This window comes from Schistocerca cancellata, chromosome 1, assembly GCF_023864275.1.
Source record: "Schistocerca cancellata isolate TAMUIC-IGC-003103 chromosome 1, iqSchCanc2.1, whole genome shotgun sequence".
Lineage (NCBI taxonomy): Eukaryota > Metazoa > Arthropoda > Insecta > Orthoptera > Acrididae > Schistocerca > Schistocerca cancellata.
Window position 1 is genome coordinate 251,297,291 of NC_064626.1, and position 144,179 is coordinate 251,441,469.

A 144,179-nucleotide genomic window follows, 5' to 3' on the forward strand; every position below is an offset into this window, starting at 1 on the left:
GCTTCACTGCCGCCGCCATCGCACACTGCTGCACGTGCCCCACCCTCCTTAGCATTCAGTGTCGCAAGAAGGCCGCAAGTATCGCTTCGTGTCGCGTGATATTGTCTTTTACAGGTTTTTAGCGGCAGCAGACGGTGACCGCGAGGCGAGATCTTCCATCGACTAGGCGCTTGCATGTAATTTGTTTCAGCTCCGGATGGTTTCCAGCGCCTCCATCAAAATCAACTTCACCTCTGTCGTGTACACGATGATCTTTCAGTCTCTCTTCCCTCAGATTTACAGGTCCAGAGGACAGCGCGGCCGCAGCAGCCGCCGGAGGGTGTCATCACGACACTGCGGGACGACCCAATGGAGTCGGAGCCTTCGCATCCTCCGCCTCCACCTCTTCTCGTCTACCCGTGGAGTTGGACCCGCCCACACCGCAGCTGTCGCCGTCTTCTTCATCTGGTTCATGGTAGCAGGAGGTGGACGTGTACCTTCCTGGTCGTTTTCAAGGCGATGTTTCCGCCAGAGCGCAGACCGGATGGCGGCGTATGGCCAGAATCTGGTCGTCCCCTGCAGCCACAGCTTCCGGCCCACCAGAGCGCCCACACTTGTGCATCACCCGCCGTTGTCGCACTCATACACGACGCTAGGTCGTTGTTTGGGGGGGGGGGGGGGAGAGGGAGGGGGAGGAATATTCTGGCGTAACCACAAACGCCAGAACGAAGAGGCGGCACGCAAGAGCAGAGAAGGCTGTGAAAAAAAAAGGCGGCCAATGGTGCATGGAATCGGACTGCGCTGCGCCAAGCGCACCACCTCCAACAACATATAAACGGCCGCACAAGATCGGCCTGAGTCTGCAACGGGATTAGTTCTCCACTGTACAGATCCGTATCAAGTGGTTCCTTGGACTTGGTGTATAGCAGGAACTGTTTTGTTTTCTCGTCGCCTCTCGCTAGTGACATTTGATTTAGTAAAAGTTAAATATTGTCAATTTGCTTTTCTAGAAATAAAACTACTAATATTGTTTGTTTGAAATTGTTCTATAGCATTCCGAGAACGCTGCATCCCGTAGGCATGCTACACTCCTGGAAATTGAAATAAGAACACCGTGAATTCATTGTCCCAGGAAGGGGAAACTTTATTGACACATTCCTGGGGTCAGATACATCACATGATCACACTGACAGAACCACAGGCACATAGACACAGGCAACAGAGCATGCACAATGTCGGCACTAGTACAGTGTATATCCACCTTTCGCAGCAATGCAGGCTGCTATTCTCCCATGGAGACGATCATAGAGATGCTGGATGTAGTCCTGTGGAACGGCTTGCCATGCCATTTCCACCTGCCGCCTCAGTTGGACCAGCGTTCGTGCTGGACGTGCAGACCGCGTGAGACGACGCTTCATCCAGTCCCAAACATGCTCAATGGGGGACAGATCCGGAGATCTTGCTGGCCAGGGTAGTTGACTTACACCTTCTAGAGCACGTTGGGTGGCACGGGATACATGCGGACGTGCATTGTCCTGTTGGAACAGCAAGTTCCCTTGCCGGTCTAGGAATGGTAGAACGATGGGTTCGATGACGGTTTGGATGTACCGTGCACTATTCAGTGTCCCCTCGACGATCACCAGTGGTGTACGGCCAGTGTAGGAGATCGCTCCCCACACCATGATGCCGGGTGTTGGCCCTGTGTGCCTCGGTCGTATGCAGTCCTGATTGTGGCGCTCACCTGCACGGCGCCAAACACGCATACGACCATCATTGGCACCAAGGCAGAAGCGACTCTCATCGCTGAAGACGACACGTCTCCATTCGTCCCTCCATTCACGCCTGTCGCGACACCACTGGAGGCGGGCTGCACGATGTTGGGGCGTGAGCGGAAGACGGCCTAACGGTGTGCGAGACCGTAGCCCAGCTTCATGGAGACAGCTGCGAATGGTCCTCGCCGATACCCCAGGAGCAACAGTGTCCCTAATTTGCTGGGAAGTGGCGGTGCGGTCCCCTACGGCACTGCGTAGGATCCTACGGTCTTGGCGTGCATCCGTGCGTCGCTGCGGTCCGGTCCCAGGTCGACGGGCACGTGCACCTTCCGCCGACCACTGGCGACAACATCGATGTACTGTGGAGACCTCACGCCCCATGTGTTGAGCAATTCGGCGGTACGTCCACCTGGCCTCCCGCATGCCCACTATACGCCCTCGCTCAAAGTCCATCAACTGCACATACGGTTCATATCCACGCTGTCGCGGCATGCTACCAGTGTTAAAGACTGCGATGGAGCTCCGTATGCCACGGCAAACCGGCTGACACAGACGGCGGCGGTGCACAAATGCTGCGCAGCTAGCGCCATTCGACGGCCAACACCGCGGTTCCTGGTGTGTCCGCTGTGCCGTGCGTGTGATCATTGCTTGTACAGCCCTCTCGCAGTGTCCGGAGCAAGTATGGTGGGTCTGACACACCGGTGTCAATGTGTTCTTTTTTCCACGTGGGCGTGAGGTCTCCACAGTACATCGATGTTGTCGCCAGTAGTCGGCGGAAGGTGCACGTGCCCGTCGACCTGGAACCAGACCGCAGCGACGCACGGATGCACGCCAAGACCGTAGGATCCTACGCAGTGCCGTAGGGGACCGCACCGCCACTTCCCAGCAAATTAGGGACACTGTTGCTCCTGGGGTATCGGCGAGGACCATTCGCAACCGTCTCCATGAAGCTGGGCTACGGTCCCGCACACCGTTAGGCCGTCTTCCGCTCACGCCCCAACATCGTGCAGCCCGCCTCCAGTGGTGTCGCGACAGGCGTGAATGGAGGGACGAATGGAGACGTGTCGTCTTCAGCGATGAGAGTCGCTTCTGCCTTGGTGCCAATGATGGTCGTATGCGTGTTTGGCGCCGTGCAGGTGAGCGCCACAATCAGGACTGCATACGACCGAGGCACACAGGGCCAACACCCGGCATCATGGTGTGGGGAGCGATCTCCTACACTGGCCGTACACCACTGGTGATCGTCGAGGGGACACTGAATAGTGCACGGTACATCCAAACCGTCATCGAACCAATCGTTCTACCATTCCTAGACCGGCAAGGGAACTTGCTGTTCCAACAGGACAATGCACGTCCGCATGTATCCCGTGCCACCCAACGTGCTCTAGAAGGTGTAAGTCAACTACCCTGGCCAGCAAGATCTCCGGATCTGTCCCCCATTGAGCATGTTTGGGACTGGATGAAGCGTCGTCTCACGCGGTCTGCACGTCCAGCACGAACGCTGGTCCAACTGAGGCGGCAGGTGGAAATGGCATGGCAAGCCGTTCCACAGGACTACATCCAGCATCTCTACGATCGTCTCCATGGGAGAATAGCAGCCTGCATTGCTGCGAAAGGTGGATATACACTGTACTAGTGCCGACATTGTGCATGCTCTGTTGCCTGTGTCTATGTGCCTTTGGTTCTGTCAGTGTGATCATGTGATGTATCTGACCCAGGAATGTGTCAATAAAGTTTCCCCTTCCTGGGACAATGAATTCACGGTGTTCTTATTTCAATTTCCAGGAGTGTATATTATTCTAGTCTGCAAAGCATGTATAATTTAGCATACGTAACTGGACAAAATTATGTTGCATATTTATTCTTAAATGAATAAAAATATCAATTAAAATGAAGCCAATAAAAAGGTCAAATCGAATAAGATGAGAGAAGGTGTGATTAATCCACTGGTATGCAGCCAATAAATCTGTCTCAGTTTTTGAATACTAATGAGGCAACAGAATGCTCGCAGACCATTTCTGAAATGAACATAACTTTGTTATGTACACACTACTTTCATGCTTGGAAATAATTAGGTATTGATTAGAGCAGCCAGTCTCATTATTTCAGATCAGAAAACTGCTGTTACAGGAACGTTCTCAATGTGGTGCCACGTATCTACACGATAATGATGCCAACTCCGTGAGACTGTAGCGACCACAATTAGCAGTTCAGCGCAGCGCAGTGCTGTGCAGTTCGGTTCACGAATGCGTCACCCGCCCCGCAATTATTTTATTTTGTGCGGATAAATTAGTTCCGCGCCGTCCGGCAGGAGCGCTGTGCTGTGTCCGTTACTCCGTGCCGTTTATTCGTAGTATATAGTTTTTTTACTTGTTCTTGTTTTCTCCGTGGTTTTTTATGCTTTGTTCTTGAGTAAACAATCAACAAGTCACTTTTTCGTTTTCGCGCGAGTCTCACCCTGACGTCCTGTATTAATTGCTGAACGAAAGTACAAGGATTTTGTCATCTCAGCACTGGAGATGTCGTTGAGCGTTTGTATCTTACACCAAGAAGGCTAATCGGTCGGGCGGGCTAGTACCTAGCCCTACGACCAAATTGGTGGCCTTGTCGCGATTTATCGCCTGCCTGACGCTCAAAATAAGGTGATACTGTAAGATGGCGGAAAATCTGATCACGACCAACTCTGCTTGAGTCCAGACTCGCTGTTAGACTACCACCCTTTTGGTCTCACAATACAACGCTATGTTTGCGCAAGTTGAAGCTAGTTTCTTTTACTCTGGAATAACCGCCGACGCTACCGAGCTTGCACTAGTCGTGAGCCAGCTCGATCTTCAGTACGCGGTCGAAGTGCAAGACGTGATTACCGTGCCGCCAGAGAGTAATGCCTACGACCGGCTCAAGACAGAACTTATCAACAGAGTATCAGCTTCGCAAGAAGAACACCTCCGCCAAGTTCTGATTTAGGAGGACATCGGAGATCGTAAACCGTCTCGGTACTTGCGGCATCTGCGATGTAAGATCGACGCTGGAACTGTGCCTGATAGCCTGTTGAGAACCATCTGGAGCAGTCCGTTTCCGCCTGCCATCAAAGCAATAATAGCGCCGCAGACGGAAATGCCTTTCGGCACTGTGGCGGAGCTAGCAGACAAGGTACAGGATGCTATCTCACCTGCACCTATTAGCGTAGCTACCGTGCAATGCGCGAGCACGTCAGCCACAAATGGTTCAAATGGCTCTGAGCACTATGGGACTCAACTTCTGAGGTCATTAGTCCCCTAGAACTTAGAACTAGTTAAACCTAACTAACCTAAGGACATCACAAACATCCATGCCCGAGGCAGGATTCGAACCTGCGACCGTAGCGGTCTTGCGGTTCCAGACTGCAGCGCCTTTAACCGCATGGCCACTTCGGCCGGCCGTCAGCCACAGTTTCGCGCGCCGACTACGATGCTCTGACGGCAAAGGTCGATATATTGATGCAACAGATTAGCCAAGTAATGTGTCGGTGTAACGTCAACAGTGATTGTGTACGACCGAGATACCTGAAGCGCTCACGCAGCAGATCATCAACTGCCTCATCTGCCTGTGTGATTGAAACACAGCAGGGGATATGCTGGTACCACAGAAGTTTTGGTTATCAAGCTCGTCCCTGTACCAAACCCTGCACATACCAAATGTATGCGATCGGGTGTAGACGCTTCATCCAATTGCCAGTGTGCGTCACGGCGTTTGTTTGTGAGTGACCGACGCACAGGCAAGAAATATTTGATTGACACTGTATCTATGTATTTTTCCGCGAACAGTGTTACAGGGTGTAGGCCGCGTACGTCTTTCTGTCTAGCTGCCGCAAACAATTCTTCTATTGCGACGTATGGTATACATGTTTTGAATTACATTTAGGCCTACGCCGAGCGTTTGCGTGGGATTTCACGATCGCGGACATCACCCAGCCTATAATTGGAGCGGAATTCCTGGCACATTACAACCTCATGCCTGATGTCGCCAATACACGTCTGGTCGACCAAACCACTGGACTGACAGCAACAGGATCCCGGCACCAAGCAGCCATCCAATCCGCCAAGCTGACTGAAGCAGCAGACAGTGAGTACGCCGCCTTACTTCGGGATTTTCCGGCGTTGATAAAACCTCCAGGTATGTCTAAGGAAGTGACGCATATCACAGTGCACTATACAGGGTGTTACAAATAAGTACGGCCAAACTTTCAGGAAACATTCCTCACACACAAATAAAGAAAAGATGTTATGTGGACATGTGTCCGGAAACGCTTAATTTCCATGTTAGAGCTCATTTTAGTTTCGTCAGTATGTACTGTACTTCCTCGATTCACCGCCAGTTGGCCCAATTGAAGGAAGGTAATGTTGACTTCGGTGCTTGTGTTGACATGCGATTCATTGCTCTACAGCACTAGCATCAAGCACATCAGTATGCAGCATCAACAGGTTAGTGTTCATCACGAACGTGGTTTTGCAGTCAGTGCAATGTTTACAAATGCAGAGTTGGCAGATGCCCATTTGATGTATGGATTAGCACGGGGCAATAGCCGTGGCGCGGTACGTTTGTATCGAGACAGATTTCCAGAACGAAGGTAGTAGAATTGAATCAGGTGATGCTGAGAGAATTCCATCAGGAAACGAGACACTAAAAGTAGTGGATTAGTTTTGCTATTTGGGCAACAAAATAACTGATGATGGCCAAACTAAAGAGAACATAAAATATAAACTCGCAATTGCAAAAGAAAAGCGTTTCTGAAGAACAGCAATTTGTTAGCATCGAATAGAGATTTAAGTGTTAGGACAGCTATTAAATCCTGAGTTGGCAGCAATATTGCTACAACTACAAATTGTAGACGAGCGAAGACGGACAGGTTAACTGTTGTGGAACATGTTTTGCAACCAGAAGACCACCACACACATTTTGACAGAACTCAAGTATTGGTAGTCACATGCAAGGTTATAGAGAGGAGCAATAGAGATTGTAAAACACCCCAGGAATTGCAATAGGAACGAGGAGGCTGATTTCTTATGCTGGAAAAGATAAGATGTATACCAGTCTTCCCCTAAGGGTTGATAGCAACAGCAGGTGGCAGCAGTCAGCAATAACCAACTGCTAGCAGGTATTAAAAACTTGATGTCATGCTGCAGTCTGTAGAGGGCCAGTGTGTGAATCGTACACCCAAAGAAGTTACAGACTCCCTCAGAGATGTCCTCCACAGATTGGTCAAAATATTGGGTTGGAGTACGAAATCCATTCAACCGCAGCATAATAGCCCAGAACATTTTATTAGCCGTGAAAGTTTACATATTACAATACAGACCTTACCTTACCTGTCAGTATAAAATCCTGCTAGTCATAAGAAAGAATTATTATTGGAAATCTTGAAGTATTGGTAAAAATTTGCTAAAGTATAAAAATTTCAGAATTATGATATTTGGTAACGTTACAATGAAGTTAGTAAACATTAACTAATGTGAATTAGTTGAACACTCGCTAATGTCGATGATTAAATGTTGAATCCATCTTGTTTAAAGTGTTGGTACATATTACATATAATGCAAAACTGTCAGTTAAATAAAATTGTATCTAGTTTTGTATAACATGGAATTTTCGAATACATAGACACCCATTCCAAAACTGATGACTGGGGTAGCTAATCAGACAGTTGATGAAATACAGTATATCAGTTAATAACCAATTTAACTTTCAAATTGTTCTGAAATACTGTTATGCCACAACAGCTAATGAATCAGCCAAGAACATTTAGACTAGTCACATGGAAAAATTGTGCTTTCTTAAGTGATTAATTTACTGCATAAACTGAGAAACAATTAGTGAAACGTTAGTTTACACATCATTTTAATTATCTACTTACACTTTACTTACAGAACCATGGTGAGGTAACACTCCTGGTTCAAACAGTTCCTTCAAATAGGAAAGGAGGACAGATGTATGACAGCACTTACTCCAAGAGTGCCATGTAAAGGGCATTTTAATCACCTTGAAGTTATGACAATCTTTAGCCTATGTATGTACAGCTGCCGCCTCAACATTAAAGTGAACAAAAATGAGTTTATCCAAAGGATGTCTATACCTGATCATATCAAAAACTGGAAATCAACTGACCTGTCCTTCAGTTAGTTGCATGTTTCATGGATCATTTGCATGATTACACATGACTTGGAACATGTCATTTATTAAATTAATTCATAAATATCTAGCTAAGGTTAGTAACAGCCAAAAATAACTTATTAGTCTCAGACATTTTTAGTAGACTCCTTAAAGCAGTGGTTTGTCCATAGAGTAGATCTAACATTGGCTTAGCTGAATTGTTAAGTAAAATGCGTACACCTTTTAAAAGAGTAGCCCATGAGGAATACGAATTAAAAGATACGAATTTATCAATGTCTTCTGCCACATTGTAAGTTGTTATACACTAAACAGTAAATGCAGCACTATATTATAGGAGGAAAGTTGCTGCTCACCATATAGCAGAGATGCGGAGTCACAAATAGGCACAACAAAAGACTCTCACAATTAAAGCTTTCCGCTATTGGCCTTCATCAGCAATAGACAATCCATCCTGGATTTTCCAAATGCAACATCATTGACTTATTTCCTATATATGAGAAATATTCAGAGGAATTACATGTATAATGTTTTAAAGTGAACAAATAGAATGGTCTGAAAAACTCATTTTCTTAAAAAAATATCGTGGGTTAAAAATAAATAACATGGAAATCAAAAACAATAAATTAATTTATTAACGTTCCCTTTTTTACAATTTTTCATTGTACATTAAACATCATGAGCTTGGTATACAATCGCCTTATGACATTCGACCTCTGTTCAAAAGCTTTCTATTTGCAGAAATGGTTTATTCTACAGAGAAAATATTACTTGTGGAGAAGTTTTACATGTTTAACACATAGTTTACATACAACGAATCTGTGAACAACTGTAATTCTTCTGTTTGATACATTAAAAATATATTCATCTTACATTTAAGTATTAAGTTCTCAGTGCCCCTAAAAATCTTCTCAGAAATATGAGAAAATTTAATAATTTCCCTAGCTCGATTGGTTTAGTGCTTTCGACATCCTTCATCATGATCAATCCAGTTTTGTTGACATCACTAGAAGCAAAACCACTTCTAATAATAATAATAGTAGTAATTTTATTTTCATTCGGCCATTACAGCAATGAACAACATCAAGCATATGATACAACATAATTCAAGGATAAGAAGAGGCATATCATTAATACTACAAAATTATATTACATTTGAAATAATCATTTACATCATAGTCTGGGAGAGCAACTAGCTATTCATACAGTTTTTGTTTGAATGCTTGTTCAGGGAGTTCATGTACATATTGTGGAAGCTTATTAAATAATTTGTGCCCTAACAGTCGGTACAATGAATTTCTTTGGTTATTTGCCTAGCCATGATTCCAGCTATATACTCAGTTACGTGCTCGGAGGACATGTTAGTGATGCATAGTCAGGTATATAATCACGACCTTAAGCCATTGAGTTCACTTGGCAAAAAGAAGGTGGTGGTATAGTGACAGGATGTAGTACATTTATATTTGAATCCAGACAATGTGTATATTGAGACCCATTTAAGCAATTAAGCACTTCCTGTATGCTGACCTAAACGGGATGGGATTTGGGCTATTCCTGTTTCCATCTCTTCCACATATGTTGGAAAAAAATTGTTCTAAGTTGTCCTGACTTGTTTTTCGAGTTAAAAAATAATTCATTTCTGCATTTTCCTGCCACACATAGAGTTCTGCAAGCTTTTGTATGCTCTTTAAACTTAGAATTAATCTGCAGAAAGGCATTTTTCTGTGGACACAATAACAGAAGTTCCTCCAGAGAGCCTCGAAGATTTGAAATAATTTGTAGTCATTAATTATTACACAGATTTGTTCCTGTTCCCTTTATAAATCAGCATGTTACTGCCTTTGCCTAGGATGTGTAGGAATTAAGTAAGGCAAATGCATTTTCTTTTTATAATTCTTACTGTGGCCTCACACCCATCAAGTCTTTTGACCATTTTTTTTTTAAATTGACATTACATTTGCAGAAGAATTAGTGAGTGTTTGGACTGCCAAAGTCACCTTCATTTTTTGTTTGTAAAAAGGTGGTATGTTTACAATTAAGGAACCCATTGCCTCCTAAGTTTGTTTGCAGGATGCAAAGTTACAAACCTTCCCGTTGCTTTAAATTTACGAGTGGAACAAAATATTCAGTTCTAATTTTATTGTACCATATAATAAAATATTTCTTCTTGAAGCAGTTTAATGTGATAGTTTGAGGATTTGAGCTGTAGCAAATATACAAAACACCTTGTCATGGTGCTAAAATCTGTTCACTGTATACACTCAATGTTTTGACCGCAAGAACGGAAATTAGCTTTTGCGCTTTGAACATAGTTAAAATGGCGATCGAGTTAGCGTAATGGCATTGGGTGCTGCACGGAAAGTTTGCCTCTCTACGCAATTTGAATTCCATGCTCAGTCCGTGGGACATTCCGCCACGTCTGTTCAGATCTGTGGCATCCGATGCAAATCGATCTCTAGAGATGCAGATTCATCATGAATGTCGATATATTGTATCGACATTCGGGGAAACGTTTCAAATTTCAATAGTGGCGGCCTGGTTCTTATGCTGAGTTGTTGATGTTGTTTATAAGTGATAGTGGATGATTTGTCTAGGGATTTTAAGCTATTGCCTTTAATTGGTGTGTTTTACAGAAGTAAAATTCTTACGGATCTTTTTTATGTGAGAGATTTTGGGTGACAAATTGTAATAAAATCTATCTGGTGTTATATGCCTCCGACGGAAAATTAATGAACTTGGAAATAGAATACAAGGAAAAAACCTTAGATTTCGACGAAATGCTGCATTGCAGCCTCTGAATACAGATCGCTGCACGTAGTTGGTACAATGTTTTGTCTCTAAGTGAAATCGTCATAGTTCGGGTACGTATTGCCCAACGTCACTTACTACCAAGTTATGTCGTTTTCTTTATATGTAACAGTATTCAACAATTGTTTTAAGACCTACACTATTTGTTACATGTGGCTTACCGGTTATCTGTTTCACTCCGCACTATTACCTTAAATATTTTCAGCGGACGATTTCCAGTTCCAACCAAGGTGTAATATGATTTTTAGGTTCGTATTACGTTGGTGAAACTGTAATATTCGTTTTGCATCATTTATGTTGACTTTTGTGAAATTTAACTACGGTGTCACATGTTTTCGTGTTTCCAAAATGTAATCAACAGTTTTCTTTTATGAAGGTAAGACTAACCATGAAAGAGATAGGCTGTTGATATGTAACGAGTTTTTTCCCGAATTAATATTTTAGGTTCCACAGAGTTATTTGCCTACTCAATTCATAATAAATGTATATGTTTTTCTCCTTAGAGAATAGCCGTTGAATGCTAAACCGACAAAAGTAGTCACAGTATGTCACTACCCTGTCTTCATTGTCCTGTAATTGGTGTAGTCCTACAGTGTATATTTCGAAACAGAACCATTTTTACACATTATGGTAATTGGAGTTGTCGGGGAGAAGTTTTTTTCAGTTATCATATTTTTTTTCGTGAACTATTAGACATTTTATTTAACTTGATGATCCATAATTTTAGTTGTGCTATTGTGCAACCCTTTTTTTTGTGTTAAAGACAACCATAATGTGGCGCAGCGTGTGTGTGTGTGTGTGTGTGTGTGTGTGTGTGTGTGTAATAGTTGTTCCTTCTGAGGCTAAGGTTGCTTACTAGACCTCTCGTGAGATCTTGGTGAGTGACATGACTGATCTGTAGCACAGCCCAATGTCTAGGTTAAGTTGGAAGGTGACAATTTGACTGTGAGTTAGCGAAGTCGACAAATGTGAAAGTAGAGAATCTGGTAGTGGTAACTAATTGACCAGTAGTGAAACTTATATATATGTCCATGCGGTGTTGAGAAATGAAAGTGGGATCCAGTATGTAAATTTTACCCCTTTTGAACTGTAGAGGATTGTTTATACAACAAACTTTTTGAGAAAATAAATGTAGTGTGAAGCAGTTGTCTCTTTGGTCAACTCGTTAAGCAGATGTTAACAAAATGATCGTGGGTGAGTGCAACACATTATTCTTTCAGTACATTTTTAAGCAGTGAAGACTTCCTTTCGTATACTTGAGTTACACCAGAACATTAATCCATATGAAAGTATTAAATGGAAATATGCAGAATATGTCAACTTACTGATTTGTCTCTCCCCAAGACTTGGAATGGTTATAAGAGCAAGTGTGGCAGAAATAAGTTGTTTTAGGAGTTCCAAAGTGTGCTTTTTTGATGGACACCCAAGAACTTTGAAGTTTCTACCTTGTTTATTAGTTCATCACCATACGTTACATCTGTCATTTATGTAGTACCTCTATATGTGCAGAACTAAATGTATTGTGTCTTTTTAAAACTGAGTGTGAAACCATTTGTAGAAAACCAATCAATGATACTTTCAAGAACATTGTTTCCTATTTCTGTTTCGGTATGTATTGATTACAATACCAGTTTCATCTGCAAAAGAAGGAATTTTGCTTGTTGTACATTACACGGAAGATCATTTACATATATAGAAACAATAGTGGACTAAATTCGAGCATTGAGGAACCCCATAAGTGATCTCTCCTCAGTCACCATTATGTACACAGAGTATATTGGTTGAATTACTAAGTATAACTTTCTGGATTCCCCCCTGCGGGTTCGGGGGTTAAAATAGGCCCGCGGTATTCCTGCCTGTCGTAAGAGGCGACTAAAAAGAGTCTCACATGTTTTGGCCTTATGTGATGGTCCCCTCTCGGGTTTGACCTCCATCTTTCTAAATTATTCCGAAGAGCGAGCCAATTGGGGAAGGGCGCCTTACATGGTGCACTGTATCCGTAGTGCAATTAGACCTTTAGCCGTCTTTCTCGTCGTTGCAATGGTGTCCCGCTCGTTTTCGATCTCTTGGGCGATTACCACACTGCACTCTGCAGTGTTTCTTTTAACTGCGACGACGACCTTGGCCATTTTTGCACCTAAGATCCAGCACGGTAGCCAGTCCGTTGTGGTGGGGCCGCCATGTACCCTCTTGGTTGTAGCCCCCTGACAACACAGGGATCGCTCTACTGATGCCTGCGCCGTTAACTCCCCACGTATGCCAAGGAGTAGATGCCTATCCTCCTGGGGTATCAGGACTCCCGGCAACGGCCATCCTGCCAGGTGGCCTTTGCTGTGGCTGGGTGGCGCCCGTGGGGAGGGCCCTTGGTCGGAGTAGGTGGCATCAGTGCGGATGACCCGCAATGAAGCGTGGTACGTCATCTCTCGCTGGCGGCCAGCCGCCAGCAGTCTCTAAGCGTTCTCGGGCTCAATTTAATGCTCAGAAGTACGATCCGAAAACGTTCCCCTCCCTGGCCACACCGTGGGAAGAGCGTACGTCCCAGGATGGAGGTAACAGTTATTCGCCCCGATTCTTAGTTTGCACGAGAGCTGATGGGGAGTCTTTTCTCTCCACAAAGCCTCAGTTCTTCGTCGAGCATTTAGAGGACAAGTTTGGGGAGGTGGAGGGCTTGTCTAAAATGCGCTCTGGCTCAGTACTGATACAAACGGCATCCTCCGCCCAGTCACGCAGGTTACTTGCTTGTGACAAGTTGGGGGATGGTAACGTTACTATTACTCCACATAAGAGTTTAAATATGGTCCAGGGTGTTATTTTCCATAGGGACCTCCTTTTGCAGTCTGATGACGAGCTGCGCGCCAACTTAGAACGTAGAGGTGTTCATTTCGTCCGGCGCGTTCATCGGGGTCCGAGGGACAATCAGGTTGCTACCGGTGCCTTCATCTTGGCCTTCGAGGGTGATACGTTACCGGAAAAGGTCAAGGTGATGGTCTACCGATGTGACGTCAAGCCCTATATCCCTCCCCCGATGCGGTGCTTCAAGTGCTGGAAGTTCGGCCATATGTCTTCCCGCTGCACTTCCAGCCTCACATGTCGAGATTGCGGACGCCCATCTCATCCCGATACTCCATGTGCCCCGCCTCCCAACTGCGTCAACTGCGGGGAGCACCATTCACCTTGCTCGCCGGACTGCAGAATATTCCAGAAAGAGCGCAAAATCATGGAATATAAGACCCTGGACCGACTGACTTATACTGAGGCCAAACGGAAATACGACCGATTACATCCAGTGCGAATGACAACTTCCTACGCCGCTGCTACAACACCTGTGCTAGCCCCATCAGTTTCGCGCCTTCCGGCCGGATCGACGAGTGGTACAACTCCTCCTGCCCCCTTGCCAGTGGGGGGCTCTACCCACCGGGTTGCTCCTGTGCCACCTACCTCAGGAGCAACACCATCCCCCCCATCGGGGACGTCGGTCCCCGCTTCTAAGCCGGAGAAGTGTCCAACTTCTTCGGCTTCTCACGCTCGCAAGGGGTCCCTTGGGTCCCTCCCTTCCCAGGTTTCCACCGGCGGGAAGGCTGACGATAGACAGTGGCGTAAGTGCCCACAATCTGCAGGTCGAAGGGCTTCCCGATCCTCCTCAGTCCCGGAGACTGAATCGGTGAAGCCCTCCCAGCCAGTTAAACCCAAGGAGCAGCGTGAGAAATCAAAGAAGAGCAGCTCTAAGCCCAAGGAACGCGCGGTGGTAGCCACCCCATCGCAACCTTCTAGCTCTGCATCTGGGGACGAGGTGGAGATTCTGGCGTCCGCTGAAGACCTCGATCTCGCCGGTCCCTCAGACGCCGTGAATAGCAATAGCACTAGCACGGGTGCTCAATCGGAGGCAGCAGGTGACCCAGCGGCGTAATCTGCCGTCCCAGTCCCGGCACGCCTTTCTCAGCCATGGACAAAACCATCCTCCAGTGGAACTGCAGCGGTTTCTTCCACCATCTAGCTGAGCTCCGCCAACTTATCAGCCTTCACCCTTTCCTCTGCATTGCTCTGCAGGAAACTTGGTTTCCAGCAATGCGCACCCCCGCCCTCCGTGGCTATCGGGGTTATTATAAGAACCGAGCAGCTTATGAAAGGGTGTCTGGTGGCGTCTGCATCTATGTCCTTAACTCTCTTCACAGCGAGTCTGTCCCTCTACAAACAGCTTTAGAGGCTGTCGCTGTTAGGGTGTGGACGCCGCAGGCTCTTACCGTCTGCAGTCTTTACCTTCCACCGGAGGGTGATGTCGCGCAGCATGTCCTGGCTGCGCTGATAGCCCAATTGCCGCCACCTTTCTTATTACTGGGCGACTTTAACGCCCATAACCCTCTGTGGGGTGGGTCAGTGGCAACAGGTCAAGGCGCCACCGTTGAGCATTTATTGTCGCAGTTCGATCTCTCGATTTTGAATGATGGTGCCTCCACACACTTCAGTGTGGCGCATGGCACCTACTCCGCCATTGACATTTCAATCTGTAGCCCTAGCCTCTTACCATCTGTCCACTGGAGTGTGCATGACGACCTGTGTGGTAGTGACCACTTTCCGATTTTTCTGTCACTACCACAGCGTCACTCTTCTGGGCGCCCTAGCAGATGGGCTATGAATAAGGCTGACTGGGACTTGTTCTCCTCCACTGCCGCTATTGAGCCTCTCTCAACTGATGCCATTGATGCGGTGGTTACATCGGTCACCGCCGGCATCGTCACTGCCGCCGAGTCTGCCATTCCCCGTTCTTCTGGGTCCCCTCGGCGGAGGGCTGTGCCTTGGTGGTCGCCTGAGATCGCTGAAGCGATTAAAGATCGCCGGCGGGCGCTCCAGCGTCACATGCGACATCCCTCCATGGACCACCTTATCGCCTTCAAACGGCTGCGTGCGCGGGCCCGCCTCCTTATCCGCCAAGGCAAGAAGGAGTGCTGGGAGCGGTATGTGTCCATCATTGGACTCCATGTCACTCCATCGCAGGTCTGGGCCAAGATTCGACGGGTCTTCGGCTATCGGACCCCTGCCAGCGTCCCTGCGCTCTCACTGAATGGAGCAGTTTGTACTGACTCCGACGTCATTGCAAACCGCTTAGCAGAGCATTTTGCTATGAGTTCCGCTTCTGCGAATTACCCCCAGGCCTTCCGCTCTATTAAAGAGCGGATGGAAGGTCGGAGCCTTTCTTTTCGCACCAACGCTTCTGAACCCTACAACGCTCCATTCAGTGAGTGGGAATTTCAGAGTGCCCTTGCCGCTTGCCCTGATACCGCTCCCGGGCCAGATCGCATCCACTGTCAGATGCTGAAACACCTTTCAGTGGACTGCAAGCGACACCTCCTCGACCTTTACAACCATCTCTGGGTCGAGGGTGAGTTTCCGTCGCGATGGCGGGAAAGTATTGTCATCCCCATTTTGAAACCTGGAAAGAACCCTCTGGAGGTGGACAGCTACCGTCCCATTAGTCTCACCAACGTTCTTTGTAAGTTGCTTGAACGGATGGTGAGCCGGCGCTTAAATTGGGTGCTGGAGTCTCGGGGCCTTCTGGCTCCGTCTCAGGGTGGGTTCCGTAAAGGCCGCTCCGCCACCGACAATCTGGTGAGCCTTGAGTCGGCCATCCGTACAGCCTTTGCCCGCCATCAGCACCTGGTCGCTGTCTTTTTCGACATGCGGAAGGCGTACGATACGACATGGCGTCATCACATCCTTTCTACGCTTCATGGATGGGGTCTTCGGGGCCCTCTGCCGATCTTTATCAGAAATTTTCTGTCGTATCGTACCTTCCGCGTGCAAGTCGCGGCCTCGTATAGTTCCTCCCTCGTCCAGGAGAACGGGGTACCCCAGGGCTCTGTCCTCAGTGTCTGCCTGTTTTTAATTGCAATAAACGGTCTCGCTGCGGCAGTAGGAAATTCTGTCTCCACTTCCCTGTATGCTGACGACTTCTGTCTTTACTATAGTTCTATTAGCATTGCAGCAGCTGAACGTCAGCTACAGGGCGCAATCCGCAAGGCGCAGTCTTGGGCTGTAGCGCGTGGTTTTCAGTTTTCGGCTGCCAAGACCCGCGTTATGCATTTCTGCCGGCGCCGAACGGTCCATCCTGAGCCGCGGCTTTATCTTGCCGACGAACTTCTTGCTGTGGTGGAGACCCACAGGTTTTTGGGTGTCCTTTTTGATGCCCGGTTGACTTGGCTGCCTCATATCCGGCAGCTTAAACAAGCGTGTTGGCGGCATCTCAACGCCCTGCGTTGTTTGAGCCACACCCGCTGGGGCGCCGACCGATCTACCCTGTTGCGGCTCTACCAGGCGTTAATCCAGTCTCGCCTGGATTATGGGTGCCTAGCTTATGGCTCAGCATCCCCATCTGCGTTGCAGGTGCTGGACCCAATTCTCCACAGCGGGATACGCCTTGCCACTGGTGCTTTCCGCACCAGCCCTGTGGACAGCGTCCTAGTGGAGGCAGGTGTACCTCCACTGCGGTTCCGACGCCAACGTTTGCTGGCCGCTTATGCTGCCCATGTTTTTAGCTTGCCCGGGCATCCAAATTATCGTGTCCTGTTCCCGCAGTCAGTCGTCCATCTGCCAGACCGTCGGCCCCGGTCGGGTTGTCCGATCGCCGTACGCATCAAGGAGCTTCTCTGCGGGCTTGGGTTTTTCCCAGTTCCACCTCCTTTCCGGGCGCCTCTGCGTACACCCCCGTGGTGTGTTCCTCGCCCTTGCCTTCGGCTCGACTTGGCACAGGGCTCGAAGGACTCGGTCCCTCCAGAGGCCTTCCGCCGCCGCTTTTATTCCATCCTGGCCATGTATCAGGGCTCTGGAATTGTTTACACCGATGGTTCGATGGTTGCTGGTCGTGTCGGGTATGCGCTAACTCTAGGGGACCATTCCGAACAACGGTCCTTGGCGGCTGGCTGCAGCGTTTACACTGCTGAGCTAGTCGCCATCTTTCGTGCCCTAGAGTATATCCGCTCCTGCTCAGGTGAGTCCTTCGTTATCTGTAGCGATTCCCTGAGCGGTTTACGAGCTCTCGACCAGTGTTTTCCTCGTTCTCGTCTGGTGATGGCTATCCATGAGTCCCTGCATACTCTTGCGCGTTGCGGCCGCTCTGTGGTCTTTGTGTGGACCCCTGGTCATATCGGTATCCCGGGCAATGAACATGTTGACCGCCTGGCGAAAGAGGCCACGAGTAAACAGTCTCTGGACGTTGGCCTCCCAGAGACTGATTTGCGGGCAGTCCTCCGCCGAAAAGTTTTTGCGCTTTGGGACGCTGAATGGCGCAATCGGATCATGCCCAATAAACTCCGTGCCATCAAGGAGACGACGACTGTGTGGCGGTCATCCCTGCGAGCCAACCGCAGGGACTCTGTCGTCCTTTGTCGGCTCCGCATTGGCCACTCCCACCTGACACACAGTTATTTACTGCGCCGGGAGGACCCTCCTGTATGTCGCTGCGGGGCGGCTTTGACAGTGGCCCACATTTTGTTGGCCTGCCCCCTTTTAGCTGTGGTCAGGCAGACATTTGCGCTGCCTGATACGCTCCCTGCCCTCTTATGTGATGACCCTGGTATGGCTGACTTAGTTTTCCGTTTTATTCGGGCAGGGGGTTTTTATTATTTACTCTGAGTGTTTGTTCTGTTCTTTTGTGTTGATTCTGGCCATTGGCCTAAGATTTTACGCTGAGTTTTTAATGTGTTCTCGGTGGTTGGCTTTTCCTTTTTATCTCTATGGTCGGCCAACCACTGTCACACTCTGTGTGATTTTAATTTGTTTCGTCTGATCTCTGTAGGAGTATTTCTTGTCCTGTGTCGTCTGACGTCTTTCCTGTTGTTCGTTTTTTTTATTCTCTTTGGGTGGTTTTACTTTTTTTGGAAAAAGGGACCGATGACCGTCGCAGTCTGGTCCCTTTAATCCCCCCCAAACCAACCAACCAACCTTTCTGGATTCTTTTCGTTAGGTATGAGATTATCCATTGGTTGTCCCTATATCATCAATCCCATAAAACTTCCAACTTATGCAAGAGAGTACTGTGATTCACACAGTCATGTGCCTTAGGTAGGTTTCAGATAATACCAACAGGCACTATTTTATTATTTAATGCTTGTAAAATTTGGTGAGTGAACGTCTAAATTGAAATTCAAATTGTGACTACCTGAGGATATTATTGTTGCTCAGGTGAGATACTCTTCTAGACTACGTCACCGCCTCAAAAATTATGGAAAATTATGTCAGCAATGAAACAGGTTGGTAGTTACTGACATCTCTCTTATCACCTTTCTTAAATAGGTTATTTATTTCTCATTTGATCTGCCAGATACATTTTACAAAGAACAGATAAGATTAATATAAATCACAGTAAACGTTTGGAACTTACAATGTGGAAACAAATTATATCGGTTATTACATCACAGTTATGTCAGGGAAACTACATTATCACATTAAATGGAACAAAAATCACATAAATTCAAGACAATTAATTACACAGTAACATTAAGATTATGGCGCCATTTCCTGGCATTATCCGTTAACTTTTGGAGTGACATCAGAGAGCCGTCTCTGAAACCATGAATGTTACAAACCAGAAGATGGTCCATTGTTTGTACCTTGCCACAGTCACAACACAAATCCTATGTTTAGCCCCATTTGATTTTTTGCTGTCTGCATCATCCAACTCCCATGTGAAACCTCTTTAGAGCCGACCAGTATTTCCTGTTGAGATCGAAGACTTCAACCCTTTTGGTTGGGTCGTGAGTTAGGTGATGGTGTTCCACGCCACCTTTTCTCAGACCCTGCCATGCATTCTTCCATTCAGCATCGAGACCCTCTGTACCCAATGTTCTGCTCCAGACGGTAGGTTTCCTGCGGGTCCTCCCATGTCGGCATGTATGGGTAGCCTTGGGTTTGCTTCAGTTTTTTCTACTGTGTCCTGGGTTGCTTTCTCTCTACATATGGACGCCGGAGCGATGTTTGCCAGCACCGGAAGCCACTCAACGGGGGTTGGCCTGAGAGTGGTGCCGGTGACGGTTCTCAGAGTGGCATTTAGTTGTACATCCACTTTTTTTGGCGTGTGGGCTTCTGCTCCAGACTGGGGCACAGTATTCTGCAGCACTATACACCAGTGCCAGTGCAGCGGTTCGTAGAGTGGCAGCATCACAACCTCAAGTGGTGCCTGCCAGTCTGTTGAGCAGGTTATTTCTCGTCTTTAGCTTTTGGGCAGCATCAGTTAGGTGTTGTCTGAAAGTCATGCTGCGATCTAGCTTAATACCGAGATGTTTTGGGAAATTCTCGTAGCTTGATAGCTTTACCATTTATAACCAGGCGCAGTTCCCTTCTCGCTTCCTTGTTGTTTAGATGCACGACTGTGCCCACTGTTTTTGTCGCATTGATTTTTAGATGCCATGTGTCGTCGTATTTTTTCAGTGTAGCTAGATCTTCATGTAGTGTTGATTCCAGGTTTCCAAATGAGTTACTTTGCGCTGTAATAGCTAAATGATCTGCGTAGGCAAATTTTTCGTGAGTGCAGAGCAGGCAAATCTGCTATATAGATGTTGGAGAGCCAGGGAGCTAAGACTAATTCTTGCGGAAGACCATTTTTTATGGCACTTTCTGGTTTCACCATTTAATTTGACCTAGAACTTCCTTTCGCTCAGCGTGTTGTTCATGAGCTTCAATGTTGTTTTGCATTTGACTATATTGCCAGTTTTAACATGAGACCATTTAGCCACACAGTGTCGTACACTGATGTCAGGTTAATGACTATCCCTGTTTTCTTCTTTTCCTAAAAGCCTCGTTTAATGTGAGTGGTAAGTGCCAGCACCTGCTTGCAGCAGCTTCTTCCTTGTCTAAAACCTGCTTGCTCTACTGGTAGTGGTTCCTCCAGTACTGGTTTAAGTCTTTCCAACAGTATCCTTTCAAACAGTTCGTAGGTTATGCTCAGTAATGAGATTGGCCTCAAGTTCCCTGCATTAGTTCAACTCTTCCCTGGTTTAAGAATGGCAATGATTTTGACTGTTTTCCATTCTCTTGGGATTTCACAGGTTTCCATTATTCTCGTGAATAGCTTGCCTAGCCATTTCAGCGCTTTTGGTCCAAGATTTTTCAAAAATTCAGGAATGATGTTGTCTTGTCCAGCTGCCTTCCCTGCCCATGTGTGTTAGAATGCCATCTTAACCTCTTCTTCTTGGACTGCTTCCATGAACATGTCGGCTTTTTCTTCACATTCCTGCAGTGCCACAGCCATCTGAGCTTTTATGTTTTTCCTTTGCTCAGGAGTCATTGTTATCTTGGTGTTATCCCTGAGTTTCTTGCTGATTTTGTTTGGGTGGGTACTGGCCTTTGTTGACTTCCTGTGGTTGGCTCCTCGTAGCTTTCTCACGAGATTCCAGCTTTTACGGCTTGCATGTGTGAAGTCCATTTGTTCCATCAGCATGTGCCATCTTTGTTTTCGTTCCTTGTCAGTAGGTCAGTAAGAGCCTGGGCAGTGCCCTCATCTTCTGTTCTGTTAAATTCTTCCAGTAGGTTGCTGCATTCTTCAGACCAGCATGGGATGTGGTATTTTCTGGTTCCTCGGGGGATATTTTTATGAGCTGCGTGGATGAGTAACTTATAGAAGTGTGCATAGTTTGCAGCAGTAGGTGGTATTCTCATTATTGTTTTCTCCACGCTTTCTCGATATGCTTCCCAGTTGGATTTTGTCAGATTCCAGCGTGGGATGGGAGGGCTCGTTAAAATTTGTAGCTGTAGGCCTATTTTTATTAAGACTGGGCAGTGTTAGCTTCTAGGTAGGCGGTTTAATACTGTCCGTGATGCTGGCATTGCTGCTCCTGTATTTGTGCTCGACACAAAACGTAAGTCGGGAGTAGTTTTGGTCTTCCATGCACTCGTGTGAAAAGTGGGCTTATCTTTGGCGTCGTACAGAAGGTGGTAGTTGTTTGTTTCAGCCCAGTCTGCCAAACAGACGCCATCACTATTGTTCTTGTTATATCCCCACTTGAAGTGATGAGAGTTGAAGTCTCCTATGTAGACAGAGGGGTGGAGCGTCACAGGGAGCATGAATGGAGACAAAGAGCTGGAGGGTGGCTTGTACACATTAAATATCGTCATGTCGTTCACCTTGATTCCCACAGTGAAGTCGTGGCTACTCTTTATTTTTGTTGTGTTGCTCAACATGCTGTTCCTTACCAGGGTGGCTATGTCATGTTTTTCGTGCCCAGCATAGGCAAGTGTCGTGAAGCCATTGTACTTTGATCTTGGAGATGTTGTCATCCAGTAGTGGGTTTCTTGCAATGCAAGGATGTCCACTTTATTGTCGTTCATGATTTTGGACAGTAGATCTCCTTCCGCTCCACTGTAACCTTCTATATTAACTCGACACACAATCAGTGTGTGTTTCACCTTTTCTTAGTGATGATCACGCATACGCTTCTTCTTCTTGCATATCTGGCTAGGCCGGGAGGCACAGAGGCGTTCGGCCATCGCTAGGTGCTGGCATTCAGTTTACTATTCACACCTTGAATAGTAATTCAGGGGCAGGACGAGGACCAACCAGCTCACCCCCTCTTAGGTGTTTGATAATGACATATTTCAGATTCTCTGGAAAAATGGCTTGAGTTAGTGACGTTACATGTTTCAGATAAGACTGGGCTTATCATATGGGAACAGGTCTTTAATACTCTATTAGAAACTCCATCAGAAACAGATTAGCTTTTATTTTGTGGAGTGTGTAGACTTCTGACTTCGCTGCAAATTAGTTTGTTTCAAAATGATCTTTATTACATGTTACTTTTGCTGGGTACATATGTTGCCAACCAAATATTATAGCTGTATATTGAATTCAATTAATGTGAGACCTACCAGTTGTATCTGCATCTACTGCATACGTAATCTCAAACCATTGTGATGTGTATGACAGAGGGCATTGTACCACACATAAGGGTTTTGGATGTAGTGAACAATGCGATCTGGTGGCATATTCTTTGAATGGTGAAATCCCGCGTTAAGTGTATGGGAATTGTGATGTTTTTATTTTTACGTTTCAGTTGTTGACGTCAATTACAAGTATGTTCTGCTTATAATAGGTCATTTATTACTGTGGGTGGTGCCTGAAGGCCCCCTTACATGATCGAACAATTTGTTGAACTTAATGTGTTTGTCAAATTATTTGGTAGTATACTGTATAGTTTGACATGTTTCTCAAAAGTAGACTGACAGCTAATTTGACAAATAAGTTTGACTGTTTACATATGTGTTGGTCAAAGAGTAGCCACCTACTCGTGAGACTATAAGTTTGAGATATCTGGCAGCAGGAGCAGATTTTGAAGGTTTTATGTTTGTGTCCTGCTTTGCATGTTGTACATTGCCCTCCAGTGTCAAAATACTTTGTGACATGATTCACAAAGCTTGGAATTTCCTTGAACAGTGAGGTTAAATGTGACGGACTTGTTGGTAAGGCTGCACACAAGTTTGACAAACTTGGGGGAAGCCTCTAGCAAATTTAACAAGTAAGTTTGATTCTTTACAGGAACATTTAGATTGTGTCATTTGCTAGATCTCGGAATATAAGTGTAGTTGAGAAAGTGATCCATTGATGGGAACAACTGCTTTTTTGTGTTCTAATAGAAGACCTGTGTGTTTTTCTTTATAAATTGGTGACAGGGTGAATTTTGGTGTAGCTTGTGGTCTAGGTTAGTTTGGTTGATAACTTGTTGTATTGTTCATTCAGTAGTTACTTGTATGGCCTTGATTGGAACCCCAGTTTTCCCATGAGATAGCAATCCTGGCTCAAAACTATGTTTTCTTTGGAGGTTCAGTTATGTTGTTGGATTTTACTTTGTTAATGTTTTAATATTGTTTCTGATGTGAACCATTGATTGTCCATTAACACTCATGACTCTACTATGTTAATGACATTATCAATCTATCGGCATAATGTCAGATTATTACTTAGTCCCAGGGTTTCTCCCTGTTCAAAGTGTGTATGAATATGGGAAGGATGGCTTCTTAAATACCTGTGTACACACAGTAATCAGTCTTCATGGTCCCTATGTGAGTGATACGTTAATGATTACAGTATATTCTTAGATTTTATGGCTATAACAGCCTCAGTAGTTTTGTATTCTGAATAAATTCTCTGTTTACAAGTTAAGTCACTTTGTATAAAACTCTTGAGCTTTCAACAGCTGTCTCTGCCAGCATCATCAGGAGTAAAACCTACAGACTGCCAGGGCTGCCACGGTGTCCGTCCCCCCAGGGGGTCCACAACTCTTTTGTGGATACATGCGTAGCGAGCTAATGTGGCCTTCCTTCCTTTTCCTTACCTCTTCTCTTTGCCCTTTTCTCCGCTGCGGCGTTCGAGACCTCTCTTCTTTCCTTTCCCTTTCTCTTTTTTCCTCCCTGTGCGTGTCTGAAGGCCGACCCACGCATTTCCATGCATAGCCGGTGACGGGGTAACGCGTAATTCCCCGCCCCGGGTAGACAGGTAGGTCACGTACGTACCCCCTGGTAATGGCCAGGCCCAGGGAGGGGTGATTACCTGAGCTGATACCTTCCGAAAGTGCCGATTGGTCCCTCCATCAGTTTCTCGGGAGGTGTGACCTGAGGTGTGAACAATCACCTAAGGCGGGAGTGCCCTCAGAGAGGGCCCCCACAAGGAAGGAGTGCGCCATCGGAGACACCAGTAATCACGGGGGATACTTTAGCAATGGTTTCCTCATCTTCTACTTTGTCAGCTCACAAACAAAAGTTCAATGAGTCTCAGCCGCAGATAGTCCTTCCATCGTTGCCACAGTTCCTTGTTGTTTCTCGGTCTGACGAAGGTCACGACTTCTCCACGGTCAACCCTTTCATTATTCAGAAAGGTGTCGACGCAATTGCAGGTCCTGTAAAGTCTTGTTCCAGATTACGGAATGGCACCCTGTTGTTAGAAACATTCAGTGCCCTCCAGGCACAAAAATTGCTGCGTACTTCTCTGCTCCACACCTTCCCTGTCCGGGTGGAACCGCACCGTACCTTAAATTCCTTGCGTGTAGTCGTTTATACACGCTCCCTCGATGGATTGTCTGACGAAGAAATTCAGCACTACCTGTCTGACCAATGCGTAACGGCTGTTCATAGAGTTATGAAAAGGGTTGACACGAACATCATTCCAACCCGCACTGTCTTCTTGACATTTGACAAAGTTCAACTCCCATCGAAAATCAAAGCAGGCTATGAGATAATTTCCGTTCGCCCTTATGTCCCAAACCCTACGCGTTGCTATCGGTGTCAGCGGTTCAATCACACCAGCCAGTCCTGTTCCAATCCGGCCAAATGTGTTACGTGTGGCAAGGATGCCCATGAGGGTGCTTGTCCACCTCCATTCCCTCGCTGCATCAACTGTATGGGTGACCACGCTGCTTCCTCTCAAGATTGCCCCGTTTTTAAGGACGAAAAGCTCATCCAGGAAATAAGAGTGAAGGAAAAGGTGTCGACCTTTGCTGCTCGAAAATTATTCGCCAGTCGCCAGCCCACCGTGCCTCAGACAGGAAAATACAGCACTGTCCTTGCTTCTCCTCGGCCAAAAAAGGAGGCAGCCACGCAGACTTGTGACCTCACCTTTAGTGCCACAGTCGTCAGATCAGCCAGCACAAAGATCGCCCTTTCAACCTCACCACTTTCGCCTGCCCACTCTATGGCTCACCCTTCATCGGGTTCTGCTAAATCTCAAGCCCAAAAGTCAGACACCAAGATTTTGAAAAAAAGAGCATACTCGTGAAGATTTTTTACGTACCCCAACTTCACAACCATCGGTTGCTCCTTCATCTAAACATCATGTTTCCAAGAAGGCTAGTAAGAAACCCAGTTCATCTCCTTCTCCACCAAGGCGTGTCTCATCTACAGCACCACCTGGCGGTAATCGCCCTCGGCCGTCTTCTGTGTCGCCGAGGCGAACTGCTGGCGGCCGATCAACCGGCCGATTGCTGGTCGCAGGAGCTGCTCCTGAACAACGTATGGATCAGGATCTTCTGCCTTCGGCTGAATGCCATTCCATGCTGTTGGTCGCAAGCTCTGAGCAGTCGCTAAGTTGACGGCAACCTTTGTCACATTCCTCCATTTTCTGTTCACCCTATGTCCATTATCCACTGGAATATCCGCGGCCTTCGAGCCAATCTGGATGAATTGTCGATCCTCTTAGGATCCTACTCACCGGTCATCTTCTGTCTTCAGGAAACAAAGCTGCGTCCCCATGACTGCTTTGTTCTCCCCTATTTTCAGTCTGTCCGATTTGATCTCCCCTCTGTTGAAGGCACTCCAGCACATGGAGGGCTCATGATTCTTCTCCATGATACTCTCCATTATCACCCAATCCCCTTAAACATTGCCTTCCAAGCAGTCGTTGTCCGTCTTTCCCTCTCTGGATACACCTTCTCTCTTTGTACCGTATACATTCCATCGTCCACACCAATGGCAGGAGCTGATCTCCTTCATCTTCTTGGTCAGCTTCCACCCCCCTATTTGCTGGTTGGGGACTTCAATGCCCACCACCCGCTTTGGGGATCTCCACATTCTTGTCTGCGTGGCTCACTATTGCTAGATATCTTCCACCAAGCGGATCTAGTTTGCCTCAACACTGGGGACCCTACATTTTTGTCTGCCTCCACGACAAATTTCTCTCATTTAGACCTTTTGGTCGGTACTGTTCCGCTAGCTCGGCGCTTCGAATGGTTCGCCCTTGATGATACACACTCGAGTGACCACTTTCCATGTGTCCTTAGACTGCAGCCTCAACAGCCATATATGCGCCCGCGACGCTGGAAGTTTGGCCAAGCTGATTGGACACTTTTTTCGTCTCCAGCGACATTCGATGTCCGTCACTTTCCTAGCGTCGACGATGAGGTCACACATATTACAGACGTTACTCTTACAGCTGCGGAACGTTCAATACCATGCACCTCCGCATTGCCCCGGCGCCCCCCAGTTCCTTGGTGGAACGAGGCATGCCGTGACGCAATACGTGAGCGGCGACGTGCTCTTCGCGTTTTCCGCCACCATCCTACTTTGGACAACTGTATCCGCTATAAGCAGTTCCGAGCGCAGTGCCGTCGTGTCATCCACGACAGCAAGAAGGAAAGCTGGAAATTCTTTACTAGCTCATTTAACACCTTCACTCCCTCCTCGGAAGTTTGGAGTCGGATTCGACGGTTCTCAGGCGCGCCAAGTTTCTCCCCGGTCTCTGGGCTCACTGTCGCGCATGATACATTACTGGACCCCGTCGCAATTTCTAACTCATTGGGTCAACACTTTGCTGAGATTTCGAGCTCTTCAAATTACCTGTCAGCGTTTCTCCTGAAGAAACGTGCAGCGGAAATGCGACCTCTTGCTTTCTCCTCTCAAAATCGCGAAAGCTACAATACCATTTTCTCCATGCGGGAACTCCAACATGCACTCTCTTCTTCTCGCTCCTCCGCCCCAGGACCGGATGGTATCCACATCCAAATGTTGCTGCATTTCTCATACCATAGTCTGCTTTACCTCCTTCGCCTTTATAATCGAATTTGGACCGACAGTACTTTTCCCTGACGATGGTGGGAAGCTATCATCGTTCCTGTTCTGAAACCTGGAAAGGACAAACATCTCCCCTCTAGCTATCGCCCCATTTCTCTCATGAGTACTGTATGTAAGGTTTTGGAGCGTATGGTGAATTGCCGTTTAGCTTGGTGGCTGGAGTTCCGCAGTCTTTTAACACCTGCCCAATGCGGTTTCCGAAAGCATTGTTCTGCAGTTGACCATCTTGTTGCTCTCTCCAGTTATATTATGAACAATTTTCTCCGGAAACGCCAAACAGTAGCAATCTTTTTTGATCTGGAGAGAGCATACGATACCTGTTGGAGGACAGGCTTCCTCCTCACACTGTTTTCTTGGGGCTTTCGAGGTTGGCTGCCCCTTTTTCTTCATGAATTTATGGCAGAGCGCACATTTAGAGTGTGGGTGAACACCACTCTCTTCCATACTTTCTCCCAAGAAAACGGGGTACCCCAGGGCTCCGTGCTGAGTGTTGTACTGTTTGCCATTGCCTTAAATCCGATTATGGATTGTCTCCTTCCTGATGTCTCAGGCTCCCTCTTTGTGGACGATTTTGCGATCTACTACAGCTCTCAACAGACCAGCCTTCTTGAACTATGTCTTCAAGGATGTCTCTATCGCCTCCACTCTTGGAGCATCGAAACCGGATTCCGTTTTTCTCCCAGTAAGACCGTTTGTGTGAATTTTTGGCGACATACGGAGTTTCTTCCACCCTCCTTACATCTAGGACCTGTCAACCTTCCGTTTTCGGACGTCGCTAATTTCTTGGGTCTTATGTTTGACAGAAAACTGTGCTGGTCCTCCCACGTTTCCTATCTTCCGGCTCGCTGTCTGCGATCCCTCAACACCCTCCGTGTCCTGAACGGTACCTCCTGGGGAGTGGACTGAGTGGTTCTTCTCCGCCTCTATCGCGCCTTAGTGTGCTCGAAATTGGACTATGGAAGCATAGTTTACTCCTCTGCTCGGCTGTCTATTCTTCGGCGTCTCGACTCTATCCACCACCGTGGATTACGTTTAGTGTCTGCAGCTTTTTACACCAGCCCTGTGGAAAGCCTTTATGCTGAGACTGCTGAACCTCCGCTGTCCAATCGGCGAGCTGTCCTTGAGTCGTTATACTAGCCATCTGTCTTCCATGCATGCTAATCCGGCCCATGACATTTTTTTCGACGCCTCCTTGGATGTAGGGTATGCAGGCCGCCCTTCCTCCCTACTACCACCAGGAGTCCGCTTCCGTCAACTGCTCCATTCTCTTTCCTTCAGCTTTCCCAAAACCTTCTTGACAACTTGGGGTACAGCACCGCCTTGGCTCCGTCCCCGGATCTGCCTGCTCCGTGACCTTTGTCAATTTCCCAAGGATGGTACCCCTTCACTTGTTTATCGTCGGGCATTTGCTGCTCTATGTGCACAAATGAAGCCACATTTATTTACACCGATGGCTCGAAAACATCGTTAGGTGTAGGGAGTGCCTATATTGTTGGCGACACTCAAAATCGATTTCGGCTTCCCAACCAGTGTTCGGTTTATACTGCGGAGCTTTACACTGTTCTCCAGGCTGTCCAATACATCCGCCGCCATTAGCGGATACAGTATGTTATCTGTTCAGATTCTCTCAGCTCGCTCCTCAGTCTCCAAGCTCTACCCTGTCCACCCTCTGGTCCACCGGATTCAGGATGGCCTGCGCTTGCTCCATTTGTTGGGCGTCTCTGTGGCGTTCCTCTGGCTCCCAGGACATGTTGGTATCTGTGGCAATGAGGCGGCCGATATAGCGGCCAACGCTGCAGTCTCTCTTCTTCAGCCAGCTATTCGATTAATTCACTTCGCCGATCTACGGAGTGTTTTATGTCGTCGTGTTGTTCTTTTATGGCACGCACATTGGTCGACACTTCCCCATAATAAATTGCGGGACGTGAAAGCTCTTCCCTGTGCTTGGACTTCTTCCTCCCGAACGCGTCGTCGGGAGGAGGTAATTTTAACTAGACTCCGGATAGGGCACTGTCTTTTTAGCCATCGACATCTTTTAAGCAGCGATCCTCCCCCACTCTGTCCCCACTGCTCTCAGCTGTGGACGGTAAGACACCTTTTAATTGAGTGCCCCTATTTTACTTTTACGCGCCCGTCTACAGCTGTCGCCTGATATATTGTCCATTTTAGCAGATGACACGCGCTCGGCCGATCGCGTTCTCGAGTTTATTAGTGCCAGTGAGATGACGTCAGTTATTTTGAAGCTCTTTTTGGGGACAACCAACCCCTTTCTGTAGTGGATTTTTACGCTTTCCTTCTGCTTTTAGTTTTCCCAATTTTTTGAGTTTTGTTCCCATTGCTGCTGCTTTCCATTTATCGTTTCCTAAGTCACAGACCGGGCGCTAATGACCATAGCAGTTTTGCGCCCTAAAACCAAAACAAACGGTGTCCGTTTTAAATTGGTGCGATAGCAGAATCTGTGACCTTCCGGAAGGATTGAAGTGATGCATGTGGGGAAGGCGAGTTGGACAGCTTGTAGCTGCTTCAATATGCTGCAGGACCAGTGACATCAGGTGGCATGAGGGACCAGCACTGCGTTTGAAACTGTTGCTGCCACCTTCCCATAAGTGTCAAACATTAATGTTGCCATTCACTCTATATCTAAGCTCCGTGCCATACCTCTGGTCTCTGTTAAAATTGTTATGGTTTATTCTAATCTTGATCGTCTCTTGTAATGGAAACCCAAGACGGTGACGTATTAGCAAGACTCTTGTCTTTTTTCATTTTATTCCGTGTCAATTTTCCAGGTAATGTTAAGCTATGGCTGTCTTTTCAAGCTTCCTGTCTTTATAATACATTGTTTGTGCTCAGCACAACACTCAGCAACAATGCGAATAATTTGATCTGTGTAGGTGTTACCACATTCGCAGGGGACCCATACACATCGAGCACTCAAAGAGCTATGTTGTCTGTAGCAGGGTATAACATATCTCATATTTTGAAGATGGCCTGTAGCACTGGTTCCAGTACACACCTCTGTCTTGCTGCTTGCTCTTTGACCTGTACTTGGACAGTCCGCCGCTCGTGGTCTCGCAGTAGCGTTCTCGCTTCCCGAGCACGGGGTCCCGGGTTCGATTCCCGGCGGGGTCAAGGATTTTCACCTGCCTCGAGATGACTGGGTGTTTGTGTTGTCCTCATCATTTCATCATCATCCAGGAAAGTGGCGAAATTGGACTGAGCAAAGGTTGGAAAATTGTACGGGCGCTGATAACCACGCAGTTGAGCGCCCCACAAACCAAACATCATCATCATCATCATCATCATCATGTACTTGGACACAAATAGCATTCACCTCCCTGTATACAAGAAGGCATTTCTGATGACCACCTAAAGGCTGAAGTGCACATTTAAGTTGTGTGTTCAGAGAAAATGGTTATAGGAAGGGGAACATTGCTAAAACTTTCAAAGTGCCTTTTACGCAGAATGCCTTGTGAATCAGAAGAAGAGGCCATTACTTCCATATTGTAGAATAATGAACAGCAAAATAGGGGGAGTGCTGCTGAGACAAATGTTCTGGCCTGCCTCCAAGACACAAAGTACATTATGCCCCATTAAAGACAACTTAGCTTTTCAAGTGCCCAAAGTGTATGGTGTTCCTTGTGAATGTGGAGTCATCTGATGTAGAACAAATTATTGGGACTGTTGCTGAATGTTGTACTGGGTGCAACATCGTTAAGAAACGGTGCCTAAGAAGTGACTGTAGCTGAACAGTACTTAGAAAGAAGAGTGTAGCGTACAGTATATTAGAATAAACTGCAAAGGGAACATATTTAGTAGAGCATGGGTGGGGGGGGGGGGGGGGGGGGTAGGCTTTGGATATCGAGCAAAAGTGGGGAAGGTTGCTTGACTCTTGTGGGGAGGTGGGGGGCATTGTTTTCAAATGTAGTGCTGGTGCCTTGCAGCATCTGATGTCACTGGTTCTGCAGTGGACCAGAACTGCTATAAGTTACCCAACTCGCCTTCTGCGCATGTGTTACTTCGAGCCTCTATGCAAGGCTGTGGACACTACTACCACACCTATATAAGTGGAACACTTTGCCAGCCATGGCAGCCAGTGGTTTTTACTCCTCATGATAAGATGGAGACAGCTGTTATAAGATGGAGTGTTTTGTTCAAAGTGATATGGCTTTTAAAATGAGAAGATTTTATTTGGACATTCAACTGCGAAAAACTCAGAGGAAACAATTCAATATTCTTCCCTTAGCTGTGGAAGTAGGCTACAGGATAGTTTGCATTTCCCAAGTGTCTACCAATGTTTTTCATTTATGTGGAGCTTAATGAATCGAACAATCTTGTAACCATTCATGCTCGCATGTTTTGTGAGCCGTCTCCTTCGTAGACTTACTGCAATTTATCAGTATCGTACCAGTAAACTACAGTCTGCCACCTGTTTTACCTACGGATGATCCTATGTGGTCATTGCATTTCATATCCCCAGTGATTGTTAATCTCCAGTATTTCTGTAAGATGACTGATTCCAGTTGTGACTCATTGTTATTGTAATTAAAGCAGACCACTTTCTTGCTTCCTGAAGTGAATAATTTTACATTTCTGAATACCGAAAGCACATTGCCAGCATTTGTATGTCTTTGAAATCTTACCAAGATCTGCTTTGATGTTAGTGCAGCTTTTTTCAGACAGTAGCCTATCTCCTTGTAGATAAGTACATCATTTGCCAAACATCTCAGGAAGTTTTTAAAATTATCCGTCAGGTCAGTAATTTACAGTCGAACTGCAAGGGTCTCGGTACTCTTCCTGGGGTACATCTAAAGTTAGTTCAACTTCTGTTTGTGAATCTCCATTCAAGATAATATGTTATGTCCTCCCTACCAAGAAATTGTCAAGTCAGTTAGTCACAGATTTTGTTTGATGCGCTATATGCTTATACATTTGTCAGTAAATAGTGGTGTGGTACAAAGTCAGAGTTTTGAGAAGTAAAAAAATACTGAGTCCATTTGATCATCATAATTCATGGCTTTCAGGATGTCATGTAAGAAACTGCAAGTTAGGTTTTTCTTGATCAATGCTTTTGGGAACTCTGTTTGCTGGCATGCAGAGGGCAATCCGTTCAAGATACTTCACTATGTTTACGCTCGAATATGTTGAAGTATCATACAACAGATGGAAGTCAGTGAGATGACACGTAATTTTATGGGCAACTTCGCTACGCTTCTGGTAGGTGGCTGTAACCTGTGCTGCCTTCCAATCATTAACCACAGTACCTTGTTCTATGGTTAAAACAGGAGCTAATACAGCAGTAAATTCTATTGTGACTCTGACATGGAGTCCATCAGGACCTGGAGCCTTGTTTTTGCAATTTCAGCTGTTTTTTGGCACCTCTGTCACTAATACCTAAATCACCCGTGTTTGCAGTGCTGCGAGAATTAAACTGAACCAGTACTTCCGATTTTTCTTTGTAAAACAACTTTTCAAAATTGAATTCAGCACAGCACAGCTCGAATCAGGGGGTCACCTGACCAGATGTCCTGTTCCTCCTGCCAATGAAGTTCATTAATTCACACAATATCTAACTTTATTTTATCCACTTACCCTTTCAGATTTTATGACCTACCTGCCTGATTAAGGTACGTATTTCACACTCTGCTCCTAGAATGCAAGTGCTTTTTTTCCTGATAACACCCTTCTGAAAATTATTATTATATTCTTGAAAATTTGGGTTCATTTGTGCATCTAAATGATTCTGTTTCTTTTTATTGCATACACATTTTCCAAGCTAATATACAGAGTGATTTTTTCCACCATGTACAAACTTTAGGGATTGATTGATGGACGGATACGGAACAAAAAAGGTCTAATAGACTTACGTCTGGAAATGCATGATTTCCATGGTAGAGACCATTTATTCTGTCATACTTTGTTACAGAAATTGTAGTCTTAATACGTGCTACAGCATGCAGACACAGTTACTGTGTGTGTTGGAAGTGGTTCCCACGTGCCTCTATGCCTGCATGTGTGTGCCATTGTGTGTGCTGTCTCACACGTTCACGCTCGCCAGGCTGCATCCTAACAGTGTTCTATTACATGAATAAAAAAGTCCCAGAATATGTTACAGATGAAAAAAAAGAATAAATAAATAATAGCATGCAGCAGGATGTGAAACTACTTCCTTCAATGTGCTATCCCCATTCCTGTATCCACAAGACCACAGCAATAGAATACAACTCAAGCTTTATCATCATTCTTCTTATGATCTCCTAGAGATTTTTAGCATCAATGTATTATTAACTGACATTTAATTATAACAGATCATAGCCAGACTGGTGTTTTGCGATAAATCTTCAATGTGCTATTTCCTTGAAATGGCATGAGACGTACTGCCATAACACGCACCTTATAATACAGAAAAAATGAAACACAATGAATTGATATGACATCTCAAAAAGTAGTGAGTAAGGCATGGCACATGAGTGATTTCTGATTTCAGCTGAACACTAATTGCATGCAATTGTATGTCCTCATTTTAGTCATTCGTGGATACTGTTGAGAGTTCACAAAGTGCTTAAACAAATTTCCTTTCTTACTTATATAGTCTCTGCCACAAATACTCAAATAAATAGCTGTTGAATGTGTCCCTACACTGTTGAGGCTCCTGTACATTCAATGCTACTTATATGTGTACCCATCTTGGGGTCCTTGAATTTTACATTATGAAGTCCCATCATATGTTTAAATCCATAATCATTCAGACATTTATATGAACAGAAGTTGTCAAAAATTGCAGTAGTTCTCAGAAGGATGTACTCTTTTATCACATTGCACACCTTGGAACAAGTTTAAAAACGTTCGTGGATTCCTCATTCTATTCCCCCAATTACCCAACTGTCTTCCACAGTATCTCATCTTACAAATTTTCTTCTCCCAAACATTGCCCCATTGATTTCTGTGACAGTGTCTTTGCCTGTGTGTTCACTTTTTTTTCTCGTAGCTTTCCACACGCACTTCTCTACAAAAACTTTCCCAATCGACTACAGTTTTCTCTGTTGTATGCAGTTAATCTATGACGAAGAAGTTCCTATGATGTTTAACCTGTAGATATGTTAATTTCGCAATTTTTATGAGAGTTAATTTACTCGTCGCAAACCAAGAGTTTTCTCTCCTTTTTGCAACTCAACTGTACCCCATCAGTACCTTTCTTATGAGCAATAATGCTCATAGCTCCACCACATATTGCACATTTCCGTTGTCTGGTTATGAAGCAGTTAGCAGTGTACCATGCACTACTCACCGTGCTGCCTTAGCAGTACATAAGCACAAGGTTGGTGAAATGAAATTTTTTGATCACTATAGCTGAAAACACAGTACAAGTAGAAGACGAATGGGTAGCTTTGAGGGATGAAGTAGTGAAGGCAGCAGAGGATCAAGTAGGTAAAAGACGAGGGCTAGTAGAAATCCTTGGGTAACAGAAGATATATTGAATTTAATTGGCGAAAGGAGAAAATATAAAAATGCAGTAAATGAAGCAGGCAAAAAGGAATACAAACGTCTCAAAAATGAGATCGACAGGAAGTGCAAAATGGCTAAGCAGGGATGGCTAGAGGACAAATGTAAGGATTTAGAGGCTTATCTCACTAGGGGTAAGATAGATACTGCCTACAGGAAAATTAAAGAGACCTTTGGAGAAAAGAGAGTTACTTGCATGAACATCAAGAGCTCAGATGGAAACCCAGTTCTAAGCAAAGAAGGGAAAGCAGAAAGGTGGAAGGTCTATACAAGGGCGATGTACTTCAGGACAATATTATGGAAAGGGAAGAGGATGTAGATGAAGATGGAATGGGAGATATGATACTGTGTGAAGAGTTTGACAGAGCACTGAAAGACTTGAATCGAAACAAGGCCCCCAGAGTAGGCAACATTCCATTGGAACTACTGATGGCCTTGGAAGAGCCAGTCCTGACAAAACTCTACCATCTGGTGAGCAAGATGTATGAAACAGGCGAAATACCCTCAGACTTCAAGAAGAATATAATAATTCCAATCCCAAAGAAAGCAGGTGTTGACAGGTGTGAAAATTACCGAACTATCAGTTTAATAAGTCACGGCTGCAAAATACTAATGCGAATACTTTATAGATGAATGGAAAAACTAGTAGAAGCTGACTTTGGGGAAGATCAGTTTGGATTCCATAGAAATGTTGGAGCACATGAGGCAGTACTGACCCTACGACTCATCTTAGAAGATAGATTAAGGAAGGGCAAACCTACGTTTCTAGCATTTGTAGACTTAGAGAAAGCTTTTGACAATGTTGATTGGAATTCTCTCTTTCAAATTCTGTAGGTGGCAGGGGTAAAATACAGGGAGCGAAAGGCTATTTACAATTTGTACTGAAACCAGATGGCAGTTATAAGAGTCGAGGGGCATGAAAGGGAAGCAGTGGTTGGGAAGGGAGTGAGACAGGGTTGCAGCCTATCCCCGATGTTATTCAATCTGTATATTGAGTGAGCAGTGGAGGAAACAAAAGAAAAATTCGGAGTAGGTATTAAAATCCATGGAGTAGAAATGAAAACTTTGAGGTATGCCGATGACATTGTAATTCTGTCAGAGACAGCAAAGGACTTGGAAGAGCAGTTGAACGGAATTGATAGTTTCTTGAAAGTTGGATATAAGATGAACATCAACAAAAGCAAAACGAGGATAATGGAATGTAGTCTAATTAAGTCGGGTGATGCTGAGGGAATTAGATTAGGAAATGAGACACTTAAAGTAGTAAAGGAGTTTTGTTATTTGGGGAGCAAAATAACTGATGATTGTCGAAGTAGAGAGGATATAAAATGTAGACTGGCAATGGCAAGGAAAGTGTTTCTGAAGAAGAGAAATTTGTTAACATCGAGTATAGATTTAAGTGTCAGGAAGTCATTTCTGAAAGTATTTGTATGGAGTGTAGCCATGTATGGAAGTGAAACATTGACAATAAATAGTTAGGACAAGAAGAGAATAGAAGCTTTTGAAATGTGGTGCTACAGAAGAATGCTGAAGATTAGATGGGTAGATCACATAACTAATGAGGAAGTATTGAATAGGATTGGGGAGAAGAGAAGTTTGTGGCACAACTTGGCTAGAAGAAGGGATCGGTTGGTAGGACATGTGTTGAGGCATCAAGGGATCACCAATTTAGTATTGGAGGGCAGTGTGGAGGGTAAAAATCGTAGAGGGAGACCAAGAGATGAATACACGAAGCAGATGCAGAAGGATGTAGGTTGCGGTAGGTACTGGGAGATGAAGAAGCTTGCACAGGATAGAGTAGCATGGAGAGCTGCATCAAACCAGTCTCAGGACTGAAGACCACAACAACAGCTGAAAACACAATTAAAGGAAATCATGTTGTCTGCTCAAGAGACAGCATTTTCTCAGGCTGATGCCATCTGTTTTGGTACTTCTCGTTGGGTACTTCACTGGACTCGCATTCGGGAGGACGACGGTTCAATCCCGGGTCCGGCCATCCTGATTTAGGTTTTCCGTGATTTCCCTAAATCACTCCAGGCAAATGCCGGGATGGTTCCTCTGAAAGGGCACGGCCGACTTCCTTCCCAATCCTTCCCTAATCCGATGAGACCGATGACCACGCTGTCTGGTCTCCTTCCCCAAACCAACCAACCAACCAACCGTTGGGTACTTACAAGAATGCCAAATGCTGCATTGCTAACTATGGTTACATTTACATTACATTACATTAATACTTATTCCATAGATTGAGAATATGATCTTATGTAATGATGTGGAGCATGTAAGTTTAACATAAATTTTCTTTACACGACATAATTTTTTTACAGTTACTGCTTCATATCTAAAAGTCCATTTATTGATTATAAGGAGTTGTCATTCAGAAATTCTTTTAATGCCACTTGGCAAATGACCAAAGATTTTTGTGCCTGCATAATTCACCCCTTTCTGTGCCGAAGTCAGATTTAACTCAGAGTAGTGAAGATCATCCTTTATTCTACTGTTGTAGGTATGCACTTCACTTTTATTTTTGAATTGGGTAGGTTTATTAATAACAAATTTCATAAGTGAATATATGTTTTGTGAAGGTACTGTGAATATCCCGAATAGCTTAAATAAATGTCTACAAGGTTTTCTTGTTTGAGCTCCAGCTAATATCCTGATTACACACTGTGTGCAATGAATACTTCTTCTCTTGATGATGAATTGCCTCAAAATATGATACCATATAAAAGCAATGAATGAAAGTAGGCATAATAGGCTAATTTACTGGTTTGTCACCAGCATTTGAAATAACCCTAGTAGCATAAGTACAGGGTATGGCAGGCAAACCTGCATTTCTTATTAGTGCGCGGAAGTGTTGGAAGTAGTGGGGGGCGAGTAAACAAGGCTGGTGTCCTAGGTTAACTCAATAAAAACTTGGGTCAAAAACTTTGAAAACATCGGTGAAAGACCAAGGAAAAGAGGTGGCAGAACGAAGACAATGGGTACTCCTGAGAATGTGGAATGTGTAAGAATTGCTGTAGGAAGAAGGCCCTGGAGATCAGCGCGTAGACAGTGTGTTGCACTTGGAATTTCTGACAGGACTGTCTGAAGGATTTTGGGGTTAGACTCACAGCACCACCCATTTAAAATCCAAATGGTTAACGCTTTGAATAATGACTTCGTGGTCCAACAGCATTTCTGTGAAAGTCTACAAATGATTGTAGAAAACGAGGAGCTTGTTCATAACATCTAGGTGAGTGACGAGGCATATTTTCACCTCAATGGATATGTGAACAAACAGAACTTTAGATATTGGAATGATCAGAACCCTCACCAACTCCATGAAAAACCCCTGCACTCTGCCAAGGTAACAAGTTGGTGTGCAATGTCCTCATTGGGAATAATAGGCCCTTATTTTTTTGAGAATGAAAGACTGCAACCTGTTATCGTGAATGCTGAGCATTAGTCAACAATGTTAAGGTTATTCTTCATTCCTCAGCTTCGTCAATATGCAGTGAATGATGAAACGTTATTTCAACAATATGCAGCAACAAGTCACACAGCCCGCGTGAGCATTAATGTTCTCAATTAAGTTTTTCTTAACTGGGTGATTTCCAAGAATGGAGTGATTGCTTGCATTTTCTAATGAATAGCTGGACCCTATTTTCTCTACAACACACAAAAATGATTATTAAAAATATTTTCTACTTCTGACTATTTGTTAATAAACTTTTCATTGAGTTTGATAGAAACATAGCTTCCTGTGCTCTCAGCTGCCATGTTTCCCTGTTAACAATATCCCAGATTGTTTCAATTTATTATCACTGGTACTAATCTCAGACATAATGCATATACTTCTGGACTTTTTAATAACTTGTCTTAATACAGTGCAGTAGTTTTTATAGTGTTTCACTATTTGTGGATTATTACTTCTTCTAGCTATAAGATACATTTCCCTTTTCTGTTTACAAGATTTTTTATCCCTTAAGTGAACCATGGCTTTTTATATGGTTTCTTACAATTATGTCTCAGTGTTTTCTTAGGGAAACTGTTTTCAAATATAAAATATAAAAACAGAGGTATCATGAAACAGGTTAAATTTTAAATTAGCATCAGGTTCCCTCTACACTTCATCCCAATCTACTGTTGCAAGCTTTCCCTAAAATATACAGTTTTTCAATCGTTAATGGAACACATTATTTTGAAGGGCTATTTTGCATTACTGTATGCAGCTATATCATATACTGTAACTAGCTGTGCATCATTATAAGACAGACCTTTCTTAACAGGAAAAGTTTTTATTTGATTAAATTTATCTTGGTCTGTAAAAACATTATCTGCTTTCCTGTACCACCCGAGTAGGAAAATCAATAACTGATACCAAATTGAAAGAACCAAGTAATACTTCAAGGTCAAGCTTTCTATTGGACTCTTCAGAAAATCTACATTGAAATCTCCACGAGCAATAATTTGCTTCCCTCTGCCTGGGAGATAGCACAACAAAGAATCCCAAGTTTTTCCAAAGTAGCTGAAAAGTTCTGAATGGGGACCTATACACAGTTACAATTATATAAGTACCATTATTTAGTTTAAGATCACAAGCACTTGTATTGTAGTGGACTGACAAGACAGCCAGTCCACAGTGACGGGTAACCGAAAGGCACGCGTTTACACACGCCGGCTGGCGGTAGGTCTGAAACAGGATACGTAATGAATGCTATAAAGAAAAGTACGTAGCTGCTGGAATACTTAACTTTAATCCATCATTTGTATACAGCATTCTGGATGATACAAGTGAGACTCTCTCTAGAAATGGTTAATGGCGCCTTGCTAGGTCGTAGCCATGGACTTAGCTGAAGGCTATTCTAACTATCTCTCGGAAAATGAGAGAAAGGCTTCGTCAGTTTAGTCGCTAGCAAAGTCGTCGTACAACTGGGATGAGTCCTAGTACGTCTCTCTAGACCTGCCGTGTGGTGGCGCTCGGTCTGCAATTACTGACAGTGGCGACACGCGGGTCCGACATGTACTAATGGACCGCGGCCGATTTGAAGCTACCACCTAGCAAGTGTGGTGTCTGGCGGTGACACCACATGTATAATTCGGAAATTTGCCCAAACTGTGCAAGTATTTCAGCCCTGACGCATACACTATTATACACTAATATTTCGTATGAAATGGAATGTGCCTAATGCAGAAATGGAATGCAAATTTTAAGACTTAACTAATAATTAATTGCAGGAAAAAATCTTGTACAGCACTTCTTTATTACAGCATACATTAGCGTATGTGTAGGAGCTGAAATACTTGTACAGTTTGGGCAAATTTCCAAATTATAGACTTTCCGCTTTGATCAAGTTTTACTATGGCAACTCCTCCTCTCTCCGCAGTGTCTCTACTTACATGTGCTGAAAGCTTATATCTACCTACATTTACCTTTTACATATCTATGACTACATGATGTTCAGACAGGCACAGTACATCTATTCCATCCTGAGTTTCTAAATCTTCTAAACAAACAAGGAAGTAGGCTACTTTGTTTTTTAATGCCCTGATATTCTGATACAATATACTAGTATTATTTTCACTGTGCTTTTATGATAATCTTGTGACATGCTAACATTATTTTTATTGCAGTGTGATTTCTTCTCAAATCATACAGGTCATGTCAACTCGTGGTCATGAATTGCTCTGGAAAACATATATATTAGACCATTATATCATAAGTATTAAGAAATAAAGTATTTTCGTTTTATCTTAATTTTTGTAAATGGTATGGCCCTTTAAAAAAGTGTGCTTTGTAAATAAGTCTTAAAACAGTAGAGAACAAAAAAACCTAATAAACTAATAGTACTGTAGATCTGCCAGATGTCTTGGGTCGAAGCTCCCTCGTAGTGTGTTAAAATTTAGTTGACACCCACACACTTATGGGCTTCCTGTAACTTTCAAATTTAAGACAAAAGTACAAAATTTGAGTTAAGTTTCTACTTAAAAATTTTCTTTGTAATTTTTTATAATTATTGTAAAATAAATTTCATGACTCAGATTTCAACCTTCCACAGCACTTTGATGCAACTCTCAAAAATTCTGGAGAAAATAGACTTTGAAGTTTTCCGCATGTCTTTAATACCCAAAGGTAAGATAGATTTTTTGATAGGCAGTGTGGCTTTGCAGGAAGTGTAAGTTTTTGATTACTGCTGGTGTAAATTTCTTAAACAAAGGTTGTGTGTTTATAAGCATTTCTGTGAAGTGTAATATGCATAAAAATGGGGAAAGAATGGTAGTGCTCGAGACGGATATTTGCCAGGTCGCATGGTGAAGTCCCCTTTCATGTTTTTACCCCGTTTGAACAACTGTCATATAAATATAAAAGGCATCAATTATATGCTAATTAACATGTATCTGTCATTTTTATGAAAAATGCATGTCTTCTTATTTGTAACTATCTGAGTATCTGGTGTTGAATGGGTATGTATTTATTCCAATCATCTATTGATTCATTTAGTCCTCTGTCCATCTCCTCCTCTCCCCTCTCTCTGTCCATCTCCTCCTCTCCCCTCTCTCTGTCCATCTCCTCCTCTCCCCTCTCTCTGTCCATCTCCTCCTCTCCCCTCTCTCTGTCCATCTCCTCCTCTTCCCATTCTGTGTCCATCACCTCTCCCCTCTCTCTGTCCATCTCCTCCTCTTCCCATTCTGTGTCCATCACCTCTCCCCTCTCTGTCCATTTCCCCCCTTCCCTCTCTGTCCATTTCCTCCACTCTTTGTCCATCTCCTCCTTACCCCTTTCTGTCTGGCATCTCCTGTTGATGGACCTCGCCCCCAGAGTATTTCTTTCCTGAAAGCATGTAATGTGTGTGCCAAGTTTGTTTGAAGTCGATTAAGGGGTTAGGAGTAGCTTTCTACCTATGGCCTTGCCCATGTACACATATCACATATGTTTAACATATTTCACACAATTTTGATCACATATTTCACCTGTGTCTAGTGAATTTCACCTTGCAGTTTTGTTTTTACACATCTCAGAGTTTGTGACCTCATATCTCCTGAACGGTGTGTTGTACGTTGATATAACGGCACAGGCATATCCAGTAGTATATATGGGTACAGTCTCTGAAATGTGTTGCAAGTAGAGTTAAGAGTAAAGAAGTAATAAATTAAAACATCATACATGATGCTGCAGATTTTGATGCATCTCAGTGTTCATGATGTCATAACTCTTTAACTATTTGTTATGCAGTGATATATGTTTGTGAGTAGATTCAGTGGTATACATGAATACCGTCTGCAAAATGTGCTGCAAAAAGAATCTGTAGTAAAGTAATAAATTAAAAGGTCATGTGTAACATGGCAGTTTTACTGCATGAATAGCGAAATGTATTTTTTACATTCATCATTTTGTTTCAGAGAGAAAGTCTCATAAAGGTTAAAGGTTTGAAATTATGTGTAAATTTGGTTGCAAGTCTCTCAAATAGTGGATAAATGTAGTCTGGCTATTTGTGTGTTGTGACTTAGGCTCCTTTTTCATCCTCACCCCTTTGACATATAGTTGGTCCTTACTTTACCCCCCCCCCCCCTCCCATACCATAGTGCTTTTCAGACAGTAAGTGATATGTGTACCAAGTTTTATTAAGTGAATTAGGAAGAGCTGTGGAAAACACATGCACTTTTATAATGTGTGAATTACATAATGAACACAAAAAAACCATTGTACATTGCAGATATAAATTATTAATTACCAGTCTCTCATAAAGGATTGATAATAAAGATTTTTTAAATTAAAAAAAAATTACAAATTAATTTTTTTGTCATTATGTATTTTACACTTTGTGGAAATGCTTGTGGAATGTGCACCTTTATTTAAAAATTTACATCAGCCAGGAATTGAACCTGAGCCTGTCATGTTGCAGGTGAACATTTTACCACAGAGCCTTGCAGCCCTACAAGAAAATGATCTTGCTTTAGGTTACCGTATTAAATATGCGGAGAAAACTTCAAAGTCTCTTTTCTCCAGAAATTTTGAGAGTTTCATTGAACTGCTTTTAGCAGTTGAAATTTGAGTTCTGAGTCTGATATATTTAAAAAAATACAAATAACTAATTGCCATGTGGTCTCCTTGTCAGGCACAGATTGAACGTTATCACTTCAAATGTCTGACATGGATGCAAGATTTGGTTCTTAGGTGGGTCGAGGGGCATTTCAGTTTCTTACTTTCCTCCCCCCACCACTCTTATCACCATTAAAAAAAAATGAACTCGCTGCCACTGCACAGCACTGCCAAGAGACCAACAATTTTGTTCTCCAAAAGTACTTCTTGATAAATCACCCCGTGAGCTACCGCATTTCCCTTCAGAAGGTAAGTGAAAGTAGCATCATGCAGCATTAGCCCACCAGATGTTTTCCATCTCTTGAGTGAATAGAGGCCTTATTTGCACCCATAGATGTGTGCCTGGGATCATCAAAATGAACTTTTGTCTGGTTCAGATTCATTGATGACATTTTCATGATCTGGACTCATGGCAAGGACAACCTTTGTTCTTTCTTCCATAACCTCAGCACCTACTTTCAAATCTTCTTCACCTGGTCCTTCATGCCACCTTCCTCCTGGAAGGAATACACCAGATCGATCCTACCAGATTAACCCAGAGAATTATGTAATGTAATTTGCCACAGAATATTATGATCATGAAACCTTACAGATTAGCACTCGTATCCTGTTGGAATACCTTCTCCTTCAGGCTCTCCACCCCCAAGCATGGTTTTCCAAATTCTTAGCCTCTAATATTGTCAGTCACATGTTAACTGTTTAACTAGTTCATTATTTCCTGTGAGAAAGTGAATTTTATTCTCAGATATAATTGTTCAAATTGCTTTCAGGGCAGGGGCTGGATAGTTGGGCTTGAGTATCTCCTGCAACATGCTAGGCACAGGGGACCCTTAATCCTACTCCATTTGTCAGCTGCCGTGGTTATCCCTCTTTCACCCTTTTTTTTAAACTGCTTTTTGTAGCTGTTAGCTCTTTTCTCTATTGCAGGATTAGCAATCTGATGCTAATAGTTGAACAGGTTTTTATGTTTCCTCCTAGAGAGTGGTTTCTATTCTCATCTGTAACACTTTGACCACAGTGGGTAGAGGGTAGGACACTTGCGAGAGAGATGTGCTCCTGCCAAATGCGGAACCCCGAGGGACTCTCAATTTTGCCCACTGACTTACTGGCATGTTTATTACTCTCACCTTATTTTACTATTGTTGGTCCTGTTGTTCTCATTATATGTGGTCCTATTGTTGTCATTATATGTGTAGATTTCTCACATTTACTATTACAGAATTGCCTAAAAGGAATTATTTATACCATTACTGTCTTTCCCTTGCATCGAGTTGGTGGGGATCAGTCATGTGAAAAGCATCTTCTTGCAGATGAGCCATGGGGGATGCCTCATCTGTTAATTGGCCTACCAACCAGCCCTGACCGGTATACTTTCACCTCTCTTTAAGTTGTGCCTCACCTCTTCCATCAGTGCTTCACCTTTGCCACTCCTACACCCCTCAGGGGCTCAGCATTCGTTTGCTGAGTACGGGCTTGGTGTCCGCAGGGTTCCTGAGCTGGGGACTGGTAAGTACCACCAGTCCTCTGTCACCGTAAGCTCTGCTCACACTTCAACGACCATCATGCGGGGCAGTGGTGGAATGTTGTGTGGTTTCGGAGAACGGAGGTCTTGGCTTCACCTCCTGGACTGCAAGGAAGGTACCCACCTCTATAATAATAAAAAAAAAAACTCAACCTCAAGGTGTGCTACGTGATGAGGAGGTGAATGGCTGTTGAGGTGAAACAGTCTTTAGCGAGCAACCTCTGGGGCAACTGCCCCGCCCCAGTTGAATCAGGCTTGCTCAGGCATGCAGGGCTCTGAATGGGTCGACGGTTGTTTCCCTAGCGTCTCATGGGATCCTTATGGAACTGTCTCATGAAACTACTACTCCTGACGGGATGGGTGTACTGTCAGGCAACACCTACACCCACTCCTCCAAGAGAGTTCAGTTGGTCAGTCCTCCCGAAAAGAAGTCTCTGAGTAGTAGTAACAGGGCATTAATGTGCCATAACACTTTCATTGTAATAAAGCAAAACGGGGGAAGCTTCGAGAAGATATCCCCTTTCTATATTAACAAGGCATTGGAAGGTATTGCTGGGTCTCTGAGAAGTGTCAAACGACTATGTAATGGAACACTTTTGGTTAAAACTGCTAATTCCACCGAAATATCTAAGCTTCTGGGATGTAAGGCCTTAGGTGACTACTCAATCAAGGCTGAATTGCATAACACCCTTAACTATAGTAAGGTCGCGGTTTGGAAGAATTTCAGCTACTGGTCCAGGATAAACCTTTCTGCATCTGCTTACAAGAAACGCATCTTAGTCACAGAAACACCTACATTATGGGGCTACCACATATACAGGAAGGAAGATACTACTGGAGACAGGGCTAAAGGTGGATTGGCTATTTTTCTTGATGACAGGTACCACTCCTCTCCTGTCCCTCTTACCATGACCATCCAAGCAATTGCTGTGAAAGTTCTCTCACCGTTTACTATCACAATGTGTTCTTCATACCTGCCCCCCCCCCCCCCTCCCCCCGTCCTCCCCCATGACACTTTGGATGCGGCCACACTGGCAGACTTCTTCCAGGCACTCCCACGCCCATTCCTTCTTGTGGGGGACTTCAATGTCCACAATATGCTGTGGGGCTCGGCTACTACTTGCTCCAGGGGTCGGCTGATCGAGCGACTCGTCCATTCTGAGGATATCTGCCTTCTGAACGCAGGTCAGATGACTCACTTTTCTACAGCTACAGGGTCTTTTTCAGCTTTTGGTCTTTGCTTTTGTTCCTCAGCTATTGCAGTTACAGTTCAGTGGGAAGTGGCTCCAGATTTACATTCTAGTGACCACTTCCCAGTGTGGATTCGTCTGCCACGTAGGACAGTGACCAGCAGGGGACCACACAGGTGGATGATACAAGGGGCAAATTGGTTACAGTACAGTCAATAGGCTACTTTTGAACGAAAGGATTGTGCACAAGAAGCAGCGGCCCATATCACTCATGAGATCCAAAGGGCTGCTGCAGAGTCCATCCCCAGGTCTAGTAACCACCTCAGACGACAGCCTGTACCTTGATGGAATAATGACTGTCGATTAGCCACCAGGGCCAGACGGACAGCTCTTCGGAACTTCAAATGGTGTCCAACTACAGACAATCTTTGTCTTCAGGTCTGCGAGAGCACATGCAAGGCAAGTGATCAAAGAACAGAATCGGTCCACTTATGCTGCACACGTTTGGGAATCAATAAGATGGATTTCAGGCAAGGGTAGTACACATCCCCTTACGGCCTTGCCAAATAATGGGGTCTTGGTGGACATGCCAGAAGAGATAGCTCACATTTTAGCTGAACACTTCTTTTATTAAGTCATCCAGACAAGCTCCTGCTGTTCAGGTATTCCGTCGGACTGCAGAGATGAGGAAGCTCAATTTTTTTCTCGCATAAGGAAGAAGTCTACAACCTTCCATTCTCCTTGTGGGAACTGAATCAGCTTTATCTGCAGCCAGAGACACTGCTCCAGGACCTGATGAGATTCGTTATACCATGCTTTGTCATCTGTGCCCTGAAGCAAAAGGTCAGCTCCTCTCTTGTTTCAATCAGATTTGGTTTGATGGACAGTACCCCACGACTTGGAAGGAGGCAATCTTAATTCCATTCTGGAAACCAGGTAAGGACCGTAGCGCCCCTAACAATTACCAGAGTGTTGCCCTTACTAGTTTCATGGGTAAGACCCTTGAATGCATGGTCAACTGCTGCCTTGTCTGGCTGCTCGAGTCCCAAGGTTACCTGGCCACTCCCAGTGTGGTTTCAAGCACTACCGTTCCACTCTTGACAACTTAATTCTACTGGAGATGGCGAAATGTGTCCTCCTTACGCCTAAACCATTTAGTGTGTGTGTTTTTTGACCTCGAAAAAGCATATAACACTACTTGGAGGTACAACACCCTTCGCCAACTTCATGAATGGGAACTAGGTGGACGACGCCTGCTGCTTCTGATCCAATCCTTTCTCAAGGACAGACGTTTTCGTTATCACATTGGCGATGCCATGTCTCATTGCTATGTTCAGGAGAATGGTGTGCCCCAGGACAGTGTCCTCAGTGTCACATTGTTTGCCGTCGCTATCAATGGCATTTCCTCTGCAGTCAGGAGTCCTGTCAGATGCTCTTTGTTTGTGAATGACTTTGCAATCTTGTACTCTTCCTCTGATCTTACGATGATGACGAGGCATCTACAACTGACCATTAGGAGGCTGGAAACCTGGGCCCAGACAACTGGTTTTCGGTTGTAACCTGAGAAGACTGTGTTTGTCAATTTTAATCATGCTCGTCAGAGTTTTAACCAACCAGAGCTTACAATGTGGGACCGTATTTTACTTTTTGAAGACAGTGTGCTTTTTGGGTTTATTATTTGACTCGAAATTAACGTGGCTCCCACACCTGAAAGACCTACGAACAAAGGGCTTCCCGTTGTTGAACATTTTGAAATGCCTTGGCGGGAAAACATGGAGAGCTGACATGTCCCGCCTCCTACAGTTTTATAGGGCATTTGTTCGATCATGCTTAGACTACGGCAGCGTGGTCTATGGATCGGCCCGTCCTTCCTACCTCCGGATGTTAGATGCTGTCCACCATGCGGGCGTTCGGATATCGACTGGAGCCTTTCGGACTAGTCCAGTTCAGAGTCTGTGTGCAGAGACTGGTGAACCACCACTCTGGATTTGGCGACGTATCATTTTGGCTCGACAGGCGTTGAAAATCTCTGTCACCCCAGTCATTGGCATTTAGTTCTTTGATCCAACCCACCTTTGAACAACTGTTCAGGAATTGGCCCCAAGCGACCCAGCCATTTGGTATACGTGCTATGGACTGCCTTGAGGATCTGGATCTCTCGGGCATGAAAATACACACCCAGGGATGGAACGCACTGTCGCCTTGGTGTCTTCGGAGGCCCAAAGTGATTTTAGGCGTGACACAGTACCCGAAAAATTGTACTCCAGATATGGTTTTTACAACTTTGTTTTCGTCTATTTTAATATGTACCATAGTTTTATTCTTATTTATACAGATGGATCCTAGCAGGGGAATGCTCTCGGTTGATCTGTGGTTTTCCCTGATAGGGTTTTTAAAGTGCATCTTCCAGAACAATTTACAAATTATGATGCCGAGTTATATGGCATTCTAATGGCACTGGAGAGGGTTCACAGACATCACTGTAAAAGTTTTCTTGTCTGTTCCGACTCTCTTAGTGCACTGCAAGTGCTTCACCAAATGTATCCAGTACACCCGCTGATTCATCTCATCCATGACTGCTTACAGCGGCTCCAATGCCATGGCAATGAGGTGATCTTTTGCTGGGTACCTGGCCACGTTAGAATACAGGGTAACGTCGTGGCTGATAGAGCTGCCAAGGAAGCATGTTGGGATGGTGCTGTCCATGAATGTTCCATCCCGTTGCACGCCATTGTATCATTTTCTGACAGATGCATCATGCATTAGTGGGGGACTGAATTGTTGCAGGTGTCGGACAAACTGCGGTTGCTCAAACCGACCACAAAAGCTTGGCGGGCTTCGTGTCAGCCTCGCCGCTGGAAGGTTTGCTTACCAGACTGTGCATCGGGCATAGCTCTTTAACACATGGCTTCCTCCTCCCAGGGGAGGATCCACCTTTCTGTCAAGTTTGTGGCGTGCTGCTTTCAGTTCAGCATATTGTGGCTAAGTGTGTCCTGTATACTGATATTAGGGCAGCCCTTGGTCTTGCTGGAGATCTGATCACCATCCTCGCAGATACCGATGCCAGTGTTAACAGAGTGGTGAAATTTTGTGAACTATCAGGCAGCTATCAGGGACAGCCTTCGTCCCCACCCATGAGATTTCATGTTGACTTTTCATCAGGGCACTGATGACTGTGATGTCAAGCACCCCCTCAACCCAACTCATATCATCATCATCATCATCATCATCATCTTTGCCGCTCCTACATACAATCATAATTAGATCAAATTTCAGGCCATGTAATTATCCAGATTCAGTCTCCAGATCACTTGCTTTTATTTCCAAATGACTGCTTTCGGGCCCGAGCAGTTAACTTTCAGTTTCATATCTGAAAGTTACTATGTAACTGTAACAAATGATCTGAAGATGAACAGCTGGCCTGAAACTGGTCATGTGGAATAGAAGAAAGTGATTTGGTGACTGAGTTTTGACAATTTTATGTAATAACAGCTGTGGACACATTGTGATGACAAATGTGTCCAGTTTTGCCAAATTTCTGGCTGACATAACTCACTCCAGACGTAATACCTCCTGAAGGAGAGACTGACGACCTTGCTGTTTAGTCCTTTAACCCCACCCCCCCTTCCTCCCAGTGAACCAGATTTGGTTTGGTTCTGTAGTAGTGGCTCTTAGGTACCCAAAGAGGGCTCATACACTACCTCAAAGCTCCCATGTGCAAGTATCTTTCTTCTACATTCCAAACTTGAGAGAAACTGAGATGTGTTGGTGCGACCATGGTGCTGACACTAAAATAAATGTCTTATTGAAGTGCTCATAATGACCACCTAAATTAATAGTTGACATGGTGCTGTTTACTATTTCATAGCTACAGAAGGTTAATTTTAGTCTCATCATCAGTTTTCTGCTGTATTAGCAGGTCCTTTGCCTCTCCATTTTTTTGCGATCCATTGCTTCCTTCTTAAGGCTGCTGTATGTTGTGCTGTCCATCATGTCATCCAGTATCTAACCTTCTAAAACTGTTTTTATCAGTCCACCATTCTTTCTTAATATATGCACAATCCAGTTTCTTTTTCTTCTTTTTATTACATCTAGTAACTGTCTTTTCTCTCCCACTCTTCTCAGTGCCTCTTCATTTCTTACTGTGTCCATCCAACTTATTCTTTCCATCCTCTGCCATGTCCGCATCTAAAAAACCTCCAGCCTTTCTCTGTCTTTCTTCCTCAAAGTCCATGTTTCAGCGCCATGTAGAACAACACTCCATACAAGACATTTACTGAGTCTCTTCCTGAGTTCTCTGTCCAGACCACTGCAGAAAATTCTCCTTTTCTTATAAAATGCCTCTTTTGCCATTGCTATCCTTGTTTTAATTTCTGTGGTGCACTTCCAGTCGGTGTCTATCCTGCTTCCAAGATACTTAAAATTTTGCACCTGTTCTAATATTTCTCCATTGAGCATAATTTTTATTTCCTTATTTCCTCCTAGTGCCAATACTTTTGTTTTCTTTGTGTTAATTTTCATTCCATAATTTCCGTTAGCTTCAGTGGTCTCCACCAAATCCTGCAATTCTTTTTGCCCTGTGGCGAGAAGGAACATGTCATCAGCAAACCTCAAACACCCTACTCTTCTTCCTCCAATTTCTACTCCGTTTTCCTCTAATGAACATTGTTGTTGTGGTCTTCAGTCCGGAGACTGGTTTGATGCAGCTCTCCATGCTACTCTATCCTATGCAAGCTTCATCATCTCCCAGTACCTACTGCACCTAAATCCTCCTGAATCTGCTTGGTGTATTCATCTCTTGGTCTCCCTCTACGATTTTTACCCTCTACACTGTCCTCCAATACTAAATTGGTGATCCCTTGATGCCTCAGAACATGTCCTACCAACCGATCCCTTCTTCTAGTCAAGTTGTGCTACAAACTTCTCTTCTCCCCAAGCCTATTCAACACCTCCTCATTAGTTATGTGATCTACCCATCTAATCTTCAGCATTCTTCTGTAGCACCACATTTCGAAACCTTCTATTCTCTTCTTGTCCAAACTATTTATCGTCCATGTTTCACTTCCATACATGGCTACACTCCATACAAATACTTTCAGAAATGACTTCCTGACACTTAAATCTATACTCGATGTTAACAAATTTCTCTTCTTCAGAAACGCTTTCCTTGCCATTGCCAGTCTACATTTTATATCTTCTCTACTTTGATCATCATCAGTTATTTTGCTCCCCAAATAGCAAAACTCCTTTACTACTTTAAGTGTCTCATTTCCTAATCTAATTCCCTCAGCATCACCCGACTTAATTAGACTACATTCCATTATCCTCATTTTGCTTTTGTTGATGTTCATCTTATATCCTCCTTTCAAGACACTGTCCATTCCGTTCAGCTGCTCTTCCAGGTCCTTTGCTGTCTCTGACAGAATTACAATGTCATCGGCGAACCTCAAAGTTTTTATTTCTTCTCCATGGATTTTAATACCTACTCCGAATTTTGTTTCCTTTACTGCTTGCTCAATATACAGATTGAATAACATCGGGGAGAGGCTACAACCCTGTCGCACTCCCTTCCCAACCACTGCTTTCCTTTCATGTCCCTCGACTCTTATAACTGCCATCTGGTTTCTATACAAATTGTAAATAGCCTTTCGCTCCCTGTATTTTACCCCTGCCACCTTCAGAATTTGAAAGAGAGTATTCCAGTTAACATTGTCAAAAGCTTTCTCTAAGTCTACAAATGCTAGGAACGTAGGTTTGCCTTTCCTTAATCTTTCTTCTAAGATAAGTCATAAGGTCAGTATTGCCTCACATGTTCCAATATTTCTACGGAATCCGAACTGATCTTCCCCGAGGTCGGCTTCTACCAGTTTTTCCATTCGTCTGTAAAGAATTCATGTTAGTATTTTGCAGCCATGACTTATTAAACTGATAGTTTGGTAATTTTCACATCTGTCAACACCTGCTTTCTTTGGGATTGGAATTATTATATTCTTCTTGAAGTCTGAGGGTATTTCGCCTGTCTCATACATCTTGCTCACCAGATGGTAGAGTTTTGCCAGGACTGGCTCTCCCAAGGCCGTCAGTAGTTCTAATGGAATGTTATCTACTCCCGGGGCCTTTTTTCGATTCAAGTCTTTCAGTGCTCTGTCTAACTCTTCACGCAGTATCGTATCTCCCATTTCATCTTCATCCACATCCTCTTCCATTTCCATAATATTGTCCTCAAGTACATCGCCCTTGTATAGACCCTCTATATACTCCTTCCACCTTTCTGCTTTCCCTTCTTTGCTTAGAACTGGCTTTCCATCTGAGCTCTTGATATTCATACAAGTGGTTCTCTTCTCTGCAAAGGTCTCTTTAATTTTCCTGTAGGCAGTATCTATCTTATCTCTAGTGAGATCAGCCTCTACATCCTTACATTTGTCCTCTAGCCATCCCTGGTTAGCCATTTTGCACTTCCTGTCGATCCCATTTTTGAGATGTTTGTATTCCTTTTTGCCTGCTTCATTTACTGCATTTTTATATTTTCTCCTTTCGTCAATTAAATTTAATATTTCTTCTGTTACCCAAGGATATCTACTAGCCCTCGTCTTTTTACCTACTTGGTCCTCTGCTGCCTTCACTACTTCATCCCTCAGAGCTACCCATTCTTCTTCTACTGTACTTCTTTCCCCCATTTCTGTCAATTGTTCCCTTATGCTCTCCCTGAAACTTGTGCAACAAGAGATAGACTCAACTTACATTTACCAAGAAAAAATAAACATGAAACTCAAAACAGTATTTTGTACCAAGGAATAGAACTGTACAATAAATTACTGAAAGAAATTAAAGAAATTGCAAAAATTCACTTATTGAAAAAGGCAGCTAAAAAGTACCTGTTATGTAATAAATTTTATACATTGAAGGATTACTTAGCTAAAACAGAGTAGGGGTTTGATAAAAATGTTATACAAATAAATAATAATAATAATGATTATAAAATATCCAACATTCCACATAACACTTTCACTTTATGTTTTTTTCCTTCTTTCGTTTCCTTTCTAGAAATACTTACCCCAAGCTATGCATGGCACAATACTAACACCTCTTCCTCTTTCCGAGCTCAACATCTCACTCATTATGGAGGGATGCTGACTCAGCTTTTCAGGATAGCAAATGGGAAGTTGCAGGACAGAAAATGGCCCAGAGATCACCTGTGTGTGTGTGCGTGCGTGCGTGCGCGTGCGCAGGTGTGTAGTGAGTGAAGTGTTATGAAACAATGTGTGTACAGTGTGTGCAGTGACTGACAGTGAGATATGAGTGTACAATGTGGCATTACCTTATTAAATAAGCTATTTCTAAAATAAGTATTGTATACCAGGAGTAAATCTAATGATTGTCTCTAACTAGCAGTCTGTAAATATATGTGTATACGAATTAGCTTATTTTAAATTGATCTAAATTTGTAAATACTTTGACATATCCTATATCCTTGTAGAAAGAGATCTACAGATGAATAAAGCTACTACTACTACTATTACTACTACTACAAACAATCGTATGAGGATACTAACTACATCAGGGTGCAAAATTTGAATAGTGAAGCTCCTAGACAGTCTAACAATTTTGCTCACCACAACTCCTGTATCTGAATATGAAAAAATACCCCACACTCTGTCTCTGTTTATGGAGTTCTTTTGACAGACAAACTGTTCGAACAGTACCTTTGTACATAACGCTATATCAGATTATTTAATAGAATGCTAAGTTTCAACGAAAGCATTGTAACATAAATACATACCGGTATGGTAGTCTAGCCCTTCATTGTCTTTCTGCAGAGAAATACCACTTAGCAATGGCAGTTCTTGGGTCAAACTCCAACAGAGAACATCCATTTACGTATATCATCAGCAAATCCTCCAGTGTGTTTGTCTTCAGCAAAGTCCCGTATGCAGTTTTTAGTCTATATATATGAAGACAGTAACTGTTCTCGAAAGAACAGAATACTGTTGATGACCGTGCAGCTTCTCCCTGGAATAAATGATGACTAACTGAAACCCTCAGCTGCAGACATGTGTTGTTGATATACCTCGAGGAGATCCCAGGTTCGAGTCCCGGTCGGGGCGCACATTTTCAGCTGTCCACATCAAGGTATATCAACAACACCTGCCGGCAGCTGAGGGTTTAAGTTAGTCATCATTTATTCCAGGGAAAAGCTGCATGGTCATAAACAGTATTCTGTTCTTTCGAGAACAGTTACTGTCTTCATATATATAGTTAAAGGCTACCCAGCCATTGACGTTCGTCTGTGTGAATGCGCACAGGTTGCCCAAACTCTTACGGGAATCGCCAAAGCGTGTGCGACTAATGAGTGGATGGGCAAATGTCTATAAGGTACATTACATATGTAGAATTATGGACAGTTGGGAATGTGAGTCTCACGTGAAGCGTGCAAGGGATAAGTCCGTGCAGTCGCGCTATTCATCTGTGTCCTCGGTGGCTCAGATGGATAGAGTGTCTGCCATGTAAGCAGGAGATCCCGGGTTCGAGTCCTGGTCGGGGCACACATTTTCAGCTGTCCACATCAAGGTATATCAACAACACCTGTCGGCAGCTGAGGGTTTCAGTTAGTCATCAGTTTTTAGTCTGTTGTGACAGCTGAAACCTCCCTCACATGAAGTTGTAGTCACTGATAGAACAGCACAAAATTTCAGAACCTGAAGCAGATTGGGGAATCTTGTAGGGAAATTTTCATTGTAAATCTTCTGAAGCATCTGATTCAAGTGGGGGAAACAGAAGTTTATATATTGCCCACTCTGCTAACAGAACATCCAGTTTCTCATCAAACAGAGTTAGATTCAGATACATAAAGGGCCTTTTTATCTCTTGATTCCCAAATGGAAGGCTTTTGTCTTTGCACAGCCAGCACAAGATCTCAAAAAAAATGCAGGGAGGTAATAACATCTGATGAGCCTGATTGCAACCTTTCTGTTATGTTCACTTTTGCATTTTTTTTTCATTAAGTTACCTATTACAGTCTGGTACTTTTACATCCCAGTACGAATGCGTGTCAGCTGAACATAATTAATTTTGCTTGAAATGGATGCCAGGTCCAAAAACCTTTGTTCGTGTGGTCCAACAGTAGAGTGTAGGTTCTCCAAAACTGAGCTGCAGTATTCAGTTTTTATTTTCAGGGATGAAATAAGGAGTTCCTTATTTTTTAGTGCCACACTTAATAGATCCAGTTTGTGGTAGAAGTCTAAGAGGAAGCAGAGAAGCCTAACAAATTTAAATTGTACATCTATATCTATTTATCTACACCTACATCATCCACACCTATACTCTGCCAAACCACCATGAGCTGCATGGCAGAGGGGGGGGGGGGGGGGGGGGAGATTTCATCGAAAATCATACAGGTCAAGAGTGTATGTGTCACATCTCTTTGTCAAAGTTTGCTGAAAAAATAGATGTTGAAGCTCCACATCATAGCTCTCCAAAACTCTTTGACTTCTAGTAATTTCATAAAATGCTACAGATGTCTCTAAAGATTTGTGAAAATATCCTAACAAAAGGGAAAATTGAAAAATTGTAATAAAGAAACCAAGAGTGATAGAGATCTTTCTGCAAATTATGTTTTGAAAATATGAGTAGTGATAGGATCTTAACTGACTTGAGAAATGATGAAGTGGAAGGACTGCTGTTAGCTATGACATTAATGTATGAACTACTTAAAGTGTCAAAATATTTGTATGTAAAGGTAAAAGAATCTGAAATTTTTTGGTTAAGTTGCAATTATTCTCTCCAAAACCCCCATTGTAAACGTTCTAAAATTTTTATAATACTTTAGTTGCTCATTTTACTTATGGAATGTACAATCAGAGTGGGCAATACTTGTCTATACAAAATGTGAGAAAATTTTTAGGTAGACCTAGCTCCTGTTTCAATGTCAAAAAATCATGGTCACTTAAATATTTAAACTGATTGCTGATTTTACATAAATGTCATGCAGAACTGGTATTTTGGAATCAAAATAATTTCTTTACAACATTATAAGTGAGTGGGAAAACAATTCATAATTTTGTTCAAAAGCATTTTATAACAAAAGTGAGACGTAGAATACTTATACCCATTTTACTTTTTATGGTTTTGTTGGCAAATTACTATTGTCTTCTGTCATGATTTTACTTCTTTATGGATTCCCATGAATTAAAATGGCATACAATGTAACAATCAACACTGCACTGTTCAAAAGAGTTCTTTTTTTTATCATCTGCTTCCCATTGAACTGGAACAATGTAAAATCCAGGATGGAATGTAACAGTATTAGAGAAGGAAAGTTGCTACTCACAATATAGCAGAGATGCTGTGTCGCGATAGGCACAACAGAAAGATTCACACTGGTTTCAGTTATCTGAGACTGCAGACGTGTGTGTGTGTGTGTGTGTGTGTGTGTGTGTGTGTGTGTGTGTGTGTGTGTGTGTGTCACTGACAAAGGCCTTAATGGCCAAAAGCTATAATTGTGTGAATCTTTTTGTTGTGCCTATTGCAACTCAGCATCTCCACTATATGGTAAATAGCAACCTTCCTTCTCTAATATTGTCCCATTGAACATGTATAGCGAGCTGCATTTACACACGGACAAGAATGATCCAACAAGAACAGTCCTTGGGAAATGGGAACTGCACACTGATCTCTTGATGATGGTCATTTGAAAGCATTAGCAGGACTATGAGGTGTCAGAAAGGAGATGGTTATATCTTGCATCTCATGAGACACTTATTATCTGTCCCACCCATCACTGATTGTCATATACACTAAAAATGAAGTGGCTCACTACAGGTCTTCTAATTTATACTGTGGTCTATGCATTTCACACACAGTAACAGGCTACATTTCATGGAGAACCGTTCTTGCATTGTATGTGCCACTCTGGGATGCAACCCAGCAATGACCTCATGGAATTCCTACCGCAGGCTTCATAGCAGACCACTGTTCTCTCTTTTTTAAACAGAAATCTCTTAATGTACTTTCATTTAGAATTAAGCATTTCATGTTTGTTACTAATGTTGATATGCTGTGTACAAATCCAGCAGCATCCCTTACAGTATCAACAGCTTCATGCTGGAGCTCAAATCTTACTGCAAGAAGTTTATACAGAGACCTCACATCCCATCAAATGCACTTCTTCCATGACCTGGTGCTGAAAATATCCATTTTTTGTCTTAATTCGTATACCACAGTGTTGACCAAGCTCATAAAACTGAAATCAGTTTTTAAAATGAGATGCTGCACCATCAGTCACACAAACATGTTTAGGAAATGCAAGGCCTCTAAATGTTGTTGTTGTTGTGGTCTTCAGTCCTGAGACTGGTTTGATGCAGCTCTCCATGCTACTCTATCCTGTGCAAGCTTCTTCATCTCCCAGTATCTACTGCAACCTACATCCTTCTGCATCTGCTTAGTGTATTCATCTCTTGGTCTCCCTCTAAGATTTTTACCCTCCACACTGCCCTCCAAAGCTAAATTTGTGATCCCTTGATGCCTCAGAACATGTCCTACCAACCGATCCCTTCTTCTAGTCAAGTTGTGCCACAAACTTCTCTTCTCCCCAATCCTATTCAATACCTCCTCATTAGTTACGTGATCTACCCACCTTATCTTCAGCATTCTTCTGTAGCACCACATTTCGAAAGCTTCTATTCTCTTCTTGTCCAAACTAGTTATTGTCCATGTTTCACTTCCATACATGGCTACACTCCATACAAATACTTTCAGAAACGACTTCCTGACACTTAAATCTATACTCGATGTTAACAAAGTCCTCTTCTTGAGAAACACTTTCCTTGCCATTGCCAGTCTACATTTTATATCCTCTCTACTTCAACCATCATCAGTTATTTTGCTCCCCAAATAGCAAAACTCCTTTATACTTTAAGTGTCTCATTTCCTAATCTAATTCCCTCAGCATCACCCGACTTAATTTGACTACATTCCATTATCCTCGTTTTGCTTTTGTTGATGTTCATCTTATATCATCCTTTCAAGACACTGTCCATTCCGTTCAACTGCTCTTCCAAATCCTTTGCTGTCTCTGACAGAATTACAATGTCATCGGCGAACCTCAAAGTTTTTACTTCTTCTCCATGAATTTTAATACCTATTCCGAATTTTTCTTTTGTTTCCTTTACTGCTTGCTCAATATACAGATTGAATAACATCGGGGAGAGGCTACAACCCTGTCTTACTCCTTTCCCAACCACTGCTTCCCTTTCATGCCACTCGACTCTTACAACTGCCATCTGGTTTCTGTACAAACTGTAAATAGCCTTTCGCTCCCTGTATTTTACCCCTGCCACCTTCAGAATTTGAAAGAGAGTATTCCAGTTAACATTGTCAAAAGCTTTCTCTAAGTCTACAAATGCTAGAAATGTAGGTTTGCCTTTTCTTAATCTTTCTTCTAAGATAAGTCGTAAGGTCAGTATTGCCTCACGTGTTCCAACATTTCTACGGAATCCAAACTGATCTTCCCCGAGGTCGGCTTCTACCAGTTTTTCCATTCGTCTGTAAAGAATTCACGTTAGTATTTTGCAGCTGTGACTTATTAAACTGATAGTTCGGTAATTTTCACATCTGTCAACACCTGCTTTCTTTGGGATTGGAATTATTATATTCTTCTTGAAGTCTGAGGGTATGTCATCAATTATGCTGACAGCATAGCATGTATGTGTGCTGTCATGAATGAGATCATCACTGACAATAGCAAAATAGTGTGATGTTCCAAGGAAGTGAGCAACATATGTGAATATTGATACCTGGTATGTGTGCCAGTGGTGATTTTGTATTTCATTCTGCAAAGCAGCAGACCAGTTCTCAGCAAAGTCAAAATGAAGAATTAATGTGTTGGTATTCTGGGATGTGGCTGATATTACTTCTGCTGAGGCTTGTCTCTGAATTCTCCGGATATGATGGTGAACTATTTCTTTCATGACCCAATGTCTAACCTCTGCAGCAAACTTCTCTGGCTCTACTGTCTTCTCCACCAACTCATCTCCCTCCCACAGTGCATAGCTTATATCATTGTCAGTATCCTGCAGGTGTAATGCTTCAACAGTCATTAATTCACCACCAGTACACATTTCACACTCCTGCAACCAACATTTATCTAGCGGCTCTTGACATATACACAAAAGCATGAGGCCCATCTCTGTGTACTTCTTTCCTATGACACTGCTTATGGCAAAATAAATAAGTTTCAAATTAGTGCAGTAAATACATGTGCATTCTTCCTTCACTGGTTGGCATTTTGCTCATTTTGGTTGTAAGGAGTAGAATTTTGTGAGACCAGTTTTTAAATTCAGGTTCTCCTTTTTCATTAGGAGATAGGCTTCTCTTATTTATTTATTTAACCTGGCAAGATTAGGGCCATCAGGCCCTCTCTTACATCTAACCAGGCATTCTACTTATTTTACATTCATACGTTTTAGTAGGCATGTTAAACTGCATCTAGTACAAAAAGTGAAATAACAATTAGAAAGGTACACCTGGAAAAATACATACATATAGAGTTTATATTCGTAGATCATAAGTACTGTTATAATTAGACATTATTGAAGAGACAAATTTTAGATAGGAGTGCTGGCAGCAGGGAGTATGAGGGAGACTCATGGTGAAGGGAGGAGAAGAATAGAGACATGATGAAACATAATTAAGGAAATATAAAGGAAAAGAAGATTGCCTGGCTAATAGAGATAGATGAAGAGGAAGGCATCTCAGGAGGAAGATAGGAGACGCTAGCTTTGCTATTTGACAGATGAGAGGATTGGCCTGGTACATTAATTTTGTGGAGAACTTTATGAGGATGATAGTAGGAAATGCTTCAACTTCTTCTTAAAAGCAGCAGGAGATTGAATTTTGTGCAAGGTAAGGGGCAGTTTGTTCCAGAGGCGGACAGCGGTAACTGAGAAGGAGTTTGCAAAAGTTTTTGTTTTGTGAGTGGGCACAGTTAGGATACCAAATAAGAGTGACCTCGTGTTTCGATTATGATGGCATGACAGGTTTTTAATCTCTGAAGCAAGGTACTGGGGTGCTTGCGTGACGAGGAGACTGTGAAGTAGACATAGTGTGGTAGTCACGCAATTTGTCCGGCCGCAGCCACCCTAGCTCGGAGTATGGAGCACTAACATGATCATATCGGCGAATGTTGCAGGTGTAACGCACACAGGCATTCATGGTTAGCTCTAGCCGTCTTTTGTTTTCACTACTCGTGCCTTGTTGAATCACATCACAATAGTGGAGGTTCGGTAGAACGAGTGCTTGCACGAGCTGGCGTTTCAAGTCCTGTGGAAATATGTTCCGAAACTTTTTGAGAGCGTAGAGACAAGCAGACATCTTTCGGCACACTGCGACTGTATTCTCCCCCAGTTGAGATGCTCATCCAAAGTTACACCCAAGTTCTTCACTGTTTTCTGATATGGTATTGGAGTACCGTCGAGCAGAATAGGAGGTAGCCGTTCGCAGAAATCTGAACTTATTAATTTCTGATGGGCTATTAAGATTACTTGCGTCTTTTTTGCATTTAGTTTAAGCCCCAGGTTTTTCGCCCATGTCACTACTGAAGACAGATCATCATCCATCTGAGCGATTGCAGTGTTTACGTCTTCAGGTCTGACGCTTAGGTAGAGCTGGAGGTCGTCGGCATAGAAATGATATTTACAGGAGGACAGAACTGATGAAATATCGTTGACATATAAAGAAAACAAAAGTGGTCCTAAGACTGATCCTTGTGGCACTCCCGAGGAAACATGTTTCCAGGAAGATTTTTCATTTACGCAGACAACACATTGCTGTCTGTCTTTTAAGTAGCTTTCAAACCATCTCATTGCACTATCAGAGAAATTAAGCTGTTGCATTTTTCTGAGCAATATGTCAAAGTTAACAGTGTCAAAAGCTTTGCTGAAGTCCAGTAGCATCAATATTGTTGCCTTTCGATTGTCGATGGCACATTTCAGGTCATCAGTTACTTTAATTAGAGCAGTGTTTGTGCTGTGATGTTTACGGAAACCAGATTGAAATTTGTCATATAGGCTGAATTCATGCAAGTGTTCAGTGATTTGATCATGAACAATATATTCAAGTGCTTTGGAAACAGCAGGCAGTATGCTGATTGGTCGGTAATCACTAGGCAGTTGCGGGTTTTCGTTCTTAGGGATGGGTCGAATTATGCTTCTTTTCCATGCAGTGGGCTATATTCCGTTCACGAGGGAAAAATTAAATATGTCAGTTAAGACAGGTACTAAGATATCGGCAACATTCTTAATCATAGTTATACCGATACTGTCGTTGCCTATTGCATCAGAAGAGATTCTCATTATTGCTTTTCTTGCCGTATTTGTTGTTACATGTTTTAGATGGAAGGTATCGTTGTTAGTTATCCTGTTTGGGGATTCTTGTGGACGGTAATTATCAGCCGTGCTGGTATTCAGAGGTGCAGAGAAGAATTCATTTAATTCGTTAGCTGACACATGAAAAGTAGTTTCCGATTTTGTCTTTCCGACCCCCAAGCTACGGAGATTCTTCCATAGAGTCGTGGGCGTCAGATCGCTGCATACAAGGGAGCGAGCGTGCCTGATTTTAGCATTGCGAATGCATTGCTTCACTCTGTTCCGTAGCTTTCTGTATTCTTTGAAACGCTCGGGTTTCGGATCTGCCTTGAAAAGCCTGTGGGCAGCATCCCTATTAGTCATCATTTGACGTAATTCAGCTGTCAGCCATGGAGCAGGAGATTTTCTTACATGGATTGTGCACACAGGTGCATGTTTGTCATAGAGGGCAGTGAGTTTATCACCAAGTTCATTAATTTTGCCGTCGATTGTAGGTTCTCTGATTGTTTGATGCCATGAGATTTCTGAGCAATCAGCTGTTACAGTGTCAAGGTCAATACGTTTCATGTTCCTACAAGTTATGTAACGCGATTTGATCCTTGGGGGCTGCACAGAGTAGGCCAGGAATATTACATCATGTGCTGAGAGGCCAGGGGCCGATGTTTGACCAACATCTCTTACTTTGTCAGTCTGTTTCGTTGCGATTACGTCTAGAAGAGTATGACTGTGCGCCGTATGGTGTGTAGGTTGTAATGGAAGAATGTTCATGCTATTGCAACCAAACAGTCTTCTTAGGTTGTCTCTTAGCAGGTCTATGTTCAAGTCACCCATTACGATGACATGTTCGTATTGACACTGAAGTGAATATAATTCCGACTGGAAGGAACTCATTGAGTTTATTTTTGGCGGCTTGTACACGACGCCAGTCAAGAATTTCCGACTTTGTATATTTATTTCAATGAACATGAATTCAGCCGCTTTTTCTTCAGCAGGATTTGACGTACATAAGACTTTCGCTTTGAGATCTGTTCGTGTAATATGCACCGACCCCGCCACCTCGCTTTTTTGATCTGTCTGCCCTAAGAAATGTGTACCCTGAGAGATGAATAGATGCAGAGGGTATGTGTGGTTTCAACCACGTTTCGGATAAGAGGATTACGTGGTAGTTATATAGTTGGTTGAAGAGGAGGCTAAGTTCTTCATAATGTGCAGGTAAAGACTGGATGTTGCAGTGAGCTGCTAAAAGCTCTGACGCGTTCCGCTGAACAGGGTAGCAGACTGGTTTGTCCCTTTGTTAGGCACTACCTGCCGCGAGCGGCACTGGCTGGTGCTTCCGCCAAGTGACATAACACAGGGGTGTCAGAGATTTTGCGCGCCCTGTTTGTGACTCCGCGAGTGCCGAAAGAAAGGCGACTGCAAGAGATTTCCTGAGGTTGCAGGAGTATAGAAAATGGATTAGTGGTATTCGGTGCAAGGAGAATATGACCAAAATAGTGACAGCTGTGTGTCACTGTGTATCCTATGTCGTAAGAGGAGAAATGTAATTAGCGTATTTGAAACAGGTTAGGGTGGAAATAAGGGAAAGGGGAGTGATTTAAGAGGCCGATGCTACCAGCAGAGAGAAGTAAGCTTAATAATTAATAGATTATCGTAGGAAGCTAGAATTAAATTGAAATTTACTAAAGTGATACTGGTAGTAATTATCGTAGGAAGCTACAATTAGATTGAAATTTGCTAAAGTGATACTGGTGGTGGTTTTTGTTATGAACAATTTAAACTGAAGAGATGGGTGATTAATGAGCTAAAGGAGAGACTAATAATTGCAATAGAACTATTACAGAATGGAAGAGAATAAACTGAGAAAATGAAAAAAAAAGTATTAGCAGTAACTAAAATTAAGTAATGGTTAGAGCAACAGACACAAAAAAATAGTGAAAAGTTAATACAGTTACAAAAACAATTTGTTGAAGGTACAAATATGGGTATAATTGAAAAGTTAATACAATTAAAAGACTATATCTGAGTATATGGCTGTTACAGTTTGCAAATGGTGTTAAGTTTGTACTTTTGGCTCGAGTAGCTTCACTTAATACTATTCAGTTCTGTCATGTTTGTGACTGTCTTCTTTCCATCTGCTGTCTTAATGATTACTCTGCCATCCTGAGTCCACACATTCTGAAGACCGAAATGGGATATGGCACTGTTTAAAATCTTTAGCCGTTCGTGTGTCAAATCTTCCCTTATTGTAAGCCCTGTCCTTGCTAACTTCTTCTTCTGGGTAAAGATCTCTGCCCTTTTTCGGTACGAGAGAAATTTAATTATTATTGGACGAGGTTTGGTAGCACCTGGTAGTTTTCGTCCCACCCGATGGCTCCTGTCAATGTCTGCCTTGGTCACTTCAACACCTAATTTTTCACGCGCAACCTCTATAAGCAGGTTGTCTGTGTCTTCTTCCTTATTGTCTGCTACTCCAAACAGTCGTAGACTATTTCGCCTTTGGTACTGTTCTAGCTCATCTATTGCGGCAGATAGTTTCACTTCCAACTCTCGTGTCTTTTTCTCGTATTCAGACACAGACTTTTTTAGTGCTGTAATTTCGGCAGTATTGGCCTCAACAGTTTCACGCATTTTGGCCAATACTGCTGCCGTTACAGTATCTGATATAGTGCCTGCTATCAGATCGAGATTGTTTTTATCGCGAAGCGCAGCGTTTACCTCAGAGCGGACCAGCTCCGCTATACCGGGAGCCGCGGCCGCACCTTCCGCCAACAGCAGACCCGCCGCCGCACCTTCCGCCAACAGCAGACCCGCCGCACCTGCGGCTTCCCCGCTGCTGGACGCGCTGCTGTTGACTCTTCTGTTTACCATTTTCTCGAAGATATTGGCAGAGCACAGAAAAAAAATAGCACTACTGCACAGAACACTGTTGTTTACACGATTTCCACTTGTACTAGACAACACCACCTGCGAGAACACCTTCGAAATCAACTAAATTTCGTGAGCCAAACTTAACACGTGTTACACTGCAGCCGTCATGACACTATCCCATCTTATTGATCTTGTCACATATCTTTTTACCTTTTTAACATTTTCGCCATTTTTCACTGACAGAGATAACATCACCCTGCTTAGGACTTTGCCTGCTGCAATCTTTGTCATCACATAAGTAATACTCCAGAGCAACAATAAGTGTATCATCTTGCAACAGATACCCACAGTAAGAATCTGGGCATGACCAAATACCTTTGAAAGGGCACGGCCGACATCCTTCCATAATCCTATGAGACCGATGACCTCGCTGTTTGGTCTCTTCCCCCAAACGACCCAACCCCCCAAATACCTTTCTCATTATTTATTTATGAGCTTTTGAAATCAAATAATGTGAGGAAGTGGGTATGTATTTCTGTATCTGATGCTAAGAGTAACTGTACCTTCTCAGTATAGGTGGCTGCTGTGATAGCAGTATTTCGGTATTGAAACCAAACACCACATTTCATGCACATATCACTATCTTCAGATTCTGCACCAAGTGCACCAACATTATACATTTCACAAAGTTTTGAAGATGTTGTTTGTGTAAAACTTGTTTCAGTTTCTTCCACTTTTCTTTTTTACATACTGTTTTCTTCTTGTGCTTCTTTCCTTTGAGGGCATTTAAGGGGGGATATAGTAGGGGCTACAGCATAAATGCTAACATTCAACACATCAACAACTTCACACCCAGGTATATAAATGTCTGTACTGTCTTCTTCAGTTGCACATTCATCTGATGATGATTGTTCAGGTGGGTTGTCACTAAATTTCCTCTTGTAGTAAATGTAGCAATTCCTGCACAGTGAATGTGATGCTAATACCATTACTTGAGTACCAAGATATTTCTGAAATACCTCTGACAGATTTCCGGCAACTGTGAAGTGTTTTTCACCTTTCTTAAACACCACATCCTTCCCCCCACACACCTCACTCTTCCACTACTGTATTTCCTCACTGACATTGTATCTAACAAAAAGTTAAAACCAAACCAAAACTCGATGTGGAATAGTTAATGTGCAAGTTCTCACTTTTTTATTTTTTTTATTTTAATAAACAGAAGAGTGCTGGAAACAGTGTTGTCAACATGCATGTTTTACACCAGAAATTCAGTGATGCGAAATATGCAGAATATTGAAAAATTTTTAACACTTTGCACAGAAAAATATTTCCACTGTGTTTGAACTGACTACTGACATATTAACCAAACAATATTTTGTGTAATTCTCAAAAGTTTTTCAGGTAAATAATTCATGAAAAGTTATAAAAATGCAATTTTTTTACATGTTTAGTAATATTTACGTAATACAGATAGCTGTAGCAGTGAAGATACTGTTTATAATTGCATCAGTAGTATCTGGTAATATGACAAAAAAGATAGCCTTCTGTGACTTTCCAAATTAGAAAAAAAAATGTTGTAACTGGAAAAATTAACTTAAATTTCGTTTTTTCATCTTAAATTTGTAAATTAAAGAAAGCCTATAAATATGCAGGTGTCAACTAAATTTCAACACACTAACAGGGAGCTTTAATGCTAAACAACAGCCATGTCTCCAGTAATTTTAGTTTATTAGTTATATATATTTTTTTTGTCCAATGTTTTAAGAGTTATTTATGAAATATACATTTTTCAAAGTGCCTTACCATTTACAAAAATTAAGATACAATGAAAATACTTTATTTCTTAACACTTATGATATAGAGGTCTACTATAAATTTTTTCAGAGAAATTCATGACCATGAGTTGACATGACCTGTATGATTTGATATGAAATCACCCAGTTTTGTCCTGTTGTACCAGTTATTAGGGTTTCTTTCTGTTCCAGGGTTTCTTTCTGTTCCATTCACATATGGAGCACAGGAAGAATTATTGTCTGACTGACTCTATGCATGCAGTAATTATTCTAATCTTATCCTCATAATCCCTATGTGAATGATACATAGGGGATTGTAGTATATTCAAAGAGTAATCGTTTAAAGCTGGTTCTTGAAACTTTATTAATAGACTTTCGCGGGATAGTTTATGTCTATCTTCAAGAATCTTCCAGTTCAGTTCATTTAGCATCTGTATGACACTCTCCTGGGGATTAAACAAACCCGTGTCCATTCATGCTACTCTTCTTTGTGTATGTTCAGTAAACCCTGTTAGTCCTATCTGGTATGGGTCCCCCACATTTGAGCAATATTCTAGAACAGGTCGCACAAATGATTTGTAAGCAATCTCCTTTGTAGATTGATTGGACTTCCCTAGTATTCTACCAATAAACTTAAGTCTATCATCTGCTTTACCCATGGCTGAACCAATGTGATCATGCCATTTCATATCCCTACAAAGTGTTACATCCAGATATTTGTATGAGTTGGCCAGTTCCAACAGTGCTTCATTAATATTAAAGTCATGGGATACTACGTGTTTTCATTTTGTGAAGTGTGAAATTTTACAATCCTGAACATTTAAAGCAAGTTTCCAGTCACTGCACCACTTCAAAATCTTATTGAGGTCTAATTATTAAAGTAGCTTTTATCAGGTAGCAGTTTGTTATAGATAACTGCATCATCTGCAAGAAGCCAGATTTTACTATTGATATTGTCTGCAAGGTCATTAATATACAACATGAAGAACATGGGTCCCAACACATTTCCATGGGGCACACCCGAAGTTACTTCTATTTCTGAAGATGTCTCTCCATCCAGGATAACATGCTGTGTCCTCCTTACCAAAAAGTCCTCAACCCACTCACAAATTTCACTTGATACCCCAGACGATCGTGCTTTTGACAATACGTGTAGGTGTGGTACTGACTCAGATGCTTTTCAGAAATCAAAAAATGTAACATCTATCTGACTGCCTTTATCCAAAGCTTTCAGTATGTCTTGTGAGGAAAGTGTGATGTTGCTTTTGCATGATTGATGTTTTCAATGTCCACACTGGTTGACATTGAGGGGAGGTTATTCTGTTCAGATACCTCATTATGTTTGAGCTCAGAATATGTTCTAAGATTTTACAATAAATCAGTGTCAAGGATATTGGATGGTAGTTCTGTGGATCACTTCTACTACTCTTCTTGTAGACATATGTGACGTGTGCCTTTTTTCATGAAATGAGCATGACATTTTGTTTGAGGGATCTACAATAGGTTATAGTTAGGATCTGAGAGGGATTCTCTATCCGTAGCCGCAAATTTAGTATAGACTCTGACTGGGATTCTATTGGGCCTTGGATCTTTGTTTAGTTTTGATGATTTCAGCTGTTACTCAACACCCTGACACTAATACTTATTTCATTCATTGTTTGAGTGGTATGAGGATCAAATTGGGGCAATCCTGCTGGGTTTTCCTTTGTAAAGGAACATTTGAAAACTGAGTTAAGCATTTTAGCTTTTTCTTTGCTAACCTCAATCTCAGTTCCTGTCTCATTTACTAGGGACTGGACACTAACTTTAGTGCTACTAACAACCATTACATATGACCAGAATTTCTGTGGCTTCTGTGAAAGATCACTTGATGACAGTATTCTGCTACAGTAGTCATTGAAGGTATCACGCATTGCTCTCTTGACAGCCAAATGCTTCTCTCTATCTATAGCCCTACTCCTTGTTTTACAAATATTAATTTAGTAATCTCTGTTTCATTAGAAGTTTCTTTACAGTGGCTGTGTACCATGGAGGTTCCCTCCATTTATGAACTGTTCTACTGGTTACATATTGGTCCCATGCATGGTCAGTTATTCTTTTAAATTTGAGCCATTGTTCTGCTTTATGCTCCTGCCCTGTGCTGAAAGTTTCAAGTTCCTATTTCTGCTTGTTTTAGTTGTCCTTCATACTTTGGTTGTCACAATCATGTCGTGGTCACTCGTACCAGTTTCAACGTGGACATCCTCAAAGATGTCAGGTCTGTTTGTTGCAATTAGATCCAACATATTTCCATCATGAGTGGGGTTCCTAACTATCTGTTCTAGGTAGTTTTCAGACATTTAGTAAAGTTTCACAGGATGTCTTATCTCGCCCGCCACTAACAAAACAGTAATTGTTCCATTTAATTGTTGGATGATCTCCACCAATGATTACGGTATGATTGGGGAACTTACGTACAAGTGAACTGAGGTTTTCTCTTAAGTTTTCGGTTATGTCAGGAGATGAGTCTGGTGGGCTATAGAAGGATCCAACTATCATTTTATGGTCACTCCTGATACTGACTCTTGGCCAAATAGTCCAACATGCAGCTTCAGTTTCTACCTCGAAGTGGATTTGAGTTCTTTGCCTACTGTGACAAAAGTACCACCTCCATTTCACATTTGCCTATCCTTTCGATATACACTTAAAGTTTCCCCAAAAATCTCACTGCTATCAATTTCAGGTTTCAACAAGCTTTCTGTACCTAGTATATTGTGAGCTTCACTGCAGCAAACTTTAAGGAAACTCATAACTTTAGTAGCATCACTGTCATTTCCAGCTTTCCATGATTGCATGAGAGCTTGAGTGACACTCACTTTGCTGGCTACCCACCTGACAATTTGAATATCATTCAATTTACAAATTACTTTCCCGAGAAATTGTGCTGTTTCTCTTAGCATCTGAAGACTTTTTATTGATCCATAGTAGAATCTGAAAATGCTTTATAAACAGTGAGTCAAATTTTTTGATATGTTCACATTCCCTACATGCATCTAACACAGCTAACTGCAAGTGGTGTGCAAGACAATGAATGCTTATTGTTCTAACCCAAGAACACTGTAATTTATTGCTTGAACAGTACACATACATAGAAGACAAGGTGCAATACAATTAGCAGTACACAAGCAGCAAGCAGGGCCTTGCACTCTGGCCTATGTAGACATTAGGGCGGGGCTGCCGACAGACTGCACATGCAGCTGCTGTCATATTAGCAGGCAAGTGTCCTCTAGTGGCTGAATCAAGCACACTTCATGCACGAACTATGAAGTGGCGCACACAATTGGTAGTTGCAGCACTTATCACTCTTAGGCAAAGACCTTTGATTTGCACAGGTAATCCAGGTTTGTGCCCAACCATATTTGTAGCACCATCTTTACCTAAATCTATAATATAATGTTTTCCTCTATGTTCATGTGGACCTATGGTCTTTCTAAATAATCTGTTAAAAAGCTGTGAAATAACCAAAATAGTGAGGTCTGGTAACTCCATTACATTTAAAATGTCCTCCTTGATGTGGCTGTCATCTGCATACATGTGTCTAACATAGAAATTTGTGTGATCAATTGCAGATCAATCAGTGAAACTATCAATTGAAAGGCTGATGTATTTACAATTTTTTAAATTGTGTGTGAGATTCTGCTTCAGTGTACCCACTATAAAATAATGAATTCTCTGCACTGTTTTTCATAGTCATACTATGCTAGCACAGTTACATTTAATTGTTGTGCAAAACACAGAAGGTGCACAAAGTCTTTAAATGACTTCTCATGCATAACTATGTAGTACACTACATTAAACATATTTGTAAGTTTGGAAAACATTTGGCTGCTGATTTTATTTTGTAATGTGTGGGTAACCTGTGAAAAGATTTATCTCCACATATAAATTAACTACACAGAAGTATGTATTCTGCATGGCATTCAGTGTCAAACAAGACAAAACAAGGAATGACTATACAATCAGAAACAAAGAATAAACATAGTGCAGCATGGAAGCATGGGACTCAAGTGTAGTCTACACCACTGTACTGGGGAAAGTATATAATGGAGTCACTACACTTTCCCCCCCTCACCCCCACCCCCCAACCCTCCCCCACCCCCAGTGTCAGAGTGTCTTCTCTACATGCTGTCCAGATTGCATTGTCATGCTTTTCTTGAAATGTGGGGGCTTCTTGTTGGGATCTGTGTGTTCTTCTAGCTGCGGGGTGGTAGTGCCTGCTGATGTTACTTGCATGGCAGCATCCAATGTTCAGCAAGGCTCCTCTGCAGCTTGCCGTGCACAAGGATCTTTAGTTGTTACATCTCCCTTCTTCTTACTTTTTGATACTAGTTCCTTCTCTGTTGGCTGTGATTCTTGAAACGGCAGTTTGACATGGTCAAGCTAATTATCGGATATGGAGCTTCATACAGGGTTGTAGTGGTGTGCGCACTGCATCATTACATAACAGTACATGTGAACAGGTGGTTAAATCTGCAAAGACAAACATGTGGTGTCCAGTTCGTTCCTGAGGCTGTACTGGGTGAAACTGACATGTGGGATCACCATTTGGTAGCAAAGATCAATGGTGCAACTGTTTCATCTCACATATCATGGATAAACTCTTCATGCAGACACAACGATTGGCTGTACACCAGCTCTGCTACTGTAGCTTGGAGGTCAGGCTTGAAGGCTGTTCACAATCATAGTAAAACAGTTGGAAGGGTTTCTGTCCACTTGCCTGTTGCATGACGTTGAAGGGCTGATTCCAATTGTAGGTGCAGGTGTTCCATTGCGCTGTTTCTGTGGGGTGATAAGCAGTCGTCATTATTCACTTGACATCTAACCATTTGGCAAGGGCTTTAAAGAGGTACACCTCAAATTGACGTCCTTGATCTTTTGTTATTCTCAGTGGTACGCCAAAACATGCAATCCATCCTCTGGAAAAAGGTTTTTGCCACAGTCTCCACAGTGTTGTCTGGTAATAGGTCATAGGTAATGCATCTGGCCATCTTGTGTATCTGTCCACGATCATAAGGCAATAACTGCAGCCTTCGGACATTGATAGTGGGCCTACGATACCCATGTGGACATGGTCAGATCAGTGGTTAAGCGGTATAAATGTACCTGGCTGTGCCTTGACATGTTGTGTGATTGTTCTTTTGACATGTTGTGAGATTGTTCTTTTGACATGTTGTGAGATTGTTCTTTTGACATGTTGTGAGATTGTTCTTTTGACATGTTGTGTGATTTTGTTCTTTTGACAGGCAATATGTTGTCGGACATGCAATTTACAGTTGACATACATGCTGAGCCAGACAAAACATTTTTTAACCTGCTTCATGGTTCCTCAGACTCTGGGATGTGCTAGATTGTGTATTGAAGCGATTGCCTGGGCTCGAAATTGCTGCAAAACAAGCAGCCAAGGCTTTAGCTTGGTGTCATCACAGTATAACTCCGTGTTCATGCCTGATATTGTCACTCTTCATTGTTGGAAACATGATTGTTGCACAAGCAATGTTTGCAGCTGCTCATCGTCTTGTGCCCATGCCATGGTATCAAAATCAATAGCTGGGAATGCATCAGTAGGTACATTAAGTTTGCCTTGTACATGTATGATATTGGTTGTAAATTTGCCACTGTAGTAAATATGCAACAGCTGTCTTGGAGATGTCTGACTTGGCTTCAGTTTGAAGGTATAAGTTGACAGCTTGTGGTCCATAAGATATTGAAATGGTGGCCTTCCAAAGAATGGTTGAATTTTTTTACTGTAGCATAGGCTGCATACAGCTCTGTGATCATACATCACTCACTTCTATTGTGAGGGAGACAGCTTTTGGCTAAAGAAAGCAAGCTGTTGTGAAGACTGGTTTATCCTCTGTTGCAACAGTGCACCAAGGGCATTCGCGGAAGCATTGACCATTAATGCTAACAGTGCATTTGTTACAAAATGGGGTAGTACAGCTACATCTGCCATCCACTAATTGCTGAAAAGTCTGCTCTACATTACAGAGCCCGAATAGCATTCATGTGAACTTGAATAAAACAAACGGCATGGTGACAGCTGGCTTGGGAACGTCCTCAGGAGCAATCTGAATCTAATAGTACACTCTGACCAAATCTCTTGTTGGAAAAGTCATTTTGCCTTGTATCCCAGCAAAGAAATCCTCTATATGTGGCATGATATATCTGCCCAGAATGGTTTTTGCATTTAATTGTTGGTAACCACTGCAGGGCTGTCAACCATTCTTATTTTTGGGTACCACATGAAGAGGGGCTGCCCAGCTGTTACTTGAAGAGTGGCAAATATCTTGAGCTAAGATGCTACGAAACTCTTGTTTGATATGTAAATACAAAAACTGCATTCAGTCACTTTTTTGAATAGTTATTTATTACTCCATGAACTGGTTTTCGAACCTTTTCAGGTCCATCTTCGGATTCAACTTTTGTAGTCCTGCCTTCCTCAGTTGCGTGTAATATTATGGTATATTGATAATTTTTACTTTTGGACTGTCCAAAAGTAAAAATTATCAATATGCCATCTTCAGATGGTTTTCTGGAAATTACATCACTATTTCTAGCATAATGCTGGGTGCTGGCTCTGTCACAAAGATGGAACATGCTTTAATGTATCACCATGAGTATTGTTTATCTGTTGATATGGGTGCAAAATTTTAGTTTTGTACTTACTGCGACAGTGTGGGTGGCTTTTTTGTTTTGTTAGTGTCTATCTGTCTGCTTCCACTTTAATGGCCTGTTGTTACTGTTACACAATCTGTGTAACATGTGTGAAGTGATGTACCAACTGGCCATCAAAGTGGAAGCAGACAGATGGACACTAATAGAAAAAAAAGCCACCCATACTGTCGCAGTAAGTACAAAACTAAAAAAATTTGCATCCACATCGACAGATAAACAATACTCATGGTGATACATTAAAGCATGTTCCCTCTTTGTAAGAGAGCCAGTACTCTATATTATGATAGAAATAGTGATGTAATTTCCAGAAAACCATCTGAAGATGAACCTGAAAAGGTTTGAAAACCAGTTCGTGGACTAATAAATAGGCCTAACTATTCAAAAAAGTGCTGTTTTATGAATTTACATTTAATTAACAGTCACAGGTTATAAAATATCTGTAATGGATAAGCGTAATCTTGTTTGATAATTTGTAATTTATCTGGTGCTAAACATTCAGGGAGTGCATAAGTTGGCAGGCCTAAGGTAATGAGGATATGATGAATCCTCGAGTGTTTGACAGGTGCGAACGTTATTGATTGCCTCATGATCTCTGGGAAAATTTTTAATAGTTTGAACATTTTGAGTCACCAGCAATCACTCTGACTGTCATAGTAGCAGTACAATTCACCTTACCTTATGCAGTCATGTTTGTTGTTGCACCGCTTAATTGCTGCTGACGTGGGTTGGGTACCAGATTGTAGAACGCCAGGAAGTCTCCTAGTTTGGAGTGTGATACATCAGCCACAGTAGACCACCACTCAAAGGTACCACACAGTCCGAGGTTGAGTAGAAAAGTGATGTGTCCATATGTCATAATCTTTGATCATTTGCAGCATACAGCAAAGCATTGTCATTGTAACTTGGTTGTGTGATACACTGATATTTCCACTCCGGTGTCTATCAGATACTGCACGTTTCTGTTGTGGTCCGTAATAAACAAAGATTGTGTGCTACCGGTGGACATGGTTGTAGCTGCTACTGTATTTCCATCGTGATTCACTATATGTGGTGGTATACATTTCTGTGTGTCTTTCCCAAATTTTCTGTGGCACCAACATGTGTTGTGTGCTGCTGGTGAACGATTTCGACTCCTTGATCATCGATGTGTGCATTGCCTTTTGTGTGATTATTGTAGCAGGGTTACTTGTATTGTAAGCTCAGCTATGTGAAACTGTAGTGACGACGATGTTAATAGGTCGTGTTATCTTGTGCAGTAGCCATCATCATAACAACTGTTGTCTGATACATCTTCGATATCCAATCAGCTGTTTGTGTTAATGCATTCAAATCTCTGGGACATACCATTAAAATTTCCTGTGCATCCACCGGTAGTTGGGATAGTCATATATTGCATAATACATTGTCACTGACAGGATTACTCGTAAGAGTACACAGGCAACAAAGCAGTTGCAATGGATTTCTGTCACCTAATTCCTCTGTTCATAAAAGCATTTCCAAATGTTTAGCTTCTGACTGGGACTTCACATAACACAGGCCAATGATGGAAAAACTTTTTGCTGAAAATACCTTATTCTTATGTTTTTTAGGGTGGGAAATCCAAATATAATACTTAAAAAAAAACTGTATCACCCACCATTTCTTCACATTTTACAGTTAAATTAATTAAATTACATGATTTTTTAAGAACTTAACAGCTTTTATATAGTTAAAATAATTTAAAAAGGAAGTGTAGTGAATGTAGATGACTTTGGTAGCTGCAGCTGAAAAACATTTGCTGGCAAAAAGAGGTTGATTCAATTTTTGTGTTAACAGATGGTGTTTTGTTTACTGTCAACCTAACCTCATTTTCTCATTTCTTGTACATGTGCTCAATACAATATCTAATCGTGGTTGTAAAAACTCTGATTTTTTACAGACTTTGTGAAAAAGGTTTATGTATCATACTTTGGATCTAAACTTGGTGATCAAGATAAATCTTGGGCACCCGCATAAGGTATGTTATGTGGGTGTTGAAGACCTGAGAAAATGGTCCGCAAAGGAGGAAAAAACCTTTAGATTTGCTGTTCCTATGATAGGAGGGAGCCAAGAAATCATTCCGAAGATTGCTACTTTTGCAGTGTTGATATTACTGGTCATAATTCGAAAAACAAGAAGGTAATAAGCTACCCTAACCTTCCGTCCACCATCCGACCAGTCTAGATTTCCCACTTCCTGAATGACCAGATGATTTAAATTCTATTCCAACATAAGTATTTTTTGATGTACAATGTGATTTAGATGAACCAAATGATGATGAATTCCATTGTAATACAGAAAGTCTAGAGCCCAAATTGTTTACTCAGACCAAGCTTAACGATTTGCTTAGGGATCTGGGGTTAACGAAAGAAAAAGCTGAATTGTTGGCTCTAGATTAAAAGAAAAGAACTTATTGGCAGTTGGAACCAGCATATACGTGTATAAAAAGAGAGAGCAGCAATTTTCCAAGTTTTTCCAACAAGAAGGTGATTTAGTGTACTGCTCAGACATTCCCAGTCTGATGAAGGAGTTTGGTATTGAATACAAAAAGGAAGACTAGAGGCTGTTTATTGATTCATCCAAAACTAGTTTAAAGGCTGTTTTGTTACACAATGGTAACATGTACGCATCTATACCTGTTGGACATTTTTACATATGAAAGAAAGCTATGAAAACCTAGAAATAATGCTAAGTAAAATAGGCTACTCTGCTCATGGTTGGATGATATGGGCGATCTAAAAGTAACATGCATGCTCCTTGGTCAGCAAGGTGTCTTTACCAAATATCCATGCTTCTTGTGTGAATGGGACAGCAGGGCAAGGGATCAACACTGGTGCAGAAAGAACTGGCCTGTGAGGGAATCTTTAAAATCTGGTGAGAAGAACATTCTACACAAAAACCTTGTAGATCCAAAAAAACGTACTCCTACCACCTCTACATATTAAGTCAGACCTAATGAAATACACTCCTGGAAATTGAAATAAGAACACCGTGAATTCATTGTCCCAGGAAGGGGAAACTTTATTGACACATTCCTGGGGTCAGATACATCACATGATCACACTGACAGAACCACAGGCACATAGACACAGGCAACAGAGCATGCACAATGTCGGCACTAGTACAGTGTATATCCACCTTACGCAGCAATGCAGGCTGCTATTCTCCCATGGGGACGATCGTAGAGATGCTGGATGTAGTCCTGTGGAACGGCTTGCCATGCCATTTCCACCTGGCGCCTCAGTTGGACCAGCGTTCGTGCTGGACGTGCAGACCGCGTGAGACGACGCTTCATCCAGTCCCAAACATGCTCAATGGGGGACAGATCCGGAGATCTTGCTGGCCAGGGTAGTTGACTTACACCTTCTAGAGCACGTTGGGTGGCACGGGATACATGCGGACGTGCATTGTCCTGTTGGAACAGCAAGTTGCCTTGCCGGTCTAGGAATGGTAGAACGATGGGTTCGATGACGGTTTGGATGTACCGTGCACTATTCAGTGTCCCCTCGACCATCACCAGTGGTGTACGGCCAGTGTAGGAGATCGCTCCCCACACCATGATGCCGGGTGTTGGCCCTGTGTGCCTCGGTCGTATGCAGTCCTGATTGTGGCGCTCACCTGCACGGCGCCAAACACGCATACGACCATCATTGGCACCAAGGCAGAAGCGACTCTCATCGCTGAAGACGACACGTCTCCATTCGTCCCTCCATTCACGCCTGTCGCGACACCACTGGAGGCGGGCTGCACGATGTTGGGGCGTGAGCGGAAGACGGCCTAACGGTGTGCGGGACCGTAGCCCAGCTTCATGGAGACGGTTGCGAATGGTCGTCGCCGATACCCCAGGAGCAACAGTGTCCCTAATTTGCTGGGAAGTGGCGGTGCGGTCCCCTACGGCAGTGCGTAGGATCCTACGGTCTTGGCGTGCATCCGTGCGTCGCTGCGGTCCGGTCCCAGGTCGACGGGCACGTGCACCTTCCGCCGACCACTGGCGACAACATCGATGTACTGTGGAGACCTCACGCCCCACGTGTTGAGCAATTCGGCGGTACGTCCACCCGGCCTCCCGCATGCCCACTATACGCCCTCGCTCAAAGTCCGTCAACTGCACATACGGTTCACGTCCACGCTGTCGCGGCATGCTACCAGTGTTAAAGACTGCGATGGAGCTCCGTATGCCACGGCAAACTGGCTGACACTGACGGCGGCGGTGCACAAATGCTGCGCAGCTAGCGCCATTCGACGGCCAACACCGCGGTTCCTGGTGTGTCCGCTGTGCCGTGCGTGTGATCATTGCTTGTACAGCCCTCTCGCAGTGTCCGGAGCAAGTATGGTGGGTCTGACACACCGGTGTCAATGTGTTCTTTTTTCCATTTCCAGGACTGTAGTTTGTAAAGGCATTGCCGAAAGATGGACCATGTTTTAAGTATCTCTGCCGAAAGTTTCCACACCTTTCAGAAGCTAAACTAAAAGAAGGCATATTTGTCAGACCTGACATTAGAAAATTGATGTTAACTTTGAATCCGCAATGACCTTAAATGAGAAAGAAGCATGGGTATCATTCAAACAAGATGTTACAAAGTTCTTAGAACATGAAAAAGACCCAGAATATGTTTCTATTATAGTTACAATGTTAAAGAAGTTTAAAACTTTAGGATGTTTAATGTGTCTGAAAGTTCACTTTTTGAACAGTCACCTTGATTACTTCCCGGACAACATGGGAGATGTTAGTGAGGACCAAGGAGAGCATTTTCACCAGGATGTTAAAGTGATGGAAAAACGCTACCAAGGCTGCTGGAACACCAAAACGATGGGGGACTACTGTTGGTCACTTCACCAAGAAGTTCAGCAAGCGACTCATCGTAGAAAATGCTACACAAGAAGCTTCAAAGAAAAAAGAGAAAGAGAATACAATCCAATTCCAGCTGACAAGTGAAACCTCTATTAACACGTGTCATTGTTTTAAGTAGCTTACTGTAAATAAAAATCATGCTTATGTTGTAACAAAGCGTTTCATTAATTTCACCATTTACCGTATAGCATAGGGTTTTTATACTATATAATAAAAAGCATATTGCTTGAAAACTATGGGTGATACAAAAAAAGCTAAGGCTAGATTTGGATTCAGCTCATAAAATCTATAAAGATCAGCTATCAAAGTAAAGAAAGTTTTTCAAAAAAAATTTTCCATTGGCCTGTGTAATCAATGCGTTCTGTATCCAGCATATCATACGGTTTCCAGAGGCGTAGTGAGAATGTCTTGGACTTCTGCAGCAAGACCTTCTGTTAACACAGCTCCCGCATAACTTATTTTGTTTCATCTGCTGTAATGTGTGCTAAGATGAATTTGCTCTCTAATTATGTGAATCAAAGCCAGGGGTCATGCTGCCAAAAAAGGCAGTGATTTGATCGTAATGCTGCCGATTCTCCATTACTTGAGGCTGGCTCAGTAGACACTGGCGAGGAATTCATCTTTGTGCTGAATGAAAAACCAATGTGGCTGGCGCAAGAATAACTGTTGTAGTTTCGACGCAGTGCGGAGCATCAAACTGATGTGGAAGTGCTGTTATGCACGATTATTTGGATGGTACCAATCATATTTCGTTAACTCGTGATAAGATTTATTTCAACATATAAATTCATTACACAGAAGTATCGCAGTCTGCATAACATTCATTGTTAAACAAGACAAAACACGGAACAAATGTATAATCAAGAACAAACAATAAACACAATGCAGCACAGAAACATTGGACTCTTGTACAGTCTACACCACTGTATCGCAGAATGTATATAGTAGGAGCCACTTCAAATGTAGCTGGCAATTGATGTTTCTGTGGGTCACTCCTTTGCCTTTACACAAGCAACATGTAAACAGGTGCATAAACCCTTTCATGAACTTCTGCTTAATAGTTTGCACCTGTTCACAAAATTTGCAGCTTTGTTGTGTTATACAGTCTCTTAATAAATTTCCATTTAGTTGGGGATAGTGGTGCAGCAGTATCACATTTCCTTTTAGCATAGCAGGAAGGTGATATAAGCTGACTACTATTTACTGGCTGATTCTGTCTCACAAACCACAGTTTGTTTTTCCTGTAATTCGGGAACAATCACAATGTCCTTCACACTTTTGTCACCAGCTGCATATGTTTTATTGGGTGTATTACAGTTAGAAACGACTGTATATTTGTTTGCTTTTTTCCAGAGTAACAACTAATTCATCACAAAATTAGAAATAATACATGTTTAGTCATGACACAGTATAGATAACCATAAAACTTCAACACCAGAGGATGCCAACTTATCAACAAAGCACTACCATACCACACATTACTCCCTTTTTTAACAGGTGGCACTGCTCTCTTGTTTCACAAATCAGGACTTCTCATTGCTACCACTTGATATGGCATATGTACAGTACCGTAGCACACCCACTGTGTATGAGTTTATGTTGTCTGTACAGTTCTGAACCTAGCCCTAGTGTGTTCATAAATTATACGTGTAGCCTGGGTCGCCAGCTGCTAATTTTCAGTCACGAATTGCAAGTTGGCGATAATAAATTTCACACCATGGACTACATCATTTATATATCTCATAAATACCCCTAAGGTAAGTCTTTCCGCTCCCGGGACTGGAATGACTCCTTACCCTCTCCCTTAAAACCCACATCCTTTCGTCTTTCCCTCTCCTTCCCTCTTTCCTGATGAGGCAACAGTTTGTTGCGAAAGCTTGAATTTTGTGTGTATGTTTGTGTTCGTTTGTGTGTCTGTCGACCTGCCAGCACTTTCATTTGGTAAGTCACATCATCTTTGTTTTTAGGTATATCATAAATAAATTTGGTTGATCTGTTCAATTGCATTGACAAATGTCAGTCCAGAACTACAGATTGTCTTCTACCAGCAAATAGTAATTTGCAAGTTGTTGGTAATACACATGGTAATCTAGATATTGTTCTAGAATATATCATAATGTTTTTAAATCAGTGCTGTGACTGTTATGGTACTGCCCACCACAACTTCCTCTCCTGCACCAACAACCTTGCACCCTATGTCCTTAAGTATTAATCACATGTAATCCAATTTCTGTCTTACTATACAGTTTATAACCTCTACAACTCCCTCTAGTACCATGGAAGTTATTTCCTGATGTCTTAACACAAGTTCTGTCATCCACTTGCATCATTTCAGTGATTCCCATGTGTTCCTTTGTTCACCATTCCCTGAAGAACTTCCTCATTACTTATCTTAGCAGTCCACCCAGTTTTCAGCATCATTTTGCAACACTGTATCTGAAGGGCTTCATTTCTCTTCTTTTCCAGTTTTCTCACAGTACATTATTCACTAAGTACATTGCTGTGCTCCAAACTTACATTCTCAGAAAGTTATTCCTTAGATTAATGCTGATTTTTGATGTCAGCAGACTTCTCTTAGCCAGGTGTTTCCTCTTTGCATATGCTGACCTGCTTTTTTTTGTCCTCCTTGCCTTGTCCATCATGTTACTTTGGTTCAAAGTAGCAGAATTCATTAGCTTCATCTGCTTCATGGTGCCCAGTCTTGATATTAAATTTATTGCCAATCTCTTCTGCTATTCTTCACTACTCTCATTTTTCTTTGGTTTACCCCCAATCTGTATTCTGTACTCATTAGACTGTTCATTCCATTCAACAAATTGTGTAATTGTTCTTCACTTTCACTGAAAGACCAATGGCATCAGTGAATCTTATTATTAATAACCTTCCACCCTGAATTTCAGTCCCACTCTTGAACAGTTATTTTATTTCTGTCATTGCTTCTTCAATGTATAGGTTGAATGGAAGAGATGAAAGATTACATCCTCATCATATACTCTTTTAATCCAAACATTCTTATTGTAAATATTGTATGTTGCCTGTCTTTCCCTACAGCTTAATCATATATTTCTCAGAATTTCAAACATATTGTACTATTTTACATTGTCAAATGCTTTTTCTAGGTGTACAAACACTGCCAAGGTATCTTGATTTTTTGTAAGTCTTGCTTCCATTATGAATTGCAACATCAGAACTGCTCTCTGCTGTCTTTATGTTTCCAAAGGCTAACTGATCATCATCTAAAAGATCCTCAGCTTTCTTTTCCTTTCTTCTGTATATTATTCTTGGTAGCAACTTACGTGTGTGAGCCATTAGACTTATTGTGCAATAGTACTCACACTTATGTGGCCTTGCTGTCTTCTGGATTGTGTGGATGACAGTTTTCTGAAAATCTTCTACAAACTCATAACGACTTACTAAACGCTATCTATCAAAGTTGGACTATTTGGGAAACTGATCTGTGCAGAATAGGACTAAGGTCACTTGTTTGATGAGATATAATGAGAATGTTTTAGGAAATGAAATAACAGTCATTGGCAGAAGCTTCAGTAAAGATAATGTTCATCTTTTGTAACATTTCTTCCGAAATTTGGAAAATTCTTTTCATGAGTAGTCTAAGTATGTTCTGCTCACTTAGAGATTGTACATTAAAGAGAATTATACAAAGTACAATATACACAACACAGAATGTACATTTATTTATCAAGTGTTATTGTAGGTGTAGTTACATCGTCTCGAACTTTGCAAAGCCGTTGCACTTCCTGTTTCATAATCAGAGAAATTAATTTTTGCACTCACATTTTTTTTATTTCATCCTTGTATAATTGTTAAAATTAAATATATCATAATTTTGCAAGTGAACTACTATTGAAATAGGTCTCAGTGAACAACATGCCTGAAAAATCTCTCTACTGTTTCAGGGTTTGCCGCTGTTGTCTTCAGGGTCACTAACTTCCGTGGTTTGGCACAATGAGTTACCGAGAAACAACAGAAGATTTAGAAACATTAGTGGGCAAATTAACCACTCTGATAACTGATACATTCAAATGTTGCGTAAGGAACTATGAAGCCTTACTGCCATACCTTGGGAAAAAGGAAACAAATTCTAAAACACGTCACAAATTAGTACAAGTTAATATACTGTTAAACAAGTTAAATGAAGACCTTGTAAGTCTAAGAGTTGAATATGCAGGTAACTCATCATATGAACAAAAAGGGAAGTCTGTACTGTGTGAAGGAGGTAGGAAGAGAAGAATGAATGATCTACTCGAGTTAGGTGGACATGAGACCAAAAATATAAAAATGAAAGTGCAATTTACCAACAATACAAAGCATTCCATTGCATTAACTTCAGAGACTGGAATCAGTATGCAGTCGGAGGATATAGTATTAACGGATAGTGAAGAAACAAGTAATACACAGAATCAGAAATCAGACATACACAGGAAGAAAAACACAAAAATGGAGATACAAGATTCAAAGGAAGTCAAAGATACACATGAATTGCCTATAACTAATAGTCAGATTCATGCTGTTCAGAAATCATGTGACACTACAAATAATGAAAAGACAGTATGTTTTGCTGATGATGAAGAAAGTGAATCTGTGCCAGATAGAGTTGTGAAGGGTAATACATATGATAAATCTGCTGACAGTACTATTCACACAGAAAGTAATGAAGCATGTGTTCCATTACAAAATGTGGAAAGTGAGATTAGCAGTCAAGAGACATGTGAAGATAGTGACATGGTTCTTAGTAAAGATCCTATAACATGTGTACCTGTTCAGAGAGTAGAGAAAGTGTGTAATGTAAGGCATGAACTATATGGTATCAAAAAGCACAAGAAAAATAGTTTTAAGTGTACACTGTGCATGTGTGTAGTTTCTAACACGAAAACACTGTATAGTCATGTGCAAGGAAAGAAGCACCAAAAGAAACTGGCTGGCAAGGCTTGTTGGATCAGAATTGCTGAAGTTCCAAATAACACCAGTGAAAGTGCAGCATCTGTTTCTGTGTGTTCTACAGTTGCCTGCTCACTCACTGATACTGTTCCAAGTAATAGCTGTGAAAGTATAGTGTCTGATTCTGTGTGTTCTGCTGTTTCCTGCTCACCTGCTGAAATTGGTCCAAGTAGCAGCAGTGAAAGTACAGCATCTGATTCTGTGAGTCCTGTTTTCTGCTCTCTGGCTGATAATGTTGCTATTGTAGAGGACAAAGACAAGGTAGCATCAATGAAACGTGCAGTTGTGTTAGAGCATATATGGACTTATTTTGATCCACCATTTCACTTTAACAAAAAATTCATTAGGTTTCATTCGGGGCGAATAATCTGTTACCTTTGTTATGAAGAGACAGGAAGGTACATACTCGATGTGAGGAAGCACATTTCTAAAGTAAGTCATCTGGATAGGATAAATACATTACGAAACATGAATTTGAAAAATAAATCCTCCAATATACTAATGTTTGATGTACCAGGCAGCCTAAAGAACATTGTTCCTGCTACACAGTTTAGTTTGAGAAACTATGGTTTCTTTTGTACTGTGTGCAACTGTTTCTGTGAAAATACAGTTGTGTTAAATCACATGACAAGTGAAAGCCATGGCAAAAAGCTAGATGAAATTCAAAAATCGGTATAGTATGAGGAAATTGAAACAGTGAAGGTAATGTCTGTGGGACTATAATGTCATTTTTGCTGTTAGTATGTTATTTCCGTCAGCAAATATTGGTAAAGTGTATAACATCAGTCTACTGATACAAACTGATTATTGTAGTTTGAGGTTCTGTCAAAAAAGTAAAGAAAGGATTACATCATACAAGGGTTTTAGAAAAGTGTTTTCAAGGAACTCGTTTTTAAGAAGGCACATTGTTTTAAATTAAGATAAAAATTTACATTGTGATAAGAGTGTGTGAAAATAAAAACGTGAAAGTTAATTAAATGGAAAATGCAATTTACCAAGGAACAACTGGGTGGGATATATTAATTAAAGGTTTTGAAGCACAGTAATTTGTCGACACCAAGTTCGAACTTGTTTTGAGATGCCTGTCCATTACATTTTGGATTCCTGTTCTATGTTTTATATGACACTTGCCGTGCATACAAGGCATGTTCAGAGAGTAAGTATGCTGTGACCAAAACAGGCTGTAGTTTTTTGGTTTTTGAGGGTTGGCAACAGTCAGTGGTAGAGGATTCACCAACCAGTGCAAACATCACACGACACGTAGTATGTAAACTCATATTGTAGAGTCCAGTTGTGTGAAAGATGTCAGTAAGAAACCCCGCCAAGTGCTGCAAAGTCTTTTGTGAATCAAAACATTTTATGGTGAACGAGTTGTGAACAGAATGAGTGTGTTTGAATGGTGCAGGGAGCTTAGTAAATGCAGGAAAAATGTTCATCATGGACAGACGAGTTGAAGACCTTACATTTTGACTGATGAGTTGGTGCAAAAAATCAAACTCTGTTTGTGAAGACTGATGATTGACTGTGGATGAAATTTCTTCAGTGTTTCCACAACTCTCCACACTCTTAGAAATGCTGGGATACTGCAAACTGTGTGCAAGTTGGGTCCATAAACAGCTGACGTAGCAGCACAAGAAAAATTAGGTCAGTAGCACCCATGAGTTTATTGAGTATCTTGAATTGGAAGATGAGGATTTTCTGAGCTCATTTGTGACTGGAGATGAAATGTCACAGTGGTGTCACACCAATTCCCAATCTGCCAAAAAATTTAAAACCACGTTTTCAGACAAAAAAAAGTGCAACGATACTTTGAGACCCTAAAAAACACAAAAGGAGAATTCAAAACAAAAATAGGAGAATGCTGACGAGAGGAGTGCCTGTCCACACACAGCCTCAGCCACAAAGCTGCTCTTGGACCTATTATTTGTTTGGGATCTTACAAACCATTCTCTCTCCCCTGTATTCCCCTGGCGTGGTGCCTTCAGATTATCATCTTTTCACCTCCTTGAAGGCTTACAAGAGTAAAATTAAATTTTCAACAAATGAGCAGATGCAGAAATAGGTTATGAAGTGGAGGAAGGAGAGTTCTATGATGAGGGCATAAAGAAGCTTGTGCCACAGCTCACACATGCACTGAACAAGATGGTGATTGTGTGGTAAACTAGCCTGCAAGTGTATCAACAATATTCCAAAGTTTTCATTCAAATACACTTTTTTTGAAAAATATAACAATCTAGTATATGTACTTTCTGAACACACCTCATATAACTTATTTTCCTGTTCCTGCAGTTCTTTAAGTGCATTTTATTATTTGTTGTCTAAAGTAGTTTGTAGCCATTAGTTTGGATGTTTCAGTGGTTAACTGTAAGGCTATTCTTCACAGGTGAATTTATCTTTCATTTAATTATGATAAATTTTCCCCTGCGGGTCATTTCATATCAAGTCATCCAGACCATGACGCCCATTATCTAGTTGTGAAATGAGATTTTGTGTACTGCTCTTGTATCTAATATCATGAAGTTTTGCCAATTTTTATTGCTTTATATAAATTCTGTTGGTAGCAATTGCTTAAAATTGGGTGCAGTGCGTTATTTCAAAGCAAACTGTAAAAATTTGATAACCTGCTGCAGTTTCTAAACAAAAAAATGGTAAGCTGACAGTTTTTTCCCTGAATATCCTTGGGTCATGTAGTTTCTGAAAACATATTAGAATTGTCCAATTAAATTTTTGTAAGAATTGCCCCCCCTCTGGAAAACACTGAAAAAATTATAAAGTGATCTACAAATAATAAAGTTTCATCACACAAAAATCAGTTTTGAGAAATGAATGGCACTAGGGAAAAAAATTACACACACACACACACACACACACACACACACACACACACACACACACACACACTCACTCTGGAGAGAAATACAATTACTACCCCGGAGACTCCACCAACTTTGAGGACTCTTTGCTCAGAGAATATGTATGGCTTGTTACTGTGGTGATATCAACTTCACACAGAATACGAGAGAAAGAAACATCAAAAACTTCATTATCAGGCCAATAGGAAGACAGGAATGGTCCATGAGGATGCATGAACCTTACTGTAACAATCTCCTTCTTCACAATTCACCTTCTCAACAATTCCCAAGTACCGAGAGGAGTCATATGCACATGCAACGTAGCGGTTGAGCTGCACAGTGCATTCTGGCATTAATGGAGGAAGTGCATCTGAGAAATCATGCACAATACCAAAATCCGTATCACAGTTCAGCCTTCTTCCCCAGTCTTGGTTGGGATTCTGCTATAATGTGATGCGTAGATCGTGTTCCAGGAATTGTTTTTGCACTTGTGAAGCACCGAGAAAGATAATGTCTGACTTGTACCATTTCATCTTTTGAAACAAAGAGAACTGAAATGCCTTGCAGGTTCTCGTGACAGAATTCAGATACCTGTAAAGCTGTAAGTATTTGATCTTTATAAGAGATGAACACACTAAGCAGATTCAGGAGGATGTAGGCTGCAGTACGTACTGGGAGATGAAGCAGCTTGCACAGGATAGAGTAGCATGGAGAGCTGCATCAAACCAGTCTCAGGACTGAAGACCACAACAACAACGACAACAACAACAACAACAAACTCTTTGCAAACTTGTTTTTGTGACAAGTCTTTTAACAGTGCCACCAATACCATCACAGGGAGATTTGCCATGACTGGCAGCAAAAAAGACCAGCTGCACTTTACGTTGAAGTTGTGTTCATGGTAGCAGATATTTCTGAAATTCTTACAATTTTTATATTATGTAGCACAACCATCAGTGAAATATTTAACATATGCAAGATGAATTTCTGGAAATTCACCCTTAAAAAAAAAATTCAATACAGTCTTCTGAGTCTGGTAAACCAAGGTAACACCATGTTCTAGATCACCAGAAACAAAACGAATACTTTTTGCATGCAAGTGTTTGACCTTTTTGTAGTATATATGGCCAATGTGAAGAGTGCAGCTGCCTTCGTTCCAATGGTTCCCCTATAGTTTGTCTTGAACAACAAAAATTGAGATTTTCACTGAAATCCATTAAAATTAACACTGATCCTTCATCAAGTGTTTCCTGCTTCGTTTTCACATAATCAGATTTTGATTGAGAAATTAAAGAGTGTGGAGTAAGTTTTTCAATTTTCTTAACTAGTTTGTCACAGAATTCTGATACATAAGTGATTTGAACATCCTTCTCCAGTAAAAGAGCTCTTGCTTCTCATACCAAATGTTCAGAAACATGAAATTTGGAACTGACTTTCTGTTGAGACCAAGTTGGTGGCACAAGAGTAAGTAACTGAATTTTTTCATGATTATTTGCATATTCAATTTTCTGTTTGATTTTGTACATGAGTTCATCATTATGTTTTGCCTTTTCTTCCAGTTCTGTTAAATCACTGTCAGGGATCGTGCTTGCATCAGCAGCCAGCTCAACTTGATATGTATGTGAAATTATAGTTTTCAGAGCTCCAACTGCTGATTCCAATTTTTGGTTGGCTGCTGCATAATGACTATGCCAAGCAACTGAATGCAGCTTTGCAGGAGATACACCTAAGCTAGTTAAGCTATTATTGAGCACAGATTTTTCAGGAGTCTGCACCTTCACATTACTGTCAATTATGTGGTCTGGTGATGAGTCAACACTTACTTGTTTTTCATTAATAAGTCTGATGCAGGTTGGGCACATTTTCTCTCCAGCAATCACGCTAAAGCCTCTCATTTTGAAGGTCTGTGTCTTTTCTAAACTAATTTCACGCAATCCAAATGAAACAGGTCATTTATGGCACTTGAAGGGATCACTGCAAATTTCCTTATGTAGAGAGAATCAGCGCAGGTATCACAGTATGAATGACTGTTGCTTCACCATAATAAAAGTTATTGTTCTTCGCTGGTCAGTTCATTCACACAAGTCAGGGCATTATAACACATATCCTGCAGATAGTGTCCAAGAAAACGCTGCCTACTTGTACTTTCCATGCTGCTTCAGTCATAAAACCAATATTTGTCGTAAATAATTCAAAAGGTGATTGGTGTAACCTTAAAAGTAATTAAATAATGAAAAATCATACTATCCCATTGTTTCATACTTAAGTTTTCACGTTATCATTGTAACATTAGGGGACTTACTTTTGTTTTGGAATGAATGGTTAAAAACTGCAACAATTGAATTTTTAACCAATAATTGACTCTGGGTACAATTCAGTACAAGAGCTCAGAACTGCATGCTCAATGAACACAGGACTCAAAACAAAGGAACTAGATGATGCAATATACGTGTAGTGGCAATAAAACAGTGTTCCCAGATATGATTTGTTCCTAGGGAAATTTAGTGTAGCCAACTTCAGCAATTTAGTGGTGACATAGTAGTCATGAATTAGCAACTTCAATATTTCTTTTACAATAATGTTGTTTTTCACACTTCCCATTATTTCTACAAACTGATTCTTTTTGTGTGATGTATTGGAATATTTATAACAATATTGTAAATTTTTCAAAGGTGTCTATGAGGGGACAATACCTGAAAAAATTATAATGTCCATGCATGGATTTTGTTTAAAATAAGTTATGTACAATTTTTTCTGAGATGTAGATGATGGATATTCACTACAAAAAGTATGACTACAAAAATATAAACCTTCCTCTTCAACTAAAAAAATTCGAGCTTCCACTTCAAAAACTGTAGGAACTATTGCATTTTTAAATTATGAAGGAGCTCATCTATGAAAGCCTGAATCCTGAATCTATACAACTTCTGTTGTGCCAGATGTGAAAAAGTAACTGACATACAACATTTACGTTTTGGAAATGTGAATATATCTAGGTAAACTTCCACTACCCGAAATGTCAAGAATTTGCATGATGATGGGTGTCAGTTCCTAAAATTTCTGTATAATTTGACATAGAATTACCCCTGCCTTGTATTGCTCATTGCCAGCTGTTTACTTAAATGTCTTGTACATGTAAACTTGTTATCCGTACAGAATTCCAGTAGTCAGAAAGGAGGACTCCTAAGTAGGAATGCTTTCAGTTAGTCCTTAAAGCTATTTTTTTAAATTAATAGAACTTATTATTTGAAGAGTAGATGGTGAAATTCAGTTCCATTTTACAGCAAATTTCAATTGTGTGCATCACTTGTTTTTCTCCTCTTAAGTCCCTGATTTCACCTGAGCACCTGCCCATCATCATCTTCCCCATGGCCCAGGCTCCATCTTACCTAGCTGCATAGTTTCCCATCCCAAGTTTATGTACATACGCTGTACTCTTTGTGTTTTTTTAATAGTCATTCATGGTGTGTGAAGTGACCCAGTCATCAAAGAATTAGACTCACATTTTGTAGGAGCATAGTTCAAATCTCCTTCAAACAATCCAGATTGAGGTACTCTGTGCTTAACAGAAATACTTTGAAGTAAGTGTAAAGATGGCTCCCATGTGAGCTTGCGCTCAGTTTTTAAAGCCCTTATCAACTGGATTTCAAACCTGTATCTTTCTCCTTCCCTTCCTTCCTGCCATTCATTCATTCTATTTTATATAAACCCATGTATTTCTTTCAAGCATATGACAGGTTTTTCTTTCTAGATTATTAATTTTCCTGTCCATTCTCAGTTCATATCCTTTATCTCTTTTACCGAGCATCTTCAGTCCTTATTGCTCTATACATATCTCTGATGCTGCAGATGGCGGGTTCAGTCCAGCAACAATATTCAACAACCAAATCTTGATACAAAATAAGTCTCAAGTTTATGTACCAATCAGTGTGTAAGTAGTAAGTCATATTTGTACTGTATTTTTGAATGATTGTTGATGATTAGCAACCATCAGATCAAGCCAAGATTTTTTTTCTGAGACCTTCTGTTAGAGAAGTGGGTGTAGCATCTAATTAGTATTATACAGCGAATTTCAATATTGGATGATGCTGATGCTGATGTAAGCAATTCAAACTCCCTATAGTTCATTTTTTATGGGAGCAAAATAATTTTTTAATATGTAGTATAACAATAAGGTTTGTATGATGGCTTTTACTGTCTGATTTCATTGCAACATCTGGAGGTTTTGATTTTCTGAGTGAAGATCACTTGAAATTATCAAAGTTGGTTTTTTAAGGGCAAAAAAGTTAAAATTACTCACAATAGTGTCAACATCAAGTCGCAGTAGATTAATGCAATTGCAATAAGATGATATATGAAGTAATCGTTAATGAGACAGAAAGGAAAAACAATGAATAGGTCCACAATGTAGCAATTACTAATAACATACAACACAAATTTTCAGAAAAAAAAACAAAATCACAAATTGCTGCAATGCATAAGTTGGTTTTCCCAAGAAATAGTCATTATAACATAGCAGAGAATGAACAAGAATGTGAAACAAATACTAACAAAGAGATAGAGTGGCTGGCCAGTACTTACCTCAGCTCAGTACAGCCGATAGATACACATAAAACAGAACCAAAAATTACATTCCTAGCTTTCGGAACAAATGTTCGTTCATCAGGGAGGAGAGAGGGGAAAGAAAGGGAAGAAGGGGAAGAAGGGAAAGGAGATTCAGTTACTCACAACCCAGGCTATGAAGCAACAGGGAAAGGAAAATAGGGAGGGTAGCAAGGATGAACCATGCCTCCATCCTTGCTACCCTCCCTATTTTCCTTTCCCTGTTGCTTCATAGCCTGGGTTGTGAGTAACTGAATCTCCTTTCCCTTCTTCCCCTTCTTCCCTTTCTTTCCCCTCTCTCCTCCCTGATGAACGAACATTTGTTCCGAAAGCTAGGAATGTAATTTTTGGTTCTGTTTTATGTGTATCTATCGGCTGTACTGAGCTGAGGTAAGTACTGGCCAGCCACTCTATCTCTTTGTTAGTATTTGTTTCACATCTTTATATGAGATTTTCCATTAATCATTTAGATCACCTATATGGTCCACATTCTTCATTGTTTTGTCCCTTTTGTTAGCTATCAGAACCATGCCTCCATCCTTGCTACCCTCCCTATTTTCCTTTCCCTGTTGCTTCATAGCCTGGGTTGTGAGTAACTGAATCTCCTTTCCCTTCTTCCCCTTCTTCCCTTTCTTTCCCCTCTCTCCTCCCTGATGAACGAACATTTGTTCCGAAAGCTAGGAATGTAATTTTTGGTTCTGTTTTATGTGTATCTATCGGCTGCACTGAGCTGAGGTAAGTACTGGCCAGCCACTCTATCTCTTTGTTAGTATTTGTTTCACATCTTTATATGAGATTTTCCATTAATCATTTAAATGAACAAGAATGACTTTTTATGTAGGCAGAATTTTTTATCTCATCAGGTCATCAAGAGAGAAACCATGTGGTGGTGAGACTGGTACTGCACACACACTCTTAAGTTGAAATACGGTTGATTCAAACTTTTCTGTACATTGTGAGCAATGACAGAAGAGAAATTAAATGTGTATCATTGAATTTACATGTGTCTCTTATGTGCTTATTGTGTGGTAACTTCAAAGACAGTATTTAGTTTGAACATTTGTTTATGTTTAAGAGAAGCCTAAAGGATTTATTGGTGGCCAACTCCTTCTACTCCATTGATGAATTTCTTAGTAAAACCAACTGATTTGTATATAAGTACAACATAACTTCTGCACAATTTCAGTGCAGTAATGTGTTCATTGAAAATGTGTGTGTGTGTGTGTGTGTGTGTGTGTGTGTGTATGTGTGTAAGTTTAATCTAACTTCTGCACCATTTCAGTGCAGTAATGTGTTCATTGTAAATAAGTATTACAGTAGTTGTATTACATGTTTATTACCTTATAAATAAATAAAAAACTTTTTTATTTTAAATTCAGTGCATTAGTATTTGTAAAATGGCTCTTAGTGTTCATTAAAAAATGACGATCATTCCACTTGGGACCTGTGGAATGGTACATTAGCTTACTTGTTTTAGTTGTAAATATTTGTCGTGTATTGTTGTTTTTTCTGACATGTTCCACATCCTGGAGGACCTCCTCACTACGGATCAATTGGAATGAAAGTAAATCTAATCTTATTGACTAACAGAGTCACAAATTAGTTAAAAAGATGACCAGTTTTAGTTTCTCACAGCTACCATCTTCCATTCATACTACCACAAGTAACCCATGCAGTTTTTACATAGTTCATAATCATGATCTGTAAATGTAATCACGAAAGGGGGCACTGAGGATCTAAAGTGAGTCAGGTTATACATTAACACGTACAAGTAGCCACACCTTGCTATTTCTGTGAAGTACACTTTCAACTGATAAAATTTTCTCGAGCTTCCAGCTGCGTCAAGCAGTTGAAAATCCATTGGCTTTCGGCTGAGTGTTCCTTGGCTGTTGTCAAGTGCTGACTGTTGAATGATTGCTGCTGCCATCCTTATACAGTTGCGCTGTCTTCAATGACATCATTGGTGCTCACTCCAGCACCATATGTGGTAATGTTTTCATTGTGCACTTGCAGCGCCCTCTTCAACCTACCAATGACTAGGTTCCAAGCTGTGCTGAGCTGCAAGCCACCATCTTTATTGATGGTGTTGTCAGAAATTTTATCTCAATTGCTTCTTTTACTACACTGTTCCAGAAACTATTAGTCTGTGTAACAATAGGTGTCTTGGTGAATACAATATGGTGTCCATTTTCTAGAGCATGTTTTGCTTCCACTGATTTGTCAGGATACCATAGGTGAAAACATCTCTCATGTTCTACGTGACACTGTTCAGTAGAATGCACAGTCTGTCCAACATAAAATTGTCCACATCTACATGTATTTTATACATCCTGGCATTCGGTTACCTACATTGTCTTTCACAGGCCTCATTAATTGTCGAATTTTTGCACAGGCTCTGAAAATTAAATTGTATTATGTCTCTTTATGAACAAATATGCAAGCTTCTTCATTTCCTCCTCTGGTGCCTTCTGCTTACATTTCTTCAGCAAGATGAGTTGACACAGCTTCTCATAAAAAGCAACTTACTTTGTTTTGTTAGTGTTCAACTCCTATACTTCAAGTGTGTCCGTGTGTTTATCCAGTCATTGTTAGTATGGATAGGAACTGTGACTGCTGTGTGTTCAGATGCAAGTTGAGTTGGTGACCCTGTGCTCACAGCTCCAGGCACTTTTGGCTTCAGTTAGGCAGCTTGGGGCTGCTGCCAGTGGGAATCACTGTGGGGAGCCAGACGGGACGATCTGAGGGATGTCCAGCACAATCCGCTTGTACCCCAATCAGTCCACTACTGTGGCCAACCGGGTACTGCCTGCACTGAAGTTGACCTCACCCATGGTTGAGTGGGAGGTCATTCCTAGGTGTGGTTGGCAGCAAAAGACTTTCAGAGGGGCTAATCGAAGGGCTTCCCCGTTTGTCTGATGAAAGGTGTCAGGTGCTGTCTGTGGCTGACAAAGTCCATGAGCCAGGTGAAGTTGCTCACCATGTTCGAGAGGAATCCTGTTGGCTTGCAAGGTCAGGGCATTCACTGAGAGTGGGATTACTGGTAGTTGCAAGCTCCAACATTAGGCATGTAGTGGGGTCCATTAGGAATACGCCTGCATTGAAGGGGAAGGAATCCAATGTGCACTCTATGTACATGTCAAGAGTTATTTCAGAAGGGGAACTGGTGCTTCTGGATTCTGTGGAGACTACAGGTTGCAGCCGACTGCAGATGGTGACTCATGTTGCTACTAGCAATGTCTGTTGCTTCGGATCGGAAGAGATTCTCTCTGATTTTTTATGGCTAGTTGAAAAAGTAAGGACAGCTAGTCACACTTGCAAGATGAAGGCGGAGCTCACCATCTGGCATCATCAACAGAACCGACTGTGGTTCTTTAGTACAGAGGTAAGAGGAAAGTGTGAATCAGACTCAGGTGGTACTGTGATCGTGTAGGTTGCAGATTCCCCGACTTGTGCCATAGGGTGGTGGGTTTCCGAGATCCACTAATTGATTCAGGAGCCCACTACATGCAGGAAGTGGCTACAAATGTGGCAGGTCCTTTGTGGAAGGGAGTGGGTGGAGTTTTAGTTTAGAGTGTCTCAGGAAAGGGTAGAAACGGCTTCAGTTTCAAAGGGTGTTAGACAAACACAGTAAGATGGTATACATACGAACAATCAATACTGTCATTGTAAATTGTCGTAGCTGTGTTGGAAAAGAACCGGAAATCCAAGTGTTCATAGAAAGCACTGAATCTCAAATCGTTATATCTGTGGAAAGCTGCATAAATCCAGAAATGAGTTCAGCTGAAACTTTTACAAAGGACCAAAATGTGTACAGAAAGGAGAGATTAAATACAGTTGGTAGTGGAGTGTTTATTGCAGCCAGAATTAGTTTACCTTGGAGTAAAATTGAAGTAAGTAGTTCCTGTTAGTTAGTATGGGTAGTGGTTGTACTTGACAACTGGAAAAAATTAATTATTGGTTCATTTTAACCCCCCCCCCCCCCCCCTGCGCCCTGGCTCAGACGATAAATGTGCTGAACAATTCCAAGACAACTCAAGTGTCATTTCAAATAGGTAACGCCCCTCCCTCCCCCCCCCCCCCCCCCCCCCACACACACACACAATTATAGTAGTAGGGTGAGGGTAACGGTGGTTATAGCACATCTGGTTTGTGCAGGTTGCATACATTCATAGGAAAACTTGATTGATTTATAATCCTCTGGGGATTAATTGAGTTATGAACCCCTGGAGATAATCCCATCCTTTTGAGAAACCCCTCATCCCAATGCACCTCCCCGTCCTCCTCCCCCACCCCTCTGGGAAATGTCGTATTTACTCGAATCTAAGCCGCACTTTTTTCCGGTTTTCGTAATCCAAAAACCCGCCTGCAGCTTAGAATCGAGTGCAAAGCTAGCGGAAGTTATGAAACATGTTCGTACGTGCCACCACAACTAACTTCTGCCGGCGAATACATGTAGCGCTACGCAAGCATACTTTGTAGGCACAAAGATAAATACTGGCGCCAAAACCTCTGCGTCAGTAAATAATTTTTTTTTAAAAAAGTGGAAGACGAGATTTTTTTTCTCCGCCGCGAGTTTCGACCACTGCATTTTCATACATTATCCAACGAAGTAAATACAAATTCCGTATTGTTCATCTTCGAATGTAGCACAATTTCAGTGTACTACGAAAATCTGACTGGCAAGACTGTTTGGGATGTTTGTCAATATGGCCAACTCTAAGTTCTGAATTTTTTCCTATCTGTGAGAAGAGATGGTTGCTAATAGGAACCTGATGAAATTTGAATCACATACAGTATTCTCTTCACCATAAGAATAATACGAATATAAACATTTTGCCATGTATTCTTTCGTGTTTGCTGCTATCTCATTTAAATCCTGTCTGCCTAATAAACTACGAAACTATAGAGTGAGACAGCAGCAAACGTGGAAGAATATACATATCATGTCATGTTTATATTCGTATTATTCTTATGTCTAATAGTGATACAGTCAGAAATGAAGCACGGCAAGTGACTAGATTTTTAAATCTAAGATGACTATAATTTCTGTGCAGAATTTGATGTAATAAAGAACCGGCCGCAAAGATTTTCAAACGGAGAAAAATTTTCACAAACTCTCGTTCAGAACATGTTCTATCATACGCAGTCTATTATTTGATTCTTGTTGATCATTATCAAAGAAAGCAGCAGTGTAAGTAACAACAAATAGCAGTCTCTTGTCATTGTTTCGCTAATGAGACGATTCCTCTCTTTCTCTCTCAATGTACGCGGCGGTAGCGCGCACAAAAGCAAGCCATGCCGCGAGCCGCGACTGGCCGTAAACACGCACTATCAGAATGCGACAAACAATGCATGACACAGTGCAGTAATGCATTTTCAGCTTAAGAGTGACGCAAACACCTATAACAAAGAAAACGGCATTCATCAGATCAAAGCAAAATAAGCAATCGATTCAAACCAGACGAAGCACGTGAAAAAGGAAGGGTATCCGTATAAATACGGACGGAGCGCCTGACGCATAGCAATGGCTACGTGGTAAAGCTTAACTGCTAAGCTTACAACTCGAACCAAACTACTGTAGCTGTATCGTCATTCATTCTACCTAAATTGTCTATCATATTACAATGGACCAACTTTGTTTCGATTTGGAAATGCGGCCTAAGACTTTTCTCTCCCCTTGAATTTCGAGTCTCAAATTTCAGGTGCGGCTTAGATTCGGGAAATTTTTTTTTTCCTTTATTTCGAGTCTCATTTTTCAGGTGCGGCTTAGATTCGAGTGCGGCTTAGATTCGAGTAAATACGGTACCCAACCCCTCCCCCTCATCTATTTAAGCACACTTTGGAAATAAAAATTGGCTAATTAATTAAATTGATGAATTAATCAATGCCTCCCCTGCGCAAACCCCAGCTCTCCCCTCCACCACTTCCCCCCTCCCTTCCTGCATCTGGAGATTGGCGGGAAAAACACCCAGTCTGTGCTGGGGAAGAAGAAACTCATGACATGAAATTCAAATTAATGTCAATAATAACATATTGATGTATATTTGTTATTTAATTAGTTTAAGGGAGAGGTCATGTCTGCCCCTCTTCCCATGACATAATAGCTCTAAGCACCAAGAAATGGAATGAAGTGTGGTTTATTAGGCGCCATTGTCCACGTAGGCCTATGTGCCTGTTGTCTGGGCACCAGTGGCCTCGTGCATTCCCACAGGTATAGGTCAGGAGTGAGGCCTACACATAGGGCTGGCTCACAGTCCAGAAGACAACTTTGTCTTGTTCCACTACCCACTATCTTAGACAGAATGAACCAGAGGTATTCACCTTGATGTCTGTGCATCAACTGCACTAGTTCACAAAACTGCTGCAGAGGGCACTTGAAATGGTTTCTTTCTTTTTTTTCTTCTTCTTCTTCGCCACCACTTCCCTCAGGAACAATAGGAACACAGCATTCACCCCCTTCCCCATCTGAAAATTGGTGGGAATTAATAGGAATGCTGGAACACTATATCTAGTTACACGATCGAGTCGTCAAGGGTTGTAAGACAGATGCACTCACAGTTGCAGTCAGTCAGTGTGAAGAACCCTGAAGCGTCAACAGCAGCCGAGATCCTCATCTACCTTTCCAGCACAGAAGTAGTATAAAAGTAAGTACTCATTGCATGTCTTTGCTACTACTGTTTAACTGCTCTTCGCCTTCAATTTTTTATCGCCACTTTACAGTTTTTAACCCCTGATGCTGCTGAAGCTAGATACAATAATAAGCTTTATCAGGTCCATTTTCTTTGTCAATTTAACTCAAGTGGGATTTAAGTATGACGTCACCCACACATCTCCGGCCTCAACAATGGTGTTAGTCAAGTTTTTCCCCTTTAATGAAGAACGTTTTGAAAAAAAATGAACTTTGTAACTTTCAGCTCTGTGTCTGCTGTGAATATGAATAGTTGTCTAAAAAGGCATTGCTACATTTGATGCCTTTCTCTACCACTTATTTATGCAAGCAGACCTTTTCTGTTCTTTGCAGTATTAAAACCTTAAAGCAAAATGGTCTTAATGTGGAATTGGGCCTAAGATTGGTGATAAAACTTATTCCAGATTTCAAAAGAATTATGGAAAACTGCAAAGAATTTTATTCCTCATTTTAGTGACCAAACATTGTTTATCAAGTGGACATTGATTTTCAGTTACTATATGTACTGTACTGTAATGTAATACATGAGGTTCACCGATGACATTGTAATTCTGTCAGAGACAGCAAAGGACTTGGAAGAGAAGTTGAATGGAATGGACAGTGTCTTGAAAGGAGGATATAAGACGAACATCAACAAAAGCAAAATGAGGATAATGGAATGTAGTCTAATTAAGTCTGGTAATGCTGAGGGAATTAGATTAGGAAATGAGACACTTAAAGTAGTAAAGGAGTTTTGCTATTTGGGGAGCAAAATAACTGATGATGATCGAAGTACAGAGGATAAAAAATGTAGACTGGGAGTGGCAAGGAAAGCGTTTTTGAAGAAGAGAAATTTGTTGACATCGAGTATAGATTTAAGTGTCAGGAAGTCATTTCTGAAAGTATTTGTATGGAGTGTAGCCATGTATGGAAGTGAAACATGGACAATAAATAGTTTAGACAAGAAGAGAATAGAAGCTTTAGAAATGTGGTGCTATAGAAGAATGCTGAAGATTAGATGGGTAGATCACATAACTAATGAGGAGGTATTGAGTAGAATTGGGGAGAAGAGGAGTTTGTGGCACAACTTGACAAGAAGAAGGGACGGGTTGGTAGGACATGTTCTGAGGCATCAAGGGATCACAAATTTAGCATTGGAGGGCAGCATGGAGGGTAAAAATCATAGAGGGAGACCAAGAGATGAATACATTAAGCAGATTCAGAAGGATGTAGGTCACAGTAAGTACTGGGAGATGAAGAAGCTTGCACAGGATAGAGTAGCATGGAGAGCTGTATCAAACCAGTCTCAGGACTGAAGACCACAACAACAACAATGTATTACAATTGTGTTATTTTATTACTGTAATGTGCTGTAAATTCTATTCATATTTTGTTCACCAAGCAACAATCATGTACCTTTAGAAGAAATTACTTACTGCATTATTTTTGTTGGTCTTTCTCTTGTCAATGGTATTTCTAATTTTGTACATTTTTAATACCAAGTGGAAATTCAGACAGCATTGCAAGGAGGTCTTTGTAGATGGCATAACATATGAGGTCTGTTGAATACATTCTGGAACTTTGTCAACAAAATTTGTCTATACTTACCTTTTACGTATTGTGCATGGTCTCCTACGAAATCCTCTCCTCTGCAATTGATACACCACTTCCAATGCCGTTCCAACTTCAGGAAGCAGTCTCAGTATGCATCTTGCTGGATTCAATGAAGCACCATCTGTGAATTTTCTTTTATCTCATCTGTTGTTGCAAATCGTCATCCTATCAACAAGGTTTTCAAATTTGGAAATAAAAAAAAAGTCCGTAGGTGTCTGGGGAGTACAGGGGATGGGGCAACACAGTGATTTTATTTCTTGTGAAGTAGTCACACATCCACAGGAATGAATGTGTGTGCTCGATCGTGATGCGAGAGCCATGAAATGTCTCGCCACATTTCAGTCCATTTTCTTCTCACATTTTCTCACAGGCGTCACAACATGTTCTGATAGTACCATTAATTAATAGTTTGTCCCTGTGACTGAACCTTGGTTTTAATACCATAAGTGTAGACCCAAGTCTCATCACCAGGTATGATTCTCTAAAGGAACATCTCGTTCCCATTTGTGTGATCCAAAAGCTGTTCACAGAGTGCGAGGGAAAGGTCTTTCTAATCTTGACTCATGAGCTGTTGTACAAACTTGTTACATGATGCATTCCAAGGTGCTGTGTCAGGATTTCATTACATGATCAATCTGAAATGTTACATTCTTCTGTAATCTCGCGGACAGTCAGTCTTTGATTGGCATGCACAGTTTCGTTAATGTTCCAGACATGCACGTCATCAGTAGACTTTGAAGGGCGTCGTGAATGAGGGTCATCTTTAACTTCGGGCTCAAGCACTCATCACCGTAAGCTTCCTGCATCATTTGGTGTGCGTTTCTGTTAAATTTATCTTGAGTTGCACGCAAAATTTAATGCAGACCTGTTGCTTCTCTAAGTCTGCGACACAACATTCTATTCAATACAGCACTGAACAATAACTACCAGACATACGACAATAAAACTTCTGGCAGTTACACAATAAACACAGGCATGTACAAACTGCATTTTGCTCCAACACGCCACTGGTGCGAAATTGTGAATGTCCCGAAATTTTTTGAACAGCCATTGCACATGTCATTCAGTCAAAGCAGTCAAATGTGACTGCCAGAAAAAAGTAAAGCTAGACATGGTGTTTGTAATTGGCAATGTTGATTCTCATTATAGCTTTCAAACAAGACAATATGAATTTAAAACACATTAACCAGCACATGTTGGAACCAATACGTCATTCAATGATTTTGTAAAGATATGCGCAAATTGCAGGAATCACAGGTAGAACGGGTTTCTTGTTATTGATAAATCAAGAAAACTGAACGACAGTAGGTATAGATGGAACTTCCAGGAGTTTCTTTATATATAGTTATGAAAAACGTGATGAGTATGTTAGTATACATTGCACCATGAACAAGTTCACACACGTCAAGCACTCAGTCTGAGAGGATAGGTGTACATAGACAGAGTGTGCCTCTGTACATGGATGGAAAATTTCAGTCTATTGAATGTAAAGTTAGGAAGGTAGAGGCATATGCCCAAACCCTTCTGAGACTGATCAGCGAATTAGATGCTAGGATTAAGGAACCAGAGATGTACACCTGGTTCATTCTGAGAAATAACGTAGATGACTTTGCTGTAAAGGTTGATGGAATTGAAAAGAAAGTACACAGCTTCACTGTAAAGGTTGAGTGAAATGTTCTGTCCTTTGAATGACAACAATTTGTTTCGTTAATCAAACGTTTTTTTGCATTGCTTATATTAGGCACGCACAGTGATCGAATACATTTAAAGCATTTTCAAGTTTTAATAATTTGCTACCATAAGGATATCAGAAACAGACCGTTTAATGTGTTACTAAATGCTAATTTTCTTTCATTGTGCAACCTGCTACGGCGTCCTAGTGTGTGTACTTAATTGAGCGAAACATGTTTTATGAAGGAAACGACATTATTACGAGGTCAAAGATGAAACTTGAACTACTAATAATTTTTATGCTGCTGCAGGCACAGTCACACAAAGCCATAAGTACCAGTCCGACGCAGATGATTCAGACTCAGCAAGATTTATGACGAATGGTTCCATAATCGTCTCCCTGCCAATTTGCCTGTTGTAATCTTCATCTTGCAGTTTTTCTGCGTGTCTTACGCAAGCTGCCCATGCAGATGTTGAGATTCTGTCTATTGCCTCATGTGTCTCTCAACATCTGCAATTATGAATGTATTGTTCTTTTCCGCAATATATATGCTTTCACCTGAGCCAGTACCAGCTCGATTGGGTTGTAATGGCAATGGTATGGGGGTAATCTAACGATACGGTATCGATACTGCTTTTGCAATTTCATCTATATCATAAACTTTGCATGCAGGCTTGTGCTGATTGACAAGAAACATTAATTTTGCTCTGGTATGCGGCGAGTTATGAGGTATTCCGTTATATGACAGCCAAGCAATAATGTCTGCCTTTTTGGAGTTCGTATTTGGAGCTTTGTTCACTTGCACGGAGTGGATGCTCGCATTGTCCATGACTATAACTGAAGATGCAGGAATATATGGCAATAATTGATGTCTAAACCACCTTTTGAAGATGCTGTATGTCATTTCAGAGTGCTAAACTTCAGAATTCTTAGCTTTAGACATCTTAAAAATTACTCTTAGGGAACAAAGCCAGTATTTGCTGAACTGACATGAAGCCCTGTAATTCTATTATCCTTACCCACAGGAACTTTTGATCCACCGTACCCATCGCTCATTTTCAAGCGCACAGTCCTAGCGTGGTTCTGATTAACGAAACACAGTCCTTGCAGCTACAATATCGCTTCGTTCCATTTATTAATCGTTAGTTTTCTGATATCTGAACCCCATGTCTTTCAGTATCCTCAACATGGTCCATTTGCTTCCGTTAAAATTTTTAGCTTCTTTCATACGCAAAACTAGGTTCTTTGCCGGTGGATACTTGCCTTCAGCATACATGCTAAACACTATGCACCGCAAAACGTTTTTCGCGAAATCGTCTAGCTCACCGACTTCTTTTTTGCCGTTGTGTTGCTTGCTTGCAGGCTTGCATAGACGTCTTAGCTTCGACGGATATTCTCTGAACGGTCCTCAAACCAAAACCATAGGCTTCAGCTGTTTGCTCCAGGCATTTGGCAATGAGCCGGCATGGATTCAGCGGAAGATTGTCTCTTAAAGTATTGGTACACACGGAACACTATTCGTCTTGCCTGTTTGCGTAGCACTTGGTGCGATTACTTATTATCACTCATAATGAACACTATGAAGACAGTCAGCACTGAGCACAGAACAAAATGACTGAAATAAACAGTTAGAACTTCCGAACACAGTACGACCCCCACAGAACGAATACAAGAATGCCACTGGCGCGCGATTGGCAGTGAGTCACGTGGTACACTTCCACATGCTTCTGTGCATCCGACCTTCACCCACCTTCGTAGCTGCTCTACAGTTTAGTAACCATTTACTCTTTCTCACAAAAATGTACAAACACGTGTCCCCATTTTGTAACTTTATAGAGCACTGAAAGACCTAAGTCGAAACAAGGCCCCGGGAGCAGACAACATTCCATTAGAACTACTGACGGCCTTGGGAGAGCCAGTCCTGACAAAACTCTACCACCTGGTGAGCAAGATGTATGAGACAGGAGAAATACCCTAAGACTTCAAGAAGAATATGATAATTCCAATCCCAAAGAAAGCAGGTGTTCACAGATGTGAAAATTATCGAACTACCAGTTTAGTAAGTCACGGCTGCAAAATACTAACGCGAATTCTTTACAGATGAATGGAAAAACTGGTAGAAGCCGACATCTGGGAAGATCAGTTTGGATTCCGTAGAAATATGGGAACACATGAGGCAATACTGACCCTACGACTTATTTTAGAAGCTAGATTAAGAAAAGGCAAATCTACGTTTCTAGCATTTGTAGACTTAGAGAAAGCTTTTGACAATGTTGACTGGAATACTCGCTCAAATTCTGAAGATGGCAGGGGTAAAATACAGGGAGCGAAAGGCTATTTACAATTTGTACAGATAACAGATGACAGTTATAAGAGTTGAGGGACATGTAAGGGAGGCAGTGGTTGGGAAGGGAGTGAGACAGGGTTGTAGCCTCTCCCCGATGTTATTCAATCTGTATATTGAGCAAGCAGTAAAGGAAACAAAAGAAAAATTCGGAGTAGGTATTAAAGTCCATGGAGAAGAAATAAAAACTTTGAGGTTCGCCGATGACATTGTAATTCTGTCAGAGACAGCAAAGGACTTGGAAGAGCAGTTGAACGGAATGGACAATGTCTTGAAAGGAGGATATAAGATGAACATCAACAAAAGCAGAACGAGGATAATGGAATGTAGTCTAATTAAGTCCGGTGATGCTGGGGGAATTAGATTAGGTAATGAGACACTTAAAGTAGTAAAGGAGTTTTGCTATTTGGGGAGCAAAATAACTGATGATGGTCGAAGTAGAGAGGATATAAAATGTAGACTGGGAATGGAAAGGAAAGCGTTTCTGAAGAAGAGAAATTTGTTGACATCGAGTATATATTTAAGTGTCAGGAAGTCATTTCTGAAAGTATTTGTATGGAGTGTAGCCATGTATGGAAGTGAAACATGGACGATAAATAGTTTGGACAAGAAGAGAATAGAAGCTTTCGAAATGTGGTGCTACAGAAGAATGCTAAAGATTAGTTGGGTAGATCACATAACTGATGAGGAGGTACTGAATAGGATTGGGGAGAAAAGGAGTTTGTGGCACAACTTCACTAGAATAAGGGACCGGTTGGTAGGACATATTCTGAGGCAGCAAGGGATCACCAATTTAGTATTGGAGGGCAGCGTGGAGGGTAAAAATCGTAGATGGAGACGAAGAGATGAATACACTAAGCAGAATCAGAAGGATGTGGGCTGCAGTAGGTACTGGGAGATGATGAAGCTTGCACAGGATAGAGTGGCATGGAGAGTTACATCAAACCAGTCTCAGGACTGAAGACCACAACAACAACATAATGTACACTAAGTTTTGTTTGTGCTGTCAGAGGATTCCTAATATAATAGCTGATATCAATATAAATATGTTACCATAAAGACAGCAAGCTGATGACAGATTCTCCATATAAAGTAACACAGTAGATTGCTCCTTATTCAGTCATGTAGACATAACTAAAGTGGATTATAGAAAAATTGTACAATGTGTTTCTTTCTTGTATATATTCCCTTATAAGACCACTATTCAGTTGATTTTTTTGTTTCCACTCACCTCACACTTTCATTTCTCTCGTGTGCTTTCATCCTTGCATTTTTTGCTCCAATTGTCTTGTCTCCAGATGAAATCATTTGCTTTGCTGCTGTTTTTCAAACATTAAAGGAAGGTGAAATATCCCCACTGTTATAGATAATAAGGCACCTTCATTGAACCTCTTGCCAATTCACAATTTTGATCTTCCGTTACTGTTTCAAATAAAAATATAAGAATGGGAAGTCAACAGTATTATGAAAACGGCAGATTGACACTCTCTGTAAAGATGCATTGAGTTCCAGGCATACACGATGAAGAGACTGTGACATATAAGCTTTCAGCCAATGCTCTTTTCAGAAAAGAGAAATGCGCACACATTCACCCAAGTTAGAACACCTCACACACACGACTACTACCTCCAGCCAGACTACAACAGAAACATGTTGAACAGGAGCAACAATCCAGAGTTTGGCAGGGAATGGGGGAGGGGGGGGGGAGGACAGTGAGATAGGTGTGAGGGAACAGGAATTGGCCCTGCCTGACGGAGCACACTGTGACTACAGGTGACAAGATAAATTTGACAGATGCAGCGTTGGGAGGCTGTGGGAGAGGGAGAAGATGGGGAAAATGGGGAGCAGAAAGGACGTAAGCAGAGAAGCAAAAAAGTACAATGGACGCAATGGCACAGAACAGCACATTATGAGGGTGAGAGAAGGCGAATTGTGAGGTGACAGGACAGAGGAGGCTGGAAACAGTAGGATGGAGTGTGTGGGGTCAGTAGGTTAGTGTAGGTTGTGGATGGGATGATTTCGGAGCAGACAATATGTTATAAGGATGTCTCCCATTTGTGCAGCTTAGAAATGCTGATGTTGAAGGGGAACCACATGGCCTGGGTTGTGAATCAGCTATTGAAATCAAGTATTTTACTTCTGCTGCATGTTGTGCTACAAGGTGGTCCACTTTGTTCTTGGCCAGTTTCATAGTGGCCACTTATCTTCGTGGACAGCTGGTTGGTAGTCACAACAATATAAAAAGCTGAACAGCGACTGAAGCGAGCTGTTGCATATAACAGCTGTTTTCAAAGGAGGCCTGACCTCTTTGGTGTGTTAGGACAAGCCTGTGACAGGACTGGAATAGAAAGTGCAGAGAGAGTGGATTGGGCAGGTCTTGCACATGGATCTTCCACAATGGTAGTGTCTGTCTGTGAAGGCCTTTTATGAAACTTTTAGTATTCGAGGCAAGGGAGCTGCAACCACTGCAGATATGGCATCCCAAGGTGGCCAGTCTGTATGGGAGTGATTTTTTTTGTATGTGGACAGTTTTTTCATCATGTCTGTCTGCAGTTCAGTGTGTCATCTTGATCGTGACTTGCAATTTGTCCTTTTCATGATATTTTCAAATAAAACTCTTGTTTATATACTTTAGAATTGCCCATAAACTCAAGAAATGAGACAAAACCTAGGCTGCAACACATACTATAATGTGTTTTGCCCTTGGTCAATAAAAGCTAGAATAAATGTATCATGGCTGCAGTAAAAGTAGTAGGCCACCCAGAGAACACACTACAGCCATAAAAATACAAAACACAATGTACCTTGAGAAAACTGTTTGCTACACTGTGTGTGTTTATGATTATTGTAGCATGCATAAAGAGTATTTCGTAACAGCATGCTGTAAGGATATCCGGTAACCAGATGCAGAACGTGACACTAGGTGGCTATAAAAACTCTGCAGATTGTGAATGGAATTTTATGCAGAATCAATACTCACAGGAAAACAATCTGACAGTTTGATAATAGGCCTAATTGAATATCAAGTTCACTGTAAATGCTATGAGTTCCCAAGTCTCATGTGAAAATATCAGCTGATGACAAATGGAGATGGAAATTATTCTACAAGTTTTCACAAATCTCAATGAGACTTTAAATTTTACGAGTGGTTTGCTGCTTGGGATCTAATATTTTAATTTTGAAAATGCTAGATTACAACTCACTGCATGGAAGAGATATTGAGTCACAGACAAGCACAACAAAAAGACTGCTACACATGTGAGATTTTGGCCAAAAAGTCTTGTTCGTGGCCAGACACACTGCTCATTTGTGAGAGAGTTGTGGTGGCAGGAATATGTGTGTGTATTTTCTATGAGAGAAGATGGTCTTTTGGCCACAAGCTCACATGTATAGCAGTATTTTTGTTGTACCTTCCAGTGACTCAACACCTCATCTATATGTTATCAATCTACCCTTTTCTTACTATCATTGTTATTCCATCCTGAATTTTCCATTCTTTGATTTCAATTTTGAAAGTATTTTCACACTGTGGTGCATGTTTGACTAAACAGAAAGAATCCTTGTGATGAAATCATCTTAGCTGTTCAGAACTACACATTAAGAACTATGTCCTGTAAAGACATAATGAGATAGCTCTGGAAGTTGTCAAGACTAGTTCACAACTCAGGCAACCACAGGTACTGTGAAGGATATAGGCAGTACATTATAAGAGAGCCAGATTTTGTGATGGGTGAGAGCCGAGACCATACATTATGCACTTTAACAGAGAAGCAACACAACATAACATTGCTAGGATGACAGTTTCATTAATAAGTACTTATCAATCTTCATAGATGATGAGTTTTCAATGGTACCACTTCATATTTCTAATTGGTAATTATTTATTATGTAAAATGGGCAAAGTATCAACAAGATACAAATTCTGTAAGAACATACCTTTATTGACTCAGTAATATTCTTATAACTACTAAAAACTTCTGAGTAAAACAAATGCAGGAATAAGTTGTGTGTGACCTACTATCAGACGTCTGTAGTTCAAAATAGTCAATCAGCTGGCTTTTTTAGGGCGATACACTCAACAATTTATTAATGACAAAGTTTAATAGTTGGGAATGATTTCATTCCTGAATGTGATAGAGGAATTAAAGTGCTTACTAAAATGAAATATTAAACTCTGAAAATTTCACAAAAACAAAATCGTTTTTCCTAGTGCATCCAAAATTTAAATTTCTCAAAAGCTTTGAAACAAATAAGAAAGTTTCGTGGGATTACTCTTTAAGGGAGCCAAGTATTTTAATTGGTGAAACACAATTAATAGTCTGGTTGAAACAAATTTACAATACCTGCCAATACAATTATCTAAAACTGAAAATCAGTGTTTGCTTAGTAAAGGTCACACAAAACAAAAAAGTATCAGGCAAATGCAAAAAATTAAAAAACTATGTACTGTGTAGATTAAATTACACTCTGCTTTAGATGTCAAAATATAATAGATTAGGATAGGGACATGAGATCGCACGGACATTACACAAATCAAATCAAAAAACTGGACACCAGAAATATAATAAATTGGGAATAGAACATGCAAATACCATTGATCAAAATATAAGAAATGAGTTACTGCATTAACATTGATTCAGATACACTGAAATACATAGACTGCAAGGTCTAATCTCTCACAGGGATCAGAGTATATTCATAGTTTTAGTTCCATATACATACATGTACTGTGAGGAGAACCTCATAGATGTAGACTTCTGCAGAGAACAAATACATAATACATAGATGATTTCTTCTGGATTGTTACAACAGCCTCAATAGATCTGAAGGAGAACATTATTCCACCAGGTTACATTTCAAACTACATTGAGGCACAGCGCAACTGCTGCAAATGTACTGCAATTTAACAGTATCAGCTCTTCAGACCAAAGAAAATAACGCAAGACAGCAATGTTAATAATTTAATAGCGCTAAGCTACTTTCAGTGTGGCTACACAAACTCGGAAAAAAAATTCCAGGCATGCTGATAAAGTAATGGTAAGAGGGGACGGAGAGAGGGGTGGGCAGAATACCACAATAATGGCTTTTCTTTTATTTCAGTTGCACTATATAGCAACCATAAGCAGTAATTTAACCACAGTTTTTAAACATCGATAATTTGTATAGAATAATATTCATATAGTTAACACACTTAGGAATATTAAGTATTTTAAAATTTGCAATTTATAAAATTCAATTTCAATGATAAACTAAAATGCAGAATTTCCTGGGATTTTATAAAATTCCTGCAATTCCCTGATATTTTCCAGGAAAAATTTAATTCCATGAGAATTCCAGATTTTCCAGAAGAATCACTACCCTGTAGTTCTTAGCACTTTTATCGTATGGCATACATCACAATGCTTATACATTTTGTACATAGAATAATTACAGATCAACATCAAGACATTTAATATAATCAGTTCCTTCCTCTGTTGCAGTGAGGAAATCGTTGAATGTTCACTAGTAGGCTCGAACTGGGTATTCTTCCACTATGTTCTGGACTGTTTGTTTTTCAGCACTGCAGTCGCAAGTTGGTGTTGGTATCATTCCCCATTTGTAGAGGGCGTCAGCACATCTTCCGTGGCCTGTACATATGTGGTTTAGAGTTGTCCACACTTTGCGTGACTGGTTGAAGCCAGGTGGTTTCTCTGCTGTCATGAGACTTTGGAATTTTGGTGGTTAGTGTTCTTGCCAGTGTTGTTTCCACAAATTTTCGACATCAAACTTGGAGTTTGTCATCTCTTTAGCTGATAGTAATGCTGGTCTTCTTGATTTAAGTCTTCTGCTCTCCAAGTCAGCTATGTCGCTGTGTATGGGCATATATGGGTTATTAATTATCTTATTGAACTCACTGAGAATATCGTTTTTTCCCCGCATTCCAGGGGGTGGTATGTGGCTCAGTGTTGGCAGCCATACAGTGGGCATAGATTTTATTGTGCCACTGATGATGTGCATGGTGTCAACTAGTACCACATCAATCCTACTTGTATGTGGGCTGTTAATCCACACAGGAACACAGTATTCTGCCACCGAGTAGACAAGCCCAACTGCTGATGTGCGAAGTGTGCTTGCTGTGGAGTCCCAAGCGGTATCACATAGTTTATAAACGATGATGTTTCTTGTCCTCGTTTTATCTGCAGTCTTCGTCAGGTGCTCCTTGTAAGAGAGTGTCCTGTCCAATGTGACTCCTAGGTGTTTGGGGTAGTTGTTATGGCTAAGGCATTTCCCTTCAAAAAAATGGCTCTGAGTACTATGGGACTCAACATCTTAGGTCATAAGTCCCCTAGAACTTAGAACTACTTAAACCTAACTAACCTAAGGACAGCACACACACCCATGCCCGAGGCAGGATTCGAACCTGCGACCGTAGCAGTCCCGCGGTTCCGGACTGCAGCGCCAGAACCGCTAGACCACGGCGGCCGGCATTTCCCTTCAAAGATGACATTAAGCTCTCTTCTTGCTCAGTGGTTGCAAAGGTGGAAGCATGATATTTCAGTCTTAGATTCGGCTGCAGTCTCCGTTTGCGGAAATAGCCACTCAGCAGCTTCAAGTCAGAGCACAAGGTGTCTTCAGTAGCCTCGAATGATTCATGCTGCACAGCTATAGCCCAATCGTCTGCATAATCAAACTTCCTATATTGTGTGTTTGGGATGACAGAAGTATAAATATTGAAGAACAATGGAGCAAGGACTGAGCCTTGTGGTAGTCTATTCTTGAGAATTTTGGTAGAGGTCATTTGTTCTACAGTAATCACTTGAAGAACCCTCCCACAAAGCTTGTTATCGACGAGTCTGATGATATTTATGCATGGGATTAGTTGTATGAGTTTGTACAGCAGGCCTTGTCTCCAGACAGTTTCATAGGCTGCGCACAGGTCTATGAATGCAGCTGATGTGTTTTACTTTTTCCGGTAGCCTGGCTCTATGTGACGTCAGGCAAAGTACTTCATTAGTACAGCTTCTATTAGGTCGAAATCTTGATTGTTCATCTAAGATTTGATTCCAGTATTATTGGGCTGAGTCTGTTATACAGGAGTCTCTTGAGTAGCTTGTATATGACATTGAGCAGCTTTGTGTAGTTAAAAGTATTTAAAATGTGTGCTTTTAAGTGTGAAGTTTGTGGAAACTAGCACAATTATCGCAAGATTCTGGGACCAAAGTTGACCCACAGCAGCTGAACGAAAAGATAACTCATGTTACAAATAATGGATCTTCATATTCCTTACCGGTGCTCTGTATTCGACAAGAATTTTACTTGTAAAACAGTGCGACAGAAAACATTGAACTCTATGATGTGTATATTTTAAGCTGTTTCTAAAAATTTTTGGTTTGATTGTAAGTTGAAAGAGGAAAGGGAATGCACTTCATAACCCAAATTCGTCAAACACCATGCTGCTAAATTTATTGACGATTGCTCAACTTTTAAGTATGTTTGGCTTTGTTCAGGTCAATTTATCTCCAAAGGTGAAGGGACAAAACACCAAATATTTTGGAAGAAACAAAATCAGTGGAAAATGTCCTGCAGAGATGAAAGTCCTCTATAAGGAAGGAAAGCGCCTTGTTAATTTTTGGTCGACTCATGTTGGACACCATTTAGACTTAAGTATCTAAATCTGACACCACAAGAACCAGAGAACATTTCTGCACACTTTTATGTAGGACTCCTGTTTTCCATTGTCCTTGACAAATTTTGATCAACAATGCAGGATTCAAATTTGGAGATATTACATCTCACAATGCTGTAGGGCTTGCATAATGTTGTAGCTTCTTATAATTTGGCTTCATAGTCAGTCTCACACGAATGATGCAATCACCATTGTTGCTTAAGGACACAAAGTTAAGCAAAGCAGTAATTCATATGTACTGCTTTTATAAGCCATAGTAATCTGTATCTGGAATTAATAAGCAAATTTTTCAAGTTACCTGCACCTGGAATTAACAAGGGAAGATTTCATGCTAGTAACAATTAATAATGCACATGGTGAATTATTGGCAAAAATACGGAAATAATTATATTTGTGTTGATGGGACTCTCAGTCTAAATGACTATGATTTTGAATTTACGATGATAACAGTACTGGATGATAAGAGGCAAGGATTTCCATGCACTTTCCTCATTTCTGACAGAAATGACAGTGATGTGTTGCCTGTATTTTTCAACTATATAAAGTCACAGGTTGGACAGTTTTTCCCCAAGGTATTAATGTCAGATCTGTCGGAGTCGTACAGTATTGCTTGGAACAGAATAGTAGGAGCTCCTAAACTGAGACTTTTCCTTACTTGGCACGTGGATAGAGCATGGAGGAACAACACCAAGAGTAAAATTCTGCACAAGGGAACCAGACATGAGGTATACAAGCTTGTTAAAATATTAATGCAGGTGGAAGAAGTTGCTATGTTCGAAGAATCGCTGCAAAAAGCACTCCAGAAGCTGTGTAGTGATCCAAATACATCCGAATTTGGTCATTATTCCAAAATCTACTATGAAAAAAAATGTGAAGTGTTGGACATATTGCCACAGGATGCAAGCTGCAGTCAATAGTGTTTGAGGAATCTGGATTGTGTAATGCATTCCATTTCCTCTTTCCACTTTAAAAATTCACCTTCGTTAGAGAACTCCAGATTTCATTCTATTTTCTGAGCGGATTGGAAATGATCAATCCAAAACTCGGCTTCAAATGTACCCATCACACACTACAACTTCTACTCCTGCTGCGTTACGCCATAAATGTTTTGTTTGTGGCGTTTTAAACATCTTTTGCGAGTAAAACTCTTGTCGCCCTTGTGGCACTGGTAGGAACATGGAGGTTCATTATTTCTAACATGAGGTACGAAATCGTTCAGATGCTGTGGGTGCGCTTTGTAAATACGCCGTCTCAGAGTCTTCAGGGAATTATATTCGTTTACACAAAATTCACACTTAAATGCACTCATTTTAAATACCTTTAACACTCCTAGTACAAGCAACCGCAGTAAAATAAGTGGACTGTAAAAAGGCGAGGAAAAAGCCAATTCTTTCTCTGCAACACACTCAAAAATGCGACGAACAAACGCTCACGCTGTTAAAAATGGCACACAAGCAAAACCTCAGTCAACAAATCACTACAAAAAGCGCACAATAAATAAATGTTCTCGCAATAAAACTAACTTAATAAAAACAGGTGCCCCACATAGTGATAATGGCCAAACACCATACGATGTGCACTGCACGGCCTGGACCAAAGTCTTTACCCTCGACTGTTCTGGTTAGCATATGGGACAGGTGTGGATGGAGGTGAATTGACAGGACTTGTTCCATGACCGGGACTGTCGGTAACGTTTCCTCATGCATAGATGTGACTTGCGCAATTATGATCGAACCTTCAACTCCGATTACACCACATTTAATATCTGCGTACTTGCTACAATCTCTCTGCACTGATGTTTTGTGCCCATACATGTATGATATGTGCACACATATCGTTGCGTGTGTACCATGATTTTAGATCGATAATCCATCGTAGGTCCTTCCAGTTCGAAAGAAGTATTGCCTACCAATATTTTGTATCGCAGTGCGATATGAATGCATGAAATTATATAAAAAAGGTGGCGTGTTAATGTTGTGTACATGTGACAGTGAAAGCTATTACACAAAAGTTATTCACAAAAGTGAGCTCCTTTCGTGCTTTTTCTGATTGAAAGATTCATGAATGACAGATAGTGATAAAGTCTAGAGGAACACTTGTAGCTGTATGAAAATTATTAAGTTTGGAAATAGTTGTTGTTCTGCTAGGAGACTCTGAATACAAAAAAATAGTAGGACGATTTGTGGCGATGCCTCATTGCTTTCTTGTGAAGACACAGCTTCGTATTCTGTTTTTTCATCTAATGTTTAACCGTAAATATTGTTATCCCACAGGTACTTACTGACTAACTGAATTTCCTTAATTCCAAGTTTCCTTGGTGTGATACAGTGTTGTATAGTTGGTTTTGGCCTTCATCCCTATTCGGCAGATGTGTCTGAACGTTTATTCTGGATTATTTGCCCAAATCACTTTCGCATAGTGCTAGAATCATTTCCGAAGCAGGACATGGACGAGTTCTTGCAACCAAGCTGTAATTTATTCCGTGTCAGTAATACGTCAGCTATCTGTTTCACAATGGCAAATGGAAGAAATGTGAATTTTTGATAATTTGAGCAACATCCTGAACCCCGCTGCACTGAGAAGAAAAAAAGGTGGGGTCAACTTACAATGTAGCCCTACAGACTCAAATTAAACCTGAATCCTATGGTTCAGTCGACCTGTACAGCTCAAACGAAGCCCACAATACCAAAAAAGCAATAACCCCAACCATGAAAAGTGGAATAGGACATTTCCCTTAACATACTGTATATAGTTCAAATGAAGCCCTCGATACCAATAAAACAATGCCTGTTGTTGTTGTTGTTGTCTTCAGCCCTGAGACTGGTTTAATGCAACTCTCCATGCTACTCTATCCTGTGCAAGCTTCTTCATCTCCTAGTACTTACTGCAACCTACATCCTTCTGAATCTGCTTAGTGTATTCATCTCTTGGTCTCCCTCTATGATTTTTACCCTCCACCCTGCCCTCCAATGCTAAATTTGTGATCCCTTGATGCCTCAGAACATGTCCTACCAACAGGTCCCTTCTTCTTGTCAAGTTGTGCCACAAACTCCTCTTCTCCCCAATTCTATTCAATACCTCCTCATTAGTTATGTGATCTACCCATATAATCTTCAGCATTCTTCTGTAGCACCACATTTCGAAAGCTTCTATCCTCTTCTTGTCCAAACTATTTATTGTCCATGTTTCACTTCCATACATGGCTACACTCCATACAAATACTTTCAGAAATGACTTCCTGACACTTACATCTATATTCAATGTCAACAAATTTCTCTTCTTCAGAAATGCTTTCCTTGCCATTGCTATTCTACATTTTATATCCTCTCTACTTCGATCATCATCAGTTATTTTGCTCCCCAAATAGCAAAACTCCTTTACTACTTTAAGTGTCTCATTTCCTAATCTAATTCCCTCAGCATCACCAGACTTAATTCGACTACATTCCATTATCCTCATTTTGCTTTTGTTGTTGTTCATCTTATATCCTCCTTTCAAGACACTGTCCATTCCGTTCAACTGCTCTTCCAAGTCCTTTGGTGTCTCTGACAGAATTACAATGTCCTTGGCGAACCTCAACGTTTTTATTTCTTCTCCATGGACTTTAATACCTACTCCGAATTTTTCTTTTGTTTCCTTTATTGTTTGCTCAATATACAGATTGAATAACATCGGGGAGAGGCTACAACCCTGTCTCACTCCCTTTGCAACCATTGCTTCCCTTTCATACCCCTCGACTCTTATAACTGCCATCTGCTTTCTGTACAAATTGTAAATAGCCTTTCGCTCCCTGTATTTTAACCCTGCAGCCTTTAGAATTTGAAAGAGAGTATTCCAGTCAACATAGCTTTCTCTAAGTCTACAAATGCTAGAAATGTAGGTTTGCCTTTCCTTAATCTTTCTTCTAAGATAAGTCATAAGGTCAGTATTGCCTCACGTGTTCCAATATTTCTATGGAATCCAAACTGATCTTCCCCGAGGTTGGCTTCTACCAGTTTTTCCATTCGTCTGTAAAGAATTCATGCTAGTATTTTGCAGCCATGACTTATTAAACTGATAGTTCCGTAATTTTCACATCTGTGAACACCTGCTTTCTTTGGGATTGGAATTATTATATTCTTCTTGAATTCTGAGGGTATTTCGCCTGTCTCATACATCTTGCTCACCAGATGGTACAGTTTTGTCAGGACTGGCTCTCCCAAGGCCGTCAGTAGTTCCAATGGAATGTTGTCTCCCCCGGGGCCTAGTTTTGACTCAAGTCTTTCAGTGCTCTTTCAAACTCTTCACGGAGTATCGTATCTCCCATTTCATCTTCATCTACATCCTCTTCCATTTCCATAATATTGTCCTCAAGTACATCGCCCTTGTATAGACCCTCTATATACTCCTTCCACCTTTCTGCTTTCCCTTCTTTGCTTAGAACTGGGTTTCCATCTGAGCTCTTGATATTCATACAAGTGGCTCTCTTTGCTCCAGAGGTCTCTTTAATTTTCCTGTATACAGTATCTATCTTATCCCTAGTGAGATAAGCCTCTACATCCTTACATTTTTCCTCTAGCCGTTCCTGCTTAGCCATTTTGCCCTTCCTGTCGATCTCATTTTTGAGACGTTTGTATTCCCTTTTGCCTGCTTCATTTACTGCGTTTTTATATTTTCTCCTTTCATCAATTAAATTCAATATTTCTTCTGTTACCCAAGGATTTCTACCAGCCCTCGTCTTTTTACCTACTTGATCCCCTTCTGCCTTCACTACTTCATCCCTCAGAGCTACCCATTCTTCTTCTACTGTATTTCCTTCCCCCATTCCTGTTAATTGTTCCTTTATGCTCTCCCTGAAACTCTGTACAACCTCTGGTTCTTTCAGTTTATCCAGGTCCCATCTCCTTAAATTCCCACCTGTTTGCAGTTTCTTCAGTTTTAATCTACAGTTCATAACCAATAGATTGTGGTCAGAGCACATCTGCCCCTGGAAATGTCTTACAATTTAAAACCTGGTTCCTAAATCACTGTCTTACCATTATATAATTTATCTGATACCTTCTAGTATCTCCAGGATTCTTCCATGCATACAACCTTCTTTTATGATTCTTGAACCAAGTGTTAGCTATGATTAAGTTAAGCTCTGTGCAAAATTCTACCAGACGGCTTCCTCTTTCATTTCTCTCCCCCAATCCATATTCACCCACTATGTTTCCTTCTCTCCCTTTTCCTACTCTCGCATTCCAGTCACCCATGACAACTAAATTTTCATCTCCCTTCACTACCTTAATAATTTATTTTATCTCATCATACATTTCATCAATTTCTTCATCATCTGCAGAGCTAGTTGGCATATAAACTTGTACTACTGTAGTAGGCATGGGCTTCGTGTCTATCTTGGCCACAATAATGCATTCACTATGCTGTCTGTAGTAGCTTACCTGCACTCCTATTTTTTTATTCATTATTAAACCTACTCCTGCATTACCCCTGTTTGAATTTTGTATTTATAACCCTGTATTCACCTGACCAAAAGTCTTGTTCCTCCTGCCACTGAACTTCTCTAATTCCCACTATATCTAACTTCAACCTATCCATTTCCCTTTTTAAATTTTCTAACCTACCTGCCTGATTAAGGAATCTGACATTCCACGCTCCGATCCGTAGAACGCCAGTTTTCTTTCTCCTGATAACGACGTCCTCCTGAGTAGTTCCCGCCCGGAGATCCGAATGGGGGTTATTTTACCTCCGGAATAGTTTACCCAAGAGGACGCCATCATAATTTAACCATACAGTAAAGCTGCATGCCCTCGGGAAAAATTACAGCTGTAGTTTCCCCTTGCTTTCAATCGTTTGCAGTACCAGCACAGCAGGGCCGTTTTGGTGTTGCAAGGCCAGATCAGTCAGTCATCCAGACTGTTGCCCATGCAACTACTGTAAAGGCTGCTGCCCCTCTTCAGGAACCACACATTTGTCTGGCCTCTCAACAGATACCCTTCCGCTGTGGTTGCACCTACGGTACGACCATCTGTTTTGCTGAGGCACACAAGCCTACCCATCAATGGCAAGGTCCATGGTTCAACTCCTAAAAGCCGAAACGGAAATTTCCAATAAAAAAACCACAATCACAAACTACACACTTACATAGCTCACAAAACACCACCAAAACCAAAACCCTGAAGACTTCAAAAACCCAAAAAGCTCCATGTTCACGAGATCAATTAAATGATAATTGAAATACCACAATTATAAAGCAGACAAAACATCACATTTATGAAAACACATACACACAAATTCTCCAGAAACATACACAGCCTCCCACCTATAAACGAACACAAAACCAGCTGATACCCCTCCCCAGAAACAAAACCAACAAAATAAAAGAACAAACGAAAATAAAAATCAATCATTCTTTAAAAAAAGCAAATAAATTGATCCTTTCCTAAATAACCTCTAAACAACCCCTCCCCCAAACTACAACTTGCCCTATCAACCCCTCAAACAATACCCACAACCTACCTCCACTCCCTGCAAATACACACAAAAAGCCCCTCAACTCAACACACTCAGCCCATACATTCTCATTGCAGGTTGGAAGAGCACCACTTTTCACTCCCTAAAACATATTTAATTGCACCCGAAACCCCCTCTATGTATTAATGGAAGCCTCCAATGTCATTATCTTTAAATTGAATACTATGGTCAACTACTAAGTGTTCGTAGCTCCTCTTCCTCAAACCCCTATGCAATGAAAATGTGTCTGAAGTAACAATTCTACCCCTCTTAGTGAACCTCGCAAGTTCCCTGCTACTATGACTCCACAAAACCCTAAAAACACAAACAGCATACCCACCTCCCGAAATAACAACTCCCTCCCACACCCACAAAGCAACCTGAGAACCACCCCTTCCATGCTTTCTCTTACTGAACTGCGACCCATCAATTTTAACAATGACCCCTGGCACACCCAACTTCCCCCTACACTTCACATACTTTGAAAAAAATCTCAACAAAAAGAAAACCAATCTAAAACGGTTCTAACACTCCCCCCTGTCTCATGCACCTATAAAAAAGTTATATGTAACCAAAACAATCCCTCTTATGGTCAACCTAGATGTAACATGGCATACTGAATGCCAGATAATGTCACGCTGACAATGCCATCTGAATAGCTCTCTGGTCTAAGGTGCCAGACCTCTTGTCAACGTCATGCACTGCCCACAGGCATGGCACCTAAGATATTCTGCTATCAATCCTCAGAGGTTGCAGAAACTTTATTATCAACAACACATTGCCACCCGAGGTGCCATGTTATGAAAAGCTGGTAAACTTATCAGTCATATACAACACTGACAAAAAAGATATTAAATTTCATACTGCATGACAAACACAAAACCAATCAAACCTAACAAAAATGTCACACACACACACACACACACACACACACACACACACACACACAAAGAGAGAGTGCGAGAGAGGGAGGGAGGGGGAGAGGGAGAGGGAGAGGGAGAGGGAGAGGGAGAGGGAGAGGGAGAAAAACACGTAATAACTCACTGAAAACAAACCAAACACTTCCAAATCCACATTACTGCACTGACTACCTAGACTCAAATAAGCCGATGTTACCACAGTGATAACCAAAACTCAGGTGAACCCCATAGCACATGCTAAACGCCACACGTAGCACACACCAGCAGAAGGCACTGTAAGATACAACAACACGTCATCTACAAACATGACCAACTCAAAAACATTGCACCATAGTGGTGCAACACAACACAACACAACACCATTCCATCATGGGTCGAAAGTTGTCAGCTTCACTCATTTATCATTATTGAGAAAAGAAAAAAATAATTTAAATCTTCCTAACATGGAAACAGAAATTAATATTTTAAGATTGGTGATGGTTGGATTCGCCCTAATAGTACACAACTTTATAAGATAGTTAATCAAATATTAAACTAATTGATAATTATGTTTTAAATTTGTTTGGTATTATTAAAATTAAAAAAGGAAATAATATTTTAACTAGAATTGAACATCATTTTATTTCTTATTCAACTCTTATTACTAACTAAAACTAAACAGAATGAACTAATTTATCTTTTAGAATTGTTTGGTGGATATTTTAAAGATTATAAAGAAATTATTTTTGGAGGTGATTTAACTTGGAGTTCGATAAAAGATCAAGAAGAGTCTATTCTTCGTTGAACTACTGAAAATGATGATTCTACACTTCCAAAAGAAGGTAAAATTGTTATAAAAAGTGTGGAAATTCTTGTTTCTGAATATTCACCTGAATTAGAACAAGAAAGACTTCAAAATCCTAAAATTCCAGTTCTTTTTTCAAACTACAAACAATCGAATTTGCTGGTTTACAGAGAAAAAGAAATTTTGAACCAGATATTACTAATTATTATAATTCTGCAGTATTTCATATGCCTTACTTTATTTTTGTTGTTTTCCAACCTGTTTATTTCAAATTTATGTCTAGAAGAATGAATGTTTTAATTACTCAAAAACAACAATGAAATTATTTGCATCCTTTAGGGGAAATATCCCAAATGATACAATTGCATTTGTTAGTATGTACAGTAAAATGAAAATTTCTAATTACATAATACTAGAAAAATTAAAGAAATTTTAACTACTTGTTTTCATTTCCTTTTGGAATATTTTAGAAAACTAGAGAAGATAAAAACAGACAACTTAAGTTTTTCAAAAATTAAAACATTCCTGAAACAAAAACATTTGGAATTTTGATTTATTAATTTTGTCTATATAAATAGAAAAGAACTCAAATGGTAGCATTGAATAAGTATCAACCGAACTTAACAATTATAGCTAAATTATCAGCACTTAAACAAATATAAATCTTGTTTCAAAGGCTGAAATTTTACAAACTACATTTGGAGAAAAAGTTTTATTACTTTTAGAAGATAAGTTTATTATTACTCTTCCAGATCGTAATATTAAAATCTTTTCAAATTGTGTTGATAAATTAGATAATATTATAGGATTAGAATTTATTTATTGTGGTAAAAAGCAAATAAAGATAGACCTATTCATGTTATTGAATTTAAATAAGTTTTTAAATATTTGTATTTATCCTTTAATTAAATTAAAATTTCCTTAAGTTTTTTTTAAATAGCTCAGTTTAGTTGTTCATTTTGTTTTGTTTGTATTTGTATAGAATTAGATTGGTATATACTGCAATTGCAACGTGGAATTTTTACTCCAAAATGCTTTTTGGTCCAGAGCTCTCGTCAATATACTACTAACTAAGATTTGAGTCAGATTTGGAATTTTGTGTGGCTTTGAGAATTTGATTCATTTCATTGACCTCAATTTCAAGATCAGAATACTGTAACTGCACAATTAAGCTAATTGAAGATTTAAATTTTTATTTTCTTATCCTGATTTTCACACCATAATATTGGCATACTGAATATTTTAATTAGAGGTACTTCAGTTTGATTTTACGGTTTGGGCATCCACAACTTAGATACACGATAGAAATGTTTTAAATTTTTTTTACGATTATTATACGTTCTAAATCAGTTACCTTTTTCATAGATGTATGCATCTGAGGATACGATTAAATCATCGCAAAATCGTTTGTGTATGATCCAGTAATAAAGGAACTGCTATTAGGTACTGCGCCTCCCAAAAATGGCTTTCATAAGGTTTTACTAGTTTTTTTAAAAATATTCTGCTGTGGTATTAGATGGGACTAACTTTAGCCATCTCAGGTTACATCTGTTTATATTGTTCCACTTCTTTCCCAAGCGACCAATATTAATTACTTAATTAGTCTCACTGATGCAATTTATTAACTTAGTCCAATAACAATTTCGAGCACTTTAAGAAGTGAATTGTGGCATGGACACAAAAGGAGTAACTGAAAAAAAATTAAGCATTAATGACAAAATATGTTCTCCAAAAGTTTAGATTACACTTCAATTCAGTAAAAAAAAATCGCGCTTGCCACAAACAATTTGTTACCGTCAACCTCTCACTGATGTTTAGATCGAAAATCCGTCGAAAGTTCCATCACTTCGGAACGTATATCGACTATCGATATATTTTATTGACGTGCGGTACGAAGCTGCGAAGAAGTGCCGTGCTTAAATTATGTGTATGCGACAGTGAAAATTTTGCTGTTGTTGTAAACTATTTCATCTCATTGAATTGCTTTACAAAAGTAAGTTCCTTACGTAATTTTCCTGTTTGGCAGATTGTAATAAAGTCTTTCCTGAGCTGTAGAACTATTGTAGAGGAACCACTTGTGGATGTTTGAAAATTAACTATGAGATAGTCGTTTTTTCGCTAGGAGATAATATAATCTGAATAGACGAAAATGTGTCGATGGTTTATGGCGAGATGCTTGGTTACTTGCTTGTGAACACGCAAACGTATGTTGTTAAGTCGTATCGTTTTACCGAAGGATTACCAATTAATATCGTCATCCAACACCTTAACTAACTGCATTTCCTAATTTGCACGTTTCTACATCGACGTCGAAAAATGTTGTTTAGGTCTGCAGTCGTATTTGGAAGGTGTATCCGCAACTTTTGTTTCGGATTGTTACCCCAGATCACTTAAACGTAGTACTAGTATAATTCCTGAAGCAGGTCATAGGCGATTATCTCCAGCAACCAGGCTGTTATTTTCTTGTGTTCGGATACTGTTGTGTAGGTGAAACTTAACATTTATTTTCCGTTGTCTTTATTTTTTCAGTAGAGTTTCGTGAACGTAATTGTGGTTTGACATGCTATAATATAAATTTCCCAAAGTGTGACGCCCATCATTTTCTTTTATGAGGATAAGATTATCCATGCAGTAGAATGCTGCAGTGCGGAAGTGCGCATTTCGTCCTGTCTGCTTTAACCCGTGACGTCATCAAGATGGCGGACACCCATATTCCCTGCGCATGCGATATGGCAACAATCAATACACTAACCCGACATGCGGTACGAAGCTGTGAAGAAGTGCCGTGCTTAAATTATGTGTACGCGGCAGTGAAAATTATGCTGCAGTTATAAACTATTTCATCTTATTGAATTGCTTTACAAAAGTAAGTTCTTTACGTAATTTTCCTGTTTGCCAGATTGTAATAAAGTCTTTCCAGTGCTGTAGAACTATTGTAGAGGAACCACTTCTGGATGTTTGAAAATTAACTATGAGATAATCGTTTTTTCGCTAGGAGATAATATAATATGAATAGAAGAAAATGTGTCGATGGTTTATGGCGAGATGCTTAAAACATATTGTTAAGCCGTATCGTTTTACCGAAGGATTGCCAATGAATATCGTCATCCAACACCTTCTTAACTAACTGCATTTCCTAATTTGCACGTTTCTTCATCGACGTCGAAAAATGTTGTTCAGGTCTGCAGTCGTATTTGGAAAGTGTATCCGCAACTTTTGTTTCGGATTATTACCCCAGATCACTTAAACTTAGTACTAGGATGATTCCTGAAGCAGGTCATAGGCGATTACCTCCAGCAACCAGGCTGTTATTTTCTTGTGTTCGGATACTGTTGTGTAGGTGAAGCTTAACATTTATTTTCCGTTGTCTTTATTGTTTCAGTAGAGTTTCGTAAACGTAATTGTGGTTTGACTTGCTGTAATGTAAATTTCCCAAAGTGTGACACCCATCATTTTCTTTTATTTGGATAAGATTATCCATGCAGTAGAATGGTGCCATTAATACTGCACTACGGAAGAAGTGCACAGCTCGGCCTGTCTGCTTTAAACCGTGACGTCATCAAGATGGCGGACACCCATATTCCCAGCGTATACGATATGGCAACAATCAATACACTAACCCCACGGAGGAACAAAGGCATAAACCGGCCTAAGTATTTCACTTCAGCAATAATACGAAATTGACGGGCAGAAAGTAAAGGGCTTTTGGCAGGGACAAGCTTAATATAGAACAATAAGAATAGTGTCATTCTAAAACTAACAGAAAATCGAATATTTCATTTTACCTTTATAGCTCAAAGAACACACCGATACCAGGCACCTCCTCCTCCTCCCTCCACTCCCCCCCCCCACTCCCTCCTCATAAACCCCAAAACGCGAAATAACAAATACTGAAACCCACTCCAAACAATGCTGCATACACTCATCCCTAGTTTGAGTAACAGAGACATGGCTCAGATCCATAATTTCCATGCACTGCTGATACTTAATACAATCCACCAACTGGCCATATAACTGGAGAACTTTGATTGTATACGCCATATTGTTGCCAATAGCAGCAACCAAGCAATGACTAATAAATTTCGTTGTTACATCATACATAGCACCAACAGAAATCCTAAAATATGGTTTTCAGACCATTAACAACTCGAACTGACAGTTACAAAATCAAAAATAAATCACTTGCTAGTAACTAACAATACTAAAATAACACACTGCCAAGGCAGCAAAAAACTCCCAAATTATTGAGTAACACACAGTACTAAGTCCAATGCACACTGTCACCACATTCAAACAATTTAGAAACATGAACATCCCACACTGGAGTGCACAAACGCTTACTCTAACACACCGTTTGCAAACACAGACCATTTAGAACACACTGTGCCTCAGTTATGTGACACAACACACCACAGTTATGTCACGAGTCAAAGCAGATGGGTGGAATCGGACCCTTCCATTGGTTTAACGAATAGAATTTTTTGTGCTGTACAATCAAATGTTTTGACAAGGGCTCAGAATAAATTAACAGGATACTATAATATTTTGTAATAAGCTCTGCCAGGACTTATGAGTATATGTATGTTTGGTTTCCACCATGCAGTGGCTGATAGAAGATACTGAAAAGGTATTCTCCACTTATGGTTACACCTATCAGCCACTGCACTGACTGTCAACTTAATTTGTGTGGACAGTACAACATTCCCATTGGTGTCACTGGCTAGTGAGAGTGTCACATCTTTTGATAATACAAATGCCTGCTCTGGCAGCAAACACAAATGTTGGAGATGGTCTGTGTGGATACAACAAGCATTTTTTTCTTCACAAGATTATAAGGCCAACCACCAATGATTGTTATGCATTCAGGCAACAAATACATGTAAATCTGCTAGCAGCATTTTATTCACTTTAGCAGTCACTGACTCTTCTCTGTTCACTGACGAAGTAGAGTAGGTCATTATCTTTGTTATAGCCATTTTTGTCAACAAGTGTTACACACTGAAGCTGATAGAGACGTGGGATCATCCTGGTATTCGTGAAACAGTTTCAGCTTGGTATTGTCTTCATCATAAGGGGAAGCCAATGTATAGTGGGAATCAGCTCTGAAACAACTGTTGTGATGTCAAAATATGATTTTCAAGAGGTCACGTGAAAAGTGTTACAGACCTCTTTAGCCCCTACAACCTCATCACATGGTCCTTTACCATGCACAGTAGCAAAAAAATAACGTTCCAATATAACATCAGAATCTTCCTGTTGCTGGGACACATTCATGAAATTCTTTCTCTTTTTGTATTGGGCAGCATATCCATCCAAAATGTGATAAATATGCTTTGGGGTCGGAAAATAGTATTTTAAGAAATTGTGCAGGTAAGAATGTACACACCTTGTATCTTGCTGGAGACAGATATTTCCACATATTACACAAGGGGTATTTAATTAGCATTTGAATCTCTGTAGTAAGCTACAAATGGTTGAATTTTAACCCAAGAATTATTCCAATAGAATCTGTGTTCCTTATCATGGATGATGGAGAAACTCTGCAAAATCTCAAAAAACAAAATATTCATTTATTTTTTCTTTAGTGAATTTAAAGAGGCATGATTGTTGCTGTGTGATAAGTGAGTGTGGTGGGAGCTGTTGTAAACTTGGGCCAAAGTTATGTACTGGACTGCCACTGAAATCTTTGTTGTGGTGTCACTGATCTGTAGCACTGCCCAATGTCTAGGTTATGTTGGAAGTTGTCAATTTGTTTGTGTGTTGGCGAAGCTAATGAAAGTGAAAGCAGACAATCTGGTTGTGGTAACTATTTGACCTGTAGTGAAGCCTAATGTTTACGTTCATGCCATATTGAAAAATACAAGGGAGATCCAATGCGTAACTTTTACCCTAAACTTGATGTAAGCATTTCAGTGAAACCATCTGTTGCTGTTGTTATCATCTCTAAAACTAATCTACCTGTAGTTAGCCATCACTTACACTGATCAGCCAGAACACTATGACCACCTACGTAATATCCGGTATGTCTACCTTTTGCACAGATAACAACAGCGACATGTTGTGTCATGGAAGCAAGGCTTTGGAGGGAGTCGGCTCCACATCTGCACACATAAGTCACCTAATCCCCATAAATTCCAGGAAGGTGTGATTAGCTTTGACGCAACACTCAATCGCGTCCTGGATGTGTTTTATTGGATTCAGATCTGGCAAGTTGGGGGCCAGCACATCAATTGGAACACAATGGTGTGTTCCTCAAACCATTCCAATCACTCTCCTGGACTTGTGACATGCTGCATTATCTTGTTTATAAATGCCAGTTCCGTCATGAGACATGATGTTGTGAAGAGGTGTAAGTAATCTGCAACCAGTATACAAAACACCATGGCAATCGTGGTGGCTTGCATGAGCTTCACTGAACCCATTGATGCCCACATGAATGTTCCCTAGAGCACAATGGAACTGCCACCAGCTTGTCTCCATCGTGCAGGACAGGTGTCAAGGAGCTGTTGGCCTGGAAGATGACAGATTCATGCTCTCCCATTGGCATGATGATGAAGGTGTCAGGATTCATCAGACCATGCCACTGTGCCAACGTGCAGTGCCAATGGTGATGTGTCCATTTCAGTCGAGGGGTGAACATTGGCACATGTGTGAGTCACCAGTTGCGAAGACCCATCAGTAGGAGTGTTCAGTGCACTGTGTGTTCAGACACACTTTTATTCTGCCCAGCATTAAATTCTGGTATAAGTGACAGTACATTTCACCCCCTATCCTGTGTTACCAGTCTGCCCAGCCTACAACGTCTGACATCACAATCTCACCTTGGTCAAACTCAGATAGATCGTGTGCCGTCCCCATTCTACAAACAGACAGCATGCTCAGGGTTACTATATGAACCATGCGTGCACCTGACTAGCTGTCATTCCTTTTCAGGTAATGGCACTATCACCTGGACGAGTTATATCAGTAGTAGGTCGGTCATCACAATGTTCTGGCTGATCAGTGTACCTATGTATAATTTTGTCATTGCCATTCATACTTAACAGTTCAGATAGGTAGACAGATATGATTATTCAGTCATCCTAGAGCAGTACAAGCTGTATGGATGTCATCAATTGTTGGTACAATGTTCCTTATTAAAAAAACATACATGGATTCTTGCAATTTTGACACTTCTTATAATTAGCCTTAGAATATTTATAATTATGCCATACAGCCCAGTGGAAGAAGACCAAAAAATGTTGATTTGGTGTGTGTGGGTGGGGGGGGGGGGGGGGGGAAGAGATCGAGTAGTCACAAATTTTTGCACATTACTAGGAGGGAGTGACACAAAAAACATACTAAAAATCCAGTGTGGTGTGAGCGTTGGGATGGGTTGCGTTTAAATGTAACTTTTTTTAATATTTTATTCTCAAATACCCAAAAATTGTAGTTCCTAGCAAAAATGTTTACTTATACAAAATCAGACTACATTCAATTTTCTACAAAATAAACGCTATTCGGTTTTTCCCTAGTTTCCACATTCAGGAGATAGAAAAATTGCAATTATTAAAAATATCATTCTGACAGTATAAAAGTAATTAAGTGGGTTAGAAACAAATATGAAATGTGTGTAAAACACCTAAATGCAGTAGAGCCATATTGAAGGATAAATTGTGTTCCAGGGTGTAGCAGGGGAGGGGAGATATGGGTTGGAAGTGCGAGGGAAGGTAGGTCATCAGATTGTGTTCGTGCAATTCCCTTCTTCATAATCCTGCTAACTGCAGGTCAAGCAGGTGATTCTCCAAAAAGTTCAAATGGCTCTGAGCACTATGGGACTTAACTTCTTAGGTCATCAGTCCCCTAGAACTTAGAACTACTTAAACCTAACTAACCTAAGGACATCACATACATCCATGCCCGAGGCAGGATTCAAACCTGCGACTGTAGCGGTCGCGCGGTTCCAGACTGTAGCGCCTAGAGCCGCTCAGCCACTCCGGCCAGCTGTGATTCTCCACTCCACCTACCACACTACATCACAAGAAGCAACTACAGCGTATTTCATGAAGTGATACAGGCTCTCCAAAGAATACTTTATGAATCACTGGCCAAGCAGTGTGCAGACAAGCCCAGGGAGTGTTTATTTTGCTTAAAATGCGTAGACATTACATGGAATTTAGATTTGATAACTAATAACACTAAGACAGGTAATGCAAAATGACAGAATTTGTGTAAATCTCTGCACACAGTTCTACACTGCTAGAAGGAAAAATGATTCTTATTCATCCTTAAGTGTGGTGCTGACAGTAACCTTTGAAAGTGGTGGTGGTAAAGGGATTACATTGGTAAATGTGACACTTTGCTGTTGTGCATCATTGGCAGCATATTGTGAAGCTATGTAATTATGTTGTAGTCATATGTTAGTAAGTTAGAGAATGACCAAAAAGTTACTACACTTCTCTCACCATCAGTTGTGTAACTGGTAGACTGCATAAATCTTTTCCATTCAGGAATTACTGGCACTTGTCGAGTGGACTGAAATGAGTGGAGCCACTTACCACATATCCATAGTGTATCGTCCAAGATGGGCGTGAATATGTCTGATCGAATGGGACTGATCATGTTCAAGTCTAGAACAGTAATCTGCTGTAATGCATTGCTTGACTTATGTTGAAAATTCTGACGTTAGATGTCATCTAGAAGACCTACTTCTGTTGCAGAGGGAGACAATTTAAGCCTCTGGGCCTCTTCAGATTTTGGGAGAGCTGATGAGGCTGGATGATGTATTTGCTGTGAAAAGTATTCTAGACAGTGATAGTGGGTGACAATGTAATTGACATTATTGGGCACATATTGATGGCTTGCTACACTTGGAAAATTCTCTGTATTGTAGTAGACACTTGACAGCTCCAGCTGTTGAGCTTTTTTACATAGAAGCTCATTTAGCAACAGCGAATAAGTATTCCCATAATAAACTGAAAATAATTCCAATAGATATATGCGAGCTAAGTGAAATTATTTTGTCTACTCACATACGAGAACTGGACTGGAAATGCTGGGGTGCTATAGTTTGTCTGTAAACTGAAAAACGAGCAGTGCTCATGGTTGAGGAAGTTCTCTTTATCGGAAGAACACTGCCTCTGCTGCACAGGATAACTAAGAATCAATTTCCCCTCTAGAAATGTAGAACTGTGTGCAGAGATTTATGTAGATTCTGTCCATATGCATTACCTGCATTATTGTTATTAGGAACTCAAATCTGCATTACATGTACTGTTAACATGTTTTGAGTAAAATAAACACTTGCCCAGCATGTCTGTGCACTGCATGGCTAGTGATTCACAGAACATGCTGTAGTTGCTTCTTGTGAAGTAGTGGAGTAGATAGAGTGGGAAATCACCTGCTTGACCTTCAGTGTCCAGATCTATGAAGGAGGGAAGAGCATGAACACAACGCCATGACACATCTTCCCTCAGGCTTCTACCCCACTCACCTCCCCCATCTACCCTGTTATATCCTCGGAACACAATTTATACCTTGCTACAGCTCTGCTACACTTATATGTGGTATGCACATTTGATGTTTGTTTTTAACCTACTAATTTAAAGATAAACATTAATTTTATACCGTTAGAACAACTTTTTTAATAACTGTGATTTTTCCATCGCATGAACGCGGGAACTACTAGTCCTACAGAAAAAAATGAATAGGCTCATTTTTGAAGTAAATTTAATGTACTTTAATTTTGTACTGGGAAACATTTTCGCTAGAAGCCGCGGTTTTTGGGTTATTTGTGAAAAACATGAAGAAGTCACCTTCTGACTTCCCCCACCCCAACACTCACATCTCACTGAATTTTTAGTACGACACTCCCTCCAAACACTGTGCAAAGATTTGTGACTGCACAATTTTTCCTCCAATTTTTCTTCATTGAGTGGACTATTGTTGCTTAATATGTGGGGTATTCATGAATATTAAGTAGCTGTCTATAATTATTTTAAATATTCACATACAGCGTAATAGATTTTATGTAATGCATAAATTTTTAGCCTTTGGTTGAAGATATAAAGTTCATTTACATCTTTAATTTCTTGTGGTAGCCTGTTGCACAGTTTTAGGCTGTTATGTAGTGTATTATTGTGTTTTTATGACTTGCTTTTCCTGTTTAGGTATAAGTAGTGACTGGATTTAGTTTCATGGTCGTGTTTTGAGCTGTTTGTAATACAAGGGTGAGTATACTTTTTGTGTACATTGCAGTGTGGAAAATATATTCACCTGGGACAATCAGAATTGCTAGCTTTTTGAATGAATTGGTACAATGGGTCCTATTGCTACCATTTGTAACTATTCATACAGCCCTTTTCCATACCTTGAAGATAGTCTGAAAGTTCACACTGAGGACTGAATGTATGTATCCAAAATATGTCACTATGGTGCAAGAATTCGCAAAGCATAACATACTGTGGATAGTCTCTTTGCCAAAGCTTTTATGTGCTCTGTCCATTACGGCTGACAATCTACATTGAACCCCAAGAATTTGGTATCTGTTACTCATTCTAATACATCATCATTAATTTTTAATCTAGCATCATTGCATTTTCTGTTTAGTTGGAAGTAAAGCTATTAGTTTTCTTTAATTCTAAAGCTACTTTGTTTTTCAGTGACCCATTGTTTGAAGACTGCATTAGCGTTTTCTTTCACCTGTGTTGGAGTTTTAGCTCTGATCACTATGTTACTGTCATCAGCAAACAGTTTCTCCATATCTGACACTGTGTGAGAAATAATTGATATAAATAAGAAAAAGGTTTGGGCCTAGTACACTCCCTGTGGAACACCTATATTAATATATTTTTTTAATCTGGTTGCTGTTTTACTAGAAATCCCTTGAAATCCTTTGAAGTACATTAGATCTCAATTCGTTGCACCCAGTTTTCTATGTATGACTAACATTACTTCTTAGCCACACCTCTTATTCCTACCGTTTTTCCAGATTTTAGGTTTGGTCTCACCTTTTATGTCTTTTACTGTGTCTGTTTAATGTTCATTATTTTATAATTTGACTCTCCTGACTGGATCCATCCACTTTTAGTGGACCCTCATTCTTCTGTGACTAACTTCGGAATCGTGGGACTGATGAACTCACTGTTTGGTCCCATAATCCCTCTCAATCAATCTATCAATCAATCTTATTCCTAGAAACTCTAATTTATGCAATAATATTCTGTACTCAGCTGCGTTGAATGGCTTTGATAAGTCCAAGAAAATTCCATCCACATGACCACCTTTGTCTAGTGCCTCAAGAATGAGTTTTGTAAACTGTCCAAAAGCAGATTCTGTAATTCTTCTGTGCCTGAAATCTTGTTCTTTATTGCAAAGAAGTTTAAATTTGTTTAGGTACTTCATTAATCTGTTTTTCATTAGTTTTTCAATAATTTTGAAAATGGTGATTAGTAAAGAGATTGGTCTGTAGTTGTCTACATTTTCCACATCACCACTATTAAATATGGGTTTTACTTTAGCTTGGTTTAGGTACTTGGAAAAACAGCCAGATGAGAATGCTTCATTGATTATTTTTGTCAGTGGAGTTTTTATGGTATTTATACATTCATTAAAGACAAAGGCTTGGATTTCATCTGGACCAGTTGATTTTTTATTTTTCAATTGGTATATAATATGTGCCACCTCTCTGTTGCTGGATAGGGTACCACTGAGTTTGGTGATTGATCCTGGGTGAGTAAGACATATGCATCTGGATTTTTTTTTAATTTCTTGACAGTCTTGTTGAAGTAAACAATCACAAAGTTTGCTGTTTATTTTTTGTGGCTTCTTTGACTATCTCTGTTTTTAATAAAGGTAATCAGTCAATCTTGTCACACTTGGACAATAAGGGCGTGCATGTAAGCATTATGCTGGAAAAACAGGACTACACATAACAAATGCTGAAATGAAAGTGTCTAGGGCTGTTCACAGCAAGAAATGTTCACCAATTGGTCAAACCAATAATGACGCTGTTGTCAACCTTTGAGTGTGCAGAGTCAAACGTGACAAGATTTTGAATGTTTGATTGTGCTACTTGAGAGTCAGTTTCAGTGTGTGGTCAAATTGAAACTAACAAGTGGCCCCATGGTTGAGGCTAATTGCAAGAAGTTTTATACAAATATTGGGTTTTATGACATTTGTTTGACTAAGATGTGAAATAAAACTCAAAACAAATAGTTATGAAACAATATTTTCTATAATAATTAATAATGGAAATTATAATTAACAGAAATGCCCTGCCCTGAGTGACTATAGTGTAAAATTAGTGTATAGTGAAGTACAGTCTGAAGGACCGTAAAGCTGGATACATAGCTGCTTACTGTATTTTTTTACTGTTAGTGATGAAGGTGAAATCATTTTTTTGGATATTATGTCTTTGGTGTGTCACTTTGATATTGACTGTGTTTATAGTAACTTACTAAAGCAACAATTCTTTCCAAAAACATTGGAGGTAGGGTGATTAAGATATTCAGGGTCACTCAGTGAAAATTCTTATAAAGATGCCATGTTGCATCTCAGCGTGAAACTCTACCCATTAGGTTTTCAGTCATATAAATTTCATCACTGTATATGGAGTAGGATCGGAATTATAGACATTTAGATTGTGGCGAGACAGAGGCAGGACAAACGAAATGTGTAACAATTCTGATAAAGACATTCCAAAACAAATACTGATGTAAAAATCAAGCAAACTCAGTCTTCAGCAGTCAACAAACTCAAAATGAAAAAGTTCTGGCGTCAGAAATTTCACTTGACCTATATAGCTCAAACGAAATCCACAATACCAAAAACCCACAACTCATACTGATACTTGTTATCTAAACCTAACATGACCAAAATATCTGCGAAACAATCAATAACATTATGCATGGGATACATCACTACTCATCATACAGAGAAGATGTTGAGTCGCAGACAGGTGCAATGAAGAGACTGCTATATATTCAAGCTTTCAGCTAAAAGGCTTTCTTCTAAACTAGAAAACATGCACACATCCACACAAACACAACTCACACACACAAGACCACTGTCTCTGGATGCTGTGACCAGACCACAGACAGCAACTGTGCCTGATGGGAGCAGCAATCTGACATGGGCGATGGGGCTAAGGAGTAGGTATGAGGCAGGAAGGGGGAGGAATAGCAGAGTAGGGGTGGAGGTAGGTGCAATGCTGCCTATGGGAGCATACAGGGACTTAATGGGAGCAGGTTAGGACTGCTAGATGAAGTCGAGATATTTTTTGGGTTGGGAGGGAGGGGGGGGGGAGTTTGTGGAGACAGAAAAGGAGAGAATTAGACAAGGGGAAAAAGAATGGGGTGCGACCATAGGTGATAAGGTTGTATGGAAGGGACTTCTTGGTATGGAATGGGTGGCAGCTGTCACAGTTGAGGTATTGCTGGTGGTTTTTAGGTCGGGTGTGTCTGAAGGTACTGATGTAGCTATCCTTGAGGTGGTCAGTGATGAAGAAAATGGCTTGTTGGCTTGAGCAGGACCAGTCAAGCAAATGGGTTAAAAAGGATTGCGGTTCCGCAGAAACATGAGGTAGGGTGTCCTCATCCTCAGTCCAGATCATGATGTTTTCAGCGAGTCTGGAGTAGGTGAGGAGTTTGGGATTCTCTGTCGTTAGAAAGGATTCTTGTAGATCAAGGGTTCCCAAACTTTTCCTCTGACAAAACACTTCGAGAATCCTGGTACTTTGATGGAACACTTGGTTTATTTTGAAGGTTAATAAAATTTTAAAAAATGAGAAAAACTTTTTTACTCAGTGATCACTTCAATTTTAAATACTAACTGACAACCTAGAAATTATTTAAGAAAAAAATAAAAAATAATTAGAACCCTCAAAATGTTAAAAAAGTTGCCACATTGTTCAAAGCTTTTCATGGAGCAGTTACTCAGTTCTTGCAGAACAGCAGCATTCCATGGAACATAGTTAGGAAAATCCTGCTCTAGATGGCCCATGAGTAGGTTGGTATAGGATAGTACCATGTCGGTACTCATTGATGTGCCACAGGTTTGTTCGTAAGTGGTGCCTCCAAAGGAGGCGGATAAGGTAGTGTTCAAATAACAGCAGCATCATTGTCATTGAAGATGTTAGTGTAGAGGGAGGTGGTGTCAACAGTGATGAGGAGGGGTCCTTGTGGTAAAGTAACAGGTACTGTGGAGAGTCAGTGGAGGAAATGGTTGATTTGTTATGTATAGGGGTATGGGTTACGGGTAATAGGCTGAAGATTTTGGTCCATAAGAGCAGAGATTCTCTCAGTGGGAGCACAGTAACTGGCCACAACAGGGCATCTTGAGTGGTTGGGTTTACGGACTTAAGGCAGCATGGAGAAGGTGGGGGGTGGGGGTGATAGGGGTGAGGAGAGGTTCTGTAACGAGCCTAAGGATTTGGGATTGGAGATCCCATTGGGTTTCTGGAATGGGGTCACTGTGGCAGGGTTCGTAGGTGGACAGATTTGGCAACTGGTATAGTCCCTCTGCAGTTCAGTGCTTGTAAAAATTTGTAAAATAGGTAAAAAACAGAAAATGTATTTTTGTGCATTTTTGTCTTTCATTATGGATCCTAGATACCCTATCCCTAGCCAGAACCCAGCCCCACATATCATTCCTAATATATTTTTGTGCCTTTTTGTCTTCCACTATGCATACTAGTTAACCTATCCGTAGCCAGAACCCAGCCCCACATATTGTTCACACATTGGAACCTACCTCATGTATTCCCACACAGACTGTCTGACCATCAGATTACAACCCCTCCTTTCACAGTGACATCTATCTGTTCAGATTCCATCAGTCCATAGCCTTCACCAACTCAGTCTTGCAAAACCATGTAAATCCACCCCAAACCTCTTTGCAACACCTATCCACCATCCGTGTTATTCTCCTGCTGTGCTGTCCCAAGAGGAGAGGAGGCCTTTAACAAGTCCAGCATGATTGAATTTGGGAGTGGGGCAAAGGTAAGGCGTTTGGAAAGGACTGATACTTCTGTTGGACTAAGGCATTTGGAGGAAAGGCTCACGACTGTTTCAGGTCTGTTTATGTTCTCAGCGCTGTATGGTGGGTGACATACACGAAGCAGGTCTGCAAGGCATGGTTTGTTGGCTATGGGGTGATGTGACGGAGATTTGGAGGCTCTTGCAGAGGTGGCGGATAGTGGTAATCCAAGGTGGCAGTTGAAACTCTTGCCCTCGAGGAAGTAGAGCAGCATGCACAGTGCGGCCTCAAAGAACTCTCCAACCTGTAAACCACCTACTGCCACCTTGGATTACCACTATCTGCCACCTCTGCAAGAGCCTCCAAATCTCCCTCACATCACCCCATAGCCAACAAACCCTGCCTTGTAGACCTGCTACATTTACGTCACCCGTAGAAACTTCTTCCCACCACCATACAGCACTGAGAACATAAACAGACATGAAACAGTTGTGAGCCTTTCTCCAAATGCCTTAGTCTCACAGAAGTATCAGTCTTTTCCAAAAGCCTCACCTTTGCCCCACTCCCAAATTAAACCATGCTGGACTTGTTAAAGACCTCCTCTCCTTTTCACAGTCCGTACAGTGAAAAAACATTTTTGCCACCAACCCTACCAATAAGACCCAACATGAAACCAATATTGGAGCCTGCCTGACTCAGTTCATTCTTCCATTCAACTGTGATCCACCCCCACTGACCTCAAACCATCCCTGTTAGCGTTTCAGAATTTCTTAACCTTGGACCCCGCCTCACCATCATTTCCTAGATCCTACAACATGGAAACCAACTTAACATGTACAGTAAGAACCGAAATCCACCACCTAACAATTGATCCTGACCTGCTAACAAAGGCTCCACCACTGTGGTTTGAATTGCAGATATGAGGTGGAGGGACTCCACCAGCTGTCTGATTCATCCACCTTTAAAGCCTGCCACAGTGACCCAATTCCATAAATCCAACAGGAAATCCATTCGCTCCTCAAATCCTTGGGCTGCTCCCAAAACATCTCCCCTGAGTCTCTCTCCCTCACCCCTATCACTCCCCACACTCTTGTCTTCTACATGCTGCTTATAGTCCATAAATGCAACCACCTAGGATTCCGATTGTGGCTGGTTATTGTGCCCCCATGGAGAGAATCTCTTCTCTCATTGACCAAAACCTTCAGTCTATTACCCATAATGTACTCTCCTGTATAAGAGATACCTACCATTTCCTCCACCAGCTCTTCACATGGCACTATCCTAGCCAACCAATCATGGGGCATCTAGAGGAGTGCTTCCTAACCACCCACAATCACAAATCCCTTATTTGGTTCATATTCATTGATGACACCTTCGTGATCTCCAGAACATCGACTCAACACCTTCTCCCACATTCACTTCACCTGGTTCTCCTCAACCCAACAAGCCACCTTCCTTGATGTTGACCTCCACCACAATGATGGCTATATCAGTGCCTGTCCGTTTCAAATCTACCAACCACCAGCAATACCTCCACTTTGACAGCTGCTACCCATTCCATGCTGAAAAGTACCTTCCACCCTGACACCTGTGGTCATCACATCTGTAGTGGCGAGCAGTCCCTCTCCCGATAAACTGAGGATTTCTCTGAGACCTTCACAGACCAGAATTACCCTTCCAACCTTGTACAGAAATAGATCTCCCTTGCCTTGCCCCTCCAGTCACCTACCATATCCCACATACCCACCATCTAGCCACAATAGAGCACTCCTCTTGTGACTCAGTACCATCCAGGACTGGAGCAGCTGAATCACATTCTCCACCAGGGTTTTGACTACCTCTAACGATGCCCTGAATTGAGAAATATCCTACTAACTATCCTCCCCATCCCTCTCACAGTGCTATTCCACTACCCACAGAACCTGTGCATTACCCTAGTCTATCCCTACTCCAGTCCTGCTCCCAATCCCTCGCCTCATGGCTCACCCTTGCAATAGACCTAGATGTAAGGACTGTTCCATACATTCCCCACCAACATCTACTCTAATCCGATCACAGGCATCTCCTGCCCCATCAAATGAAGGACTACCTGTGAAAGCAACTATGTTATCCACAATCTAAGCTGCTACTGCTGTGCTGCTTCCTACATGGGCATGACAACTAACAAGCTGTCTGTCATTGTGAATGGTTAGCGATGAATTGTGGCCAAGACACAGCTGGACCACCTAGTTACTGAACATGCTGCCCAACATGAGGCACTTCTCTTCAGTGACTGCTTCACAGCCTGTGCCATGTGGATCCATCCCACCAACACTAGGTTTTCTGAATTGCGTAGTTGGAAACCGCTCTCTACGGTGCATCCTATGCTTCCATAACCCATTGGCCTCAGCCTGCACTAGTCCCTGTCCTCCACTTACCTAGTCACTTAACTGCTCTCACTCTGACACTACACAGTGTTTGATTTCACTAGCGCATCCTCTAGTCTTTTTCAACTCCTCTACTACTTCTCTCCTTTTCCGTGCTCCCCACGCCTCACCATCAAACCTCCCAACTGACTTAGCAGCCCTACCCTGTCCCCACCATGCCCCTGCATGCTCCCATAAGTAGCACTACACTTTCCCCAACTCATACCCTACTATCCTTCCCCTGCCCCATCCCATGCCTCTTCCTTACCCCCACCACCAATGCTAGGCTGCTGCTCCTGTAAGGCACAATTGCAGTCCACAGTCTAGCCACAGTGGCCAGACCCTGTGGTCATTATTGTGTGAAACTCACCCTACTGTTGATACTTCACACATTTTGCCGTGAGGCCACATAACTGCAGGAACTGGATTGTAGTGGCTATGTCATTGACCAAAATGGCAACCAGCATATGACTCATAAATGTATTTATAAGATTCATAACTAATAACAAACTGAAAACAGAAACTTATATATTCAACATGAACTAAGTGGTGAACTAACAGTTCCCAAACTGAAAACAGATGTGTAGCCAATTACTAACAACTGTAAAATAACTCACTGAAAAGCCAACAAAAGCAAACTTCCAGAACACTGCCTCACTTACATCACTCATATACAACTTGTAAACATAGATACCCAAACCAAGAGAGCATCACTACAGATGACAAAATGCCATCTCCAGACACAATGCATTTCAAATATGTTGCACAAGCATGACATCATGTAACACAACATATCTGTGTCGTGGGTCACAGCCTAAGGATGGTACTGCAGACTTTGTGTGATCTGGTCCCTATGGCACACTGTTCTTAAATTTATTCACAATTTGCTCCAAATGACATATAATATAAAGTGCAGTTACGCATTTCATCACTGGACACTCTACAGTGACTGCCAGACCATGAACATTTTGTTATGCTCCTTGCACTAATCGCTGTCTATTCAGAAAACTGACTCCGTGCTCATAACTATGCAATTACACTCCATGCACATCTTCATGTTCTCCCATCTGCCAGAAAAAAACTGTGTCAGTGTTCACCCATTATGAGTGAGATGTTGAGCTCAGAAAAATCATTAATGTCATCCTCTACAGGTACTGGCACATGATTTTCTTGTAAAACATTATGATTATGATTGTTGTGTCGGCAAATTAGCCAACACAATGTACACTATTTTATAGAGGAGGCCGAAATGCACGCGTCAACTCACGCAGGCTTGCATTAGGTCTGAAACAGGATACGTAATGAATGCTATAAAGAAAAGTACGTAGCTGCTGGAATACTTAACTTTAATCCATCATTTGTATACAGCATTCTTGATGATACAAATGAGACTCTCTCTAGAAATGGTTAATGGCGCCTTGCTAGGTCGTAGCCATGGACTTAGCTGAAGGCTATTTTAACTATCTCTCGGCAAATGAGAGAAAGGCTAGCAAAGTCGTCCGTACAACTGGGCCGAGTGCTAGTACATCTCTCTAGACCTGCCGTGTGGTGGCGCTCGGTCTGCAATTACTGACAGTGGCAACACGCGGGTCCGACATGTACTAATGGACCGTGGCCAATTTAAAGCTACCACCTAGCAAGTGTGGTGTCTGGCCGTGACACCACAATGATCATGTATTGTAATGTGATAGGTGTTCCTGTTATCACCTTTCCTTATTAACCACCACTCTGAGTTCTTTAAGTAATCTTTAATTGTGTAGTATGCATTACTTATGAAGAATGTTTTGACTGCCTTTTAGGGCAGATATATTTTAGTAACCTTTTTCATCTCGTATTATATAATAAATTGTATTCCTTGATAGAAAATGCTGTTTTGAGTTTTTGTTTGTTTTTCCCTGGTAAACGTAAGTCCGATTCCTTGGTATTTGCCCAACAGATTGGTAAATGTGCTCACTTGGTGCAGTAAGGATATCCAGTTTTTTTTAATAGGTATTTACAATAAGCCCTTCTACTACTTTTAGTTGCTATTCTTATAGCCCTTATCTGCAGTTTAAAACTGTTTTTGCCATCAGTGCCTAGAAAAGGATCCTGTAGCAAAGAATATAATGTATGTAGGAATAGTATGTCACCACAAGTCATTGATTGCCACAAACTGATGATAGTATCCTTTTTGCCGGTGTCTTTGTGTTTGTTCCACAGTAATTGACACTCGGTATTCACCTCAAAAAAAAATTTGTGTGTCTGATTCAATCCACAGATTTGTTATCTATTCATAATACTAAATGAGGTGGCGCAGTGTTTAGCACACTGGACTCGCATTTGGGAGGACGATGGTTCAAACTTGTATCCAGCCATCCTGATTAGCCTAAATCGCTTCAGGCAAATGCCGAGATGGTTTCTTTGAAAAGGGCATGGCCAACTTTCTTCCCCATCCTTCCCTAATCCAATGGGACCGATGATCACACTGTTTGGTCTCGTCCCCCACATCAGTCAACCACCCTATTCATAATGCGACAGAATTGTTTTCCCTGAAGTGCATATTCTTTGTTTTCTTTATGTTCAGTGTTAATTTTTTGCATATTGCCTAAATATAAATATCTTTGAGTGGTTCATTTGCTTTCCCCAATAGGCATTCAGTTGTTTTGTCAGTAACTATAAAGTTACTATCATCAACAAAGATCTCTTTTTTGGTGTAGATTACATTGTCTGGAAAGTTGGTGATATGTATAAAGAACAGACTTGAGTCCAGCGCACTAGCATAAGAGATTTTCTTCTCTAACAACTATTTTACTAAAAATCTGTTGATGATAGACATGAACTATCTCTACCTTTTGCATCCTGTTTTTCAGGTAAGACTGGAGCCAACTTTTGCTATTCTTCTTACGTTTAGTGATTCCAGCTTATTTAGTAGTGTTTTATGGTCAACAGTGTTAAAAGTCTTGGATGAGTCTAAAAACATGCCTGTAACACTGTCATCCTTGTCAAGACTCCCCAGAGGGCTCACAGCTCTTTTGTGAGTTACGTGCTGGGCTACCACATAGCCCCAGCCTTTGCAGCATTATTTCCCTTCTGTGCTGCAAACTTATACTTCCACTGTCCTTTTCCCCTTCTGCCCCTCCATTAGATGGTTTTCTGGTGCAGATCCCGTGTGGATCTGATTATGATTTGGGACTCAAGTTTCCACTTCTGAAGTTTTCTACAACTTTTCATTACACACACTTGGTCCCCATTGTTGGGTTAGACCTGCCACCAATTTTCAAAATTATCCAGAAGTATAGATCTTGCAGGGAACATCGCCCAATGCAGTGTATGTGCCACCTTTGTGCCTTTCCATATTCGCGTCCTTCCCTTTAATAAGGTAATATACCCAAAACCCTGCATGGTAGCCATCCTGTCGCGGGACAGTTGTCAAATACCTGCGCAATGGTATCCACCTGACTATGCAGGGATCACACTGTTGTTGCCTGAGCTGAAAACTCCCCATATATGCCAAAGCAGTATATCTCTGTTGTGACTGGAGCATGGGGGATTCCAAGCAATGGATTAGTAGTGAGGTGGTCGCTGTTGGGGCCAGGGGGCTCCCATGGGAGAGAGCACCCATGTGGAGTGGATGGGACCATGCTGAATGAGCCACAGATGAAGTGAAAGAAGTTATCTCTCACTCGTGGCCATACGGCTTCAACACTCTATGGAACGAAAGTCCTCTTTTAATGCAAAGAGACCTGACCCTAAAGTTTTCCCTTCCCAGACTATGCCATGGAAGGAATGTAATGGCCACAAAGCCCTTATTCTCTGTGGAGAACTTAGACAACAAGTTTGGAGAAGTGGCAGCCATCTCTAAAATGAAAAAGGGGCCAATTTTGATCAAAACAGCATCCCCTGCTCAGTTGTGGGCACTGCTCACTTGTCACTCTCTGTGTGACATACTGGTGATTGTCATTCCACATAATAGACTAAATGTGGTTCAGGGCATCATTTGCCACTGAGACCTGCTCTTGCAATCTGATGATGAGCTACCTGCCAACTTGGAATGATTGGGTGTACACTTTGTCCATCATGTACATGGGGGGTCAAAGGACAAAGGGTCACTACCAATGCCTTCATCTTGGCCTTTGAGGGCGATTCATTGTGTGAAAATGTTAAGATGGTGGTATACCAGTGTGATGTGAAACATTATGCACTCTCCACCCCCCACCCCCCTCCCCTATTCAGTGCTTCAAATGTTCGAAATTCAGGCACATGTCTTGGCATTGCTATGCTAACCCCATCTGTAGAGATTGCGGACAGTTGTTGCATGCAAATGCTCCTTGTGCCCAACTCCCACCCCCAAGTATGTGTGTCAACTGTGGGAAGCACCATTCTCCCTGCTCATCAGATTGCCCTGTTTTCCAAAGAGAGGAGAAAATAGAAGAATATAAGACTTTGGACAAACATACAAGAATACAAGACTCTGGGCACACTAACTTACCAAGAGGCCAAGAAGTAGTATGAGCCATTGTACCCAGCATGTAAAACACCCACCCACCAGGGACATTGGTCCACACCTCCTAGTTGGAGATGAAACACCTTCCTGTGGCTTGGTTTTCACTGGCCTACCACCGGACACCAACCAGTGGCTAAAGGAGCCACAGTCTGCTGGTCGCAGAGTTTGCGATCATCATCTTTACATGAAACTTATTCAGAGAAGCCCTTGTAATTATTGAAAGGAGAGGAAAGACAAGAAAAAGTCATCCAAGTAAAAGAAAATTGCTGTGGCCCCTGCGCCACCAGATCTCGCCTCTTTCACTCCTGTGGCCAAGGCGGAGATTCTGGCAGCCTCTGAGGTCCCAGTACACGCCACATGACAGAACCCGGAACCTATTTATATTGATGCTGAAATCCCTCAGCCAGTTGCAGCAGGTGACGTAGGGTTTAACCTATCTCCTTGGTCCCTTCATAGTGTCACAGTACATTGACAACATTGTTCTTGAGTAGAATTGTAGTGTTTTTTTTACCGCCTGCCTGAGCTACGACATCTTTTAAGCATTTCTCCTCCCTTCTGTGTTGCCCTGCAGGAGACTTGATTTCCAGAACGTGGACTCTGGCCCTTTGTGGTTACTGAGAATATTAAAAGAATTGTGCCACCTATAACAGGGTGTCAGGTGGAGGAGTTTGTGCATATATTCTGGACACACTGTATGATGAACTTGTGTCTTTTGATATATGTTTGGAGGCTGTGGCTGTTTGGGTAGGGGCATTTACCATCTGTAGTGTTTATCTCCCTCCTGCTGATGAAGAACATATTGTTTGCATTGGTTTCTCAGCTCCTCCCACCTTTCCTAATCTTGGGTGATTTCAATGTCTATTACCCTTTGTGGGATAGAACCACGATTACCAGCTGCAGTCAAGACATGCGGAAAGACCTCTGGCACAACTTGACGTTTACCTCTTGAGTATTGGTACCACCGCACATACTTCAGTGTGGCACACACAACTTTCTTGGCCATTGACCATTCCATTTGCAGTCCTTGTCTTCTCCCATCCATCCACTGGAGAGTCCAGTGACCTTTGAGTTAGTGACCATTTCCCAATCTCCCTGTCCTTCCCTCATCATCACTTCCATGGATGCCAGCCCAGGTGGGCTCTCAACAGTGTTGCTGGGGTATTTTCACCTCTGCTGTTGCCCTTGGCTCCCTGCCGCATGGAGATGTCGATGAAGCAGGTGCAGTAACTACAGCCATTCCTTCAGCAGCATATTTGGCGATCTCTTGTTCCTCGGGCCCAGCCCAATGGAAGACAGTACCTTGGAGGCTCTCCAGTGCCATAAGCGGCACCAATTGATGGAGCACCTCATTGCCTTTAAATGGCTTGATGTCCGGGTCTGCCACCCAATAAAATGATGGAAGTGAGAATGCAGGGAACAGTATGTTTCAACGTCGGACCACGTATCTCCCCTTTGTAGGTTTGGGCAAAGGTCACATGTCTTAGGGTACCAGACATCTGCAGACGAAACTGGTACAGTAGAGCGTCGATTATCCGAACGTCGGTCAACCGAACGACCGCTTAACCGAACTGTGTACTCGCTCACACCTGTTACTCTCTTAAGTAATCATAAGAATATTGACTTGAAAGACACATCCTACATGATCAGCGTGGCATGGAATAGCGTAAAGGAAGAGAATTTGAAGAAAGCCTGGAATAAAATTTTTGACACAGAAGAAAATTCACAAGGTATCATTGAAAATGACGAACAGAATGATATGTCTGACATTCTCGGTATGCTAAAAGAAATAGATTGCCGCGAATGTGATGAAGAAGACGTTCATGAATGGATGAATATCGATGATGCAGATCCAGGACACCAAATCATGCAGGACAGCAAGATTGTAAACGTCGTCACTGATAAAGATGACGCCGCCAGTATCTCATCAATCAGTGCTCCAGAAAGTGAAGATGAAAGTATACCAACCGCTTCTGAGGCGTTCACTTGTTTAGATACTGCCTTGCAATGGTTTGAAGTCCAAGATGAAAGTGACCAGTTTCAGATATCTGTAATGAAAAAAGTACGTGACTTAGCTGCTCGTAAGCTTGTAGGCTTGCTTAGACAGACCAAAATAAAGGATTTTTTTTAAACGTTAATTTTGTATACTGTGTGTATTGTTCATGCAAAATGCGTATGTAATATGTATATATTTTTGTTTAATAAATTGTGCCACATACTATATATATTCCTACTGAAATTGCCTTTGTATGTTACTTTGTAATACTAAAAGAGATGCCTGTTTTTATGAATAAATTTACTGTACAGTACTTCTTTTTGGCAAATAAACATGTACAGTTCGATTATCCGAACAAACCAGTTTTTCGAACTCGCATGTCCCCCAGTTACTTCGGTTAATCAATGCTCTACTGTATTACCTTAAATGTCACTGTCTACACAGCCCAGATGACATAGCCAAACATTTTACTCTGCATTATGCACAAGCCTCTGCATCTCAGAATTATAAACCTGCTTTAGTGTCCTGAAACAGTGGGTGGAGCAAAGGCAATGACCTTTTACTATACGCCACGTGAGCCATATAATTCGTCAGTGTTCTAGCCCACTGCCCTGATACAACCCCAGGGCATCCACAATCAATTGATCAAGTACATACCAGTGGATTGTCAACGTCATATCCTTGCCTTCTTTAACTGCATCTGGAGTGAGGGAAAGTTCCCATTGCAGTGGAAGAAAGCATCATCGTCCCAGTACTGAAACTGAGTAAGCACCCTTTAGAGGTGGACAGTTATTGCCCACTAAATCTCAGAAATGTTCTTTGTGAGTTGCTTGAATGCATCATGAGCCGGCAACTATGTTGGCTTCTTGAGCCTCGGGGTCTTCTGGCTCCATCCTAGGGTGACTCGCCGAGGCAGTTCCACTACTGATAATCTGATTTATCTGGAATCTGCCATCTGAACAGCTTTTGCCCAACGTGAACACCTTATGGTCACCTTCTTTGACCTGTAAAAGGCTTATGACATAACATGGTGACACCACATCTGGGCTACCGTACACGAGTGGCGTCTCTGGGGTCCGATCCTGCTTCTTATCCAAAACTTCCTGTTGCATTGCACTGTATGTTCCAGTTCAACTTGGTGCTTTCCACAGTCCCCACCCCCCCTCCATCGCCAAGAGAATAGGGTCCCAGAGGGCTGTGTACTAGTGTCCCTTTCTTTCTAGTTGCCATCAATGGTGTAGCAGCAGCTGCGAAGTCCACAGTATCACTCTCTATGTATACTGACAACTTTTTCCTCTGCTATTGCTCCTCTAGTGTGGCTGTCACTGAACATCAATGGTTCAATGGCAAGGTGCTATACAAAAGATACAGCCATGGGCTCTCATCCATGGCTTTAGATTTTCAGCTGCCGAGACTCGCATCATGCACTTCTGTTGACAATGTACTGTTCATCCACAACCAGAAATTTAGCATGATGACCAGCTTCTCAGTGTGGTGGAGACTCATCGCTTTTTAGGACTGGTCTTTGATTCTCAGTTGACATGGATTCCCCATCTTGACAAGGCTAAGCGAAAGTGCTGGCTGCACCTTAATACACTTTGTTGCCTGAGTGACACCAGCTGGGGTTCAGACTGCACTACTCTTCTGCAGCTTTACAATGCCCTATTGTAATCCCATCTCAATTATGCGGGTCTGGCATATGGTTTGGTATCGCCCTCAGGACTGTGAATACTGGATCTGATACACCACTGTGGTGTTTGACTTGCAGCAAGAGCCTTTTGAACTAGCCTTGTGAATAGTTTACTCGAGGAGGCTGGGGTTCCTCCATTTTGGATCAGGTGCCACCAAGAGCTTGTCAGTTATGCTACACATGTTCGCAGCTCACCTAAGCATCCAAACTACCATCTCCTCTTTCCAACAACAGAAATCCATCTCCTGCACAGTGGCCAAGATCAGGGATTATGATCGAGGTCTGCATCCAGTCCCTCTTCTCTAAACTCCAGTACCTCTTCCACCTCTCCTCTGGGTCCACTCACATAAACCTCCATGGTGCATCCCTCAGCCACAGCTTCATCTTGACTATCACAAGGTCTGAATGACTTGGTCCCTCCGGAGGCCCTCTGCCACCAATTTTTCTCCACCCTTTGTGCATCCCGGGGCTCAGAAGTAGTCTTTACTGATGGCTCGATGGTCACTGTCCACATGGGCTTTCCTTATACCCACACGGGGCATACTGAACTTACTGGATGGTTGTAGTGTTTTCACTGCAGAGTTGGTAGCCATCTCTTGTGCTCTTGTGCATATCTGTTCTTGCTTCAGTGGGTCCTTCGTCATCTTCAGTGACTCCTTGAGCAGTTTGCAAGCTCTTGACCAATGTTACCCTTGTCATCCGTAGGTCATTGCTATCCAGGATTCCCCGTATGCCCTCAAGCAATGTGGACACTCAGTGACCTTTGTCTGGACCCCGAGCCATGTCGGGATCCCGGGTATGAACTTGCTGATAGCCTGGCCAGACTGGCTACCAGTAGACTGACTCTTGGGATTAGTATTCTGGAAGCAGACTTCATTTGGTATTACCTTGTGAAGTTTTAGGAACCTGGGATAAGGAATGGCTCACTCTGACT

The 144,179-nt window shown here is 41.5% G+C and overlaps 2 protein-coding genes across 8 annotated transcripts in view; both read left to right on the top strand.

Annotated features, from left to right (window-relative positions):
• Window positions 1–10,415: 10,415 nt before the first annotated feature.
• Window positions 10,416–84,298, top strand: LOC126170199 (uncharacterized). Of its 3 annotated transcripts, XM_049920704.1 has the most exons (4): window positions 10,416–10,756; window positions 40,787–40,860; window positions 74,196–74,434; window positions 81,065–84,298. In XM_049920704.1, the coding sequence occupies exon 4, from the start codon at window positions 81,114–81,116 to the stop codon at window positions 82,782–82,784; it is 1,671 nt and encodes a 556-aa protein (XP_049776661.1). In that variant the 5' UTR covers window positions 10,416–10,756; window positions 40,787–40,860; window positions 74,196–74,434; window positions 81,065–81,113; the 3' UTR covers window positions 82,785–84,298. The 3 variants fall into 3 exon arrangements, with proteins under 3 accessions (XP_049776661.1, XP_049776659.1, XP_049776662.1); XM_049920702.1 differs by lacking the exon at window positions 40,787–40,860; XM_049920705.1 differs by lacking the exons at window positions 40,787–40,860; window positions 74,196–74,434.
• Window positions 84,299–119,592: 35,294 nt separating this feature from the next.
• The window catches only part of LOC126170355 (uncharacterized), a 116,035-nt gene continuing 91,448 nt past the window's right edge, over window positions 119,593–144,179 (top strand). The window contains exons 1-2 of one of the 5 annotated variants that reach the window (XM_049920720.1): window positions 119,622–119,712; window positions 127,868–127,927. The gene's annotated coding sequence lies outside the window, so the exon portion shown is untranslated. Of the gene's footprint in view, window positions 119,713–120,470; window positions 120,586–127,867; window positions 127,928–129,377; window positions 129,429–144,179 lie in introns of those variants that run through there. The other 4 variants (XM_049920715.1, XM_049920719.1, XM_049920717.1 and 1 more) reach the window with 4 other exon arrangements.

Bases quoted from the DNA above. Each gene is read 5' to 3' on its own strand.
- LOC126170199 (XM_049920704.1), top strand. From the start codon at position 81,114: ATGAGTTACCGAGAAACAACAGAAGATTTAGAAACATTAGTGGGCAAA.